This window comes from Lepisosteus platostomus, unplaced genomic scaffold, assembly GCF_059453375.1.
Source record: "Lepisosteus platostomus isolate fLepPlt1 unplaced genomic scaffold, fLepPlt1.hap1 Scaffold_57_H1, whole genome shotgun sequence".
Classification (NCBI taxonomy): Eukaryota; Metazoa; Chordata; class Actinopteri; order Semionotiformes; family Lepisosteidae; genus Lepisosteus; species Lepisosteus platostomus.
The window spans coordinates 332,996-477,174 of record NW_028291674.1 but is presented as its reverse complement, the minus strand read 5'-3'; positions in this window follow the sequence as shown (position 1 = coordinate 477,174).

Sequence of the window (144,179 nt, the reverse complement as noted above, 5' to 3'; positions counted from 1 at the left end):
CATGCCAATGGGAAGGAGCACTTTCAGTTGCAAGAGGAGCTACGAAAAGTGGCCGAGGCAGAGGCCGCGCTGAAGGAGGAGCATCGCCGGAGGGAGGCCAGCCTGCAGGATGAGATGCGCCGGAAGGAGGCCATGATGAAGGACGAGATTCGCCAGAAGGAGGCCATGATGCAGGCGAAGCTCTTCAGAGCTCAGGAGGAGCTGAGGATGGTTCCGAGAGAGATGGAAGACTCCAGAGAGGTGGCCGGAAGGGAAAATAGAGGCGAGGCAGAGCGAGCTTTGCCCCAGAGGACCATGGGCCAACCACCGCTCTAAGGCCGTGCCTCTTCTGACCTGCAGAATGGAGAAGCAAAAAGCCTTCACTCCAAGGAAAGCCCTTCCTATCAGAGGAGACAACCTTGATTATGGTTCTCCAATGGAAGATGGCGGATGCGCAGAATCGCACTTTCCCTCTGCGCTTTCCCATCAGGAGAGACGTCAAGTGAGCCCTTGCAGCCGTGGGCTAGAAGACGTCCCCTGTGGAAGGAGAAAGTATCTCAAGAAAGCAAGGCTCCCTGAAAGCAACGTGTCAGCGGCACAGGCCGCGCAGGGCCACTTCAGAAATAACACCACATGTCTGGATGAACAAACTCTGTCAGTGGAAAACAGATATTTGTCCCCTACAAGTCTGATGTGCCCTACCGCTGAGCAATTTCCATATGAGAATAGCCAGAGTGGAAACCCTCAGCTGGTGCCCTGTGAACTGTGTCACGGGAAGTTTGCTGTAGAGAGGCTGGAGAAACACAGCAAGATCTGCAAGAAGCTTCAGAATTCAAAGAGGAAGGTTTTTGACTCTTTCAAGCACAGGGCCAAGGGAACAGAACTGGAGACATACATCCATAAGAAGAAGGTTAAACCGCCAATCGTGGTAAGGGCTATCCTTAAACTCTTTCCAAGCTTCCCTTTTTTTCTCCTAGAGTCAGACTCAGCTTATAAATCAATGTAAACAATAAATAAGTGTTTTATGAAGTACTCTTCTGAAAAACTGCCGCAAAGGCACATTTGCCAGACAGAATAAATGTGTCTTAGTGACTTCTGAATTCTGTTGTAAAAATCTACATATCAAGCAAATAGCACTCACAGGAAACAAAACCATAACTACGTAAATTGTACTCTCTACCCAATGACCTGAAAGGTAGCCCCAGAAAGCTACGTTATTACTGTATTGATATTTTCTTGCCTTGTGAATGGTTTGCGACCAGACTGTGTACGCAGTGCTAGTCTGGACTTTTTCTGGAAGCTGTTTTATTGGTTTCATTTCCTGTTCCCAGCTGAGAAAGAACAACTGGAGGCAGAAGCACGAGGATTTCATTCGGAGCATCAAACAGGCCAGGGAGGTGCAGCAGGTGATCACGCAAGGAGGGAAAGTTGTGAACCTGCCCCAGCCCCCCGCGAATCCAAACCCTGACTACGTGCCCTGCCCTCACTGCGGCCGGCGCTTTGCCCCCAGGCCGGCACAGAGGCACTTCCCCAAGTGTCAGCACATCAGGAGCCGCCCTCCTCCTCCTCCTCGCAGATGAAAACTGATGTGAAGAAGAGCAAAAGAGTCATGATCTTGGCTCACGACTCACGTCCTGCTTTTTCTTTTTAGAAACACATTTAGCACAGTTCATCCGTATGATGATGAAAAAAAAATGTTACCTTATTTTAATTAAATGATTTTTTTTTGGTGGACTGGTGTTTGCGTAGCTGTGGTTATTTCAGTTTTTCTCTTATCATTCATACACCTTGACCTCCTAAAAATAATTTTTCAACCTGGAACGTACAATTAGCAGGCAATAGAACAGGTCACATTGGTCTTGGAACCATCAAAAAGCAGTATTCACACATTCTCGGCATCACTTTTCCTTAAAAACAACTGAAAAAGCAAGGTAAAGAGTGATTGATTTTTTTAATGAAAGTTATTTGATTTAATTTATTTAATTTTCATAATATTTGAAATATGTTGGGATTAATGTGACTCAATATTATCTGCAGCTCTTACACTCCAGGCACCTGATAAAGTGGAACGCAGTGTCTTTGCCTTACATGGCGCTCAGCTCTTCCTCAATCCCAGCAGAAGCACCAGCAGAAGCAGCAGCCTCCGGGTCCTGCCTCATGCACAGCTTAAAATGCAACACCAAGTAATACAACAAACAACAGGGAAAACCATTCACGATCAGACACATCCGTTGATTGCTGGCTCTCAGTAAAGGGACATTGCATCATTACATCACAAAATAGACTACATTTCAAGGTTAAAGAATTACCATGTTCTGCGATTCAGAACGAGGCAGCAAAACTTCCTATAATCTGTTGTGGCCCTGTGACATTGTAAAGGAGCAGGCTTGTGAATACATCTCGTTTAATCCAATGGAAATATTGCTCTCAACTTTTTTCCGTTTTTGCCAATAAATAATACTACATTGTTAACTCTGCATAAAGAACCTTGGAATGGAACGTTTTTTGCAGTGAAATGTTTGCTGCATAACCTATACCCTTTCTCTCCTACATCACATTGCATTAGTCATTACAGTGATTAGTGAGCAGGAAGGGCTGCATCACATCGCAATTTGTGTGGAACTTGAATGCGAATTTGTTACAACATGGCGTAACTTACAGTCCTTTCACAAAATTCATGATTTTGTGCTCAATTTTGAGTTTGTAAAGTTTTTCTATAATGTCAATGATTTTATTTTGTGACTGAAATTAAATACTTTTGTGTCTGCAAAATTGGGACTGTAGTTCCACCTTAACCTACTAGTACTGTATGTCTTTGGACTGTGGGAAGAAACTGGAGCACCTGGAAGAAATCCACACAAATGAAGGGAGAACATACAATTCCATCCATACTGCACCCCAGGAATTGAACCCAGGACCCCAGCTCTGTGAACCACAGTGCCAGCTCATTGCTATAGTCACTATAATTAATGTCAAAACTCATTTGCAAATGAGCAGCCTGGGATCCAAAAGGATCAAGACAAGGATCCAAACAAAGCACTATCCCAAAGCTTGGCTTTGTACCGTATATAATACAGGGCTTGATGCAGAAGGCAGATAATCAAAGTCCATGCAATAATTGCTAAGGGAAAGTGACTTTGTGTTCTTGGAGGGAAGTCACTCAACATGGAGCTGTGTTAGTGAAATGATTGTTCTGATGTACGGCTGATGTCCAAACACTGAAAACATGATTGTGTATGCAATCGCACTCCTGAGCTCCATTGGGTATGGTTAAAATAACTTTTTATAGTTCATCACATTCAAAGTGTGTGTACTTGATGAAAGTGTAACACGCATTTGGAGGAGTTATTCAGGATTTTCTTTCATTCAACTATTTCAAGACCCATTATTTTCAGATGTTGTAGTATACGTGAATAATGAAAGGCCTTCATATTACACAATGTAGGAATGACTTCGCAGGTGTGAAGAATAAAAGATTAATTCAGCTCACTTTGGGGAGTTTCACAATGGCCCTCCTTATAGAAATGTGGGTTTGATTAAAGGAGTGAAGAAAAAGCACTGAATAATATTTGCTTCTGTAAACGTAATCATCTCAAAATATGGTTGAAGAAATTGAAGAAGGTTAAACATAATCCAAAACGTATAAGGTCAATTTAAGTACAACCAGAATTCTAGTGTTTATGCAATGCATCTGTGGGTTGATATGAAATATGGCCGTACTTAAACTAAACGAGGTTATCGAGAGCATATTCCGAATACGGCTTTGGCCAGTTGTACTGTGAACTGCGAGGACCGTATCTTATCCTGAACTGGCTGTGCGAATACCGTCCTCTGCTGGCAGAAGGAATAGATTACAACGGCACTGTATTGGCGATTAGTCCTATTGCTAGAATATTGAAACAACAAGGAGTCCGCGGAGTCAAGCAATGCTGAATAAACAAGTACCTGAAATTCAATAGGATTTTGTGTATTGATTACAAATAGGTGTGGAATTCTCATGTACAGTGGTATTCATGGATTCCTTACACAAGCAGCAGTTGTTATGATGCTTTCGTAATCTGAATATAAATCTGTTATCTACTTAAAACTGTAATTATTGAATAGATTAATGTCTTTGAAATGCTTCATTAACTGGGCAGTTTCCATGTTTGGAAATGTTTTTATTTTGATTGCTGATTGCTAGATACTGTATGTTTAATAGGCATGCTGTTAATATTTTCTACAAGAGCCAAATAAGACAGTTATGCTGTAGTAAGTTCTATATAAGTTATATAACATAAGTTATATTTTGTTCTGAGGTCAATTTGAATCTCATACTAAATAACTGGTGTCCTTTTATCTGAGAAACACTACCTGATTGATCACCTGATGCCTAGAAATTAGCATGCACAGTATCCCAGCGTTTAGCATTGCTAGCTCACAGTGCTGAGGCCCTGGGTACACTTCTGGACCTGGGGTGCTATCTGTATGGAGCTTGTATGTTCTCCCCATGTTTGCATGAGTTTGCTTTGGGTGCTCCGGCTTCCTCCCACAGTTCAAAGAACTACTGGTAGGTTAATTGGCTTCTGGGATAATTGGTGAGTGTCTGTGTCTTCCCTGCATTGGACTACCATCCAGTCCCAGGTATCTCCTGCTTATTACTTTCTGAGGCTCTGGCTCCCCCGTGCCCCGCGACCCCCTGACCCCCTGACCCTGAATTGGATGAAGCGGTTAGAAAATGGGTGGTTTCTGTTATGCTCTGGTCATGCTCTGCCATAGCAACAACTTGTAAAAAATGCAGATGCTAGGATTTAACTCAAAGAAGGAGCTCAGATCACTGTGTTGGCATCACTGTACAGGTGTCCGGTGTGTTTTAGAACATATGTTAAAATCTTATTTACTAACTTCTAGACTTTTTACCCCCCATATCAGTCTGCAGGTGCACAGTGGTCTGTGGACACCCTCCTTGCTCTGTCGTAAAACAGGAAATAAAAAGCAACTGGTTTTGACTTTAATGCACTGAGACTGTGGAACTCACAGAACTCTCTTGTCAGAAAGGCAGCTTCTAACAGCTTTTAAGTGAAGACTAAGAACACTTTTCTATTTTATTAAAATAGATTATATATGTTTTGTTTAAATATATGTTATAAATGTTAAAACGACAGCTCGTATAAGCTTGTATTTTTACCTTTCGATCATTTTTAGAATTGCTTTGAGTTGCTTTTACCATGATAAACAGTACAAAATATGAGGTGTTGAACTTGTCTAAAGTTTTAAAGCGCTTTATGACGTAAAGTGTGATGACAGTCCTTGGCGGTCTATGTAACAATTCTTCTTGAAGTAGGTCATCGGGCCAACAGTATACAAACATTACAGCTCAAGTGCTTTTGTATCTGAACGCTTTTAGGTAAGTTATTTAGCAGCTGCGGTATTAATAATGATTTTAATGGCAAATTCAATTGCAGGTAAAATAAAAATGGCGGATAACTTTCTTTCTAGCTTCGTGAAGCGGTCGCGCTATATTATACATATATACCATAATAAGAAACATAATATGTACAGTAGAATTTTTCACTTTAAGCTGGCATTATCCAGAACCGGGTCAGGGCCCGGACCCGGACCGTGCAGTGTGGTCCGTCGGCCTTCTAAAGATGTTTAGGAGATCGAGGCGCCCTTGGATTTGATTAGAAACTTGCATAATTTCTTAACTTGACCCCATTATCTTAAAAAAAACGGCCAGGCCAAGACCAAAGCATGAAGGCTGCGAGGATCGGGGGACTCTCATTTTTGGTCACAGCGTACAGTAGTAGATCAGTAACCTCTGTTTATCGTGATAACCTTTAATTATTTTCCAGTACTTTTTTAAATGATAAAACACATTGTCTCGCCAGTTTTGCTAAAGATACGGTTTTAGTGTTTACCCATAAATTTGTAAGCCGTAGGTTTAAATCTCGTGGTCTTATTTTCTGCATTTTCATCGTAAGGGAAGGCGCTCGTTTGCGATTTACGCGCTGAATATTGTAAGCAGAGGAGCCTTAAGGCACAGCCTCGCCTTAACACCATCGTTTGCATTGTCATTGTCATCCAGAAAAGCAGTCGTAAGAAAATGAATCTGTGGCGGCTCCGAACATTAAAAAAACTATATCTAGACTGCAAATACATCCCAATCTTACTATCAACACGTTTTAAGACCCCTCTCCTTTCCACCGGTATACAAGCTAAGAGAGAAATATTGGAAATCCCATCTGAAGTAGCCCTCGTCTCACCTTCGGAGCTGTGAGCGATGGGGATCATAATTAAAAGGGGTACAGTTACTTTGAAAATGTGTATGTGATACTTAAATTTAAATAAAATAAAAAGATAAATTATATAACACAGACTGCTATCTATGTCCATGTGTTTAAGACGTATGAATCGGTTTTAAAACAGGCACACCCCTTCTCACAAATCCGACTGGAGTCTCAGTCCGTCGTCGCGATGAATTAGGAGCTCAGATGTAGGCTAAGTGATTGCAATTTACTTATTTAAAAGAACCACTTCAAATCAAAAGGGAGACATTTTGTAATGGTAGTTATCGTATTATAGTATACGATAACTGTATACGTAGTATACGTAATTGTAGATATTGTAACGCAACGGGGGCTCAGGCGGGCGCCCTTGCCGCATTTGGTCGGCCCCTGCACCCTCCGGGGCTCGAACCCGGGACTTCCGCGTCTCTCTGCAGCGACCCAGCCCCGTGAGCTAAAGAGAGATCTCTCCACAGCCCAGTAGCTGTGGTCCTGCTATCACAGGGAAGGGCGGTGACGTCACCCGCTCTGGTACGCCGGCTGTTACACACAGTGCTTGTCGGCCGTAAGCGTTACACTCTCCCCCGCTTAAATCGCCGTCCCCGGCGAAGGGCTATCCCGCCCCGCTTCTGACACCAATGTAACGCAACGGGGGCTCAGGCGGGCGCCCTTGCCGCATCTGGTCGGCCCCATCCCGACTGGAGGCTCGAACCCGGGACATCCGCGTCTCTCTGCAGCGACCTAGCCCCGTGAGCTAAAGAGAGATCTCTCTTTAGCTCACGGGGCTGGGTCGCTGCAGAGAGACGCGGAAGTCCCGGGTTCGAGCCCCGGAGGGTCCAGGGGACGACCAAATGCGGCAAGGGCGCCCGCCTGAGCCCCCGTTGCGTTACATTGGTGTCAGAAGCGGGCAGAATGAACAACTTGTGGCAGACACTACCCGATTCCATAAAGCGCCGGCTGACGCTGGAAGACGCAGAACCCATCGGCGGCGCACATAGGGAGCCTGAGCAACTCCTGGGTGCGACAGGTGGCCACAGCCCTTACCAGGGCTACCCAGTAGTGGTCCCGCCAGTAGAATTGGGGCGGCCGCCCCGGAGAGAGGATGCCCTCCCTGCCGGAGCCGATCAGCGATTCCCACACCCATCGGCGCGGGTGCGACCAGGTCGCTACGATGGTGAGGCGCCTTGGGAGACCTATGAGGCGCAGTTCCAGCTCGCGGCCCGGACGAATGGCTGGAGCCGGGCGGAGATGGCCGGCCACCTGGCGGCGGCGCTGGAAGGAGCGGCCTGCCAGGTGCTCCTGGACGTCCCGGAGGAGGACAGAGGCGACTACACGGCGCTGGCAGCAGCCCTCCAGCTGCGCTTCGGTGTAGAGGAGGCGCCGGACTTGATGCGGGAGAGGCTGGCCCTGCGGCGGCGCCGACCAGGAGAGCGACTGGGCCCGGTCGCCGCGGATGTCATGTTCCTCGCCCGCCGAGGATACCCAACTTTCCCCCGGGAGGCGCAGCGGGAGATGGCTCTCCAGGCCTTTCTCAAGGCCCTCTCGCCCGAGGAGCTGCGGCGCCACGTGCAGCTGGCCGCGCCAACATCGCTGGAGCAGGCCTTGGCCCTTGCTACATGGGCTGAGGTAGTGTTCGGGGTGACTGGCAGCGTCAGCAGACGCAGTGCGCCCTGCCGGCTGACCGAGGCGGCGACGGAGGAATCCAGCGAGGGGGAAGAGGAGCCAGCCCGTGCAGCGACCGCCGGGGGAACAGCCCCGCACGCTGATTTGCGACCGCTGCGGGAAAAGAGGACACCGAGCCCGGTTCTGCCGGGCACCCGAACCTCGCTCTCCCCGATCGGCGTCGGGAAACGGGAACGGGGCAGCTCAGCGCGGGGAAGGCCGCCCTTGAACACCTCAACCCCCGCTCCGGAGAGCGCTGTAAAAACCGGCGCCCCTCACGCCACCGTGGGGCGAGTCGGCTGTAGCCGGGGCCTGTACCTCCACTGCCGGATTGAGGACCAACCCTGCCTGGCCCTACTCGACACCGGTTCATCAGTGACCCTACTTCGGCCGGGCGTCCTCCCCGACACCGAGGGCACCAACCCCCCAGGATGGGAGGCCTCCAGCCTGCGGCTGAGGACCGTGACGGGACAGCTCGCTGCAGTCCGGGGGAAACGGGTGCTTGCCTTCCGTCTGGGTGCAGCGACGGTGCGCCACCCCTGCTACCTTGCACCCATCCAGGAGGACTGCATTCTGGGGCTGGACCTACTGTATCGAGTGGGGGCCAGGTTGGACTTGGACCGGCAGGAGTTGGTGTGGCAGGGGGAGCGACTGCACCTGGTGGAGGGCAGGTCCGGCGAAGGCCGAGGGACGCGGGCTTGCCGGAGCCGGGGGAACAAGAGGCAGCGGCGGCGGCGGCGGCGTCAGTCGCCGGGGCAGACCAGGCATGCGAGCCGGGGAGCGAGCGTGCCGGATCCTGCCCCTGAGTCGGCCGGGGGGCCAGACAAGGCGGCGGCGGGGGCCGAGCGTTGCGTGGAAGCGAAGCGTGCCGTTGAGGACCTCTTCCAGCGGAGCTGCGAGGGCCTCGATCAGGACCAGCGGCAGCGGCTCCAGGAGCTACTCGCCCAGAACGAAGACCTCTTTGCGGCGAGGGATGAGGACTGCACCCGCACTGCCCTGGTCCAACACGAGATCAACACCGGCGACGCTCGGCCCATCCGCATCCCACCAGGACGCATGGTCCACGCCAAGCGGACCGCCGCCGAGGAAAAGATCCGGGAGATGGCCGCAGCGGGGGTGATTGAGCCCTCCGCAAGCCCGTGGTCGGCGCCAGCCGTACTGGTTAAAAAAAAAGACGGCTCGTGGAGGTTCTGCGTCAACTACCGCAAGCTGAATGAGGTCACCCGGAAAGATTCCTACCCCTGCCGAGGATAGATGACGCCCTGGACTACATCACCGGGTCGACCTGGTTCAGCTCCCTGGACCTCCGCTGCGGCTACTGGCAGGTACCGCTTGCTCCCGATGCTCGCCCGAAGACGGCCTTTTCCATCGGCCAGGGCCTCTGGCAGTTTACTGTCATGCCTTTTGGCCTGTGCAATGCCCCGGCGACGTTCGAGAGGCTGATGGAGAGGGTGCTGGCATCGGTCCCGCGGAACCAGTGCGTGTTATATCTGGATGATCTGCTGGTTCATGCACGGAGTTTCGACCAGGCCTTGACGAACCTCCAGGCGGTGCTGGCCTGAGGCTCAACCCCCGCAAGTGCGAGCTCCTGCGGCGGGAGGTGACCTTCCTGGGACATGTTGTTGGACCGCGAGGGGTGGCTACGGACCCAGGTAAGGTCGCCGCAGTGAGGGGCTGGCCGACTCCACGCACCGTCGCGGAGCTCCGCAGCTTTCTGGGGTTGGCCTCGTACTATCGGAGGTTCGTCCGGGACTTTGCCAGCATCGCCGCCCCGCTGCACCGCCTCACCGACAAGGGCCGCCGTTTTGACTGGGACTCGGGCTGTGAGACTGCCTTTGGCCGGTTGCGCGAAGCTCTGGTGGGGGCCCCCGTGCTGGCCTACCCCGACCCGCGGTTGCCGTATATTCTCGACACCGACGCGAGTGACTCGGGGGTGGGGGCGGTGTTGGCGCAGGAGGGGCCGGATGGGGAGCGCGTAGTGGCCTACTATAGTTGGGCTCTGACTAGGCCTGAGCGGAACTACTGCGTGACCCGTCGCGAGCTGCTGGCGGTGATGGCGGCGGTCCACCATTTCAGGCCGTACCTGTTCGGGACCCGGTTCCGGTTGAGGACCGACCATGCGTCCCTCACCTGGCTGCTCCACTTTAAGGAGCCAGAGGGACAGATGGCGAGATGGATAGAGATCCTGCAGGAGTACGACTTCACTGTCGTGCACCGTGCGGGGTCTCGCCATCTCAATGCCGACGCTCTCTCGCGGCGCCCCTGCGAGGCCGCGGACTGCCATCACTGCGCCCGGCGGGAGCAGCGTGAGGAGGCTGTCCGCACCGTGGCGGGGGTGAGCGCCGCGGCCACGGCCCGGGAGGGGCCGCTGGGGGTGGGCCTGCCAGACCTGGCGCAGCGTCAGGCAGCTGATCCTGACGTGGGCCCGGTGCTCCGCTGGAGGGCAGCAGGAGTGCGGCCTACACGAGAGGAGCTCGCCCCGCACCCGAAGTCCGTCAAGGCCCTCTGCGCCCTGTGGGAGGCCTTGGAGGTAAAGGACGGGGTGCTGCGCCGGGGGTGGCGGGTACCCTCCAGTGGCGAGGTACGGTGGCAGCTGGTGGTGCCTTGGTCGCTCCGCGGGGCGGTGCTCCGAGCGGTGCACGGCCAACCGGGTGTGGGGCACTTCGGCGGTAAAAAAACCCTGCAGCGTCTCCGAGGCCATTTTTATTGGGGTCTTTGCCACCGGGACGTGGAGCGGTACTGCCGAACGTGTGCGGTGTGCGTGGCGCAGAAGGGTCCCCCCGAGCGCTCTCGGGCCCCCCTCCAACAACACCAGGTGGGGGCTCCTATGGAGCGGGTGGGAGTGGACGTTTTGGGCCCGTTTCCGCGCACCGAGGCCGGGAACCGCTACGTCTTGGTGGCTATGGATTACTTTACGAAGTGGCCGGAGGCCTACGCCCTCCCGGACCAGAGTGCCCCCACGGTGGCCGATGCACTGCTGGAGGGGATGTTTGCCAGGCTGGGGGTGCCGGAGGAGTTACACAGTGACCTGGGGCGTAACTTCGAGTCCCAGGTCTTCGCCAGAGTGTGCCAGCGCCTGGGGATTACTAAGACGCGGACCACCCCGCTGCATCCCCAGAGCGACGGGTTGGTAGAGCGGTTTAATCGGACGCTCGCCACCCAGCTGGCCACCCTGGTGTCCCGGCACCAACGGGACTGGGACCGCCACCTCCCCCTTGCGCTCTGGGCGTATCGGACCGCGGTCCAGGAATCCACCGGGTGCTCCCCGGCCTCGCTCATGCTGGGCCGGGAAATGCGAACACCGGTGGACCTGGTCTTCGGCCCGCCGCCCGGAGACGGGTCGGCACCGCCGGCTGGACCGGACTACGAGTGGGACCTGCGGCAGCGGATGCAGCGGGTGCACAGCTTTGCACGGACCCACCTGACACAGGCGGGGGTCCGGCAGAAGCGGTACTACGACCTGCGCTGCAGGGGGCCTGCCTTCCAGCCCGGGGACTCGGTTTGGGTGTACAACCCGCGGCGCCGCAAAGGCCTCAGTCCTAAGCTGGCGCCGTCGTGGGAGGGGCCCGCTGAGGTACTCGGGGTGGTGGGCGAGGTCTGCTACCGTGTCCGGTTGCGAACACGGGGGAGAGTGGTGGTCCTGCACCGAGACCGCCTGGCCCCCTACCGGGCCCGGGAGGAGGAGCCGTGTGGGGAGGCTCCAGAGGAGCAGCCGGGGCCGGAGCCGGCCGATAGTGGGGCGTCCGTGGATCGCCAGCCGTCACCGCGGCGCAGCGGCCGCTCACGCAGGGTTCCGCAGCAGTTGGCCGAATACGAGTACAGCCTGAGGGGGGTGTTCGACGTCGGCGAAACGCCAGACGCTTCAGGAGGGGGCAGTGTAACGCCCTCGCCTGGTGGTGAGGAGGAAGCGCCCCTAGGCGCTCGTAGTACCGCTGGGCATGCTGGGAGTGGTAGCCGGGAAGAGTCTGAGGGTCAGCACGATGACCAGCGGCTGACCCTACCTGTGTAAATAATGTCCTAGTAATTCTAGTGCCCTGTGTAGTCCTGTAAAAGTAGAGTGTGTTGTTAGGTAATTACCACCCTAAATGTGTGTACGTGTTCGTCAGTCTCCTCATGTGTGTGTAGATCCTGTGTTTGGTTTTGGTGTGGTTGTAAAATAAAGCCAGTGCTTGGTTAATTGCGTCTCCACTGTTCTTTAGTTCTGAAAAAGAACCTGCAAAACGCTACAATATACAGTACATAAAGGGTATGAATAGGTGTGAGCTTTTACTGTATATTTAATATTTTATCTGACCCACTTGTAGAAACCGCCTACTCAGATTTATTTAAGTGGTCTGCCACCATAAAGACAGAAAAATATAATGACACCCTGTTACATTAACTGTAAAATAAACGCCGTAACTGCGGCCATATGAAAATTTGGATTAAGATTATACAAACATCCTAAGGAGCTCTATGACATATGAGCGTCGTAATAATGGTTGGTGACCTGACGTAACAGTGCTCCCTGAATTACGTGATCTGTATATACCCAAATACAGATATATCACATAGGGAGATGCAGTCAAACATTGCATTGCTATCGTCGTGGTGAACTATTTCTCCGCTGTTTAAAACTTGTTTGGTAAGTGTCATCAAATATGCTTGTCAATTTGTAGCGAAATCGATATACTGTATCATAATCCTTCAGCTATCTATAATGTAGTGAAACGGCTAATTAATATTGATAAATTCCCTTATTCACAGTGACTTTTGCTCAAACCCCTGTTGCATAATGGGTTAATTTTATATAAAAAAACATTTATATCATAGATATAATACAAGCTTTGAAATGAAATAGCACATTTCCAGGTTTCAGTTAAACATTTTTAAAAAAGCTCATGACTTTAAGCATTCTGAACATTGAGAATGTTATTTGGGAAACAAATGTTTATTATAATGTTTATGTTTAGGATCTGTCTCCTACTGAGTCAGCATGCAGCATTCAACACCATTAGGTTTAATATTAAAAAGTTGTGTATTTCCTGAATTGTTTTTTTTTATTCTTTTCTATTAGACCATACTAGACTGTGCAGGATATCATTTATTTGCCATTTTTGCCTTTTCCAGATACCTGGGAAACAAAGCTCATATCTCATTTGCCAATGGAGCCCAGTCCTAAGCCTGGTGCTCTGTCCCCCTCCCCGAAGGACACAGACTCGAATCGACCCGCGCCCTTAAGGCAACAGGATCTGATCTCCACGTACTGCCCACCTCCCAAGATACAGCTTCTGAAGGACACCTTCCAAGAGAAACTGATGCAGGAAAAGGAGAAAAAAATGATCGCCATGTACAATCGGCGGCAGGAGGCAGCTCTACAGAAGATGAGAAAATGTTTCCAATATGTCAAATACGCTGCGGAGAAGAAGATGGGGAACAGCTATCGCTTCCAAGCCCAACAGGGCCCCGAGAAGAACATTGTGGGGTATGATCGGTCTTACCCCCTGAAGCCTATGGGTAACAGGAAAGTCTCCGGCCCTGGTGAGGTTCGGGCTGTGGACCGCCCGGATGCACAGAGTGATTCCTTGTTTGCCCCCACCCCGCCTCAGGATGGTCATGAGAGGCCCTGCGAGAGGCCGGGCAGGAGGGGCTCAAGAGTACGCAAACCTAAGGACAGGACTGTCCTCCCCATGGTGGCGACCCCTCCAGGGCAATGCCCTTCTCATGTCAATGGGAAGGAGTACTTTCAGTTGCAAGAGGAGCTACGAAAAGTGGCCGAGGCAGAGGCCGCGCTGAAGGAGGAGCATCGCCGGAGGGAGGCCAGCCTGCAGGATGAGATGCGCCGGAAGGAGGCCATGATGAAGGACGAGATTCGCCAGAAGGAGGCCATGATGCAGGCGAAGCTCTTCAGAGCTCAGGAGGAGCTGAGGATGGTTCCGAGAGAGATGGAAGACTCCAGAGAGGTGGCCGGAAGGGAAAATAGAGGCGAGGCAGAGCGAGCTTTGCCCCAGAGGACCATGGGCCAACCACCGCTCTAAGGCCGTGCCTCTTCTGACCTGCAGAATGGAGAAGCAAAAAGCCTTCACTCCAAGGAAAGCCCTTCCTATCAGAGGAGACAACCTTGATTATGGTTCTCCAATGGAAGATGGCGGATGCGCAGAATCGCACTTTCCCTCTGCGCTTTCCCATCAGGAGAGACGTCAAGTGAGCCCTTGCAGCCGTGGGCTAGAAGACGTCCCCTGTGGAAGGAGAAAGTATCTCAAGAAAGCAAGGCTCCCTGAAAGCGACGTGTCAGCGGCACAGGCCGCGCAGGGCCACTTCAGAAATAACACCACATGTCTGGATGAACAAACTCTGTCAGTGGAAAACAGATATTTGTCCCCTACAAGTCTGATCTGCCCTACCGCTGAGCAATTTCCATATGAGAATAGCCAGAGTGGAAACCCTCAGCTGGTGCCCTGTGAAATGTGTCACGGGAAGTTTGCTGTAGAGAGGCTGGAGAAACACAGCAAGATCTGCAAGAAGCTTCAGAATTCAAAGAGGAAGGTTTTTGACTCTTTCAAGCACAGGGCCAAGGGAACAGAACTGGAGACATACATCCATAAGAAGAAGGTTAAACCGCCAATCGTGGTAAGGGCTATCCTTAAACTCTTTCCAAGCTTCCCTTTTTTTCTCCTAGAGTCAGACTCAGCTTATAAATCAATGTAAACAATAAATAAGTGTTTTATGAAGTACTCTTCTGAAAAACTGCCGCAAAGGCACATTTGCCAGACAGAATAAATGTGTCTTAGTGACTTCTGAATTCTGTTGTAAAAATCTACATATCAAGCAAATAGCACTCACAGGAAACAAAACCATAACTACGTAAATTGTACTCTCTACCCAATGACCTGAAAGGTAGCCCCAGAAAGCTACGTTATTACTGTATTGATATTTTCTTGCCTTGTGAATGGTTTGCGACCAGACTGTGTACGCAGTGCTAGTCTGGACTTTTTCTGGAAGCTGTTTTATTGGTTTCATTTCCTGTTCCCAGCTGAGAAAGAACAACTGGAGGCAGAAGCACGAGGATTTCATTCGGAGCATCAAACAGGCCAGGGAGGTGCAGCAGGTGATCACGCAAGGAGGGAAAGTTGTGAACCTGCCCCAGCCCCCCGCGAATCCAAACCCCGACTACGTGCCCTGCCCTCACTGCGGCCGGCGCTTTGCCCCCAGGCCGGCACAGAGGCACATCCCCAAGTGTCAGCACATCAGGAGCCGCCCTCCTCCTCCTCCTCGCAGATGAAAACTGATGTGAAGAAGAGCAAAAGAGTCATGATCTTGGCTCACGACTCACGTCCTGCTTTTTCTTTTTAGAAACACATTTAGCACAGTTCATCCGTATGATGATGAAAAAAAAATGTTACCTTATTTTAATTAAATGATTTTTTTTTGGTGGACTGGTGTTTGCGTAGCTGTGGTAATTTCAGTTTTTCTCTTATCATTCATACACCTTGACCTCCTAAAAATAATTTTTCAACCTGGAACGTACAATTAGCAGGCAATAGAACAGGTCACATTGGTCTTGGAACCATCAAAAAGCAGTATTCACACATTCTCGGCATCAATTTTCCTTAAAAACAACTGAAAAAGCAAGGTAAAGAGTGATTGATTTTTTTAATGAAAGTTATTTGATTTAATTTATTTAATTTTCATAATATTTGAAATATGTTGGGATTAATGTGACTCAATATTATCTGCAGCTCTTACACTCCAGGCACCTGATAAAGTGGAACGCAGTGTCTTTGCCTTACATGGCGCTCAGCTCTTCCTCAATCCCAGCAGAAGCACCAGCAGAAGCAGCAGCCTCCGGGTCCTGCCTCATGCACAGCTTAAAATGCAACACCAAGTAATACAACAAACAACAGGGAAAACCATTCACGATCAGACACATCCGTTGATTGCTGGCTCTCAGTAAAGGGACATTGCATCATTACATCACAAAATAGACTACATTTCAAGGTTAAAGAATTACCATGTTCTGCGATTCAGAACGAGGCAGCAAAACTTCCAATGGAAATATTGCTCTCAACTTTTTTACGTTTTTGCCAATAAATAATACTACATTGTTAACTCTGCATAAAGAACCTTGGAATGGAACGTTTTTTGCAGTGAAATGTTTGCTGCATAACCTATACCCTTTCTCTCCTACATCACATTGCATTAGTCATTACAGTGATTAGTGAGCAGGAAGGGCTGCATCACATCGCAATTTGTGTGGAACTTGAATGCGAATTTGTTACAACATGGCGTAACTTACAGTCCTTTCACAAAATTCATGATTTTGTGCTCAATTTTGAGTTTGTAAAGTTTTTCTATAATGTCAATGATTTTATTTTGTGACTGAAATTAAATACTTTTGTGTCTGCAAAATTGGGACTGTAGTTCCACCTTAACCTACTAGTACTGTATGTCTTTGGACTGTGGGAAGAAACTGGAGCACCTGGAAGAAATCCACACAAATGAAGGGAGAACATACAATTCCATCCAGACTGCACCCCAGGAATTGAACCCAGGACCCCAGATCTGTGAACCACAGTGCCACCTCATTGCTATAGTCACTATAATTAATGTCAAAACTCATTTGCAAATGAGCAGCCTGGGATCCAAAAGGATCAAGACAAGGATCCAAACAAAGCACTATCCCAAAGCTTGGCTTTGTACCGTATATAATACAGGGCTTGATGCAGAAGGCAGATAATCAAAGTCCATGCAATAATTGCTAAGGGAAAGTGACTTTGTGTTCTTGGAGGGAAGTCACTCAACACGGAGCTGTGTTAGTGAAATGATTGTTCTGATGTACGGCTGATGTCCAAACACTGAAAACATGATTGTGTATGCAATCGCACTCCTGAGCTCCATTGGGTATGGTTAAAATAACTTTTTATAGTTCATCACATTCAAAGTGTGTGTACTTGATGAAAGTGTAACACGCATTTGGAGGAGTTATTCAGGATTTTCTTTCATTCAACTATTTCAAGACCCATTATTTTCAGATGTTGTAGTATACGTGAATAATGAAAGGCCTTCATATTACACAATGAAGGAATGACTTCGCAGGTGTGAAGAATAAAAGATTAATTCAGCTCACTTTGGGGAGTTTCACAATGGCCCTCCTTATAGAAATGTGGGTTTGATTAAAGGAGTGAAGAAAAAGCACTGAATAATATTTGCTTCTGTAAACGTAATCATCTCAAAATATGGTTGAAGAAATTGAAGAAGGTTAAACATAATCCAAAACGTATAAGGTCAATTTAAGTACAACCAGAATTCTAGTGTTTATGCAATGCATCTGTGGGTTGATATGAAATATGGCCGTACTTAAACTAAACGAGGTTATCGAGAGCATATTCCGAATACGGCTTTGGCCAGTTGTACTGTGAACTGCGAGGACCGTATCTTATCCTGAACTGGCTGTGCGGATACCGTCCTCTGCTGGCAGAAGGAATAGATTACAACGGCACTGTATTGGCGATTAGTCCTATTGCTAGAATATTGAAACAACAAGGAGTCCGCGGAGTCAAGCAATGCTGAATAAACAAGTACCTGAAATTCAATAGGATTTTGTGTATTGATTACAAATAGGTGTGGAATTCTCATGTACAGTGGTATTCATGGATTCCTTACACAAGCAGCAGTTGTTATGATGCTTTCGTAATCTGAATATAAATCTGTTATCTACTTAAAACTGTAATTATTGAATAGATTAATGTCTTTGAAATGCTTCATTAACTGGGCAGTTTCCATGTTTGGAAATGTTTTTATTTTGATTGCTGATTGCTAGATACTGTATGTTTAATAGGCATGCTGTTAATATTTTCTACAAGAGCCAAATAAGACAGTTATGCTGTAGTAAGTTCTATATAAGTTATATAACATAAGTTATATTTTGTTCTGAGGTCAATTTGAATCTCATACTAAATAACTGGTGTCCTTTTATCTGAGAAACACTACCTGATTGATCACCTGATGCCTAGAAATTAGCATGCACAGTAGCCCAGCGTTTAGCATTGCTAGCTCACAGTGCTGAGGCCCTGGGTACACTTCTGGACCTGGGGTGCTATCTGTATGGAGCTTGTATGTTCTCCCCATGTTTGCATGAGTTTGCTTTGGGTGCTCCGGCTTCCTCCCACACTTCAAAGAACTACTGGTAGGTTAATTGGCTTCTGGGATAATTGGTGAGTGTCTGTGTCTTCCCTGCATTGGACTACCATCCAGTCCCAGGTATCTCCTGCTTATTACTTTCTGAGGCTCTGGCTCCCCCGTGCCCCGCGACCCCCTGACCCCCTGACCCTGAATTGGATGAAGCGGTTAGAAAATGGGTGGTTTCTGTTATGCTCTGGTCATGCTCTGCCATAGCAACAACTTGTAAAAAATGCAGATGCTAGGATTTAACTCAAAGAAGGAGCTCAGATCACTGTGTTGGCATCACTGTACAGGTGTCCGGTGTGTTTTAGAACATATGTTAAAATCTTATTTACTAACTTCTAGACTTTTTACCTCCCATATCAGTCTGCAGGTGCACAGTGGTCTGTGGACACCCTCCTTGCTCTGTCGTAAAACAGGAAATAAAAAGCAACTGGTTTTGACTTTAATGCACTGAGACTGTGGAACTCACAGAACTCTCTTGTCAGAAAGGCAGCTTCTAACAGCTTTTAAGTGAAGACTAAGAACACTTTTCTATTTTATTAAAATAGATTATATATGTTTTGTTTAAATATATGTTATAAATGTTAAAACGACAGCTCGTATAAGCTTGTATTTTTACCTTTCGATCATTTTTAGAATTGCTTTGAGTTGCTTTTACCATGATAAACAGTACAAAATATGAGGTGTTGAACTTGTCTAAAGTTTTAAAGCGCTTTATGACGTAAAGTGTGATGACAGTCCTTGGCGGTCTATGTAACAATTCTTCTTGAAGTAGGTCATCGGGCCAACAGTATACAAACATTACAGCTCAAGTGCTTTTGTATCTGAACGCTTTTAGGTAAGTTATTTAGCAGCTGCGGTATTAATAATGATTTTAATGGCAAATTCAATTGCAGGTAAAATAAAAATGGCGGATAACTTTCTTTCTAGCTTCGTGAAGCGGTCGCGCTATATTATACATATATACCATAATAAGAAACATAATATGTACAGTAGAATTTTTCACTTTAAGCTGGCATTATCCAGAACCAGGTCAGGGAACGGACCCGGACCGTGCAGTGTGGTCCGTCGGCCTTCTAAAGATGTTTAGGAGATCGAGGCGCCCTTGGATTTGATTAGAAACTTGCATAATTTCTTAACTTGACCCCATTATCTTAAAAAAAACGGCCAGGCCAAGACCAAAGCATGAAGGCTGCGAGGATCGGGGGACTCTCATTTTTGGTCACAGCGTACAGTAGTAGATCAGTAACCTCTGTTTATCGTGATAACCTTTAATTATTTTCCAGTACTTTTTTAAATGATAAAACACATTGTCTCGCCAGTTTTGCTAAAGATACGGTTTTAGTGTTTACGCATAAATTTGTAAGCCGTAGGTTTAAATCTCGTGGTCTTATTTTCTGCATTTTCATCGTAAGGGAAGGCGCTCGTTTGCGATTTACGCGCTGAATATTGTAAGCAGAGGAGCCTTAAGGCACAGCCTCGCCTTAACACCATCGTTTGCATTGTCATTGTCATCCAGAAAAGCAGTCGTAAGAAAATGAATCTGTGGCGGCTCCGAACATTAAAAAAACTATATCTAGACTGCAAATACATCCCAATCTTACTATCAACACGTTTTAAGACCCGGTATACAAGCTAAGAGAGAAATATTGGAAATCCCATCTGAAGTAGCCCTCGTCTCACCTTCGGAGCTGTGAGCGATGGGGATCATAATTAAAAGGGGTACAGTTACTTTGAAAATGTGTATGTGATACTTAAATTTAAATAAAATAAAAAGATAAATTATATAACACAGACTGCTATCTATGTCCATGTGTTTAAGACGTATGAATCGGTTTTAAAACAGGCACACCCCTTTACTTCTCACAAATCCGACTGGAGTCTCAGTCCGTCGTCGCGATGAATTAGGAGCTCAGATGTAGGCTAAGTGATTGCAATTTACTTATTTAAAAGAACCACTTCAAATCAAAAGGGAGACATTTTGTAATGGTAGTTATCGTATTATAGTATACGATAACTGTATACGTAGTATACGTAATTGTAGATATACAGTACATAAAGGGTATGAATAGGTGTGAGCTTTTACTGTATATTTAATATTTTATCTGACCCACTTGTAGAAACCGCCTACTCAGATTTATTTAAGTGGTCTGCCACCATAAAGACAGAAAAATATAATGACACCCTGTTACATTAACTGTAAAATAAACGCCGTAACTGCGGCCATATGAAAATTTGGATAAAGATTATACAAACATCCTAAGGAGCTCTATGACATATGAGCGTCGTAATAATGGTTGGTGACCTGACGTAACAGTGCTCCCTGAATTACGTGATCTGTATATACCCAAATACAGATATATCACATAGGGAGATGCAGTCAAATATTGCATTGCTATCGTCGTGGTGAACTATTTCTCCGCTGTTTAAAACTTGTTTGGTAAGTGTCATCAAATATGCTTGTCAATTTGTAGCGAAATCGATATACTGTATCATAATCCTTCAGCTATCTATAATGTAGTGAAACGGCTAATTAATATTGATAAATTCCCTTATTCACAGTGACTTTTGCTCAAACCCCTGTTGCATAATGGGTTAATTTTATATAAAAAAACATTTATATCATAGATATAATACAAGCTTTGAAATGAAATAGCACATTTCCAGGTTTCAGTTAAACATTTTTAAAAAAGCTCATGACTTTAAGCATTCTGAACATTGAGAATGTTATTTGGGAAACAAATGTTTATTATAATGTTTATGTTTAGGATCTGTCTCCTACTGAGTCAGCATGCAGCATTCAACACCATTAGGTTTAATATTAAAAAGTTGTGTATTTCCTGAATTGTTTTTTTTTTATTCTTTTCTATTAGACCATACTAGACTGTGCAGGATATCATTTATTTGCCATTTTTGCCTTTTCCAGATACCTGGGAAACAAAGCTCATATCTCATTTGCCAATGGAGCCCAGTCCTAAGCCTGGTGCTCTGTCCCCCTCCCCGAAGGACACAGACTCGAATCGACCCGCGCCCTTAAGGCAACAGGATCTGATCTCCACGTACTGCCCGCCTCCCAAGATACAGCTTCTGAAGGACACCTTCCAAGAGAAACTGATGCAGGAAAAGGAGAAAAAAATGATCGCCATGTACAATCGGCGGCAGGAGGCAGCTCTACAGAAGATGAGAAAATGTTTCCAATATGTCAAATACGCTGCGGAGAAGAAGATGGGGAACAGCTATCGCTTCCAAGCCCAACAGGGCCCCGAGAAGAACATTGTGGGTATGATCGGTCTTACCCCCTGAAGCCTATGGGTAACAGGAAAGTCTCCGGCCCTGGTGAGGTTCGGGCTGTGGACCGCCCGGACGCACAGAGTGATTCCTTGTTTGCCCCCACCCCGCCTCAGGATGGTCATGAGAGGCCCTGCGAGAGGCCGGGCAGGAGGGGCTCAAGAGTACGCAAACCTAAGGACAGGACTGTCCTCCCCATGGTGGCGACCCCTCCAGGGCAATGCCCTTCTCATGCCAATGGGAAGGAGCACTTTCAGTTGCAAGAGGAGCTACGAAAAGTGGCCGAGGCAGAGGCCGCGCTGAAGGAGGAGCATCGCCGGAGGGAGGCCAGCCTGCAGGATGAGATGCGCCGGAAGGAGGCCATGATGAAGGACGAGATTCGCCAGAAGGAGGCCATGATGCAGGCGAAGCTCTTCAGAGCTCAGGAGGAGCTGAGGATGGTTCCGAGAGAGATGGAAGACTCCAGAGAGGTGGCCGGAAGGGAAAATAGAGGCGAGGCAGAGCGAGCTTTGCCCCAGAGGACCATGGGCCAACCACCGCTCTAAGGCCGTGCCTCTTCTGACCTGCAGAATGGAGAAGCAAAAAGCCTTCACTCCAAGGAAAGCCCTTCCTATCAGAGGAGACAACCTTGATTATGGTTCTCCAATGGAAGATGGCGGATGCGCAGAATCGCACTTTCCCTCTGCGCTTTCCCATCAGGAGAGACGTCAAGTGAGCCCTTGCAGCCGTGGGCTAGAAGACGTCCCCTGTGGAAGGAGAAAGTATCTCAAGAAAGCAAGGCTCCCTGAAAGCGACGTGTCAGCGGCACAGGCCGCGCAGGGCCACTTCAGAAATAACACCACATGTCTGGATGAACAAACTCTGTCAGTGGAAAACAGATATTTGTCCCCTACAAGTCTGATCTGCCCTACCGCTGAGCAATTTCCATATGAGAATAGCCAGAGTGGAAACCCTCAGCTGGTGCCCTGTGAACTGTGTCACGGGAAGTTTGCTGTAGAGAGGCTGGAGAAACACAGCAAGATCTGCAAGAAGCTTCAGAATTCAAAGAGGAAGGTTTTTGACTCTTTCAAGCACAGGGCCAAGGGAACAGAACTGGAGACATACATCCATAAGAAGAAGGCTAAACCGCCAATCGTGGTAAGGGCTATCCTTAAACTCTTTCCAAGCTTCCCTTTTTTTTTCCTAGAGTCAGACTCAGCTTATAAATCAATGTAGACAATAAATAAGTGTTTTATGAAGTACTCTTCTGAAAAACTGCCGCAAAGGCACATTTGCCAGACAGAATAAATGTGTCTTAGTGACTTCTGAATTCTGTTGTAAAAATCTACATATCAAGCAAATAGCACTCACAGGAAACAAAACCATAACTACGTAAATTGTACTCTCTACCCAATGACCTGAAAGGTGGCCCCAGAAAGCTACGTTATTACTGTATTGATATTTTCTTGCCTTGTGAATGGTTTGCGACCAGACTGTGTACGCAGTGCTAGTCTGGACTTTTTCTGGAAGCTGTTTTATTGGTTTCATTTCCTGTTCCCAGCTGAGAAAGAACAACTGGAGGCAGAAGCACGAGGATTTCATTCGGAGCATCAAACAGGCCAGGGAGGTGCAGCAGGTGATCACGCAAGGAGGGAAAGTTGTGAACCTGCCCCAGCCCCCCGCGAATCCAAACCCCGACTGCGTGCCCTGCCCTCACTGCGGCCGGCGCTTTGCCCCCAGGCCGGCACAGAGGCACATCCCCAAGTGTCAGCACATCAGGAGCCACCCTCCTCCTCCTCCTCGCAGATGAAAACTGATGTGAAGAAGAGCAAAAGAGTCATGATCTTGGCTCACGTCTCACGTCCTGCTTTTTCTTTTTAGAAACACATTTAGCACAGTTCATCCGTATGATGATGAAAAAAAAATGTTACCTTATTTTAATTAAATGATTTTTTTTTGGTGGACTGGTGTTTGCGTAGCTGTGGTTATTTCAGTTTTTCTCTTATCATTCATACACCTTGACCTCCTAAAAATAATTTTTCAACCTGGAACGTACAATTAGCAGGCAATAGAACAGGTCACATTGGTCTTGGAACCATCAAAAAGTAGTATTCACACATTCTCGGCATCAATTTTCCTTAAAAACAACTGAAAAAGCAAGGTAAAGAGTGATTGATTTTTTTAATGAAAGTTATTTGATTTAATTTATTTAATTTTCATAATATTTGAAATATGTTGGGATTAATGTGACTCAATATTATCTGCAGCTCTTACACTCCAGGCACCTGATAAAGTGGAACGCAGTGTCTTTGCCTTACATGGCGCTCAGCTCTTCCTCAATCCCAGCAGAAGCACCAGCAGAAGCAGCAGCCTCCGGGTCCTGCCTCATGCACAGCTTAAAATGCAACACCAAGTAATACAACAAACAACAGGGAAAACCATTCACGATCAGACACATCCGTTGATTGCTGGCTCTCAGTAAAGGGACATTGCATCATTACATCACAAAATAGACTACATTTCAAGGTTAAAGAATTACCATGTTCTGCGATTCAGAACGAGGCAGCAAAACTTCCTATAATCTGTTGTGGCCCTGTGACATTGTAAAGGAGCAGGCTTGTGAATACATCTCGTTTAATCCAATGGAAATATTGCTCTCAACTTTTTTACGTTTTTGCCAATAAATAATACTACATTGTTAACTCTGCATAAAGAACCTTGGAATGGAACGTTTTTTGCAGTGAAATGTTTGCTGCATAACCTATACCCTTTCTCTCCTACATCACATTGCATTAGTCATTACAGTGATTAGTGAGCAGGAAGGGCTGCATCACATCGCAATTTGTGTGGAACTTGAATGCGAATTTGTTACAACATGGCGTAACTTACAGTCCTTTCACAAAATTCATGATTTTGTGCTCAATTTTGAGTTTGTAAAGTTTTTCTATAATGTCAATGATTTTATTTTGTGACTGAAATTAAATACTTTTGTGTCTGCAAAATTGGGACTGTAGTTCCACCTTAACCTACTATTACTGTATGTCTTTGGACTGTGGGAAGAAACTGGAGCACCTGGAAGAAATCCACACAAATGAAGGGAGAACATACAATTCCATCCAGACTGCACCCCAGGAATTGAACCCAGGACCCCAGATCTGTGAACCACAGTGCCACCTCATTGCTATAGTCACTATAATTAATGTCAAAACTCATTTGCAAATGAGCAGCCTGGGATCCAAAAGGATCAAGACAAGGATCCAAACAAAGCACTATCCCAAAGCTTGGCTTTGTACCGTATATAATACAGGGCTTGATGCAGAAGGCAGATAATCAAAGTCCATGCAATAATTGCTAAGGGAAAGTGACTTTGTGTTCTTGGAGGGAAGTCACTCAACACGGAGCTGTGTTAGTGAAATGATTGTTCTGATGTACGGCTGATGTCCAAACACTGAAAACATGATTGTGTATGCAATCGCACTCCTGAGCTCCATTGGGTATGGTTAAAATAACTTTTTATAGTTCATCACATTCAAAGTGTGTGTACTTGATGAAAGTGTAACACGCATTTGGAGGAGTTATTCAGGATTTTCTTTCATTCAACTATTTCAAGACCCATTATTTTCAGATGTTGTAGTATACGTGAATAATGAAAGGCCTTCATATTACACAATGAAGGAATGACTTCGCAGGTGTGAAGAATAAAAGATTAATTCAGCTCACTTTGGGGAGTTTCACAATGGCCCTCCTTATAGAAATGTGGGTTTGATTAAAGGAGTGAAGAAAAAGCACTGAATAATATTTGTTTCTGTAAACGTAATCATCTCAAAATATGGTTGAAGAAATTGAAGAAGGTTAAACATAATCCAAAACGTATAAGGTCAATTTAAGTACAACCAGAATTCTAGTGTTTATGCAATGCATCTGTGGGTTGATATGAAATATGGCCGTACTTAAACTAAACGAGGTTATCGAGAGCATATTCCGAATACGGCTTTGGCCAGTTGTACTGTGAACTGCGAGGACCGTATCTTATCCTGAACTGGCTGTGCGAATACCGTCCTCTGCTGGCAGAAGGAATAGATTACAACGGCACTGTATTGGCGATTAGTCCTATTGCTAGAATATTGAAACAACAAGGAGTCCGCGGAGTCAAGCAATGCTGAATAAACAAGTACCTGAAATTCAATAGGATTTTGTGTATTGATTACAAATAGGTGTGGAATTCTCATGTACAGTGGTATTCATGGATTCCTTACACAAGCAGCAGTTGTTATGATGCTTTCGTAATCTGAATATAAATCTGTTATCTACTTAAAACTGTAATTATTGAATAGATTAATGTCTTTGAAATGCTTCATTAACTGGGCAGTTTCCATGTTTGGAAATGTTTTTATTTTGATTGCTGATTGCTAGATACTGTATGTTTAATAGGCATGCTGTTAATATTTTCTACAAGAGCCAAATAAGACAGTTATGCTGTAGTAAGTTCTATATAAGTTATATAACATAAGTTATATTTTGTTCTGAGGTCAATTTGAATCTCATACTAAATAACTGGTGTCCTTTTATCTGAGAAACACTACCTGATTGATCACCTGATGCCTAGAAATTAGCATGCACAGTAGCCCAGCGTTTAGCATTGCTAGCTCACAGTGCTGAGGCCCTGGGTACACTTCTGGACCTGGGGTGCTATCTGTATGGAGCTTGTATGTTCTCCCCATGTTTGCATGAGTTTGCTTTGGGTGCTCCGGCTTCCTCCCACACTTCAAAGAACTACTGGTAGGTTAATTGGCTTCTGGGATAATTGGTGAGTGTCTGTGTCTTCCCTGCATTGGACTACCATCCAGTCCCAGGTATCTCCTGCTTATTACTTTCTGAGGCTCTGGCTCCCCCGTGCCCCGCGACCCCCTGACCCCCTGACCCTGAATTGGATGAAGCGGTTAGAAAATGGGTGGTTTCTGTTATGCTCTGGTCATGCTCTGCCATAGCAACAACTTGTAAAAAATGCAGATGCTAGGATTTAACTCAAAGAAGGAGCTCAGATCACTGTGTTGGCATCACTGTACAGGTGTCCGGTGTGTTTTAGAACATATGTTAAAATCTTATTTACTAACTTCTAGACTTTTTACCCCCCATATCAGTCTGCAGGTGCACAGTGGTCTGTGGACACCCTCCTTGCTCTGTCGTAAAAGAGGAAATAAAAAGCAACTGGTTTTGACTTTAATGCACTGAGACTGTGGAACTCACAGAACTCTCTTGTCAGAAAGGCAGCTTCTAACAGCTTTTAAGTGAAGACTAAGAACACTTTTCTATTTTATTAAAATAGATTATATATGTTTTGTTTAAATATATGTTATAAATGTTAAAACGACAGCTCGTATAAGCTTGTATTTTTACCTTTCGATCATTTTTAGAATTGCTTTGAGTTGCTTTTACCATGATAAACAGTACAAAATATGAGGTGTTGAACTTGTCTAAAGTTTTAAAGCGCTTTATGACGTAAAGTGTGATGACAGTCCTTGGCGGTCTATGTAACAATTCTTCTTGAAGTAGGTCATCGGGCCAACAGTATACAAACATTACAGCTCAAGTGCTTTTGTATCTGAACGCTTTTAGGTAAGTTATTTAGCAGCTGCGGTATTAATAATGATTTTAATGGCAAATTCAATTGCTGGTAAAATAAAAATGGCGGATAACTTTCTTTCTAGCTTCGTGAAGCGGTCGCGCTATATTATACATATATACCATAATAAGAAACATAATATGTACAGTAGAATTTTTCACTTTAAGCTGGCATTATCCAGAACCGGGTCAGGGAACGGACCCGGACCGTGCAGTGTGGTCCGTCGGCCTTCTAAAGATGTTTAGGAGATCGAGGCGCCCTTGGATTTGATTAGAAACTTGCATAATGTCTTAACTTGACCCCATTATCTTAAAAAAAACGGCCAGGCCAAGACCAAAGCATGAAGGCTGCGAGGATCGGGGGACTCTCATTTTTGGTCACAGCGTACAGTAGTAGATCAGTAACCTCTGTTTATCGTGATAACCTTTAATTATTTTCCAGTACTTTTTTAAATGATAAAACACATTGTCTCGCCAGTTTTGCTAAAGATACGGTTTTAGTGTTTACGCATAAATTTGTAAGCCGTAGGTTTAAATCTCGTGGTCTTATTTTCTGCATTTTCATCGTAAGGGAAGGCGCTCGTTTGCGATTTACGCGCTGAATATTGTAAGCAGAGGAGCCTTAAGGCACAGCCTCGCCTTAACACCATCGTTTGCATTGTCATTGTCATCCAGAAAAGCAGTCGTAAGAAAATGAATCTGTGGCGGCTCCGAACATTAAAAAAACTATATCTAGACTGCAAATACATCCCAATCTTACTATCAACACGTTTTAAGACCCCTCTCCTTTCCACCGGTATACAAGCTAAGAGAGAAATATTGGAAATCCCATCTGAAGTAGCCCTCGTCTCACCTTCGGAGCTGTGAGCGATGGGGATCATAATTAAAAGGGGTACAGTTACTTTGAAAATGTGTATGTGATACTTAAATTTAAATAAAATAAAAAGATAAATTATATAACACAGACTGCTATCTATGTCCATGTGTTTAAGACGTATGAATCGGTTTTAAAACAGGCACACCCCTTTACTTCTCACAAATCCAACTGGAGTCTCAGTCCGTCGTCGCGATGAATTAGGAGCTCAGATGTAGGCTAAGTGATTGCAATTTACTTATTTAAAAGAACCACTTCAAATCAAAAGGGAGACATTTTGTAATGGTAGTTATCGTATTATAGTATACGATAACTGTATACGTAGTATACGTAATTGTAGATATACAGTACATAAAGGGTATGAATAGGTGTGAGCTTTTACTGTATATTTAATATTTTATCTGACCCACTTGTAGAAACCGCCTACTCAGATTTATTTAAGTGGTCTGCCACCATAAAGACAGAAAAATATAATGACACCCTGTTACATTAACTGTAAAATAAACGCCGTAACTGCGGCCATATGAAAATTTGGATAAAGATTATACAAACATCCTAAGGAGCTCTATGACATATGAGCGTCGTAATAATGGTTGGTGACCTGACGTAACAGTGCTCCCTGAATTACGTGATCTGTATATACCCAAATACAGATATATCACATAGGGAGATGCAGTCAAACATTGCATTGCTATCGTCGTGGTGAACTATTTCTCCGCTGTTTAAAACTTGTTTGGTAAGTGTCATCAAATATGCTTGTCAATTTGTAGCGAAATCGATATACTGTATCATAATCCTTCAGCTATCTATAATGTAGTGAAACGGCTAATTAATATTGATAAATTCCCTTATTCACAGTGACTTTTGCTCAAACCCCTGTTGCATAATGGGTTAATTTTATATAAAAAAACATTTATATCATAGATATAATACAAGCTTTGAAATGAAATAGCACATTTCCAGGTTTCAGTTAAACATTTTTAAAAAAGCTCATGACTTTAAGCATTCTGAACATTGAGAATGTTATTTGGGAAACAAATGTTTATTATAATGTTTATGTTTAGGATCTGTCTCCTACTGAGTCAGCATGCAGCATTCAACACCATTAGGTTTAATATTAAAAAGTTGTTTATTTCCTGAATTGTTTTTTTTTTATTCTTTTCTATTAGACCATACTAGACTGTGCAGGATATCATTTATTTGCCATTTTTGCCTTTTCCAGATACCTGGGAAACAAAGCTCATATCTCATTTGCCAATGGAGCCCAGTCCTAAGCCTGGTGCTCTGTCCCCCTCCCCGAAGGACACAGACTCGAATCGACCCGCGCCCTTAAGGCAACAGGATCTGATTTCCACGTACTGCCCGCCTCCCAAGATACAGCTTCTGAAGGCCACCTTCCAAGAGAAACTGATGCAGGAAAAGGAGAAAAAAATGATCGCCATGTACAATCGGCGGCAGGAGGCAGCTCTACAGAAGATGAGAAAATGTTTCCAATATGTCAAATACGCTGCGGAGAAGAAGATGGGGAACAGCTATCGCTTCCAAGCCCAACAGGGCCCCGAGAAGAACATTGTGGGGTATGATCGGTCTTACCCCCTGAAGCCTATGGGTAACAGGAAAGTCTCCGGCCCTGGTGAGGTTCGGGCTGTGGACCGCCCGGACGCACAGAGTGATTCCTTGTTTGCCCCCACCCCGCCTCAGGATGGTCATGAGAGGCCCTGCGAGAGGCAGGGCAGGAGGGGCTCAAGAGTACGCAAACCTAAGGACAGGACTGTCCTCCCCATGGTGGCGACCCCTCCAGGGCAATGCCCTTCTCATGCCAATGGGAAGGAGCACTTTCAGTTGCAAGAGGAGCTACGAAAAGTGGCCGAGGCAGAGGCCGCGCTGAAGGAGGAGCATCGCCGGAGGGAGGCCAGCCTGCAGGATGAGATGCGCCGGAAGGAGGCCATGATGAAGGACGAGATTCGCCAGAAGGAGGCCATGATGCAGGCGAAGCTCTTCAGAGCTCAGGAGGAGCTGAGGATGGTTCCGAGAGAGATGGAAGACTCCAGAGAGGTGGCCGGAAGGGAAAATAGAGGCGAGGCAGAGCGAGCTTTGCCCCAGAGGACCATGGGCCAACCACCGCTCTAAGGCCGTGCCTCTTCTGACCTGCAGAATGGAGAAGCAAAAAGCCTTCACTCCAAGGAAAGCCCTTCCTATCAGAGGAGACAACCTTGATTATGGTTCTCCAATGGAAGATGGCGGATGCGCAGAATCGCACTTTCCCTCTGCGCTTTCCCATCAGGAGAGACGTCAAGTGAGCCCTTGCAGCCGTGGGCTAGAAGACGTCCCCTGTGGAAGGAGAAAGTATCTCAAGAAAGCAAGGCTCCCTGAAAGCGACGTGTCAGCGGCACAGGCCGCGCAGGGCCACTTCAGAAATAACACCACATGTCTGGATGAACAAACTCTGTCAGTGGAAAACAGATATTTGTCCCCTACAAATCTGATGTGCCCTACCGCTGAGCAATTTCCATATGAGAATAGCCAGAGTGGAAACCCTCAGCTGGTGCCCTGTGAACTGTGTCACGGGAAGTTTGCTGTAGAGAGGCTGGAGAAACACAGCAAGATCTGCAAGAAGCTTCAGAATTCAAAGAGGAAGGTTTTTGACTCTTTCAAGCACAGGGCCAAGGGAACAGAACTGGAGACATACATCCATAAGAAGAAGGTTAAACCGCCAATCGTGGTAAGGGCTATCCTTAAACTCTTTCCAAGCTTCCCTTTTTTTCTCCTAGAGTCAGACTCAGCTTATAAATCAATGTAAACAATAAATAAGTGTTTTATGAAGTACTCTTCTGAAAAACTGCCGCAAAGGCACATTTGCCAGACAGAATAAATGTGTCTTAGTGACTTCTGAATTCTGTTGTAAAAATCTACATATCAAGCAAATAGCACTCACAGGAAACAAAACCATAACTACGTAAATTGTACTCTCTACCCAATGACCTGAAAGGTAGCCCCAGAAAGCTACGTTATTACTGTATTGATATTTTCTTGCCTTGTGAATGGTTTGTGACCAGACTGTGTACGCAGTGCTAGTCTGGACTTTTTCTGGAAGCTGTTTTATTGGTTTCATTTCCTGTTCCCAGCTGAGAAAGAACAACTGGAGGCAGAAGCACGAGGATTTCATTCGGAGCATCAAACAGGCCAGGGAGGTGCAGCAGGTGATCACGCAAGGAGGGAAAGTTGTGAACCTGCCCCAGCCCCCCGCGAATCCAAACCCCGACTACGTGCCCTGCCCTCACTGCGGCCGGCGCTTTGCCCCCAGGCCGGCACAGAGGCACTTCCCCAAGTGTCAGCACATCAGGAGCCGCCCTCCTCCTCCTCCTCGCAGATGAAAACTGATGTGAAGAAGAGCAAAAGAGTCATGATCTTGGCTCACGACTCACGTCCTGCTTTTTCTTTTTAGAAACACATTTAGCACAGTTCATCCGTATGATGATGAAAAAAAAATGTTACCTTATTTTAATTAAATGATTTTTTTTTGGTGGACTGGTGTTTGCGTAGCTGTGGTTATTTCAGTTTTTCTCTTATCATTCATACACCTTGACCTCCTAAAAATAATTTTTCAACCTGGAACGTACAATTAGCAGGCAATAGAACAGGTCACATTGGTCTTGGAACCATCAAAAAGCAGTATTCACACATTCTCGGCATCAATTTTCCTTAAAAACAACTGAAAAAGCAAGGTAAAGAGTGATTGATTTTTTTAATGAAAGTTATTTGATTTAATTTATTTAATTTTCATAATATTTGAAATATGTTGGGATTAATGTGACTCAATATTATCTGCAGCTCTTACACTCCAGGCACCTGATAAAGTGGAACGCAGTGTCTTTGCCTTACATGGCGCTCAGCTCTTCCTCAATCCCAGCAGAAGCACCAGCAGAAGCAGCAGCCTCCGGGTCCTGCCTCATGCACAGCTTAAAATGCAACACCAAGTAATACAACAAACAACAGGGAAAACCATTCACGATCAGACACATCCGTTGATTGCTGGCTCTCAGTAAAGGGACATTGCATCATTACATCACAAAATAGACTACATTTCAAGGTTAAAGAATTACCATGTTCTGCGATTCAGAACGAGGCAGCAAAACTTCCTATAATCTGTTGTGGCCCTGTGACATTGTAAAGGAGCAGGCTTGTGAATACATCTCGTTTAATCCAATGGAAATATTGCTCTCAACTTTTTTACGTTTTTGCCAATAAATAATACTACATTGTTAACTCTGCATAAAGAACCTTGGAATGGAACGTTTTTTGCAGTGAAATGTTTGCTGCATAACCTATACCCTTTCTCTCCTACATCACATTGCATTAGTCATTACAGTGATTAGTGAGCAGGAAGGGCTGCATCACATCGCAATTTGTGTGGAACTTGAATGCGAATTTGTTACAACATGGCGTAACTTACAGTCCTTTCACAAAATTCATGATTTTGTGCTCAATTTTGAGTTTGTAAAGTTTTTCTATAATGTCAATGATTTTATTTTGTGACTGAAATTAAATACTTTTGTGTCTGCAAAATTGGGACTGTAGTTCCACCTTAACCTACTAGTACTGTATGTCTTTGGACTGTGGGAAGAAACTGGAGCACCTGGAAGAAATCCACACAAATGAAGGGAGAACATACAATTCCATCCAGACTGCATCCCAGGAATTGAACCCAGGACCCCAGCTCTGTGAACCACAGTGCCAGCTCATTGCTATAGTCACTATAATTAATGTCAAAACTCATTTGCAAATGAGCAGCCTGGGATCCAAAAGGATCAAGACAAGGATCCAAACAAAGCACTATCCCAAAGCTTGGCTTTGTACCGTATATAATACAGGGCTTGATGCAGAAGGCAGATAATCAAAGTCCATGCAATAATTGCTAAGGGAAAGTGACTTTGTGTTCTTGGAGGGAAGTCACTCAACATGGAGCTGTGTTAGTGAAATGATTGTTCTGATGTACGGCTGATGTCCAAACACTGAAAACATGATTGTGTATGCAATCGCACTCCTGAGCTCCATTGGGTATGGTTAAAATAACTTTTTATAGTTCATCACATTCAAAGTGTGTGTACTTGATGAAAGTGTAACACGCATTTGGAGGAGTTATTCAGGATTTTCTTTCATTCAACTATTTCAAGACCCATTATTTTCAGATGTTGTAGTATACGTGAATAATGAAAGGCCTTCATATTACACAATGAAGGAATGACTTCGCAGGTGTGAAGAATAAAAGATTAATTCAGCTCACTTTGGGGAGTTTCACAATGGCCCTCCTTATAGAAATGTGGGTTTGATTAAAGGAGTGAAGAAAAAGCACTGAATAATATTTGCTTCTGTAAACGTAATCATCTCAAAATATGGTTGAAGAAATTGAAGAAGGTTAAACATAATCCAAAACGTATAAGGTCAATTTAAGTACAACCAGAATTCTAGTGTTTATGCAATGCATCTGTGGGTTGATATGAAATATGGCCGTACTTAAACTAAACGAGGTTATCGAGAGCATATTCCGAATACGGCTTTGGCCAGTTGTACTGTGAACTGCGAGGACCGTATCTTATCCTGAACTGGCTGTGCGAATACCGTCCTCTGCTGGCAGAAGGAATAGATTACAACGGCACTGTATTGGCGATTAGTCCTATTGCTAGAATATTGAAACAACAAGGAGTCCGCGGAGTCAAGCAATGCTGAATAAACAAGTACCTGAAATTCAATAGGATTTTGTGTATTGATTACAAATAGGTGTGGAATTCTCATGTACAGTGGTATTCATGGATTCCTTACACAAGCAGCAGTTGTTATGATGCTTTCGTAATCTGAATATAAATCTGTTATCTACTTAAAACTGTAATTATTGAATAGATTAATGTCTTTGAAATGCTTCATTAACTGGGCAGTTTCCATGTTTGGAAATGTTTTTATTTTGATTGCTGATTGCTAGATACTGTATGTTTAATAGGCATGCTGTTAATATTTTCTACAAGAGCCAAATAAGACAGTTATGCTGTAGTAAGTTCTATATAAGTTATATAACATAAGTTATATTTTGTTCTGAGGTCAATTTGAATCTCATACTAAATAACTGGTGTCCTTTTATCTGAGAAACACTACCTGATTGATCACCTGATGCCTAGAAATTAGCATGCACAGTAGCCCAGCGTTTAGCATTGCTAGCTCACAGTGCTGAGGCCCTGGGTACACTTCTGGACCTGGGGTGCTATCTGTATGGAGCTTGTATGTTCTCCCCATGTTTGCATGAGTTTGCTTTGGGTGCTCCGGCTTCCTCCCACAGTTCAAAGAACTACTGGTAGGTTAATTGGCTTCTGGGATAATTGGTGAGTGTCTGTGTCTTCCCTGCATTGGACTACCATCCAGTCCCAGGTATCTCCTGCTTATTACTTTCTGAGGCTCTGGCTCCCCCGTGCCCCGCGACCCCCTGACCCCCTGACCCTGAATTGGATGAAGCGGTTAGAAAATGGGTGGTTTCTGTTATGCTCTGGTCATGCTCTGCCATAGCAACAACTTGTAAAAAATGCAGATGCTAGGATTTAACTCAAAGAAGGAGCTCAGATCACTGTGTTGGCATCACTGTACAGGTGTCCGGTTTGTTTTAGAACATGTGCTAAAATCTTATTTACTAACTTCTAGACTTTTTACCCCCCATATCAGTCTGCAGGTGCACAGTGGTCTGTGGACACCCTCCTTGCTCTGTCGTAAAAGAGGAAATAAAAAGCAACTGGTTTTGACTTTAATGCACTGAGACTGTGGAACTCACAGAACTCTCTTGTCAGAAAGGCAGCTTCTAACAGCTTTTAAGTGAAGACTAAGAACACTTTTCTATTTTATTAAAATAGATTATATATGTTTTGTTTAAATATATGTTATAAATGTTAAAACGACAGCTCGTATAAGCTTGTATTTTTACCTTTCGATCATTTTTAGAATTGCTTTGAGTTGCTTTTACCATGATAAACAGTACAAAATATGAGGTGTTGAACTTGTCAAAAGTTTTAAAGCGCTTTATGACGTAAAGTGTGATGACAGTCCTTGGCGGTCTATGTAACAATTCTTCTTGAAGTAGGTCATCGGGCCAACAGTATACAAACATTACAGCTCAAGTGCTTTTGTATCTGAACGCTTTTAGGTAAGTTATTTAGCAGCTGCGGTATTAATAATGATTTTAATGGCAAATTCAATTGCAGGTAAAATAAAAATGGCGGATAACTTTCTTTCTAGCTTCGTGAAGCGGTCGCGCTATATTATACATATATACCATAATAAGAAACATAATATGTACAGTAGAATTTTTCACTTTAAGCTGGCATTATCCAGAACCGGGTCAGGGCCCGGACCCGGACCGTGCAGTGTGGTCCATCGGCCTTCTAAAGACGTTTAGGAGATCGAGGCGCCCTTGGATTTGATTAGAAACTTGCATAATTTCTTAACTTGACCCCATTATCTTAAAAAAAACGGCCAGGCCAAGACCAAAGCATGAAGGCTGCGAGGATCGGGGGACTCTCATTTTTGGTCACAGCGTACAGTAGTAGATCAGTAACCTCTGTTTATCGTGATAACCTTTAATTATTTTCCAGTACTTTTTTAAATGATAAAACACATTGTCTCGCCAGTTTTGCTAAAGATACGGTTTTAGTGTTTACGCATAAATTTGTAAGCCCTAGGTTTAAATCTCGTGGTCTTATTTTCTGCATTTTCATCGTAAGGGAAGGCGCTCGTTTGCGATTTACGCGCTGAATATTGTAAGCAGAGGAGCCTTAAGGCACAGCATCGCCTTAACACCATCGTTTGCATTGTCATTGTCATCCAGAAAAGCAGTCGTAAGAAAATGAATCTGTGGCGGCTCCGAACATTAAAAAAACTATATCTAGACTGCAAATACATCCCAATCTTACTATCAACACGTTTTAAGACCCCTCTCCTTTCCACCGGTATACAAGCTAAGAGAGAAATATTGGAAATCCCATCTGAAGTAGCCCTCGTCTCACCTTCGGAGCTGTGAGCGATGGGGATCATAATTAAAAGGGGTACAGTTACTTTGAAAATGTGTATGTGATACTTAAATTTAAATAAAATAAAAAGATAAATTATATAACACAGACTGCTATCTATGTCCATGTGTTTAAGACGTATGAATCGGTTTTAAAACAGGCACACCCCTTTACTTCTCACAAATCCAACTGGAGTCTCAGTCCGTCGTCGCGATGAATTAGGAGCTCAGATGTAGGCTAAGTGATTGCAATTTACTTATTTAAAAGAACCACATCAAATCAAAAGGGAGACATTTTGTAATGGTAGTTATCGTATTATAGTATACGATAACTGTATACGTAGTATACGTAATTGTAGATATACAGTACATAAAGGGTATGAATAGGTGTGAGCTTTTACTGTATATTTAATATTTTATCTGACCCACTTGTAGAAACCGCCTACTCAGATTTATTTAAGTGGTCTGCCACCATAAAGACAGAAAAATATAATGACACCCTGTTACATTAACTGTAAAATAAACGCCGTAACTGCGGCCATATGAAAATTTGGATAAAGATTATACAAACATCCTAAGGAGCTCTATGACATATGAGCGTCGTAATAATGGTTGGTGACCTGACGTAACAGTGCTCCCTGAATTACGTAATCTGTATATACCCAAATACAGATATATCACATAGGGAGATGCAGTCAAACATTGCATTGCTATCGTCGTGGTGAACTATTTCTCCGCTGTTTAAAACTTGTTTGGTAAGTGTCATCAAATATGCTTGTCAATTTGTAGCGAAATCGATATACTGTATCATAATCCTTCAGCTATCTATAATGTAGTGAAACGGCTAATTAATATTGATCAATTCCCTTATTCACAGTGACTTTTGCTCAAACCCCTGTTGCATAATGGGTTAATTTTATATAAAAAAACATTTATATCATAGATATAATACAAGCTTTGAAATGAAATAGCACATTTCCAGGTTTCAGTTAAACATTTTTAAAAAAGCTCATGACTTTAAGCATTCTGAACATTGAGAATGTTATTTGGGAAACAAATGTTTATTATAATGTTTATGTTTAGGATCTGTCTCCTACTGAGTCAGCATGCAGCATTCAACACCATTAGGTTTAATATTAAAAAGTTGTGTATTTCCTGAATTGTTTTTTTTTATTCTTTTCTATTAGACCATACTAGACTGTGCAGGATATCATTTATTTGCCATTTTTGCCTTTTCCAGATACCTGGGAAACAAAGCTCATATCTCATTTGCCAATGGAGCCCAGTCCTAAGCCTGGTGCTCTGTCCCCCTCCCCGAAGGACACAGACTCGAATCGACCCGCGCCCTTAAGGCAACAGGATCTGATCTCCACGTACTGCCCGCCTCCCAAGATACAGCTTCTGAAGGACACCTTCCAAGAGAAACTGATGCAGGAAAAGGAGAAAAAAATGATCGCCATGTACAATCGGCGGCAGGAGGCAGCTCTACAGAAGATGAGAAAATGTTTCCAATATGTCAAATACGCTGCGGAGAAGAAGATGGGGAACAGCTATCGCTTCCAAGCCCAACAGGGCCCCGAGAAGAACATTGTGGGGTATGATCGGTCTTACCCCCTGAAGCCTATGGGTAACAGGAAAGTCTCCGGCCCTGGTGAGGTTCGGGCTGTGGACCGCCCGGACGCACAGAGTGATTCCTTGTTTGCCCCCACCCCGCCTCAGGATGGTCATGAGAGGCCCTGCGAGAGGCCGGGCAGGAGGGGCTCAAGAGTACGCAAACCTAAGGACAGGACTGTCCTCCCCATGGTGGCGACCCCTCCAGGGCAATGCCCTTCTCATGCCAATGGGAAGGAGCACTTTCAGTTGCAAGAGGAGCTACGAAAAGTGGCCGAGGCAGAGGCCGCGCTGAAGGAGGAGCATCGCCGGAGGGAGGCCAGCCTGCAGGATGAGATGCGCCGGAAGGAGGCCATGATGAAGGACGAGATTCGCCAGAAGGAGGCCATGATGCAGGCGAAGCTCTTCAGAGCTCAGGAGGAGCTGAGGATGGTTCCGAGAGAGATGGAAGACTCCAGAGAGGTGGCCGGAAGGGAAAATAGAGGCGAGGCAGAGCGAGCTTTGCCCCAGAGGACCATGGGCCAACCACCGCTCTAAGGCCGTGCCTCTTCTGACCTGCAGAATGGAGAAGCAAAAAGCCTTCACTCCAAGGAAAGCCCTTCCTATCAGAGGAGACAACCTTGATTATGGTTCTCCAATGGAAGATGGCGGATGCGCAGAATCGCACTTTCCCTCTGCGCTTTCCCATCAGGAGAGACGTCAAGTGAGCCCTTGCAGCCGTGGGCTAGAAGACGTCCCCTGTGGAAGGAGAAAGTATCTCAAGAAAGCAAGGCTCCCTGAAAGCAACGTGTCAGCGGCACAGGCCGCGCAGGGCCACTTCAGAAATAACACCACATGTCTGGATGAACAAACTCTGTCAGTGGAAAACAGATATTTGTCCCCTACAAGTCTGATGTGCCCTACCGCTGAGCAATTTCCATATGAGAATAGCCAGAGTGGAAACCCTCAGCTGGTGCCCTGTGAACTGTGTCACGGGAAGTTTGCTGTAGAGAGGCTGGAGAAACACAGCAAGATCTGCAAGAAGCTTCAGAATTCAAAGAGGAAGGTTTTTGACTCTTTCAAGCACAGGGCCAAGGGAACAGAACTGGAGACATACATCCATAAGAAGAAGGTTAAACCGCCAATCGTGGTAAGGGCTATCCTTAAACTCTTTCCAAGCTTCCCTTTTTTTCTCCTAGAGTCAGACTCAGCTTATAAATCAATGTAAACAATAAATAAGTGTTTTATGAAGTACTCTTCTGAAAAACTGCCGCAAAGGCACATTTGCCAGACAGAATAAATGTGTCTTAGTGACTTCTGAATTCTGTTGTAAAAATCTACATATCAAGCAAATAGCACTCACAGGAAACAAAACCATAACTACGTAAATTGTACTCTCTACCCAATGACCTGAAAGGTGGCCCCAGAAAGCTACGTTATTACTGTATTGATATTTTCTTGCCTTGTGAATGGTTTGCGACCAGACTGTGTACGCAGTGCTAGTCTGGACTTTTTCTGGAAGCTGTTTTATTGGTTTCATTTCCTGTTCCCAGCTGAGAAAGAACAACTGGAGGCAGAAGCACGAGGATTTCATTCGGAGCATCAAACAGGCCAGGGAGGTGCAGCAGGTGATCACGCAAGGAGGGAAAGTTGTGAACCTGCCCCAGCCCCCCGCGAATCCAAACCCCGACTGCGTGCCCTGCCCTCACTGCGGCCGGCGCTTTGCCCCCAGGCCGGCACAGAGGCACATCCCCAAGTGTCAGCACATCAGGAGCCACCCTCCTCCTCCTCCTCGCAGATGAAAACTGATGTGAAGAAGAGCAAAAGAGTCATGATCTTGGCTCACGTCTCACGTCCTGCTTTTTCTTTTTAGAAACACATTTAGCACAGTTCATCCGTATGATGATGAAAAAAAAATGTTACCTTATTTTAATTAAATGATTTTTTTTTGGTGGACTGGTGTTTGCGTAGCTGTGGTTATTTCAGTTTTTCTCTTATCATTCATACACCTTGACCTCCTAAAAATAATTTTTCAACCTGGAACGTACAATTAGCAGGCAATAGAACAGGTCACATTGGTCTTGGAACCATCAAAAAGCAGTATTCACACATTCTCGGCATCAATTTTCCTTAAAAACAACTGAAAAAGCAAGGTAAAGAGTGATTGATTTTTTTAATGAAAGTTATTTGATTTAATTTATTTAATTTTCATAATATTTGAAATATGTTGGGATTAATGTGACTCAATATTATCTGCAGCTCTTACACTCCAGGCACCTGATAAAGTGGAACGCAGTGTCTTTGCCTTACATGGCGCTCAGCTCTTCCTCAATCCCAGCAGAAGCACCAGCAGAAGCAGCAGCCTCCGGGTCCTGCCTCATGCACAGCTTAAAATGCAACACCAAGTAATACAACAAACAACAGGGAAAACCATTCACGATCAGACACATCCGTTGATTGCTGGCTCTCAGTAAAGGGACATTGCATCATTACATCACAAAATAGACTACATTTCAAGGTTAAAGAATTACCATGTTCTGCGATTCAGAACGAGGCAGCAAAACTTCCTATAATCTGTTGTGGCCCTGTGACATTGTAAAGGAGCAGGCTTGTGAATACATCTCGTTTAATCCAATGGAAATATTGCTCTCAACTTTTTTACGTTTTTGCCAATAAATAATACTACATTGTTAACTCTGCATAAAGAACCTTGGAATGGAACGTTTTTTGCAGTGAAATGTTTGCTGCATAACCTATACCCTTTCTCTCCTACATCACATTGCATTAGTCATTACAGTGATTAGTGAGCAGGAAGGGCTGCATCACATCGCAATTTGTGTGGAACTTGAATGCGAATTTGTTACAACATGGCGTAACTTACAGTCCTTTCACAAAATTCATGATTTTGTGCTCAATTTTGAGTTTGTAAAGTTTTTCTATAATGTCAATGATTTTATTTTGTGACTGAAATTAAATACTTCTGTGTCTGCAAAATTGGGACTGTAGTTCCACCTTAACCTACTAGTACTGTATGTCTTTGGACTGTGGGAAGAAACTAGAGCACCTGGAAGAAATCCACACAAATGAAGGGAGAACATACAATTCCATCCAGACTGCACCCCAGGAATTGAACCCAGGACCCCAGCTCTGTGAACCACAGTGCCAGCTCATTGCTATAGTCACTATAATTAATGTCAAAACTCATTTGCAAATGAGCAGCCTGGGATCCAAAAGGATCAAGACAAGGATCCAAACAAAGCACTATCCCAAAGCTTGGCTTTGTACCGTATATAATACAGGGCTTGATGCAGAAGGCAGATAATCAAAGTCCATGCAATAATTGCTAAGGGAAAGTGACTTTGTGTTCTTGGAGGGATGTCACTCAACACGGAGCTGTGTTAGTGAAATGATTGTTCTGATGTACGGCTGATGTCCAAACACTGAAAACATGATTGTGTATGCAATCGCACTCCTGAGCTCCATTGGGTATGGTTAAAATAACTTTTTATAGTTCATCACATTCAAAGTGTGTGTACTTGATGAAAGTGTAACACGCATTTGGAGGAGTTATTCAGGATTTTCTTTCATTCAACTATTTCAAGACCCATTATTTTCAGATGTTGTAGTATACGTGAATAATGAAAGGCCTTCATATTACACAATGTAGGAATGACTTCGCAGGTGTGAAGAATAAAAGATTAATTCAGCTCACTTTGGGGAGTTTCACAATGGCCCTCCTTATAGAAATGTGGGTTTGATTAAAGGAGTGAAGAAAAAGCACTGAATAATATTTGCTTCTGTAAACGTAATCATCTCAAAATATGGTTGAAGAAATTGAAGAAGGTTAAACATAATCCAAAACGTATAAGGTCAATTTAAGTACAACCAGAATTCTAGTGTTTATGCAATGCATCTGTGGGTTGATATGAAATATGGCCGTACTTAAACTAAACGAGGTTATCGAGAGCATATTCCGAATACGGCTTTGGCCAGTTGTACTGTGAACTGCGAGGACCGTATCTTATCCTGAACTGGCTGTGCGAATACCGTCCTCTGCTGGCAGAAGGAATAGATAACAACGGCACTGTATTGGCGATTAGTCCTATTGCTAGAATATTGAAACAACAAGGAGTCCGCGGAGTCAAGCAATGCTGAATAAACAAGTACCTGAAATTCAATAGGATTTTGTGTATTGATTACAAATAGGTGTGGAATTCTCATGTACAGTGGTATTCATGGATTCCTTACACAAGCAGCAGTTGTTATGATGCTTTCGTAATCTGAATATAAATCTGTTATCTACTTAAAACTGTAATTATTGAATAGATTAATGTCTTTGAAATGCTTCATTAACTGGGCAGTTTCCATGTTTGGAAATGTTTTTATTTTGATTGCTGATTGCTAGATACTGTATGTTTAATAGGCATGCTGTTAATATTTTCTACAAGAGCCAAATAAGACAGTTATGCTGTAGTAAGTTCTATATAAGTTATATAACATAAGTTATATTTTGTTCTGAGGTCAATTTGAATCTCATACTAAATAACTGGTGTCCTTTTATCTGAGAAACACTACCTGATTGATCACCTGATGCCTAGAAATTAGCATGCACAGTAGCCCAGCGTTTAGCATTGCTAGCTCACAGTGCTGAGGCCCTGGGTACACTTCTGGACCTGGGGTGCTATCTGTATCGAGCTTGTATGTTCTCCCCATGTTTGCATGAGTTTGCTTTGGGTGCTCCGGCTTCCTCCCACAGTTCAAAGAACTACTGGTAGGTTAATTGGCTTCTGGGATAATTGGTGAGTGTCTGTGTCTTCCCTGCATTGGACTACCATCCAGTCCCAGGTATCTCCTGCTTATTACTTTCTGAGGCTCTGGCTCCCCCGTGCCCCGCGACCCCCTGACCCCCTGACCCTGAATTGGATGAAGCGGTTAGAAAATGGGTGGTTTCTGTTATGCTCTGGTCATGCTCTGCCATAGCAACAACTTGTAAAAAATGCAGATGCTAGGATTTAACTCAAAGAAGGAGCTCAGATCACTGTGTTGGCATCACTGTACAGGTGTCCGGTGTGTTTTAGAACATGTGCTAAAATCTTATTTACTAACTTCTAGACTTTTTACCCCCCATATCAGCCTGCAGGTGCACAGTGGTCTGTGGACACCCTCCTTGCTCTTTCGTAAAACAGGAAATAAAAAGCAACTGGTTTTGACTTTAATGCACTGAGACTGTGGAACTCACAGAACTCTCTTGTCAGAAAGGCAGCTTCTAACAGCTTTTAAGTGAAGACTAAGAACACTTTTCTATTTTATTAAAATAGATTATATATGTTTTGTTTAAATATATGTTATAAATGTTAAAACGACAGCTCGTATAAGCTTGTATTTTTACCTTTCGATCATTTTTAGAATTGCTTTGAGTTGCTTTTACCATGATAAACAGTACAAAATATGAGGTGTTGAACTTGTCTAAAGTTTTAAAGCGCTTTATGACGTAAAGTGTGATGACAGTCCTTGGCGGTCTATGTAACAATTCTTCTTGAAGTAGGTCATCGGGCCAACAGTATACAAACATTACAGCTCAAGTGCTTTTGTATCTGAACGCTTTTAGGTAAGTTATTTAGCAGCTGCGGTATTAATAATGATTTTAATGGCAAATTCAATTGCAGGTAAAATAAAAATGGCGGATAACTTTCTTTCTAGCTTCGTGAAGCGGTCGCGCTATATTATACATATATACCATAATAAGAAACATAATATGTACAGTAGAATTTTTCACTTTAAGCTGGCATTATCCAGAACCGGGTCAGGGCCCGGACCCGGACCGTGCAGTGTGGTCCGCCGGCCTTCTAAAGATGTTTAGGAGATCGAGGCGCCCTTGGATTTGATTAGAAACTTGCATTATTTCTTAACTTGACCCCATTATCTTAAAAAAAACGGCCAGGCCAAGACCAAAGCATGAAGGCTGCGAGGATCGGGGGACTCTCATTTTTGGTCACAGCGTACAGTAGTAGATCAGTAACCTCTGTTTATCGTGATAACCTTTAATTATTTTCCAGTACTTTTTTAAATGATAAAACACATTGTCTCGCCAGTTTTGCTAAAGATACGGTTTTAGTGTTTACGCATAAATTTGTAAGCCGTAGGTTTAAATCTCGTGGTCTTATTTTCTGCATTTTCATCGTAAGGGAAGGCGCTCGTTTGCGATTTACGCGCTGAATATTGTAAGCAGAGGAGCCTTAAGGCACAGCCTCGCCTTAACACCATCGTTTGCATTGTCATTGTCATCCAGAAAAGCAGTCGTAAGAAAATGAATCTGTGGCGGCTCCGAACATTAAAAAAACTATATCTAGACTGCAAATACATCCCAATCTTACTATCAACACGTTTTAAGACCCCTCTCCTTTCCACCGGTATACAAGCTAAGAGAGAAATATTGGAAATCCCATCTGAAGTAGCCCTCGTCTCACCTTCGGAGCTGTGAGCGATGGGGATCATAATTAAAAGGGGTACAGTTACTTTGAAAATGTGTATGTGATACTTAAATTTAAATAAAATAAAAAGATAAATTATATAACACAGACTGCTATCTATGTCCATGTGTTTAAGACGTATGAATCGGTTTTAAAACAGGCACACCCCTTTACTTCTCACAAATCCAACTGGAGTCTCAGTCCGTCGTCGCGATGAATTAGGAGCTCAGATGTAGGCTAAGTGATTGCAATTTACTTATTTAAAAGAACCACTTCAAATCAAAAGGGAGACATTTTGTAATGGTAGTTATCGTATTATAGTATACGATAACTGTATACGTAGTATACGTAATTGTAGATTTACAGTACATAAAGGGTATGAATAGGTGTGAGCTTTTACTGTATATTTAATATTTTATCTGACCCACTTGTAGAAACCGCCTACTCAGATTTATTTAAGTGGTCTGCCACCATAAAGACAGAAAAATATAATGACACCCTGTTACATTAACTGTAAAATAAACGCCGTAACTGCGGCCATATGAAAATTTGGATAAAGATTATACAAACATCCTAAGGAGCTCTATGACATATGAGCGTCGTAATAATGGTTGGTGACCTGACGTAACAGTGCTCCCTGAATTACGTGATCTGTATATACCCAAATACAGATATATCACATAGGGAGATGCAGTCAAACATTGCATTGCTATCGTCGTGGTGAACTATTTCTCCGCTGTTTAAAACTTGTTTGGTAAGTGTCATCAAATATGCTTGTCAATTTGTAGCGACATCGATATACTGTATCATAATCCTTCAGCTATCTATAATGTAGTGAAACGGCTAATTAATATTGATAAATTCCCTTATTCACAGTGACTTTTGCTCAAACCCCTGTTGCATAATGGGTTAATTTTATATAAAAAACATTTATATCATAGATATAATACAAGCTTTGAAATGAAATAGCACATTTCCAGGTTTCAGTTAAACATTTTTAAAAAAGCTCATGACTTTAAGCATTCTGAACATTGAGAATGTTATTTGGGAAACAAATGTTTATTATAATGTTTATGTTTAGGATCTGTCTCCTACTGAGTCAGCATGCAGCATTCAACACCATTACGTTTAATATTAAAAAGTTGTGTATTTCCTGAATTGTTTTTTTTTATTCTTTTCTATTAGACCATACTAGACTGTGCAGGATATCATTTATTTGCCATTTTTGCCTTTTCCAGATACCTGGGAAACAAAGCTCATATCTCATTTGCCAATGGAGCCCAGTCCTAAGCCTGGTGCTCTGTCCCCCTCCCCGAAGGACACAGACTCGAATCGACCCGCGCCCTTAAGGCAACAGGATCTGATCTCCACGTACTGCCCGCCTCCCAAGATACAGCTTCTGAAGGCCACCTTCCAAGAGAAACTGATGCAGGAAAAGGAGAAAAAAATGATCGCCATGTACAATCGGCGGCAGGAGGCAGCTCTACAGAAGATGAGAAAATGTTTCCAATATGTCAAATACGCTGCGGAGAAGAAGATGGGGAACAGCTATCGCTTCCAAGCCCAACAGGGCCCCGAGAAGAACATTGTGGGGTATGATCGGTCTTACCCCCTGAAGCCTATGGGTAACAGGAAAGTCTCCGGCCCTGGTGAGGTTCGGGCTGTGGACCGCCCGGACGCACAGAGTGATTCCTTGTTTGCCCCCACCCCGCCTCAGGATGGTCATGAGAGGCCCTGCGAGAGGCCGGGCAGGAGGGGCTCAAGAGTACGCAAACCTAAGGACAGGACTGTCCTCCCCATGGTGGCGACCCCTCCAGGGCAATGCCCTTCTCATGCCAATGGGAAGGAGCACTTTCAGTTGCAAGAGGAGCTACGAAAAGTGGCCGAGGCAGAGGCCGCGCTGAAGGAGGAGCATCGCCGGAGGGAGGCCAGCCTGCAGGATGAGATGCGCCGGAAGGAGGCCATGATGAAGGACGAGATTCGCCAGAAGGAGGCCATGATGCAGGCGAAGCTCTTCAGAGCTCAGGAGGAGCTGAGGATGGTTCCGAGAGAGATGGAAGACTCCAGAGAGGTGGCCGGAAGGGAAAATAGAGGCGAGGCAGAGCGAGCTTTGCCCCAGAGGACCATGGGCCAACCACCGCTCTAAGGCCGTGCCTCTTCTGACCTGCAGAATGGAGAAGCAAAAAGCCTTCACTCCAAGGAAAGCCCTTCCTATCAGAGGAGACAACCTTGATTATGGTTCTCCAATGGAAGATGGCGGATGCGCAGAATCGCACTTTCCCTCTGCGCTTTCCTATCAGGAGAGACGTCAAGTGAGCCCTTGCAGCCGTGGGCTAGAAGACGTCCCCTGTGGAAGGAGAAAGTATCTCAAGAAAGCAAGGCTCCCTGAATGCGACGTGTCAGCGGCACAGGCCGCGCAGGGCCACTTCAGAAATAACACCACATGTCTGGATGAACAAACTCTGTCAGTGGAAAACAGATATTTGTCCCCTACAAGTCTGATGTGCCCTACCGCTGAGCAATTTCCATATGAGAATAGCCAGAGTGGAAACCCTCAGCTGGTGCCCTGTGAACTGTGTCACGGGAAGTTTGCTGTAGAGAGGCTGGAGAAACACAGCAAGATCTGCAAGAAGCTTCAGAATTCAAAGAGGAAGGTTTTTGACTCTTTCAAGCACAGGGCCAAGGGAACAGAACTGGAGACATACATCCATAAGAAGAAGGTTAAACCGCCAATCGTGGTAAGGGCTATCCTTAATCTCTTTCCAAGCTTCCCTTTTTTTCTCCTAGAGTCAGACTCAGCTTATAAATCAATGTAGACAATAAATAAGTGTTTTATGAAGTACTCTTCTGAAAAACTGCCGCAAAGGCACATTTGCCAGACAGAATAAATGTGTCTTAGTGACTTCTGAATTCTGTTGTAAAAATCTACATATCAAGCAAATAGCACTCACAGGAAACAAAACCATAACTACGTAAATTGTACTCTCTACCCAATGACCTGAAAGGTGGCCCCAGAAAGCTACGTTATTACTGTATTGATATTTTCTTGCCTTGTGAATGGTTTGCGACCAGACTGTGTACGCAGTGCTAGTCTGGACTTTTTCTGGAAGCTGTTTTATTGGTTTCATTTCCTGTTCCCAGCTGAGAAAGAACAACTGGAGGCAGAAGCACGAGGATTTCATTCGGAGCATCAAACAGGCCAGGGAGGTGCAGCAGGTGATCACGCAAGGAGGGAAAGTTGTGAACCTGCCCCAGCCCCCCGCGAATCCAAACCCCGACTACGTGCCCTGCCCTCACTGCGGCCGGCGCTTTGCCCCCAGGCCGGCACAGAGGCACATCCCCAAGTGTCAGCACATCAGGAGCCGCCCTCCTCCTCCTCCTCGCAGATGAAAATTGATGTGAAGAAGAGCAAAAGAGTCATGATCTTGGCTCACGACTCACGTCCTGCTTTTTCTTTTTAGAAACACATTTAGCACAGTTCATCCGTATGATGATGAAAAAAAAATGTTACCTTATTTTAATTAAATGATTTTTTTTTGGTGGACTGGTGTTTGCGTAGCTGTGGTTATTTCAGTTTTTCTCTAATCATTCATACACCTTGACCTCCTAAAAATAATTTTTCAACCTGGAACGTACAATTAGCAGGCAATAGAACAGGTCACATTGGTCTTGGAACCATCAAAAAGCAGTATTCACACATTCGCGGCATCAATTTTCCTTAAAAACAACTGAAAAAGCAAGGTAAAGAGTGATTGATTTTTTTAATGAAAGTTATTTGATTTAATTTATTTAATTTTCATAATATTTGAAATATGTTGGGATTAATGTGACTCAATATTATCTGCAGCTCTTACACTCCAGGCACCTGATAAAGTGGAACGCAGTGTCTTTGCCTTACATGGCGCTCAGCTCTTCCTCAATCCCAGCAGAAGCACCAGCAGAAGCAGCAGCCTCCGGGTCCTGCCTCATGCACAGCTTAAAATGCAACACCAAGTAATACAACAAACAACAGGGAAAACCATTCACGATCAGACACATCCGTTGATTGCTGGCTCTCAGTAAAGGGACATTGCATCATTACATCACAAAATAGACTACATTTCAAGGTTAAAGAATTACCATGTTCTGCGATTCAGAACGAGGCAGCAAAACTTCCTATAATCTGTCGTGGCCCTATGACATTGTAAAGGAGCAGGCTTGTGAATACATCTCGTTTAATCCAATGGAAATATAACTCTCAACTTTTTTACGTTTTTGCCAATAAATAATACTACATTGTTAACTCTGCATAAAGAACCTTGGAATGGAACGTTTTTTGCAGTGAAATGTTTGCTGCATAACCTATACCCTTTCTCTCCTACATCACATTGCATTAGTCATTACAGTGATTAGTGAGCAGGAAGGGCTGCATCACATCGCAATTTGTGTGGAACTTGAATGCGAATTTGTTACAACATGGCGTAACTTACAGTCCTTTCACAAAATTCATGATTTTGTGCTCAATTTTGAGTTTGTAAAGTTTTTCTATAATGTCAATGATTTTATTTTGAGACTGAAATTAAATAATTTTGTGTCTGCAAAATTGGGACTGTAGTTCCACCTTAACCTACTAGTACTGTATGTCTTTGGACTGTGGGAAGAAACTGGAGCACCTGGAAGAAATCCACACAAATGAAGGGAGAACATACAATTCCATCCAGACTGCACCCCAGGAATTGAACTCAGGACCCCAGCTCTGTGAACCACAGTGCCAGCTCATTGCTATAGTCACTATAATTAATGTCAAAACTCATTTGCAAATGAGCAGCCTGGGATCCAAAAGGATCAAGACAAGGATCCAAACAAAGCACTATCCCAAAGCTTGGCTTTGTACCGTATATAATACAGGGCCTGATGCAGAAGGCAGATAATCAAAGTCCATGCAATAATTGCTAAGGGAAAGTGACTTTGTGTTCTTGGAGGGAAGTCACTCAACACGGAGCTGTGTTAGTGAAATGATTGTTCTGATGTACGGCTGATGTCCAAACACTGAAAACATGATTGTGTATGCAATCGCACTCCTGAGCTCCATTGGGTATGGTTAAAATAACTTTTTATAGTTCATCACATTCAAAGTGTGTGTACTTGATGAAAGTGTAACACGCATTTGGACGAGTTATTCAGGATTTTCTTTCATTCAACTATTTCAAGACCCATTATTTTCAGATGTTGTAGTATACGTGAATAATGAAAGGCCTTCATATTACACAATGAAGGAATGACTTCGCAGGTGTGAAGAATGAAAGATTAATTCAGCTCACTTTGGGGAGTTTCACAATGGCCCTCCTTATAGAAATGTGGGTTTGATTAAAGGAGTGAAGAAAAAGCACTGAATAATATTTGCTTCTGTAAACGTAATCATCTCAAAATATGGTTGAAGAAATTGAAGAAGGTTAAACATAATCCAAAACGTATAAGGTCAATTTAAGTACAACCAGAATTCTAGTGTTTATGCAATGCATCTGTGGGTTGATATGAAATATGGCCGTACTTAAACTAAACGAGGTTATCGAGAGCATATTCCGAATACGGCTTTGGCCAGTTGTACTGTGAACTGCGAGGACCGTATCTTATCCTGAACTGGCTGTGCGAATACCGTCCTCTGCTGGCAGAAGGAATAGATTACAACGGCACTGTATTGGCGATTAGTCCTATTGCTAGAATATTGAAACAACAAGGAGTCCGCGGAGTCAAGCAATGCTGAATAAACAAGTACCTGAAATTCAATAGGATTTTGTGTATTGATTACAAATAGGTGTGGAATTCTCATGTACAGTGGTATTCATGGATTCCTTACACAAGCAGCAGTTGTTATGATGCTTTCGTAATCTGAATATAAATCTGTTATCTACTTAAAACTGTAATTATTGAATAGATTAATGTCTTTGAAATGCTTCATTAACTGGGCAGTTTCCATGTTTGGAAATGTTTTTATTTTGATTGCTGATTGCTAGATACTGTATGTTTAATAGGCATGCTGTTAATATTTTCTACAAATAAGACAGTTATGCTGTAGTAAGTTCTATATAAGTTATATAACATAAGTTATATTTTGTTCTGAGGTCAATTTGAATCTCATACTAAATAACTGGTGTCCTTTTATCTGAGAAACACTACCTGATTGATCACCTGATGCCTAGAAATTAGCATGCACAGTAGCCCAGCGTTTAGCATTGCTAGCTCACAGTGCTGAGGCCCTGGGTACACTTCTGGACCTGGGGTGCTATCTGTATCGAGCTTGTATGTTCTCCCCATGTTTGCATGAGTTTGCTTTGGGTGCTCCGGCTTCCTCCCACAGTTCAAAGAACTACTGGTAGGTTAATTGGCTTCTGGGATAATTGGTGAGTGTCTGTGTCTTCCCTGCATTGGACTACCATCCAGTCCCAGGTATCTCCTGCTTATTACTTTCTGAGGCTCTGGCTCCCCCGTGCCCCGCGACCCCCTGACCACCTGACCCTGAATTGGATGAAGCGGTTAGAAAATGGGTGGTTTCTGTTATGCTCTGGTCATGCTCTGCCATAGCAACAACTTGTAAAAAATGCAGATGCTAGGATTTAACTCAAAGAAGGAGCTCAGATCACTGTGTTGGCATCACTGTACAGGTGTCCGGTGTGTTTTAGAACATATGTTAAAATCTTATTTACTAACTTCTAGACTTTTTACCCCCCATATCAGTCTGCAGGTGCACAGTGGTCTGTGGACACCCTCCTTGCTCTGTCGTAAAAGAGGAAATAAAAAGCAACTGGTTTTGACTTTAATGCACTGAGACTGTGGAACTCACAGAACTCTCTTGTCAGAAAGGCAGCTTCTAACAGCTTTTAAGTGAAGACTAAGAACACTTTTCTATTTTATTAAAATAGATTATATATGTTTTGTTTAAATATATGTTATAAATGTTAAAACGACAGCTCGTATAAGCTTGTATTTTTACCTTTCGATCATTTTTATAATTGCTTTGAGTTGCTTTTACCATGATTAACAGTACAAAATATGAGGTGTTGAACTTGTCTAAAGTTTTAAAGCGCTTTATGACGTAAAGTGTGATGACAGTCCTTGGCGGTCTATGTAACAATTCTTCTTGAAGTAGGTCATCGGGCCAACAGTATACAAACATTACAGCTCAAGTGCTTTTGTATCTGAACGCTTTTAGGTAAGTTATTTAGCAGCTGCGGTATTAATAATGATTTTAATGGCAAATTCAATTGCAGGTAAAATAAAAATGGCGGATAACTTTCTTTCTAGCTTCGTGAAGCGGTCGCGCTATATTATACATATATACCATAATAAGAAACATAATATGTACAGTAGAATTTTTCACTTTAAGCTGGCATTATCCAGAACCGGGTCAGGGCCCGGACCCGTACCGTGCAGTGTGGTCCGCCGGCCTTCTAAAGATGTTTAGGAGATCGAGGCGCCCTTGGATTTGATTAGAAACTTGCATAATTTCTTAACTTGACCCCATTATCTTAAAAAAAACGGCCAGGCCAAGACCAAAGCATGAAGGCTGCGAGGATCGGGGGACTCTCATTTTTGGTCACAGCGTACAGTAGTAGATCAGTAACCTCTGTTTATCGTGATAACCTTTAATTATTTTCCAGTACTTTTTTAAATGATAAAACACATTGTCTCGCCAGTTTTGCTAAAGATACGGTTTTAGTGTTTACGCATAAATTTGTAAGCCGTAGGTTTAAATCTCGTGGTCTTATTTTCTGCATTTTCATCGTAAGGGAAGGCGCTCGTTTGCGATTTACGCGCTGAATATTGTAAGCAGAGGAGCCTTTAAATTTAAATAAAATAAAAAGATAAATTATATAACACAGACTGCTATCTATGTCCATGTGTTTAAGACGTATGAATCGGTTTTAAAACAGGCACACCCCTTCTCACAAATCCGACTGGAGTCTCAGTCCGTCGTCGCGATGAATTAGGAGCTCAGATGTAGGCTAAGTGATTGCAATTTACTTATTTAAAAGAACCACTTCAAATCAAAAGGGAGACATTTTGTAATGGTAGTTATCGTATTATAGTATACGATAACTGTATACGTAGTATACGTAATTGTAGATATACAGTACATAAAGGGTATGAATAGGTGTGAGCTTTTACTGTATATTTAATATTTTATCTGACCCACTTGTAGAAACCGCCTACTCAGATTTATTTAAGTGGTCTGCCACCATAAAGACAGAAAAATATAATGACACCCTGTTACATTAACTGTAAAATAAACGCCGTAACTGCGGCCATATGAAAATTTGGATAAAGATTATACAAACATCCTAAGGAGCTCTATGACATATGAGCGTCGTAATAATGGTTGGTGACCTGACGTAACAGTGCTCCCTGAATTACGTGATCTGTATATACCCAAATACAGATATATCACATAGGGAGATGCAGTCAAACATTGCATTGCTATCGTCGTGGTGAACTATTTCTCCGCTGTTTAAAACTTGTTTGGTAAGTGTCATCAAATATGCTTGTCAATTTGTAGCGAAATCGATATACTGTATCATAATCCTTCAGCTATCTATAATGTAGTGAAACGGCTAATTAATATTGATAAATTCCCTTATTCACAGTGACTTTTGCTCAAACCCCTGTTGCATAATGGGTTAATTTTATATAAAAAAACATTTATATCATAGATATAATACAAGCTTTGAAATGAAATAGCACATTTCCAGGTTTCAGTTAAACATTTTTAAAAAAGCTCATGACTTTAAGCATTCTGAACATTGAGAATGTTATTTGGGAAACAAATGTTTATTATAATGTTTATGTTTAGGATCTGTCTCCTACTGAGTCAGCATGCAGCATTCAACACCATTAGGTTTAATATTAAAAAGTTGTTTATTTCCTGAATTGTTTTTTTTTTATTCTTTTCTATTAGACCATACTAGACTGTGCAGGATATCATTTATTTGCCATTTTTGCCTTTTCCAGATACCTGGGAAACAAAGCTCATATCTCATTTGCCAATGGAGCCCAGTCCTAAGCCTGGTGCTCTGTCCCCCTCCCCGAAGGACACAGACTCGAATCGACCCGCGCCCTTAAGGCAACAGGATCTGATTTCCACGTACTGCCCGCCTCCCAAGATACAGCTTCTGAAGGACACCTTCCAAGAGAAACTGATGCAGGAAAAGGAGAAAAAAATGATCGCCATGTACAATCGGCGGCAGGAGGCAGCTCTACAGAAGATGAGAAAATGTTTCCAATATGTCAAATACGCTGCGGAGAAGAAGATGGGGAACAGCTATCGCTTCCAAGCCCAACAGGGCCCCGAGAAGAACATTGTGGGGTATGATCGGTCTTACCCCCTGAAGCCTATGGGTAACAGGAAAGTCTCCGGCCCTGGTGAGGTTCGGGCTGTGGACCGCCCGGACGCACAGAGTGATTCCTTGCTTGCCCCCACCCCGCCTCAGGATGGTCATGAGAGGCCCTGCGAGAGGCCGGGCAGGAGGGGCTCAAGAGTACGCAAACCTAAGGACAGGACTGTCCTCCCCATGGTGGCGACCCCTCCAGGGCAATGCCCTTCTCATGCCAATGGGAAGGAGCACTTTCAGTTGCAAGAGGAGCTACGAAAAGTGGCCGAGGCAGAGGCCGCGCTGAAGGAGGAGCATCGCCGGAGGGAGGCCAGCCTGCAGGATGAGATGCGCCGGAAGGAGGCCATGATGAAGGACGAGATTCGCCAGAAGGAGGCCATGATGCAGGCGAAGCTCTTCAGAGCTCAGGAGGAGCTGAGGATGGTTCCGAGAGAGATGGAAGACTCCAGAGAGGTGGCCGGAAGGGAAAATAGAGGCGAGGCAGAGCGAGCTTTGCCCCAGAGGACCATGGGCCAACCACCGCTCTAAGGCCGTGCCTCTTCTGACCTGCAGAATGGAGAAGCAAAAAGCCTTCACTCCAAGGAAAGCCCTTCCTATCAGAGGAGACAACCTTGATTATGGTTCTCCAATGGAAGATGGCGGATGCGCAGAATCGCACTTTCCCTCTGCGCTTTCCCATCAGGAGAGACGTCAAGTGAGCCCTTGCAGCCGTGGGCTAGAAGACGTCCCCTGTAGAAGGAGAAAGTATCTCAAGAAAGCAAGGCTCCCTGAAAGCGACGTGTCAGCGGCACAGGCCGCACATTGCCACTTCAGAAATAACACCACATGTCTGGATGAACAAACTCTGTCAGTGGAAAACAGATATTTGTCCCCTACAAGTCTGATGTGCCCTACCGCTGAGCAATTTCCATATGAGAATAGCCAGAGTGGAAACCCTCAGCTGGTGCCCTGTGAACTGTGTCACGGGAAGTTTGCTGTAGAGAGGCTGGAGAAACACAGCAAGATCTGCAAGAAGCTTCAGAATTCAAAGAGGAAGGGTTTTGACTCTTTCAAGCACAGGGCCAAGGGAACAGAACTGGAGACATACATCCATAAGAAGAAGGTTAAACCGCCAATCGTGGTAAGGGCTATCCTTAAACTCTTTCCAAGCTTCCCTTTTTTTCTCCTAGAGTCAGACTCAGCTTATAAATCAATGTAAACAATAAATAAGTGTTTTATGAAGTACTCTTCTGAAAAACTGCCGCAAAGGCACATTTGCCAGACAGAATAAATGTGTCTTAGTGACTTCTGAATTCTGTTGTAAAAATCTACATATCAAGCAAATAGCACTCACAGGAAACAAAACCATAACTACGTAAATTGTACTCTCTACCCAATGACCTGAAAGGTGGCCCCAGAAAGCTACGTTATTACTGTATTGATATTTTCTTGCCTTGTGAATGGTTTGCGACCAGACTGTGTACGCAGTGCTAGTCTGGACTTTTTCTGGAAGCTGTTTTATTGGTTTCATTTCCTGTTCCCAGCTGAGAAAGAACAACTGGAGGCAGAAGCACGAGGATTTCATTCGGAGCATCAAACAGGCCAGGGAGGTGCAGCAGGTGATCACGCAAGGAGGGAAAGTTGTGAACCTGCCCCAGCCCCCCGCGAATCCAAACCCCGACTACGTGCCCTGCCCTCACTGCGGCCGGCGCTTTGCCCCCAGGCCGGCACAGAGGCACTTCCCCAAGTGTCAGCACATCAGGAGCCGCCCTCCTCCTCCTCCTCGCAGATGAAAACTGATGTGAAGAAGAGCAAAAGAGTCATGATCTTGGCTCACGACTCACGTCCTGCTTTTTCTTTTTAGAAACACATTTAGCACAGTTCATCCGTATGATGATGAAAAAAAAATGTTACCTTATTTTAATTAAATGATTTTTTTTTGGTGGACTGGTGTTTGCGTAGCTGTGGTTATTTCAGTTTTTCTCTTATCATTCATACACCTTGACCTCCTAAAAATAATTTTTCAACCTGGAACGTACAATTAGCAGGCAATAGAACAGGTCACATTGGTCTTGGAACCATCAAAAAGCAGTATTCACACATTCTCGGCATCAATTTTCCTTAAAAACAACTGAAAAAGCAAGGTAAAGAGTGATTGATTTTTTTAATGAAAGTTATTTGATTTAATTTATTTAATTTTCATAATATTTGAAATATGTTGGGATTAATGTGACTCAATATTATCTGCAGCTCTTACACTCCAGGCACCTGATAAAGTGGAACGCAGTGTCTTTGCCTTACATGGCGCTCAGCTCTTCCTCAATCCCAGCAGAAGCACCAGCAGAAGCAGCAGCCTCCGGGTCCTGCCTCATGCACAGCTTAAAATGCAACACCAAGTAATACAACAAACAACAGGGAAAACCATTCACGATCAGACACATCCGTTGATTGCTGGCTCTCAGTAAAGGGACATTGCATCATTACATCACAAAATAGACTACATTTCAAGGTTAAAGAATTACCATGTTCTGCGATTCAGAACGAGGCAGCAAAACTTCCTATAATCTGTTGTGGCCCTGTGACATTGTAAAGGAGCAGGCTTGTGAATACATCTCGTTTAATCCAATGGAAATATAGCTCTCAACTTTTTTACGTTTTTGCCAATAAATAATACTACATTGTTAACTCTGCATAAAGAACCTTGGAATGGAACGTTTTTTGCAGTGAAATGTTTGCTGCATAACCTATACCCTTTCTCTCCTACATCACATTGCATTAGTCATTACAGTGATTAGTGAGCAGGAAGGGCTGCATCACATCGCAGTTTGTGTGGAACTTGAATGCGAATTTGTTACTACATGGCGTAACTTACAGTCCTTTCACAAAATTCATGATTTTGTGCTCAATTTTGAGTTTGTAAAGTTTTTCTATAATGTCAATGATTTTATTTTGTGACTGAAATTAAATAATTTTGTGTCTGCAAAATTGGGACTGTAGTTCCACCTTAACCTACTAGTACTGTATGTCTTTGGACTGTGGGAAGAAACTGGAGCACCTGGAAGAAATCCACACAAATGAAGGGAGAACATACAATTCCATCCAGACTGCACCCCAGGAATTGAACCCAGGACCCCAGCTCTGTGAACCACAGTGCCAGCTCATTGCTATAGTCACTATAATTAATGTCAAAACTCATTTGCAAATGAGCAGCCTGGGATCCAAAAGGATCAAGACAAGGATCCAAACAAAGCACTATCCCAAAGCTTGGCTTTGTACCGTACTGTATATAATACAGGGCTTGATGCAGAAGGCAGATAATCAAAGTCCATGCAATAATTGCTAAGGGAAAGTGACTTTGTGTTCTTGGAGGGAAGTCACTCAACATGGAGCTGTGTTAGTGAAATGATTGTTCTGATGTACGGCTGATGTCCAAACACTGAAAACATGATTGTGTATGCAATCGCACTCCTGAGCTCCATTGGGTATGGTTAAAATAACTTTTTATAGTTCATCACATTCAAAGTGTGTGTACTTGATGAAAGTGTAACACGCATTTGGAGGAGTTATTCAGGATTTTCTTTCATTCAACTATTTCAAGACCCATTATTTTCAGATGTTGTAGTATACGTGAATAATGAAAGGCCTTCAAATTACACAATGTAGGAATGACTTCGCAGGTGTGAAGAATAAAAGATTAATTCAGCTCACTTTGGGGAGTTTCACAATGGCCCTCCTTATAGAAATGTGGGTTTGATTAAAGGAGTGAAGAAAAAGCACTGAATAATATTTGCTTCTGTAAACGTAATCATCTCAAAATATGGTTGAAGAAATTGAAGAAGGTTAAACATAATCCAAAACGTATAAGGTCAATTTAAGTACAACCAGAATTCTAGTGTTTATGCAATGCATCTGTGGGTTGATATGAAATATGGCCGTACTTAAACTAAACGAGGTTATCGAGAGCATATTCCGAATACGGCTTTGGCCAGTTGTACTGTGAACTGCGAGGACCGTATCTTATCCTGAACTGGCTGTGCGAATACCGTCCTCTGCTGGCAGAAGGAATAGATTACAACGGCACTGTATTGGCGATTAGTCCTATTGCTAGAATATTGAAACAACAAGGAGTCCGCGGAGTCAAGCAATGCTGAATAAACAAGTACCTGAAATTCAATAGGATTTTGTGTATTGATTACAAATAGGTGTGGAATTCTCATGTACAGTGGTATTCATGGATTCCTTACACAAGCAGCAGTTGTTATGATGCTTTCGTAATCTGAATATAAATCTGTTATCTACTTAAAACTGTAATTATTGAATAGATTAATGTCTTTGAAATGCTTCATTAACTGGGCAGTTTCCATGTTTGGAAATGTTTTTATTTTGATTGCTGATTGCTAGATACTGTATGTTTAATAGGCATGCTGTTAATATTTTCTGCAAATAAGACAGTTATGCTGTAGTAAGTTCTATATAAGTTATATAACATAAGTTATATTTTGTTCTGAGGTCAATTTGAATCTCATACTAAATTACTGGTGTCCTTTTATCTGAGAAACACTACCTGATTGATCACCTGATGCCTAGAAATTAGCATGCACAGTAGCCCAGCGTTTAGCATTGCTAGCTCACAGTGCTGAGGCCCTGGGTACACTTCTGGACCTGGGGTGCTATCTGTATGGAGCTTGTATGTTCTCCCCATGTTTGCATGAGTTTGCTTTGGGTGCTCCGGCTTCCTCCCACACTTCAAAGAACTACTGGTAGGTTAATTGGCTTCTGGGATAATTGGTGAGTGTCTGTGTCTTCCCTGCATTGGACTACCATCCAGTCCCAGGTATCTCCTGCTTATTACTTTCTGAGGCTCTGGCTCCCCCGTGCCCCGCGACCCCCTGACCCCCTGACCCTGAATTGGATGAAGCGGTTAGAAAATGGGTGGTTTCTGTTATGCTCTGGTCATGCTCTGCCATAGCAACAACTTGTAAAAAATGCAGATGCTAGGATTTAACTCAAAGAAGGAGCTCAGATCACTGTGTTGGCATCACTGTACAGGTGTCCGGTGTGTTTTAGAACATATGTTAAAATCTTATTTACTAACTTCTAGACTTTTTACCCCCCATATCAGTCTGCAGGTGCACAGTGGTCTGTGGACACCCTCCTTGCTCTGTCGTAAAACAGGAAATAAAAAGCAACTGGTTTTGACTTTAATGCACTGAGACTGTGGAACTCACAGAACTCTCTTGTCAGAAAGGCAGCTTCTAACAGCTTTTAAGTGAAGACTAAGAACACTTTTCTATTTTATTAAAATAGATTATATATGTTTTGTTTAAATATATGTTATAAATGTTAAAACGACAGCTCGTATAAGCTTGTATTTTTACCTTTCGATCATTTTTAGAATTGCTTTGAGTTGCTTTTACCATGATAAACAGTACAAAATATGAGGTGTTGAACTTGTCTAAAGTTTTAAAGCGCTTTATGACGTAAAGTGTGATGACAGTCCTTGGCGGTCTATGTAACAATTCTTCTTGAAGTAGGTCATCGGGCCAACAGTATACAAACATTACAGCTCAAGTGCTTTTGTATCTGAACGCTTTTAGGTAAGTTATTTAGCAGCTGCGGTATTAATAATGATTTTAATGGCAAATTCAATTGCAGGTAAAATAAAAATGGCGGATAACTTTCTTTCTAGCTTCGTGAAGCGGTCGCGCTATATTATACATATATACCATAATAAGAAACATAATATGTACAGTAGAATTTTTCACTTTAAGCTGGCATTATCCAGAACCGGGTCAGGGAACGGACCCGGACCGTGCAGTGTGGTCCGTCGGCCTTCTAAAGATGTTTAGGAGATCGAGGCGCCCTTGGATTTGATTAGAAACTTGCATAATTTCTTAACTTGACCCCATTATCTTAAAAAAAACGGCCAGGCCAAGACCAAAGCATGAAGGCTGCGAGGATCGGGGGACTCTCATTTTTGGTCACAGCGTACAGTAGTAGATCAGTAACCTCTGTTTATCGTGATAACCTTTAATTATTTTCCAGTACTTTTTTAAATGATAAAACACATTGTCTCGCCAGTTTTGCTAAAGATACGGTTTTAGTGTTTACGCATAAATTTGTAAGCCGTAGGTTTAAATCTCGTGGTCTTATTTTCTGCATTTTCATCGTAAGGGAAGGCGCTCGTTTGCGATTTACGCGCTGAATATTGTAAGCAGAGGAGCCTTAAGGCACAGCCTCGCCTTAACACCATCGTTTGCATTGTCATTGTCATCCAGAAAAGCAGTCGTAAGAAAATGAATCTGTGGCGGCTCCGAACATTAAAAAAACTATATCTAGACTGCAAATACATCCCAATCTTACTATCAACACGTTTTAAGACCCCTCTCCTTTCCACCGGTATACAAGCTAAGAGAGAAATATTGGAAATCCCATCTGAAGTAGCCCTCGTCTCACCTTCGGAGCTGTGAGCGATGGGGATCATAATTAAAAGGGGTACAGTTACTTTGAAAATGTGTATGTGATAAATTTAAATAAAATAAAAAGATAAATTATATAACACAGACTGCTATCTATGTCCATGTGTTTAAGACGTATGAATCGGTTTTAAAACAGGCACACCCCTTTACTTCTCACAAATCCAACTGGAGTCTCAGTCCGTCGTCGCGATGAATTAGGAGCTCAGATGTAGGCTAAGTGATTGCAATTTACTTATTTAAAAGAACCACTTCAAATCAAAAGGGAGACATTTTGTAATGGTAGTTATCGTATTATAGTATACGATAACTGTATACGTAGTATACGTAATTGTAGATATACAGTACATAAAGGGTATGAATAGGTGTGAGCTTTTACTGTATATTTAATATTTTATCTGACTCACTTGTAGAAACCGCCTACTCAGATTTATTTAAGTGGTCTGCCACCATAAAGACAGAAAAATATAATGACACCCTGTTACATTAACTGTAAAATAAACGCCGTAACTGCGGCCATATGAAAATGTGGATAAAGATTATACAAACATCCTAAGGAGCTCTATGACATATGAGCGTCGTAATAATGGTTGGTGACCTGACGTAACAGTGCTCCCTGAATTACGTGATCTGTATATACCCAAATACAGATATATCACATAGGGAGATGCAGTCAAACATTGCATTGCTATCGTCGTGGTGAACTATTTCTCCGCTGTTTAAAACTTGTTTGGTAAGTGTCATCAAATATGCTTGTCAATTTGTAGCGAAATCGATATACTGTATCATAATCCTTCAGCTATCTATAATGTAGTGAAACGGCTAATTAATATTGATAAATTCCCTTATTCACAGTGACTTTTGCTCAAACCCCTGTTGCATAATGGGTTAATTTTATATAAAAAAACATTTATATCATAGATATAATACAAGCTTTGAAATGAAATAGCACATTTCCAGGTTTCAGTTAAACATTTTTAAAAAAGCTCATGACTTTAAGCATTCTGAACATTGAGAATGTTATTTGGGAAACAAATGTTTATTATAATGTTTGTGTTTAGGATCTGTCTCCTACTGAGTCAGCATGCAGCATTCAACACCATTAGGTTTAATATTCAAAAGTTGTGTATTTCCTGAATTGTTTTTTTTTATTCTTTTCTATTAGACCATACTAGACTGTGCAGGATATCATTTATTTGCCATTTTTGCCTTTTCCAGATACCTGGGAAACAAAGCTCATATCTCATTTGCCAATGGAGCCCAGTCCTAAGCCTGGTGCTCTGTCCCCCTCCCCGAAGGACACAGACTCGAATCGACCCGCGCCCTTAAGGCAACAGGATCTGATTTCCACGTACTGCCCGCCTCCCAAGATACAGCTTCTGAAGGACACCTTCCAAGAGAAACTGATGCAGGAAAAGGAGAAAAAAATGATCGCCATGTACAATCGGCGGCAGGAGGCAGCTCTACAGAAGATGAGAAAATGTTTCCAATATGTCAAATACGCTGCGGAGAAGAAGATGGGGAACAGCTATCGCTTCCAAGCCCAACAGGGCCCCGAGAAGAACATTGTGGGGTATGATCGGTCTTACCCCCTGAAGCCTATGGGTAACAGGAAAGTCTCCGGCCCTGGTGAGGTTCGGGCTGTGGACCGCCCGGACGCACAGAGTGATTCCTTGTTTGCCCCCACCCCGCCTCAGGATGGTCATGAGAGGCCCTGCGAGAGGCCGGGCAGGAGGGGCTCAAGAGTACGCAAACCTAAGGACAGGACTGTCCTCCCCATGGTGGCGACCCCTCCAGGGCAATGCCCTTCTCATGCCAATGGGAAGGAGCACTTTCAGTTGCAAGAGGAGCTACGAAAAGTGGCCGAGGCAGAGGCCGCGCTGAAGGAGGAGCATCGCCGGAGGGAGGCCAGCCTGCAGGATGAGATGCGCCGGAAGGAGGCCATGATGAAGGACGAGATTCGCCAGAAGGAGGCCATGATGCAGGCGAAGCTCTTCAGAGCTCAGGAGGAGCTGAGGATGGTTCCGAGAGAGATGGAAGACTCCAGAGAGGTGGCCGGAAGGGAAAATAGAGGCGAGGCAGAGCGAGCTTTGCCCCAGAGGACCATGGGCCAACCACCGCTCTAAGGCCGTGCCTCTTCTGACCTGCAGAATGGAGAAGCAAAAAGCCTTCACTCCAAGGAAAGCCCTTCCTATCAGAGGAGACAACCTTGATTATGGTTCTCCAATGGAAGATGGCGGATGCGCAGAATCGCACTTTCCCTCTGCGCTTTCCCATCAGGAGAGACGTCAAGTGAGCCCTTGCAGCCGTGGGCTAGAAGACGTCCCCTGTGGAAGGAGAAAGTATCTCAAGAAAGCAAGGCTCCCTGAAAGCGACGTGTCAGCGGCACAGACCGCGCAGGGCCACTTCAGAAATAACACCACATGTCTGGATGAACAAACTCTGTCAGTGGAAAACAGATATTTGTCCCCTACAAGTCTGATGTGCCCTACCGCTGAGCAATTTCCATATGAGAATAGCCAGAGTGGAAACCCTCAGCTGGTGCCCTGTGAACTGTGTCACGGGAAGTTTGCTGTAGAGAGGCTGGAGAAACACAGCAAGATCTGCAAGAAGCTTCAGAATTCAAAGAGGAAGGTTTTTGACTCTTTCAAGCACAGGGCCAAGGGAACAGAACTGGAGACATACATCCATAAGAAGAAGGTTAAACCGCCAATCGTGGTAAGGGCTATCCTTAAACTCTTTCCAAGCTTCCCTTTTTTTCTCCTAGAGTCAGACTCAGCTTATAAATCAATGTAAACAATAAATAAGTGTTTTATGAAGTACTCTTCTGAAAAACTGCCGCAAAGGCACATTTGCCAGACAGAATAAATGTGTCTTAGTGACTTCTGAATTCTGTTGTAAAAATCTACATATCAAGCAAATAGCACTCACAGGAAACAAAACCATAACTACGTAAATTGTACTCTCTACCCAATGACCTGAAAGGTGGCCCCAGAAAGCTACGTTATTACTGTATTGATATTTTCTTGCCTTGTGAATGGTTTGCGACCAGACTGTGTACGCAGTGCTAGTCTGGACTTTTTCTGGAAGCTGTTTTATTGGTTTCATTTCCTGTTCCCAGCTGAGAAAGAACAACTGGAGGCAGAAGCACGAGGATTTCATTCGGAGCATCAAACAGGCCAGGGAGGTGCAGCAGGTGATCACGCAAGGAGGGAAAGTTGTGAACCTGCCCCAGCCCCCCGCGAATCCAAACCCCGACTACGTGCCCTGCCCTCACTGCGGCCGGCGCTTTGCCCCCAGGCCGGCACAGAGGCACTTCCCCAAGTGTCAGCACATCAGGAGCCGCCCTCCTCCTCCTCCTCGCAGATGAAAACTGATGTGAAGAAGAGCAAAAGAGTCATGATCTTGGCTCACGACTCACGTCCTGCTTTTTCTTTTTAGAAACACATTTAGCACAGTTCATCCGTATGATGATGAAAAAAAAATGTTACCTTATTTTAATTAAATGATTTTTTTTTGGTGGACTGGTGTTTGCGTAGCTGTGGTTATTTCAGTTTTTCTCTTATCATTCATACACCTTGACCTCCTAAAAATAATTTTTCAACCTGGAACGTACAATTAGCAGGCAATAGAACAGGTCACATTGGTCTTGGAACCATCAAAAAGCAGTATTCACACATTCTCGGCATCAATTTTCCTTAAAAACAACTGAAAAAGCAAGGTAAAGAGTGATTGATTTTTTTAATGAAAGTTATTTGATTTAATTTATTTAATTTTCATAATATTTGAAATATGTTGGGATTAATGTGACTCAATATTATCTGCAGCTCTTACACTCCAGGCACCTGATAAAGTGGAACGCAGTGTCTTTGCCTTACATGGCGCTCAGCTCTTCCTCAATCCCAGCAGAAGCACCAGCAGAAGCAGCAGCCTCCGGGTCCTGCCTCATGCACAGCTTAAAATGCAACACCAAGTAATACAACTAACAAAAGGGAAAACCATTTACGATCAGACACATCCGTTGATTGCTGGCTCTCAGTAAAGGGACATTGCATCATTACATCACAAAATAGACTACATTTCAAGGTTAAAGAATTACCATGTTCTGCGATTCAGAACGAGGCAGCAAAACTTCCTATAATCTGTTGTGGCCCTGTGACATTGTAAAGGAGCAGGCTTGTGAATACATCTCGTTTAATCCAATGGAAATATTGCTCTCAACTTTTTTACGTTTTTGCCAATAAATAATACTACATTGTTAACTCTGCATAAAGAACCTTGGAATGGGACGTTTTTTGCAGTGAAATGTTTGCTGCATAACCTATACCCTTTCTCTCCTACATCACATTGCATTAGTCATTACAGTGATTAGTGAGCAGGAAGGGCTGCATCACATCGCAGTTTGTGTGGAACTTGAATGCGAATTTGTTACTACATGGCGTAACTTACAGTCCTTTCACAAAATTCATGATTTTGTGCTCAATTTTGAGTTTGTAAAGTTTTTCTATAATGTCAATGATTTTATTTTGTGACTGAAATTAAATAATTTTGTGTCTGCAAAATTGGGACTGTAGTTCCACCTTAACCTACTAGTACTGTATGTCTTTGGACTGTGGGAAGAAACTGGAGCACCTGGAAGAAATCCACACAAATGAAGGGAGAACATACAATTCCATCCAGACTGCACCCCAGGAATTGAACCCAGGACCCCAGCTCTGTGAACCACAGTGCCAGCTCATTGCTATAGTCACTATAATTAATGTCAAAACTCATTTGCAAATGAGCAGCCTGGGATCCAAAAGGATCAAGACAAGGATCCAAACAAAGCACTATCCCAAAGCTTGGCTTTGTACCGTATATAATACAGGGCTTGATGCAGAAGGCAGATAATCAAAGTCCATGCAATAATTGCTAAGGGAAAGTGACTTTGTGTTCTTGGAGGGAAGTCACTCAACATGGAGCTGTGTTAGTGAAATGATTGTTCTGATGTACGGCTGATGTCCAAACACTGAAAACATGATTGTGTATGCAATCGCACTCCTGAGCTCCATTGGGTATGGTTAAAATAACTTTTTATAGTTCATCACATTCAAAGTGTGTGTACTTGATGAAAGTGTAACACGCATTTGGAGGAGTTATTCAGGATTTTCTTTCATTCAACTATTTCAAGACCCATTATTTTCAGATGTTGTAGTATACGTGAATAATGAAAGGCCTTCAAATTACACAATGTAGGAATGACTTCGCAGGTGTGAAGAATAAAAGATTAATTCAGCTCACTTTGGGGAGTTTCACAATGGCCCTCCTTATAGAAATGTGGGTTTGATTAAAGGAGTGAAGAAAAAGCACTGAATAATATTTGCTTCTGTAAACGTAATCATCTCAAAATATGGTTGAAGAAATTGAAGAAGGTTAAACATAATCCAAAACGTATAAGGTCAATTTAAGTACAACCAGAATTCTAGTGTTTATGCAATGCATCTGTGGGTTGATATGAAATATGGCCGTACTTAAACTAAACGAGGTTATCGAGAGCATATTCCGAATACGGCTTTGGCCAGTTGTACTGTGAACTGCGAGGACCGTATCTTATCCTGAACTGGCTGTGCGAATACCGTCCTCTGCTGGCAGAAGGAATAGATTACAACGGCACTGTATTGGCGATTAGTCCTATTGCTAGAATATTGAAACAACAAGGAGTCCGCAGAGTCAAGCAATGCTGAATAAACAAGTACCTGAAATTCAATAGGATTTTGTGTATTGATTACAAATAGGTGTGGAATTCTCATGTACAGTGGTATTCATGGATTCCTTACACAAGCAGCAGTTGTTATGATGCTTTCGTAATCTGAATATAAATCTGTTATCTACTTAAAACTGTAATTATTGAATAGATTAATGTCTTTGAAATGCTTCATTAACTGGGCAGTTTCCATGTTTGGAAATGTTTTTATTTTGATTGCTGATTGCTAGATACTGTATGTTTAATAGGCATGCTGTTAATATTTTCTGCAAATAAGACAGTTATGCTGTAGTAAGTTCTATATAAGTTATATAACATAAGTTATATTTTGTTCTGAGGTCAATTTGAATCTCATACTAAATTACTGGTGTCCTTTTATCTGAGAAACACTACCTGATTGATCACCTGATGCCTAGAAATTAGCATGCACAGTAGCCCAGCGTTTAGCATTGCTAGCTCACAGTGCTGAGGCCCTGGGTACACTTCTGGACCTGGGGTGCTATCTGTATGGAGCTTGTATGTTCTCCCCATGTTTGCATGAGTTTGCTTTGGGTGCTCCGGCTTCCTCCCACAGTTCAAAGAACGACTGGTAGGTTAATTGGCTTCTGGGATAATTGGTGAGTGTCTGTGTCTTCCCTGCATTGGACTACCATCCAGTCCCAGGTATCTCCTGCTTATTACTTTCTGAGGCTCTGGCTCCCCCGTGCCCCGCGACCCCCTGACCCCCTGACCCTGAATTGGATGAAGCGGTTAGAAAATGGGTGGTTTCTGTTATGCTCTGGTCATGCTCTGCCATAGCAACAACTTGTAAAAAATGCAGATGCTAGGATTTAACTCAAAGAAGGAGCTCAGATCACTGTGTTGGCATCACTGTACAGGTGTCCGGTGTGTTTTAGAACATATGTTAAAATCTTATTTACTAACTTCTAGACTTTTTACCCCCCATATCAGTCTGCAGGTGCACAGTGGTCTGTGGACACCCTCCTTGCTCTGTCGTAAAACAGGAAATAAAAAGCAACTGGTTTTGACTTTAATGCACTGAGACTGTGGAACTCACAGAACTCTCTTGTCAGAAAGGCAGCTTCTAACAGCTTTTAAGTGAAGACTAAGAACACTTTTCTATTTTATTAAAATAGATTATATATGTTTTGTTTAAATATATGTTATAAATGTTAAAACGACAGCTCGTGTAAGCTTGTATTTTTACCTTTCGATCATTTTTAGAATTGCTTTGAGTTGCTTTTACCATGATAAACAGTACAAAATATGAGGTGTTGAACTTGTCTAAAGTTTTAAAGCGCTTTATGACGTAAAGTGTGATGACAGTCCTTGGCGGTCTATGTAACAATTCTTCTTGAAGTAGGTCATCGGGCCAACAGTATACAAACATTACAGCTCAAGTGCTTTTGTATCTGAACGCTTTTAGGTAAGTTATTTAGCAGCTGCGGTATTAATAATGATTTTAATGGCAAATTCAATTGCAGGTAAAATAAAAATGGCGGATAACTTTCTTTCTAGCTTCGTGAAGCGGTCGCGCTATATTATGCATATATACCATAATAAGAAACATAATATGTACAGTAGAATTTTTCACTTTAAGCTGGCATTATCCAGAACCGGGTCAGGGAACGGACCCGGACCGTGCAGTGTGGTCCGTCGGCCTTCTAAAGATGTTTAGGAGATCGAGGCGCCCTTGGATTTGATTAGAAACTTGCATAATTTCTTAACTTGACCCCATTATCTTAAAAAAAACGGCCAGGCCAAGACCAAAGCATGAAGGCTGCGAGGATCGGGGGACTCTCATTTTTGGTCACAGCGTACAGTAGTAGATCAGTAACCTCTGTTTATCGTGATAACCTTTAATTATTTTCCAGTACTTTTTTAAATGATAAAACACATTGTCTCGCCAGTTTTGCTAAAGATACGGTTTTAGTGTTTACGCATAAATTTGTAAGCCGTAGGTTTAAATCTCGTGGTCTTATTTTCTGCATTTTCATCGTAAGGGAAGGCGCTCGTTTGCGATTTACGCGCTGAATATTGTAAGCAGAGGAGCCTTAAGGCACAGCCTCGCCTTAACACCATCGTTTGCATTGTCATTGTCATCCAGAAAAGCAGTCGTAAGAAAATGAATCTGTGGCGGCTCCGAACATTAAAAAAACTATATCTAGACTGCAAATACATCCCAATCTTACTATCAACACGTTTTAAGACCCCTCTCCTTTCCACCGGTATACAAGCTAAGAGAGAAATATTGGAAATCCCATCTGAAGTAGCCCTCGTCTCACCTTCGGAGCTGTGAGCGATGGGGATCATAATTAAAAGGGGTACAGTTACTTTGAAAATGTGTATGTGATAAATTTAAATAAAATAAAAAGATAAATTATATAACACAGACTGCTATCTATGTCCATGTGTTTAAGACGTATGAATCGGTTTTAAAAACGGCACACCCCTTTACTTCTCACAAATCCAACTGGAGTCTCAGTCCGTCGTCGCGATGAATTAGGAGCTCAGATGTAGGCTAAGTGATTGCAATTTACTTATTTAAAAGAACCACTTCAAATCAAAAGGGAGACATTTTGTAATGGTAGTTATCGTATTATAGTATACGATAACTGTATACGTAGTATACGTAATTGTAGATATACAGTACATAAAGGGTATGAATAGGTGTGAGCTTTTACTGTATATTTAATATTTTATCTGACTCACTTGTAGAAACCGCCTACTCAGATTTATTTAAGTGGTCTGCCACCATAAAGACAGAAAAATATAATGACACCCTGTTACATTAACTGTAAAATAAACGCCGTAACTGCGGCCATATGAAAATTTGGATAAAGATTATACAAACATCCTAAGGAGCTCTATGACATATGAGCGTCGTAATAATGGTTGGTGACCTGACGTAACAGTGCTCCCTGAATTACGTGATCTGTATATACCCAAATACAGATATATCACATAGGGAGATGCAGTCAAACATTGCATTGCTATCGTCGTGGTGAACTATTTCTCCGCTGTTTAAAACTTGTTTGGTAAGTGTCATCAAATATGCTTGTCAATTTGTAGCGAAATCGATATACTGTATCATAATCCTTCAGCTATCTATAATGTAGTGAAACGGCTAATTAATATTGATAAATTCCCTTATTCACAGTGACTTTTGCTCAAACCCCTGTTGCATAATGGGTTAATTTTATATAAAAAAACATTTATATCATAGATATAATACAAGCTTTGAAATGAAATAGCACATTTCCAGGTTTCAGTTAAACATTTTTAAAAAAGCTCATGACTTTAAGCATTCTGAACATTGAGAATGTTATTTGGGAAACAAATGTTTATTATAATGTTTGTGTTTAGGATCTGTCTCCTACTGAGTCAGCATGCAGCATTCAACACCATTAGGTTTAATATTCAAAAGTTGTGTATTTCCTGAATTGTTTTTTTTTATTCTTTTCTATTAGACCATACTAGACTGTGCAGGATATCATTTATTTGCCATTTTTGCCTTTTCCAGATACCTGGGAAACAAAGCTCATATCTCATTTGCCAATGGAGCCCAGTCCTAAGCCTGGTGCTCTGTCCCCCTCCCCGAAGGACACAGACTCGAATCGACCCGCGCCCTTAAGGCAACAGGATCTGATTTCCACGTACTGCCCGCCTCCCAAGATACAGCTTCTGAAGGACACCTTCCAAGAGAAACTGATGCAGGAAAAGGAGAAAAAAATGATCGCCATGTACAATCGGCGGCAGGAGGCAGCTCTACAGAAGATGAGAAAATGTTTCCAATATGTCAAATACGCTGCGGAGAAGAAGATGGGGAACAGCTATCGCTTCCAAGCCCAACAGGGCCCCGAGAAGAACATTGTGGGGTATGATCGGTCTTACCCCCTGAAGCCTATGGGTAACAGGAAAGTCTCCGGCCCTGGTGAGGTTCGGGCTGTGGACCGCCCGGACGCACAGAGTGATTCCTTGTTTGCCCCCACCCCGCCTCAGGATGGTCATGAGAGGCCCTGCGAGAGGCCGGGCAGGAGGGGCTCAAGAGTACGCAAACCTAAGGACAGGACTGTCCTCCCCATGGTGGCGACCCCTCCAGGGCAATGCCCTTCTCATGCCAATGGGAAGGAGCACTTTCAGTTGCAAGAGGAGCTACGAAAAGTGGCCGAGGCAGAGGCCGCGCTGAAGGAGGAGCATCGCCGGAGGGAGGCCAGCCTGCAGGATGAGATGCGCCGGAAGGAGGCCATGATGAAGGACGAGATTCGCCAGAAGGAGGCCATGATGCAGGCGAAGCTCTTCAGAGCTCAGGAGGACCATGGGCCAACCACCGCTCTAAGGCCGTGCCTCTTCTGACCTGCAGAATGGAGAAGCAAAAAGCCTTCACTCCAAGGAAAGCCCTTCCTATCAGAGGAGACAACCTTGATTATGGTTCTCCAATGGAAGATGGCGGATGCGCAGAATCGCACTTTCCCTCTGCGCTTTCCCATCAGGAGAGACGTCAAGTGAGCCCTTGCAGCCGTGGGCTAGAAGACGTCCCCTGTGGAAGGAGAAAGTATCTCAAGAAAGCAAGGCTCCCTGAAAGCGACGTGTCAGCGGCACAGACCGCGCAGGGCCACTTCAGAAATAACACCACATGTCTGGATGAACAAACTCTGTCAGTGGAAAACAGATATTTGTCCCCTACAAGTCTGATGTGCCCTACCGCTGAGCAATTTCCATATGAGAATAGCCAGAGTGGAAACCCTCAGCTGGTGCCCTGTGAACTGTGTCACGGGAAGTTTGCTGTAGAGAGGCTGGAGAAACACAGCAAGATCTGCAAGAAGCTTCAGAATTCAAAGAGGAAGGTTTTTGACTCTTTCAAGCACAGGGCCAAGGGAACAGAACTGGAGACATACATCCATAAGAAGAAGGTTAAACCGCCAATCGTGGTAAGGGCTATCCTTAAACTCTTTCCAAGCTTCCCTTTTTTTCTCCTAGAGTCAGACTCAGCTTATAAATCAATGTAAACAATAAATAAGTGTTTTATGAAGTACTCTTCTGAAAAACTGCCGCAAAGGCACATTTGCCAGACAGAATAAATGTGTCTTAGTGACTTCTGAATTCTGTTGTAAAAATCTACATATCAAGCAAATAGCACTCACAGGAAACAAAACCATAACTACGTAAATTGTACTCTCTACCCAATGACCTGAAAGGTGGCCCCAGAAAGCTACGTTATTACTGTATTGATATTTTCTTGCCTTGTGAATGGTTTGCGACCAGACTGTGTACGCAGTGCTAGTCTGGACTTTTTCTGGAAGCTGTTTTATTGGTTTCATTTCCTGTTCCCAGCTGAGAAAGAACAACTGGAGGCAGAAGCACGAGGATTTCATTCGGAGCATCAAACAGGCCAGGGAGGTGCAGCAGGTGATCACGCAAGGAGGGAAAGTTGTGAACCTGCCCCAGCCCCCCGCGAATCCAAACCCCGACTACGTGCCCTGCCCTCACTGCGGCCGGCGCTTTGCCCCCAGGCCGGCACAGAGGCACTTCCCCAAGTGTCAGCACATCAGGAGCCGCCCTCCTCCTCCTCCTCGCAGATGAAAACTGATGTGAAGAAGAGCAAAAGAGTCATGATCTTGGCTCACGACTCACGTCCTGCTTTTTCTTTTTAGAAACACATTTAGCACAGTTCATCCGTATGATGATGAAAAAAAAATGTTACCTTATTTTAATTAAATGATTTTTTTTGGGTGGACTGGTGTTTGCGTAGCTGTGGTTATTTCAGTTTTTCTCTTATCATTCATACACCTTGACCTCCTAAAAATAATTGTTCAACCTGGAACGTACAATTAGCAGGCAATAGAACAGGTCACATTGGTCTTGGAACCATCAAAAAGCAGTATTCACACATTCTCGGCATCAATTTTCCTTATAAACAACTGAAAAAGCAAGGTAAAGAGTGATTGATTTTTTTAATGAAAGTTATTTGATTTAATTTATTTAATTTTCATAATATTTGAAATATGTTGGGATTAATGTGACTCAATATTATCTGCAGCTCTTACACTCCAGGCACCTGATAAAGTGGAACGCAGTGTCTTTGCCTTACATGGCGCTCAGCTCTTCCTCAATTCCAGCAGAAGCACCAGCAGAAGCAGCAGCCTCCGGGTCCTGCCTCATGCACAGCTTAAAATGCAACACCAAGTAATACAACAAACAACAGGGAAAACCATTCACGATCAGACACATCCGTTGATTGCTGGCTCTCAGTAAAGGGACATTGCATCATTACATCACAAAATAAACTACATTTCAAGGTTAAAGAATTACCATGTTCTGCGATTCAGAACGAGGCAGCAAAACTTCCTATAATCTGTTGTGGCCCTGTGACATTGTAAAGGAGCAGGCTTGTGAATACATCTCGTTTAATCCAATGGAAATATTGCTCTCAACTTTTTTACGTTTTTGCCAATAAATAATACTACATTGTTAACTCTGCATAAAGAACCTTGGAATGGAACGTTTTTTGCAGTGAAATGTTTGCTGCATAACCTATACCCTTTCTCTCCTACATCACATTGCATTAGTCATTAAAGTGATTAGTGAGCAGGAAGGGCTGCATCACATCGCAATTTGTGTGGAACTTGAATGCGAATTTGTTACAACATGGCGTAACTTACAGTCCTTTCACAAAATTCATGATTTTGTGCTCAATTTTGAGTTTGTAAAGTTTTTCTATAATGTCAATGATTTTATTTTGTGACTGAAATTGAATAATTTTGTGTCTGCAAAATTGGGACTGTAGTTCCACCTTAACCTACTAGTACTGTATGTCTTTGGACTGTGGGAAGAAACTGGAGCACCTGGAAGAAATCCACACAAATGAAGGGAGAACATACAATTCCATCCAGACTGCACCCCAGGAATTGAACCCAGGACCCCAGCTCTGTGAACCACAGTGCCAGCTCATTGCTATAGTCACTATAATTAATGTCAAAACTCATTTGCAAATGAGCAGCCTGGGATCCAAAAGGATCAAGACAAGGATCCAAACAAAGCACTATCCCAAAGCTTGGCTTTGTACCGTATATAATACAGGGCTTGATGCAGAAGGCAGATAATCAAAGTCCATGCAATAATTGCTAAGGGAAAGTGACTTTGTGTTCTTGGAGGGAAGTCACTCAACATGGAGCTGTGTTAGTGAAATGATTGTTCTGATGTACGGCTGATGTCCAAACACTGAAAACATGATTGTGTATGCAATCGCACTCCTGAGCTCCATTGGGTATGGTTAAAATAACTTTTTATAGTTCATCACATTCAAAGTGTGTGTACTTGATGAAAGTGTAACACGCATTTGGAGGAGTTATTCAGGATTTTCTTTCATTCAACTATTTCAAGACCCATTATTTTCAGATGTTGCAGTATACGTGAATAATGAAAGGCCTTCATATTACACAATGTAGGAATGACTTCGCAGGTGTGAAGAATAAAAGATTAATTCAGCTCACTTTGGGGAGTTTCACAATGGCCCTCCTTATAGAAATGTGGGTTTGATTAAAGGAGTGAAGAAAAAGCACTGAATAATATTTGCTTCTGTAAACGTAATCATCTCAAAATATGGTTGAAGAAATTGAAGAAGGTTAAACATAATCCAAAACGTATAAGGTCAATTTAAGTACAACCAGAATTCTAGTGTTTATGCAATGCATCTGTGGGTTGATATGAAATATGGCCGTACTTAAACTAAACGAGGTTATCGAGAGCATATTCCGAATACGGCTTTGGCCAGTTGTACTGTGAACTGCGAGGAGCGTATCTTATCCTGAACTGGCTGTGCGAATACCGTCCTCTGCTGGCAGAAGGAATAGATTACAACGGCACTGTATTGGCGATTAGTCCTATTGCTAGAATATTGAAACAACAAGGAGTCCGCGGAGTCAAGCAATGCTGAATAAACAAGTACCTGAAATTCAATAGGATTTTGTGTATTGATTACAAATAGGTGTGGAATTCTCATGTACAGTGGTATTCATGGATTCCTTACACAAGCAGCAGTTGTTATGATGCTTTCGTAATCTGAATATAAATCTGTTATGTACTTAAAACTGTAATTATTGAATAGATTAATGTCTTTGAAATGCTTCATTAACTGGGCAGTTTCCATGTTTGGAAATGTTTTTATTTTGATTGCTGATTGCTAGATACTGTATGTTTAATAGGCATGCTGTTAATATTTTCTACAAGAGCCAAATAAGACAGTTATGCTGTAGTAAGGTCTATATAAGTTATATAACATAAGTTATATTTTGTTCTGAGGTCAATTTGAATCTCATACTAAATAACTGGTGTCCTTTTATCTGAGAAACACTACCTGATTGATCACCTGATGCCTAGAAATTAGCATGCACGGTAGCCCAGCGTTTAGCATTGCTAGCTCACAGTGCTGAGGCCCTGGGTACACTTCTGGACCTGGGGTGCTATCTGTATGGAGCTTGTATGTTCTCCCCATGTTTGCATGAGTTTGCTTTGGGTGCTCCGGCTTCCTCCCACAGTTCAAAGAACTACTGGTAGGTTAATTGGCTTCTGGGATAATTGGTGAGTGTCTGTGTCTTCCCTGCATTGGACTACCATCCAGTCCCAGGTATCTCCTGCTTATTACTTTCTGAGGCTCTGGCTCCCCCGTGCCCCGCGACCCCCTGACCCCCTGACCCTGAATTGGATGAAGCGGTTAGAAAATGGGTGGTTTCTGTTATGCTCTGGTCATGCTCTGCCATAGCAACAACTTGTAAAAAATGCAGATGCTAGGATTTAACTCAAAGAAGGAGCTCAGAGCACTGTGTTGGCATCACTGTACAGGTGTCCGGTGTGTTTTAGAACATGTGCTAAAATCTTATTTACTAACTTCTAGACTTTTTACCCCCCATATCAGCCTGCAGGTGCACAGTGGTCTGTGGACACCCTCCTTGCTCTGTCGTAAAAGAGGAAATAAAAAGCAACTGGTTTTGACTTTAATGCACTGAGACTGTGGAACTCACAGAACTCTCTTGTCAGAAAGGCAGCTTCTAACAGCTTTTAAGTGAAGACTAAGAACACTTTTCTATTTTATTAAAATAGATGATATATGTTTTGTTTAAATATATGTTATAAATGTTAAAACGACAGCTCGTATAAGCTTGTATTTTTACCTTTCGATCATTTTTATAATTGCTTTGAGTTGCTTTTACCATGATAAACAGTACAAAATATGAGGTGTTGAACTTGTCTAAAGTTTTAAAGCGCTTTATGACGTAAAGTGTGATGACAGTCCTTGGCGGTCTATGTAACAATTCTTCTTGAAGTAGGTCATCGGGCCAACAGTATACAAACATTACAGCTCAAGTGCTTTTGTATCTGAACGCTTTTAGGTAAGTTATTTAGCAGCTGCGGTATTAATAATGATTTTAATGGCAAATTCAATTGCAGGTAAAATAAAAATGGCGGATAACTTTCTTTCTAGCTTCGTGAAGCGGTCGCGCTATATTATACATATATACCATAATAAGAAATATAATATGTACAGTAGAATTTTTCACTTTAAGCTGGCATTATCCAGAACCGGGTCAGGGCCCGGACCCGGACCGTGCAGTGTGGTCCGCCGGCCTTCTAAAGATGTTTAGGAGATCGAGGCGCCCTTGGATTTGATTAGAAACTTGCATAATTTCTTAACTTGACCCCATTATCTTAAAAAAAACGGCCAGGCCAAGACCAAAGCATGAAGGCTGCGAGGATCGGGGGACTCTCATTTTTGGTCACAGCGTACAGTAGTAGATCAGTAACCTCTGTTTATCGTGATAACCTTTAATTATTTTCCAGTACTTTTTTAAATGATAAAACACATTGTCTCGCCAGTTTTGCTAAAGATACGGTTTTAGTGTTTACGCATAAATTTGTAAGCCGTAGGTTTAAATCTCGTGGTCTTATTTTCTGCATTTTCATCGTAAGGGAAGGCGCTCGTTTGCGATTTACGCGCTGAATATTGTAAGCAGAGGAGCCTTAAGGCACAGCCTCGCCTTAACACCATCGTTTGCATTGTCATTGTCATCCAGAAAAGCAGTCGTAAGAAAATGAATCTGTGGCGGCTCCGAACATTAAAAAAACTATATCTAGACTGCAAATACATCCCAATCTTACTATCAACACGTTTTAAGACCCCTCTCCTTTCCACCGGTATACAAGCTAAGAGAGAAATATTGGAAATCCCATCTGAAGTAGCCCTCGTCTCACCTTCGGAGCTGTGAGCGATGGGGATCATAATTAAAAGGGGTACAGTTACTTTGAAAATGTGTATGTGATACTTAAATTTAAATAAAATAAAAAGATAAATTATATAACACAGACTGCTATCTATGTCCATGTGTTTAAGACGTATGAATCGGTTTTAAAACAGGCACACCCCTTCTCACAAATCCGACTGGAGTCTCAGTCCGTCGTCGCGATGAATTAGGAGCTCAGATGTAGGCTAAGTGATTGCAATTTACTTATTTAAAAGAACCACTTCAAATCAAAAGGGAGACATTTTGTAATGGTAGTTATCGTATTATAGTATACGATAACTGTATACGTAGTATACGTAATTGTAGATATACAGTACATAAAGGGTATGAATAGGTGTGAGCTTTTACTGTATATTTAATATTTTATCTGACCCACTTGTAGAAACCGCCTACTCAGATTTATTTAAGTGGTCTGCCACCATAAAGACAGAAAAATATAATGACACCCTGTTACATTAACTGTAAAATAAACGCCGTAACTGCGGCCATATGAAAATGTGGATAAAGATTATACAAACATCCTAAGGAGCTCTATGACATATGAGCGTCGTAATAATGGTTGGTGACCTGACGTAACAGTGCTCCCTGAATTACGTGATCTGTATATACCCAAATACAGATATATCACATAGGGAGATGCAGTCAAACATTGCATTGCTATCGTCGTGGTGAACTATTTCTCCGCTGTTTAAAACTTGTTTGGTAAGTGTCATCAAATATGCTTGTCAATTTGTAGCGAAATCGATATACTGTATCATAATCCTTCAGCTATCTATAATGTAGTGAAACGGCTAATTAATATTGATAAATTCCCTTATTCACAGTGACTTTTGCTCAAACCCCTGTTGCATAATGGGTTAATTTTATATAAAAAAACATTTATATCATAGATATAATACAAGCTTTGAAATGAAATAGCACATTTCCAGGTTTCAGTTAAACATTTTTAAAAAAGCTCATGACTTTAAGCATTCTGAACATTGAGAATGTTATTTGGGAAACAAATGTTTATTATAATGTTTATGTTTAGGATCTGTCTCCTAATGAGTCAGCATGCAGCATTCAACACCATTAGGTTTAATATTAAAAAGTTGTGTATTTCCTGAATTGTTTTTTTTTAATTCTTTTCTATTAGACCATACTAGACTGTGCAGGATATCATTTATTTGCCATTTTTGCCTTTTCCAGATACCTGGGAAACAAAGCTCATATCTCATTTGCCAATGGAGCCCAGTCCTAAGCCTGGTGCTCTGTCCCCCTCCCCGAAGGACACAGACTCGAATCGACCCGCGCCCTTAAGGCAACAGGAACTGATTTCCACGTACTGCCCGCCTCCCAAGATACAGCTTCTGAAGGACACCTTCCAAGAGAAACTGATGCAGGAAAAGGAGAAAAAAATGATCGCCATGTACAATCGGCGGCAGGAGGCAGCTCTACAGAAGATGAGAAAATGTTTCCAATATGTCAAATACGCTGCGGAGAAGAAGACGGGGAACAGCTATCGCTTCCAAGCCCAACAGGGCCCCGAGAAGAACATTGTGGGGTATGATCGGTCTTACCCCCTGAAGCCTATGGGTAACAGGAAAGTCTCCGGCCCTGGTGAGGTTCGGGCTGTGGACCGCCCGGAAGCACAGAGTGATTCCTTGTTTGCCCCCACCCCGCCTCAGGATGGTCATGAGAGGCCCTGCGAGAGGCCGGGCAGGAGGGGCTCAAGAGTACGCAAACCTAAGGACAGGACTGTCCTCCCCATGGTGGCGACCCCTCCAGGGCAATGCCCTTCTCATGCCAATGGGAAGGAGCACTTTCAGTTGCAAGAGGAGCTACGAAAAGTGGCCGAGGCAGAGGCCGCACTGAAGGAGGAGCATCGCCGGAGAGAGGCCAGCCTGCAGGATGAGATGCGCCGGAAGGAGGCCATGATGAAGGACGAGATTCGCCAGAAGGAGGCCATGATGCAGGCGAAGCTCTTCAGAGCTCAGGAGGAGCTGAGGATGGTTCCGAGAGAGATGGAAGACTCCAGAGAGGTGGCCGGAAGGGAAAATAGAGGACTCCTGACCCTAAGGAAGACACTCCAGGCGAGGCAGAGCGAGCTTTGCCCCAGAGGACCATGGGCCAACCACCGCTCTAAGGCCGTGCCTCTTCTGACCTGTAGAATGGAGAAGCAAAAAGCCTTCACTCCAAGGAAAGCCCTTCCTATCAGAGGAGACAACCTTGATTATGGTTCTCCAATGGAAGATGGCGGATGCGCAGAATCGCACTTTCCCTCTGCGCTTTCCCATCAGGAGAGACGTCAAGTGAGCCCTTGCAGCCGTGGGCTAGAAGACGTCCCCTGTGGAAGGAGAAAGTATCTCAAGAAAGCAAGGCTCCCTGAAAGCGACGTGTCAGCGGCACAGGCCGCGCAGGCCCACTTCAGATATAACACCACATGTCTGGATGAACAAACTCTGTCAGTGGAAAACAGATATTTGTCCCCTACAAGTCTGATCTGCCCTACCGCTGAGCAATTTCCATATGAGAATAGCCAGAGTGGAAACCCTCAGCTGGTGCCCTGTGAACTGTGTCACAGGAAGTTTGCTGTAGAGAGGCTGGAGAAACACAGCAAGATCTGCAAGAAGCTTCAGAATTCAAAGAGGAAGGTTTTTGACTCTTTCAAGCACAGGGCCAAGGGAACAGAACTGGAGACATACATCCATAAGAAGAAGGTTAAACCGCCAATCGTGGTAAGGGCTATCCTTAAACTCTTTCCAAGCTTCCCTTTTTTTCTCCTAGAGTCAGACTCAGCTTATAAATCAATGTAAACAATAAATAAGTGTTTTATGAAGTACTCTTCTGAAAAACTGCCGCAAAGGCACATTTTCCAGACAGAATAAATGTGTCTTAGTGACTTCTGAATTCTGTTGTAAAAATCTACATATCAAGCAAATAGCACTCACAGGAAACAAAACCATAACTACGTAAATTGTACTCTCTACCCAATGACCTGAAAGGTGGCCCCAGAAAGCTAAGTTATTACTGTATTGATATTTTCTTGCCTTGTGAATGGTTTGCGACCAGACTGTGTACGCAGTGCTAGTCTGGACTTTTTCTGGAAGCTGTTTTATTGGTTTCATTTCCTGTTCCCAGCTGAGAAAGAACAACTGGAGGCAGAAGCACGAGGATTTCATTCGGAGCATCAAACAGGCCAGGGAGGTGCAGCAGGTGATCACGCAAGGAGGGAAAGTTGTGAACCTGCCCCAGCCCCCCGCGAATCCAAACCCCGACTACGTGCCCTGACCTCACTGCGGCCGGCGCTTTCCCCCCAGGCCGGCACAGAGGCACATCCCCAAGTGTCAGCACATCAGGAGCCGCCCTCCTCCTCCTCCTCGCAGATGAAAACTGATGTGAAGAAGAGCAAAAGAGTCATGATCTTGGCTCACGACTCACGTCCTGCTTTTTCTTTTTAGAAACACATTTAGCACAGTTCATCCGTATGATGATGAAAAAAAAATGTTACCTTATTTTAATTAAATGATTTTTTTTTTGGTGGACTGGTGTTTGCGTAGCTGTGGTTATTTCAGTTTTTCTCTAATCATTCATACACCTTGACCTCCTAAAAATAATTTTTCAACCTGGAACGTACAATTGGCAGGCAATAGAACAGGTCACATTGGTCTTGGAACCATCAAAAAGTAGTATTCACACATTCTCGGCATCAATTTTCCTTAAAAACAACTGAAAAAGCAAGGTAAAGAGTGATTGATTTTTTTAATGAAAGTTATTTGATTTAATTTATTTAATTTTCATAATATTTGAAATATGTTGGGATTAATGTGACTCAATATTATCTGCAGCTCTTACACTCCAGGCACCTGATAAAGTGGAACGCAGTGTCTTTGCCTTACATGGCGCTCAGCTCTTCCTCAATCCCAGCAGAAGCACCAGCAGAAGCAGCAGCCTCCGGGTCCTGCCTCATGCACAGCTTAAAATGCAACACCAAGTAATACAACAAACAACAGGGAAAACCATTCACGATCAGACACATCCGTTGATTGCTGGCTCTCAGTAAAGGGACATTGCATCATTACATCACAAAATAGACTACATTTCAAGGTTAAAGAATTACCATGTTCTGCGATTCAGAACGAGGCAGCAAAACTTCCTATAATCTGATGTGGCCCTGTGACATTGTAAAGGAGCAGGCTTGTGAATACATCTCGTTTAATCCAATGGAAATATTGCTCTCAACTTTTTTACGTTTTTGCCAATAAATAATATTACATTGTTAACTCTGCATAAAGAACCTTGGAATGGAACGTTTTTTGCAGTGAAATGTTTGCTGCATAACCTATACCTTTTCTCTCCTACATCACATTGCATTAGTCATTGCAGTGATTAGTGAGCAGGAAGGGCTGCATCACATCGCAATTTGTGTGGAACTTGAATGCGAATTTGTTACAACATGGCGTAACTTACAGTCCCTTCACAAAATTCATGATTTTGTGCTCAATTTTGAGTTTGTAAAGTTTTTCTATAATGTCAATGATTTTATTTTGTGACTGAAATTAAATACTTTTGTGTCTGCAAAATTGGGACTGTAGTTCCACCTTAACCTACTAGTACTGTATGTCTTTGGACTGTGGGAAGAAACTGGAGCACCTGGAAGAAATCCACACAAATGAAGGGAGAACATACAATTCCATCCAGACTGCACCCCAGGAATTGAACCCAGGACCCCAGCTCTGTGAACCACAGTGCCACCTCATTGCTATAGTCACTTTAATTAATGTCAAAACTCATTTGCAAATGAGCAGCCTGGGATCCAAAAGGATCAAGACAAGGATCCAAACAAAGCACTATCCCAAAGCTTGGCTTTGTACAGTATATCATACAGGGCTTGATGCAGAAGGCAGATAATCTAAGACCATGCAATAATTGCTAAGGGAAAGTGACTTTGTGTTCTTGGAGGGAAGTCACTCAACACGGAGCTGTGTTAGTGAAATGATTGTTCTGATGTACGGCTTATGTCCAAACACTGAATACATGATTGTGTATGCAATCGCACTCCTGAGCTCCATTGGGTATGGTTAAAATAACTTTTTATAGTTCATCACATTCAAAGTGTGTGTACTTGATGAAAGTGTAACACGCATTTGGAGGAGTTATTCAGGATTTTCTTTCATTCAACTATTTCAAGACCGATTATTTTCAGATGTTGTAGTATACGTGAATAATGAAAGGCCTTCATATTACACAATGAAGGAATGACTTCGCAGGTGTGAAGAATAAAAGATTAATTCAGCTCACTTTGGGGAGTTTCACAATGGCCCTCCTTAAAGAAATGTGGGTTTGATTAAAGGAGTGAAGAAAAAGCACTGAATAATATTTGCTTCTGTAAACGTAATCATCTCAAAATATGGTTAAAGAAATTGAAGAAGGTTAAACATAATCCAAAACGTATAAGGTCAATTTAAGTACAACCAGAATTCTAGTGTTTATGCAATGCATCTGTGGGTTGATATGAAATACGGCCGTTCTTAAACTAAACGAGGTTATCGAGAGCATATTCCGAGTACGGCTGTGGCCAGTTGTACTGTGAACTGCGAGGACCGTATCTTATCCTGAACTGGCTGTGCGAATACCGTCCTCTGCTGGCAGAAGGAATAGATTACAACGGCACTGTATTGGCGATTAGTCCTATTGCTAGAATATTGAAACAACAAGGAGTCCGCGGAGTCAAGCAATGCTGAATGAACAAGTACCTGAAATTCAATAGGATTTTGTGTATTGATTACAAATAGGTGTGAAATTCTCATGTACAGTGGTATTCATGGATTCCTTACACAAGCAGCCGTTGTTATGATACTTTCGTAATCTGAATATAAATCTGTTATCTACTTGAAACTGTAATTATTGAATAGATTAATGTCTTTGAAATGCTTCATTAACTGGGCAGTTTCCATGTTTGGAAATGTTTTTATTTTGATTGCTAGATACTGTATGTTTAATAGGCATGCTGTTAATATTTTCTACAAGAGCCTCCTTAACTGTCTTAAATAAGACAGTTATGCTGTAGTAAGTTCTATATAAGTTATATAACATAAGTTATATTTTGTTCTGAGGTCAATTTGAATCTCATACTAAATAACTGGTGTCCTTTTATCTGAGAAACACTACCTGATTGATCACCTGATGCCTAGAAATTAGCATGCACAGTAGCCCAGTGTTTAGCAATGCTAGCTCACAGTGCTGAGGCCCTGGGTACACTTCTGGACCTGGGGTGCTATCTGTATGGTGCTTGTATGTTCTCCCCATGTTTGCATGAGTTTGCTTTGGGTGCTCCGGCTTCCTCCCACACTTCAAAGAACTACTGGTAGGTTAATTGGCTTCTGGGATAATTGGTGAGTGTCTGTGTCTTCCCTGCATTGGACTACCATCCAGTCCCAGGTATCTCCTGCTTATTACTTTCTGAGGCTCTGGCTCCCCCGTGACCCCCCGACCCCCTGACCACCTGACCCTGAATTGGATGAAGCGGTTAGAAAATGGGTGGTTTCTGTTATGCTCTGGTCATGCTCTGCCATAGCAACAACTTGTAAAAAATGCAGATGCTAGGATTTAACTCAAAGAAGGAGCTCAGATCACTGTGTTGGCATCACTGTACAGGTGTCCGGTGTGTTTTAGAACATATGTTAAAATCTTATTTACTAACTTCTAGCCTTTTTACCCCCCATATCAGTCTGCAGGTGCACAGTGGTCTGTGGACACCCTCCTTGCTCTGTCGTAAAACAGGAAATAAAAAGCAACTGGTTTTGACTTTAATGCACTGAGACTGTGGAACTCACAGAACTCTCTTGTCAGAAAGGCAGCTTCTAACAGCTTTTAAGTGAAGACTAAGAACACTTTTCTATTTTATTAAAATGGATTATATATGTTTTGTTTAAATATATGTTATAAATGTTAAAACGACAGCTCGTATAAGCTTGTATTTTTACCTTTCGATCATTTTTAGAATTGCTTTGAGTTGCTTTTACCATGATAAACAGTACAAAATATGAGGTGTTGAACTTGTCAAAAGTTTTAAAGCGCTTTATGACGTAAAGTGTGATGACAGTCCTTGGCGGTCTATGTAACAATTCTTCTTGAAGTAGGTCATCGGGCCAACAGTATACAAACATTACAGCTCAAGTGCTTTTGTATCTGAACGCTTTTAGGTAAGTAATTTAGCAGCTGCGGTATTAATCGTGATTTTAATGGCAAATTCAATTGCAGGTAAAATAAAAATGGCGGATAACTTTCTTTCTAGCTTCGTGAAGCGGTCGCGCCACATTATACATATATACCATAATAAGAAACATAATATGTACAGTAGAATTTTTCACTTTAAGCTGGCATTATCCAGAACCGGGTCAGGGCCCGGACCCGGACCGTGCAGTGTGGTCCGTCGGCCTTCTAAAGATGTTTAGGAGATCGGGGCGCCCTTGGATTTGATTAGAAACTTGTGTAACGCCCTCGCCTGGTGGTGAGGAGGAAGCGCCCCTAGGCGCTCGTAGTACCGCTGGGCATGCTGGGAGTGGTAGCCGGGAAGAGTCTGAGGGTCAGCACGATGACCAGCGGCTGACCCTGCCTGTGTAAATAATGTCCTAGTAATTCTAGTGCCCTGTGTAGTCCTGTAAAAGTAGAGTGTGTTGTTAGGTAATTACCACCCTAAATGTGTGTACGTGTTCGTCAGTCTCCTCATGTGTGTGTAGATCCTGTGTTTGGTTTTGGTGTGGTTGTAAAATAAAGCCAGTGCTTGGTTAATCGCGTCTCCACTGTTCTTTAGTTCTGAAAAAGAACCTGCCAAACGCTACATTGGTGTCAGAAGCGGGGCGGGATAGCCCTTCGCCGGGGACGGCGATTTAAGCGGGGGAGAGTGTAACGCTTACGGCCGACAGGGCGCTGTGTAAGAGCCGGCGTACCAGAGCGGGTGACGTCACCGCCCTTCCCTGTGATAGCAGGACCATAGCTACTGGGCTGTAGAGAGATCTCTCTTTGGCTCACGGGGCTAGGTCGCTGCAGAGAGACGCGGAAGTCCCGGGTTCGAGCCCCGGACGGTGCAGGGGCCGACCAGATGCGGCAAGGGCGCCCGCCTGAGCCCCCGTTGCGTTACACTTGCATAATTTCTTAACTTGACCCCATTATCTTAAAAAAAACGGCCAGGCCAAGACCAAAGCATGAAGGCTGCGAGGATCGGGGGACTCTCATTTTTGGTCACAGCGTACAGTAGTAGATCAGTAACCTCTGTTTATCGTGATAACCTTTAATTATTTTCCAGTACTTTTTTAAATGATAAAACACATTGTCTCGCCAGTTTTGCTAAAGATACGGTTTTAGTGTTTACGCATAAATTTGTAAGCCGTAGGTTTAAATCTCGTGGTCTTATTTTCTGCATTTTCATCGTAAGGGAAGGCGCTCGTTTGCGATTTACGCGCTGAATATTGTAAGCAGAGGAGCCTTAAGGCACAGCCTCGCCTTAACACCATCGTTTGCATTGTCATTGTCATCCAGAAAAGCAGTCGTAAGAAAATGAATCTGTGGCGGCTCCGAACATTAAAAAAACTATATCTAGACTGCAAATACATCCCAATCTTACTATCAACACGTTTTAAGACCCCTCTCCTTTCCACCGGTATACAAGCTAAGAGAGAAATATTGGAAATCCCATCTGAAGTAGCCCTCGTCTCACCTTCGGAGCTGTGAGCGATGGGGATCATAATTAAAAGGGGTACAGTTACTTTGAAAATGTGTATGTGATACTTAAATTTAAATAAAATAAAAAGATAAATTATATAACACAGACTGCTATCTATGTCCATGTGTTTAAGACGTATGAATCGGTTTTAAAACAGGCACACCCCTTCTCACAAATCCGACTGGAGTCTCAGTCCGTCGTCGCGATGAATTAGGAGCTCAGATGTAGGCTAAGTGATTGCAATTTACTTATTTAAAAGAACCACTTCAAATCAAAAGGGAGACATTTTGTAATGGTAGTTATCGTATTATAGTATACGATAACTGTATACGTAGTATACGTAATTGTAGATATACAGTACATAAAGGGTATGAATAGGTGTGAGCTTTTACTGTATATTTAATATTTTATCTGACTCACTTGTAGAAACCGCCTACTCAGATTTATTTAAGTGGTCTGCCACCATAAAGACAGAAAAATATAATGACACCCTGTTACATTAACTGTAAAATAAACGCCGTAACTGCGGCCATATGAAAATGTGGATAAAGATTATACAAACATCCTAAGGAGCTCTATGACATATGAGCGTCGTAATAATGGTTGGTGACCTGACGTAACAGTGCTCCCTGAATTACGTGATCTGTATATACCCAAATACAGATATATCACATAGGGAGATGCAGTCAAACATTGCATTGCTATCGTCGTGGTGAACTATTTCTCCGCTGTTTAAAACTTGTTTGGTAAGTGTCATCAAATATGCTTGTCAATTTGTAGCGAAATCGATATACTGTATCATAATCCTTCAGCTATCTATAATGTAGTGAAACGGCTAATTAATATTGATAAATTCCCTTATTCACAGTGACTTTTGCTCAAACCCCTGTTGCATAATGGGTTAATTTTATATAAAAAAACATTTATATCATAGATATAATACAAGCTTTGAAATGAAATAGCACATTTCCAGGTTTCAGTTAAACATTTTTAAAAAAGCTCATGACTTTAAGCATTCTGAACATTGAGAATGTTATTTGGGAAACAAATGTTTATTATAATGTTTGTGTTTAGGATCTGTCTCCTACTGAGTCAGCATGCAGCATTCAACACCATTAGGTTTAATATTCAAAAGTTGTGTATTTCCTGAATTGTTTTTTTTTATTCTTTTCTATTAGACCATACTAGACTGTGCAGGATATCATTTATTTGCCATTTTTGCCTTTTCCAGATACCTGGGAAACAAAGCTCATATCTCATTTGCCAATGGAGCCCAGTCCTAAGCCTGGTGCTCTGTCCCCCTCCCCGAAGGACACAGACTCGAATCGACCCGGGCCCTTAAGGCAACAGGATCTGATCTCCACGTACTGCCCGCCTCCCAAGATACAGCTTCTGAAGGACACCTTCCAAGAGAAACTGATGCAGGAAAAGGAGAAAAAAATGATCGCCATGTACAATCGGCGGCAGGAGGCAGCTCTACAGAAGATGAGAAAATGTTTCCAATATGTCAAATACGCTGCGGAGAAGAAGATGGGGAACAGCTATCGCTTCCAAGCCCAACAGGGCCCCGAGAAGAACATTGTGGGGTATGATCGGTCTTACTCCCTGAAGCCTATGGGTAACAGGAAAGTCTCCGGCCCTGGTGAGGTTCGGGCTGTGGACCGCCCGGACGCACAGAGTGATTCCTTGTTTGCCCTCACCCCGCCTCAGGATGGTCATGAGAGGCCCTGCGAGAGGCCGGGCAGGAGGGGCTCAAGAGTACGCAAACCTAAGGACAGGACTGTCCTCCCCATGGTGGCGACCCTTCCAGGGCAATGCCCTTCTCATGCCAATGGGAAGGAGCACTTTCAGTTGCAAGAGGAGCTACGAAAAGTGGCCGAGGCAGAGGCCGCGCTGAAGGAGGAGCATCGCCGGAGGGAGGCCAGCCTGCAGGATGAGATGCGCCGGAAGGAGGCCATGATGAAGAACGAGATTCGCCAGAAGGAGGCCATGATGCAGGCGAAGCTCTTCAGAGCTCAGGAGGAGCTGAGGATGGTTCCGAGAGAGATGGAAGACTCCAGAGAGGTGGCCGGAAGGGAAAATAGAGGCGAGGCAGAGCGAGCTTTGCCCCAGAGGACCATGGGCCAACCACCGCTCTAAGGCCGTGCCTCTTCTGACCTGCAGAATGGAGAAGCAAAAAGCCTTCACTCCAAGGAAAGCCCTTCCTATCAGAGGAGACAACCTTGATTATGGTTCCCCAATGGAAGATGGCGGATGCGCAGAATCGCACTTTCCCTCTGCGCTTTCCCATCAGGAGAGACGTCAAGTGAGCCCTTGCAGCCGTGGGCTAGAAGACGTCCCCTGTGAAAGGAGAAAGTATCTCAAGAAAGCAAGGCTCCCTGAAAGCGACGTGTCAGCGGCACAGGCCGCGCAGGGCCACTTCAGAAATAACACCACATGTCTGGATGAACAAACTCTGTCAGTGGAAAACAGATATTTGTCCCCTACAAGTCTGATGTGCCCTACCGCTGAGCAATTTCCATATGAGAATAGCCAGAGTGGAAACCCTCAGCTGGTGCCCTGTGAACTGTGTCACGGGAAGTTTGCTGTAGAGAGGCTGGAGAAACACAGCAAGATCTGCAAGAAGCTTCAGAATTCAAAGAGGAAGGTTTTTGACTCTTTCAAGCACAGGGCCAAGGGAACAGAACTGGAGACATACATCCATAAGAAGAAGGTTAAACCGCCAATCGTGGTAAGGGCTATCCTTAAACTCTTTCCAAGCTTCCCTTTTTTTCTCCTAGAGTCAGACTCAGCTTATAAATCAATGTAAACAATAAATAAGTGTTTTATGAAGTACTCTTCTGAAAAACTGCCGCAAAGGCACATTTGCCAGACAGAATAAATGTGTCTTAGTGACTTCTGAATTCTGTTGTAAAAATCTACATATCAAGCAAATAGCACTCACAGGAAACAAAACCATAACTACGTAAATTGTACTCTCTACCCAATGACCTGAAAGGTAGCCCCAGAAAGCTACGTTATTACTGTATTGATATTTTCTTGCCTTGTGAATGGTTTGCGACCAGACTGTGTACGCAGTGCTAGTCTGGACTTTTTCTGGAAGCTGTTTTATTGGTTTCATTTCCTGTTCCCAGCTGAGAAAGAACAACTGGAGGCAGAAGCACGAGGATTTCATTCGGAGCATCAAACAGGCCAGGGAGGTGCAGCAGGTGATCACGCAAGGAGGGAAAGTTGTGAACCTGCCCCAGCCCCCCGCGAATCCAAACCCCGACTACGTGCCCTGCCCTCACTGCGGCCGGCGCTTTGCCCCCAGGCCGGCACAGAGGCACTTCCCCAAGTGTCAGCACATCAGGAGCCGCCCTCCTCCTCCTCCTCGCAGATGAAAACTGATGTGAAGAAGAGCAAAAGAGTCATGATCTTGGCTCACGACTCACGTCCTGCTTTTTCTTTTTAGAAACACATTTAGCACAGTTCATCCGTATGATGATGAAAAAAAAATGTTACCTTATTTTAATTAAATGATTTTTTTTTGGTGGACTGGTGTTTGCGTAGCTGTGGTTATTTCAGTTTTTCTCTTATCATTCATACACCTTGACCTCCTAAAAATAATTTTTCAACCTGGAACGTACAATTAGCAGGCAATAGAACAGGTCACATTGGTCTTGGAACCATCAAAAAGCAGTATTCACACATTCTCGGCATCAATTTTCCTTAAAAACAACTGAAAAAGCAAGGTAAAGAGTGATTGATTTTTTTAATGAAAGTTATTTGATTTAATTTATTTAATTTTCATAATATTTGAAATATGTTGGGATTAATGTGACTCAATATTATCTGCAGCTCTTACACTCCAGGCACCTGATAAAGTGGAACGCAGTGTCTTTGCCTTACATGGCGCTCAGCTCTTCCTCAATCCCAGCAGAAGCACCAGCAGAAGCAGCAGCCTCCGGGTCCTGCCTCATGCACAGCTTAAAATGCAACACCAAGTAATACAACAAACAACAGGGAAAACCATTCACGATCAGACACATCCGTTGATTGCTGGCTCTCAGTAAAGGGACATTGCATCATTACATCACAAAATAGACTACATTTCAAGGTTAAAGAATTACCATGTTCTGCGATTCAGAACGAGGCAGCAAAACTTCCTATAATCTGTTGTGGCCCTGTGACATTGTAAAGGAGCAGGCTTGTGAATACATCTCGTTTAATCCAATGGAAAGATTGCTCTCAACTTTTTTACGTTTTTGCCAATAAATAATACTACATTGTTAACTCTGCATAAAGAACCTTGGAATGGAACGTTTTTTGCAGTGAAATGTTTGCTGCATAACCTATACCCTTTCTCTCCTACATCACATTGCATTAGTCATTACAGTGATTAGTGAGCAGGAAGGGCTGCATCACATCGCAATTTGTGTGGAACTTGAATGCGAATTTGTTACAACATGGCATAACTTACAGTCCTTTCACAAAATTCATGATTTTGTGCTCAATTTTGAGTTTGTAAAGTTTTTCTATAATGTCAATGATTTTATTTTGTGACTGAAATTAAATAATTTTGTGTCTGCAAAATTGGGACTGTAGTTCCACCTTAACCTACTAGTACTGTATGTCTTTGGACTGTGGGAAGAAACTGGAGCACCTGGAAGAAATCCACACAAATGAAGGGAGAACATACAATTCCATCCAGACTGCACCCCAGGAATTGAACCCAGGACCCCAGCTCTGTGAACCACAGTGCCAGCTCATTGCTATAGTCACTATAATTAATGTCAAAACTCATTTGCAAATGAGCAGCCTGGGATCCAAAAGGATCAAGACAAGGATCCAAACAAAGCACTATCCCAAAGCTTGGCTTTGTACCGTATATAATACAGGGCTTGATGCAGAAGGCAGATAATCAAAGTCCATGCAATAATTGCTAAGGGAAAGTGACTTTGTGTTCTTGGAGGGAAGTCACTCAACATGGAGCTGTGTTAGTGAAATGATTGTTCTGATGTACGGCTGATGTCCAAACACTGAAAACATGATTGTGTATGCAATCGCACTCCTGAGCTCCATTGGGTATAATAATAATAATAATAATAATAAACTTTATTTTATATAGCGCCTTTAAAGGTGGCTTCTCAAAGCGCTTTACAGGATGACAATAACAATAAATAAGAAGACTACAACAATAAATAAGAAAATTTCACAAGACAGGACACAATTATAATTACAACAATACAACAATAACAATAGAGGAGACCGTGGAAGATGGTATTAAGAAGAGCAGAGGGGTGAAGAATGGAACCAGTTAAGTAAAGGCTTTTCTGAAAAGGAGGGTTTTGAGTCTGGATTTGAAGGAGTTTAGAGAAGGTGACTCTCTAATATCCTTGGGCAAGGAGTTCCAGAGCTTGGGGGCATAGCAGGAGAAGGCCCTGTCGCCCATACAATGTAGACGGGCTTGGGGGACAGTAAGGAGGGCAGAATTTGAAGAGCGGAGGTTGCGAGGTGGGGAGTAGGGCGATAAAAGTTCAGACAGGTATTGAGGTGCCAAGCCATGTAAAGCCTTGTAGGTGAGCATGAGGATTTTAAAGTCTACGCGGAATTTGACCGGAAGCCAGTGCAAGGACTCCAGGATAGAAGTAATGTGAACACTTGCACTAGATCTGGTCAGGATTCTGGCTGCTGAATTTTGGACATACTGCAGCTTGTTCAGAGTAGATTTAGATACCCCAGGGAGCAGAGCATTGCAGTAGTCAATTCGAGAGAATACAAATATGTTGATCAGCTTTTCAGCCACAGTTAATGATGGTTAAAATAACTTTTTATAGTTCATCACATTCAAAGTGTGTGTACTTGATGAAAGTGTAACACGCATTTGGAGGAGTTATTCAGGATTTTCTTTCATTCAACTATTTCAAGACCCATTATTTTCAGATGTTGTAGTATACGTGAATAATGAAAGGCCTTCATATTACACAATGTAGGAATGACTTCGCAGGTGTGAAGAATAAAAGATTAATTCAGCTCACTTTGGGGAGTTTCACAATGGCCCTCCTTATAGAAATGTGGGTTTGATTAAAGGAGTGAAGAAAAAGCACTGAATAATATTTGCTTCTGTAAACGTAATCATCTCAAAATATGGTTGAAGAAATTGAAGAAGGTTAAACATAATCCAAAACGTATAAGGTCAATTTAAGTACAACCAGAATTCTAGTGTTTATGCAATGCATCTGTGGGTTGATATGAAATATGGCCGTACTTAAACTAAACGAGGTTATCGAGAGCATATTCCGAATACGGCTTTGGCCAGTTGTACTGTGAACTGCGAGGACCGTATCTTATCCTGAACTGGCTGTGCGAATACCGTCCTCTGCTGGCAGAAGGAATAGATTACAACGGCACTGTATTGGCGATTAGTCCTATTGCTAGAATATTGAAACAACAAGGAGTCCGCAGAGTCAAGCAATGCTGAATAAACAAGTACCTGAAATTCAATAGGATTTTGTGTATTGATTACAAATAGGTGTGGAATTCTCATGTACAGTGGTATTCATGGATTCCTTACACAAGCAGCAGTTGTTATGATGCTTTCGTAATCTGAATATAAATCTGTTATCTACTTAAAACTGTAATTATTGAATAGATTAATGTCTTTGAAATGCTTCATTAACTGGGCAGTTTCCATGTTTGGAAATGTTTTTATTTTGATTGCTGATTGCTAGATACTGTATGTTTAATAGGCATGCTGTTAATATTTTCTACAAGAGCCAAATAAGACAGTTATGCTGTAGTAAGTTCTATATAAGTTATATAACATAAGTTATATTTTGTTCTGAGGTCAATTTGAATCTCATACTAAATAACTGGTGTCCTTTTATCTGAGAAACACTACCTGATTGATCACCTGATGCCTAGAAATTAGCATGCACAGTAGCCCAGCGTTTAGCATTGCTAGCTCACAGTGCTGAGGCCCTGGGTACACTTCTGGACCTGGGGTGCTATCTGTATGGAGCTTGTATGTTCTCCCCATGTTTGCATGAGTTTGCTTTGGGTGCTCCGGCTTCCTCCCACAGTTCAAAGAACTACTGGTAGGTTAATTGGCTTCTGGGATAATTGGTGAGTGTCTGTGTCTTCCCTGCATTGGACTACCATCCAGTCCCAGGTATCTCCTGCTTATTACTTTCTGAGGCTCTGGCTCCCCCGTGCCCCGCGACCCCCTGACCACCTGACCCTGAATTGGATGAAGCGGTTAGAAAATGGGTGGTTTCTGTTATGCTCTGGTCATGCTCTGCCATAGCAACAACTTGTAAAAAATGCAGATGCTAGGATTTAACTCAAAGAAGGAGCTCAGAGCACTGTGTTGGCATCACTGTACAGGTGTCCGGTTTGTTTTAGAACATGTGCTAAAATCTTATTTACTAACTTCTAGACTTTTTACCCCCCATATCAGCCTGCAGGTGCACAGTGGTCTGTGGACACCCTCCTTGCTCTGTCGTAAAAGAGGAAATAAAAAGCAACTGGTTTTGACTTTAATGCACTGAGACTGTGGAACTCACAGAACTCTCTTGTCAGAAAGGCAGCTTCTAACAGCTTTTAAGTGAAGACTAAGAACACTTTTCTATTTTATTAAAATAGATTATATATGTTTTGTTTAAATATATGTTATAAATGTTAAAACGACAGCTCGTATAAGCTTGTATTTTTACCTTTCGATCATTTTTATAATTGCTTTGAGTTGCTTTTACCATGATAAACAGTACAAAATATGAGGTGTTGAACTTGTCTAAAGTTTTAAAGCGCTTTATGACGTAAAGTGTGATGACAGTCCTTGGCGGTCTATGTAACAATTCTTCTTGAAGTAGGTCATCGGGCCAACAGTATACAAACATTACAGCTCAAGTGCTTTTGTATCTGAACGCTTTTAGGTAAGTTATTTAGCAGCTGCGGTATTAATAATGATTTTAATGGCAAATTCAATTGCAGGTAAAATAAAAATGGCGGATAACTTTCTTTCTAGCTTCGTGAAGCGGTCGCGCTATATTATACATATATACCATAATAAGAAACATAATATGTACAGTAGAATTTTTCACTTTAAGCTGGCATTATCCAGAACCGGGTCAGGGCCCGGACCCGGACCGTGCAGTGTGGTCCGCCGGCCTTCTAAAGATGTTTAGGAGATCGAGGCGCCCTTGGATTTGATTAGAAACTTGCATAATTTCTTAACTTGACCCCATTATCTTAAAAAAAACGGCCAGGCCAAGACCAAAGCATGAAGGCTGCGAGGATCGGGGGACTCTCATTTTTGGTCACAGCGTACAGTAGTAGATCAGTAACCTCTGTTTATCGTGATAACCTTTAATTATTTTCCAGTACTTTTTTAAATGATAAAACACATTGTCTCGCCAGTTTTGCTAAAGATACGGTTTTAGTGTTTACGCATAAATTTGTAAGCCGTAGGTTTAAATCTCGTGGTCTTATTTTCTGCATTTTCATCGTAAGGGAAGGCGCTCGTTTGCGATTTACGCGCTGAATATTGTAAGCAGAGGAGCCTTAAGGCACAGTCTCGCCTTAACACCATCGTTTGCATTGTCATTGTCATCCAGAAAAGCAGTCGTAAGAAAATGAATCTGTGGCGGCTCCGAACATTAAAAAAACTATATCTAGACTGCAAATACATCCCAATCTTACTATCAACACGTTTTAAGACCCCTCTCCTTTCCACCGGTATACAAGCTAAGAGAGAAATATTGGAAATCCCATCTGAAGTAGCCCTCGTCTCACCTTCGGAGCTGTGAGCGATGGGGATCATAATTAAAAGGGGTACAGTTACTTTGAAAATGTGTATGTGATACTTAAATTTAAATAAAATAAAAAGATAAATTATATAACACAGACTGCTATCTATGTCCATGTGTTTAAGACGTATGAATCGGTTTTAAAACAGGCACACCCCTTCTCACAAATCCGACTGGAGTCTCAGTCCGTCGTCGCGATGAATTAGGAGCTCAGATGTAGGCTAAGTGATTGCAATTTACTTATTTAAAAGAACCACTTCAAATCAAAAGGGAGACATTTTGTAATGGTAGTTATCGTATTATAGTATACGATAACTGTATACGTAGTATACGTAATTGTAGATATACAGTACATAAAGGGTATGAATAGGTGTGAGCTTTTACTGTATATTTAATATTTTATCTGACCCACTTGTAGAAACCGCCTACTCAGATTTATTTAAGTGGTCTGCCACCATAAAGACAGAAAAATATAATGACACCCTGTTACATTAACTGTAAAATAAACGCCGTAACTGCGGCCATATGAAAATTTGGATAAAGATTATACAAACATCCTAAGGAGCTCTATGACAAATGAGCGTCGTAATAATGGTTGGTGACCTGACGTAACAGTGCTCCCTGAATTACGTGATCTGTATATACCCAAATACAGATATATCACATAGGGAGATGCAGTCAAACATTGCATTGCTATCGTCGTGGTGAACTATTTCTCCGCTGTTTAAAACTTGTTTGGTAAGTGTCATCAAATATGCTTGTCAATTTGTAGCGAAATCGATATACTGTATCATAATCCTTCAGCTATCTATAATGTAGTGAAACGGCTAATTAATATTGATAAATTCCCTTATTCACAGTGACTTTTGCTCAAACCCCTGTTGCATAATGGGTTAATTTTATATAAAAAAACATTTATATCATAGATATAATACAAGCTTTGAAATGAAATAGCACATTTCCAGGTTTCAGTTAAACATTTTTAAAAAAGCTCATGACTTTAAGCATTCTGAACATTGAGAATGTTATTTGGGAAACAAATGTTTATTATAATGTTTATGTTTAGGATCTATCTCCTACTGAGTCAGCATGCAGCATTCAACACCATTAGGTTTAATATTCAAAAGTTGTGTATTTCCTGAATTGTTTTTTTTTATTCTTTTCTATTAGACCATACTAGACTGTGCAGGATATCATTTATTTGCCATTTTTGCCTTTTCCAGATACCTGGGAAACAAAGCTCATATCTCATTTGCCAATGGAGCCCAGTCCTAAGCCTGGTGCTCTGTCCCCCTCCCCGAAGGACACAGACTCGAATCGACCCGCGCCCTTAAGGCAACAGGATCTGATTTCCACGTACTGCCCGCCTCCCAAGATACAGCTTCTGAAGGACACCTTCCAAGAGAAACTGATGCAGGAAAAGGAGAAAAAAATGATCGCCATGTACAATCGGCGGCAGGAGGCAGCTCTACAGAAGATGAGAAAATGTTTCCAATATGTCAAATACGCTGCGGAGAAGAAGATGGGGAACAGCTATCGCTTCCAAGCCCAACAGGGCCCCGAGAAGAACATTGTGGGGTATGATCGGTCTTACCCCCTGAAGCCTATGGGTAACAGGAAAGTCTCCGGCCCTGGTGAGGTTCGGGCTGTGGACCGCCCGGACGCACAGAGTGATTCCTTGTTTGCCCCCACCCCGCCTCAGGATGGTCATGAGAGGCCCTGCGAGAGGCCGGGCAGGAGGGGCTCAAGAGTACGCAAACCTAAGGACAGGACTGTCCTCCCCATGGTGGCGACCCCTCCAGGGCAATGCCCTTCTCATGCCAATGGGAAGGAGCACTTTCAGTTGCAAGAGGAGCTACGAAAAGTGGCCGAGGCAGAGACCGCGCTGAAGGAGGAGCATTGCCGGAGGGAGGCCAGCCTGCAGGATGAGATGCGCTGGAAGGAGGCCATGATGAAGGACGAGATTCGCCAGAAGGAGGCCATGATGCAGGCGAAGCTCTTCAGAGCTCAGGAGGAGCTGAGGATGGTTCCGAGAGAGATGGAAGACTCCAGAGAGGTGGCCGGAAGGGAAAATAGAGGCGAGGCAGAGCGAGCTTTGCCCCAGAGGACCATGGGCCAACCACCGCTCTAAGGCCGTGCCTCTTCTGACCTGCAGAATGGAGAAGCAAAAAGCCTTCACTCCAAGGACAGCCCTTCCTATCAGAGGAGACAACCTTGATTATGGTTCTCCAATGGAAGATGGCGGATGCGCAGAATCGCACTTTCCCTCTGCGCTTTCCCATCAGGAGAGACGTCAAGTGAGCCCTTGCAGCCGTGGGCTAGAAGACGTCCCCTGTGGAAGGAGAAAGTATCTCAAGAAAGCAAGGCTCCCTGAAAGCGACGTGTCAGCGGCACAGGCCGCGCAGGGCCACTTCAGAAATAACACCACATGTCTGGATGAACAAACTCTGTCAGTGGAAAACAGATATTTGTCCCCTACAAGTCTGATGTGCCCTACCGCTGAGCAATTTCCATATGAGAATAGCCAGAGTGGAAACCCTCAGCTGGTGCCCTGTGAACTGTGTCACGGGAAGTTTGCTGTAGAGAGGCTGGAGAAACACAGCAAGATCTGCAAGAAGCTTCAGAATTCAAAGAGGAAGGTTTTTGACTCTTTCAAGCACAGGGCCAAGGGAACAGAACTGGAGACATACATCCATAAGAAGAAGGTTAAACCACCAATCGTGGTAAGGGCTATCCTTAAACTCTTTCCAAGCTTCCCTTTTTTTCTCCTAGAGTCAGACTCAGCTTATAAATCAATGTAGACAATAAATAAGTGTTTTATGAAGTACTCTTCTGAAAAACTGCCGCAAAGGCACATTTGCCAGACAGAATAAATGTGTCTTAGTGACTTCTGAATTCTGTTGTAAAAATCTACATATCAAGCAAATAGCACTCACAGGAAACAAAACCATAACTACGTAAATTGTACTCTCTACCCAATGACCTGAAAGGTGGCCCCAGAAAGCTACGTTATTACTGTATTGATATTTTCTTGCCTTGTGAATGGTTTGCGACCAGACTGTGTACGCAGTGCTAGTCTGGACTTTTTCTGGAAGCTGTTTTATTGGTTTCATTTCCTGTTCCCAGCTGAGAAAGAACAACTGGAGGCAGAAGCACGAGGATTTCATTCGGAGCATCAAACAGGCCAGGGAGGTGCAGCAGGTGATCACGCAAGGAGGGAAAGTTGTGAACCTGCCCCAGCCCCCCGCGAATCCAAACCCCGACTACGTGCCCTGCCCTCACTGCGGCCGGCGCTTTGCCCCCAGGCCGGCACAGAGGCACATCCCCAAGTGTCAGCACATCAGGAGCCGCCCTCCTCCTCCTCCTCGCAGATGAAAATTGATGTGAAGAAGAGCAAAAGAGTCATGATCTTGGCTCACGACTCACGTCCTGCTTTTTCTTTTTAGAAACACATTTAGCACAGTTCATCCGTATGATGATGAAAAAAAATGTTACCTTATTTTAATTAAATGATTTTTTTTTGGTGGACTGGTGTTTGCATAGCTGTGGTTATTTCAGTTTTTCTCTTATCATTCATACACCTTGACCTCCTAAAAATAATTTTTCAACCTGGAACGTACAATTAGCAGGCAATAGAACAGGTCACATTGGTCTTGGAACCATCAAAAAGCAGTATTCACACATTCTCGGCATCAATTTTCCTTAAAAACAACTGAAAAAGCAAGGTAAAGAGTGATTGATTTTTTTAATGAAAGTTATTTGATTTAATTTATTTAATTTTCATAATATTTGAAATATGTTGGGATTAATGTGACTCAATATTATCTGCAGCTCTTACACTCCAGGCACCTGATAAAGTGGAACGCAGTGTCTTTGCCTTACATGGCGCTCAGCTCTTCCTCAATCCCAGCAGAAGCACCAGCAGAAGCAGCAGCCTCCGGGTCCTGCCTCATGCACAGCTTAAAATGCAACACCAAGTAATACAACAAACAACAGGGAAAACCATTCACGATCAGACACATCCGTTGATTGCTGGCTCTCAGTAAAGGGACATTGCATCATTACATCACAAAATAGACTACATTTCAAGGTTAAAGAATTACCATGTTCTGCGATTCAGAACGAGGCAGCAAAACTTCCTATAATCTGTTGTGGCCCTATGACATTGTAAAGGAGCAGGCTTGTGAATACATCTCGTTTAATCCAATGGAAATATAACTCTCAACTTTTTTACGTTTTTGCCAATAAATAATACTACATTGTTAACTCTGCATAAAGAACCTTGGAATGGAACGTTTTTTGCAGTGAAATGTTTGCTGCATAACCTATACCCTTTCTCTCCTACATCACATTGCATTAGTCATTACAGTGATTAGTGAGCAGGAAGGGCTGCATCACATCGCAATTTGTGTGGAACTTGAATGCGAATTTGTTACAACATGGCGTAACTTACAGTCCTTTCACAAAATTCATGATTTTGTGCTCAATTTTGAGTTTGTAAAGTTTTTCTATAATGTCAATGATTTTATTTTGTGACTGAAATTAAATAATTTTGTGTCTGCAAAATTGGGACTGTAGTTCCACCTTAACCTACTAGTACTGTATGTCTTTGGACTGTGGGAAGAAACTGGAGCACCTGGAAGAAATCCACACAAATGAAGGGAGAACATACAATTCCATCCAGACTGCACCCCAGGAATTGAACCCAGGACCCCAGCTCTGTGAACCACAGTGCCAGCTCATTGCTATAGTCACTATAATTAATGTCAAAACTCATTTGCAAATGAGCAGCCTGGGATCCAAAAGGATCAAGACAAGGATCCAAACAAAGCACTATCCCAAAGCTTGGCTTTGTACCGTATATAATACAGGGCTTGATGCAGAAGGCAGATAATCAAAGTCCATGCAATAATTGCTAAGGGAAAGTGACTTTGTGTTCTTGGAGGGAAGTCACTCAACACGGAGCTGTGTTAGTGAAATGATTGTTCTGATGTACGGCTGATGTCCAAACACTGAAAACATGATTGTGTATGCAATCGCACTCCTGAGCTCCATTGGGTATGGTTAAAATAACTTTTTATAGTTCATCACATTCAAAGTGTGTGTACTTGATGAAAGTGTAACACGCATTTGGAGGAGTTATTCAGGATTTTCTTTCATTCAACTATTTCAAGACCGATTATTTTCAGATGTTGTAGTATACGTGAATAATGAAAGGCCTTCATATTACACAATGAAGGAATGACTTCGCAGGTGTGAAGAATAAAAGATTAATTCAGCTCACTTTGGGGAGTTTCACAATGGCCCTCCTTATAGAAATGTGGGTTTGATTAAAGGAGTGAAGAAAAAGCACTGAATAATATTTGCTTCTGTAAACGTAATCATCTCAAAATATGGTTGAAGAAATTGAAGAAGGTTAAACATAATCCAAAACGTATAAGGTCAATTTAAGTACAACCAGAATTCTAGTGTTTATGCAATGCATCTGTGGGTTGATATGAAATATGGCCGTACTTAAACTAAACGAGGTTATCGAGAGCATATTCCGAATACGGCTTTGGCCAGTTGTACTGTGAACTGCGAGGAGCGTATCTTATCCTGAACTGGCTGTGCGAATACCGTCCTCTGCTGGCAGAAGGAATAGATTACAACGGCACTGTATTGGCGATTAGTCCTATTGCTAGAATATTGAAACAACAAGGAGTCCGCGGAGTCAAGCAATGCTGAATAAACAAGTACCTGAAATTCAATAGGATTTTGTGTATTGATTACAAATAGGTGTGGAATTCTCATGTACAGTGGTATTCATGGATTCCTTACACAAGCAGCAGTTGTTATGATGCTTTCGTAATCTGAATATAAATCTGTTATGTACTTAAAACTGTAATTATTGAATAGATTAATGTCTTTGAAATGCTTCATTAACTGGGCAGTTTCCATGTTTGGAAATGTTTTTATTTTGATTGCTGATTGCTAGATACTGTATGTTTAATAGGCATGCTGTTAATATTTTCTACAAGAGCCAAATAAGACAGTTATGCTGTAGTAAGTTCTATATAAGTTATATAACATAAGTTATATTTTGTTCTGAGGTCAATTTGAATCTCATACTAAATAACTGGTGTCCTTTTATCTGAGAAACACTACCTGATTGATCACCTGATGCCTAGAAATTAGCATGCACAGTAGCCCAGCGTTTAGCATTGCTAGCTCACAGTGCTGAGGCCCTGGGTACACTTCTGGACCTGGGGTGCTATCTGTATGGAGCTTGTATGTTCTCCCCATGTTTGCATGAGTTTGCTTTGGGTGCTCCGGCTTCCTCCCACAGTTCAAAGAACTACTGGTAGGTTAATTGGCTTCTGGGATAATTGGTGAGTGTCTGTGTCTTCCCTGCATTGGACTACCATCCAGTCCCAGGTATCTCCTGCTTATTACTTTCTGAGGCTCTGGCTCCCCCGTGCCCCGCGACCCCCTGACCCCCTGACCCCCTGACCCTGAATTGGATGAAGCGGTTAGAAAATGGGTGGTTTCTGTTATGCTCTGGTCATGCTCTGCCATAGCAACAACTTGTAAAAAATGCAGATGCTAGGATTTAACTCAAAGAAGGAGCTCAGATTACTGTGTTGGCATCACTGTACAGGTGTCCGGTTTGTTTTAGAACATGTGCTAAAATCTTATTTACTCACTTCTAGACTTTTTACCCCCCATATCAGCCTGCAGGTGCACAGTGGTCTGTGGACACCCTCCTTGCTCTGTCGTAAAACAGGAAATAAAAAGCAACTGGTTTTGACTTTAATGCACTGAGACTGTGGAACTCACAGAACTCTCTTGTCAGAAAGGCAGCTTCTAACAGCTTTTAAGTGAAGACTAAGAACACTTTTCTATTTTATTAAAATAGATTATATATGTTTTGTTTAAATATATGTTATAAATGTTAAAACGACAGCTCGTATAAGCTTGTATTTTTACCTTTCGATCATTTTTATAATTGCTTTGAGTTGCTTTTACCATGATAAACAGTACAAAATATGAGGTGTTGAACTTGTCTAAAGTTTTAAAGCGCTTTATGACGTAAAGTGTGATGACAGTCCTTGGCGGTCTATGTAACAATTCTTCTTGAAGTAGGTCATCGGGCCAACAGTATACAAACATTACAGCTCAAGTGCTTTTGTATCTGAACGCTTTTAGGTAAGTTATTTAGCAGCTGCGGTATTAATAATGATTTTAATGGCAAATTCAATTGCAGGTAAAATAAAAAAGGCGGATAACTTTCTTTCTAGCTTCGTGAAGCGGTCGCGCTGTATTATACATATATACCATAATAAGAAACATAATATGTACAGTAGAATTTTTCACTTTAAGCTGGCATTATCCAGAACCGGGTCAGGGAACGGACCCGGACCGTGCAGTGTGGTCCGTCGGCCTTCTAAAGATGTTTAGGAGATCGGGGCGCCCTTGGATTTGATTAGAAACTTGCATAATTTCTTAACTTGACCCCATTATCCTAAAAAAAAAACGGCCAGGCCAAGACCAAAGCATGAAGGCTGCGAGGATCGGGGGACTCTCATTTTTGGTCACAGCGTACAGTAGTAGATCAGTAACCTCTGTTTATCGTGATAACCTTTAATTATTTTCCAGTACTTTTTAAAATGATAAAACACATTGTCTCGCCAGTTTTGCTAAAGATACGGTTTTAGTGTTTACGCATAAATTTGTAAGCCGTAGGTTTAAATCTCGTGGTCTTATTTTCTGCATTTTCATCGTAAGGGAAGGCGCTCGTTTGCGATTTACGCGCTGAATATTGTAAGCAGAGGAGCCTTAAGGCACAGCCTCGCCTTAACACCATCCTTTGCATTGTCATTGTCATCCAGAAAAGCAGTCGTAAGAAAATGAATCTGTGGCGGCTCCGAACATTAAAAAAACTATATCTAGACTGCAAATACATCCCAATCTTACTATCAACACGTTTTAAGACCCCTCTCCTTTCCACCGGTATACAAGCTAAGAGAGAAATATTGGAAATCCCATCTGAAGTAGCCCTCGTCTCACCTTCGGAGCTGTGAGCGATGGGGATCATAATTAAAAGGGGTACAGTTACTTTGAAAATGTGTATGTGATACTTAAATTTAAATAAAATAAAAAGATAAATTATATAACACAGACTGCTATCTATGTCCATGTGTTTAAGACGTATGAATCGGTTTTAAAACAGGCACACCCCTTCTCACAAATCCGACTGGAGTCTCAGTCCGTCGTCGCGATGAATTAGGAGCTCAGATGTAGGCTAAGTGATTGCAATTTACTTATTTAAAAGAACCACTTCAAATCAAAAGGGAGACATTTTGTAATGGTAGTTATCGTATTATAGTATACGATAACTGTATACGTAGTATACGTAATTGTAGATATACAGTACATAAAGGGTATGAATAGGTGTGAGCTTTTACTGTATATTTAATATTTTATCTGACTCACTTGTAGAAACCGCCTACTCAGATTTATTTAAGTGGTCTGCCACCATAAAGACAGAAAAATATAATGACACCCTGTTACATTAACTGTAAAATAAACGCCGTAACTGCGGCCATATGAAAATGTGGATAAAGATTATACAAACATCCTAAGGAGCTCTATGACATATGAGCGTCGTAATAATGGTTGGTGACCTGACGTAACAGTGCTCCCTGAATTACGTGATCTGTATATACCCAAATACAGATATATCACATAGGGAGATGCAGTCAAACATTGCATTGCTATCGTCGTGGTGAACTATTTCTCCGCTGTTTAAAACTTGTTTGGTAAGTGTCATCAAATATGCTTGTCAATTTGTAGCGAAATCGATATACTGTATCATAATCCTTCAGCTATCTATAATGTAGTGAAACGGCTAATTAATATTGATAAATTCCCTTATTCACAGTGACTTTTGCTCAAACCCCTGTTGCATAATGGGTTAATTTTATATAAAAAAACATTTATATCATAGATATAATACAAGCTTTGAAATGAAATAGCACATTTCCAGGTTTCAGTTAAACATTTTTAAAAAAGCTCATGACTTTAAGCATTCTGAACATTGAGAATGTTATTTGGGAAACAAATGTTTATTATAATGTTTGTGTTTAGGATCTGTCTCCTACTGAGTCAGCATGCAGCATTCAACACCATTAGGTTTAATATTCAAAAGTTGTGTATTTCCTGAATTGTTTTTTTTTATTCTTTTCTATTAGACCATACTAGACTGTGCAGGATATCATTTATTTGCCATTTTTGCCTTTTCCAGATACCTGGGAAACAAAGCTCATATCTCATTTGCCAATGGAGCCCAGTCCTAAGCCTGGTGCTCTGTCCCCCTCCCCGAAGGACACAGACTCGAATCGACCCGCGCCCTTAAGGCAACAGGATCTGATTTCCACGTACTGCCCGCCTCCCAAGATACAGCTTCTGAAGGACACCTTCCAAGAGAAACTGATGCAGGAAAAGGAGAAAAAAATGATCGCCATGTACAATCGGCGGCAGGAGGCAGCTCTACAGAAGATGAGAAAATGTTACCAATATGTCAAATACGCTGCGGAGAAGAAGATGGGGAACAGCTATCGCTTCCAAGCCCAACAGGGCCCCGAGAAGAACATTGTGGGGTATGATCGGTCTTACCCCCTGAAGCCTATGGGTAACAGGAAAGTCTCCGGCCCTGGTGAGGTTCGGGCTGTGGACCGCCCGGACGCACAGAGTGATTCCTTGTTTGCCCCCACCCCGCCTCAGGATGGTCATGAGAGGCCCTGCGAGAGGCCGGGCAGGAGGGGCTCAAGAGTACGCAAACCTAAGGACAGGACTGTCCTCCCCATGGTGGCGACCCCTCCAGGGCAATGCCCTTCTCATGCCAATGGGAAGGAGCACTTTCAGTTGCAAGAGGAGCTACGAAAAGTGGCCGAGGCAGAGGCCGCGCTGAAGGAGGAGCATCGCCGGAGGGAGGCCAGCCTGCAGGATGAGATGCGCCGGAAGGAGGCCATGATGAAGGACGAGATTCGCCAGAAGGAGGCCATGATGCAGGCGAAGCTCTTCAGAGCTCAGGAGGAGCTGAGGATGGTTCCGAGAGAGATGGAAGACTCCAGAGAGGTGGCCGGAAGGGAAAATAGAGGCGAGGCAGAGCGAGCTTTGCCCCAGAGGACCATGGGCCAACCACCGCTCTAAGGCCGTGCCTCTTCTGACCTGCAGAATGGAGAAGCAAAAAGCCTTCACTCCAAGGAAAGCCCTTCCTATCAGAGGAGACAACCTTGATTATGGTTCTCCAATGGAAGATGGCGGATGCGCAGAATCGCACTTTCCCTCTGCGCTTTCCCATCAGGAGAGACGTCAAGTGAGCCCTTGCAGCCGTGGGCTAGAAGACGTCCCCTGTGGAAGGAGAAAGTATCTCAAGAAAGCAAGGCTCCCTGAAAGCGACGTGTCAGCGGCACAGACCGCGCAGGGCCACTTCAGAAATAACACCACATGTCTGGATGAACAAACTCTGTCAGTGGAAAACAGATATTTGTCCCCTACAAGTCTGATGTGCCCTACCGCTGAGCAATTTCCATATGAGAATAGCCAGAGTGGAAACCCTCAGCTGGTGCCCTGTGAACTGTGTCACGGGAAGTTTGCTGTAGAGAGGCTGGAGAAACACAGCAAGATCTGCAAGAAGCTTCAGAATTCAAAGAGGAAGGTTTTTGACTCTTTCAAGCACAGGGCCAAGGGAACAGAACTGGAGACATACATCCATAAGAAGAAGGTTAAACCGCCAATCGTGGTAAGGGCTATCCTTAAACTCTTTCCAAGCTTCCCTTTTTTTCTCCTAGAGTCAGACTCAGCTTATAAATCAATGTAAACAATAAATAAGTGTTTTATGAAGTACTCTTCTGAAAAACTGCCGCAAAGGCACATTTGCCAGACAGAATAAATGTGTCTTAGTGACTTCTGAATTCTGTTGTAAAAATCTACATATCAAGCAAATAGCACTCACAGGAAACAAAACCATAACTACGTAAATTGTACTCTCTACCCAATGACCTGAAAGGTGGCCCCAGAAAGCTACGTTATTACTGTATTGATATTTTCTTGCCTTGTGAATGGTTTGCGACCAGACTGTGTACGCAGTGCTAGTCTGGACTTTTTCTGGAAGCTGTTTTATTGGTTTCATTTCCTGTTCCCAGCTGAGAAAGAACAACTGGAGGCAGAAGCACGAGGATTTCATTCGGAGCATCAAACAGGCCAGGGAGGTGCAGCAGGTGATCACGCAAGGAGGGAAAGTTGTGAACCTGCCCCAGCCCCCCGCGAATCCAAACCCCGACTACGTGCCCTGCCCTCACTGCGGCCGGCGCTTTGCCCCCAGGCCGGCACAGAGGCACTTCCCCAAGTGTCAGCACATCAGGAGCCGCCCTCCTCCTCCTCCTCGCAGATGAAAACTGATGTGAAGAAGAGCAAAAGAGTCATGATCTTGGCTCACGACTCACGTCCTGCTTTTTCTTTTTAGAAACACATTTAGCACAGTTCATCCGTATGATGATGAAAAAAAAATGTTACCTTATTTTAATTAAATGATTTTTTTTTGGTGGACTGGTGTTTGCGTAGCTGTGGTTATTTCAGTTTTTCTCTTATCATTCATACACCTTGACCTCCTAAAAATAATTTTTCAACCTGGAACGTACAATTAGCAGGCAATAGAACAGGTCACATTGGTCTTGGAACCATCAAAAAGCAGTATTCACACATTCTCGGCATCAATTTTCCTTATAAACAACTGAAAAAGCAAGGTAAAGAGTGATTGATTTTTTTAATGAAAGTTATTTGATTTAATTTATTTAATTTTCATAATATTTGAAATATGTTGGGATTAATGTGACTCAATATTATCTGCAGCTCTTACACTCCAGGCACCTGATAAAGTGGAACGCAGTGTCTTTGCCTTACATGGCGCTCAGCTCTTCCTCAATTCCAGCAGAAGCACCAGCAGAAGCAGCAGCCTCCGGGTCCTGCCTCATGCACAGCTTAAAATGCAACACCAAGTAATACAACAAACAACAGGGAAAACCATTCACGATCAGACACATCCGTTGATTGCTGGCTCTCAGTAAAGGGACATTGCATCATTACATCACAAAATAAACTACATTTCAAGGTTAAAGAATTACCATGTTCTGCGATTCAGAACGAGGCAGCAAAACTTCCTATAATCTGTTGTGGCCCTGTGACATTGTAAAGGAGCAGGCTTGTGAATACATCTCGTTTAATCCAATGGAAATATTGCTCTCAACTTTTTTACGTTTTTGCCAATAAATAATACTACATTGTTAACTCTGCATAAAGAACCTTGGAATGGAACGTTTTTTGCAGTGAAATGTTTGCTGCATAACCTATACCCTTTCTCTCCTACATCACATTGCATTAGTCATTAAAGTGATTAGTGAGCAGGAAGGGCTGCATCACATCGCAATTTGTGTGGAACTTGAATGCGAATTTGTTACAACATGGCGTAACTTACAGTCCTTTCACAAAATTCATGATTTTGTGCTCAATTTTGAGTTTGTAAAGTTTTTCTATAATGTCAATGATTTTATTTTGTGACTGAAATTGAATAATTTTGTGTCTGCAAAATTGGGACTGTAGTTCCACCTTAACCTACTAGTACTGTATGTCTTTGGACTGTGGGAAGAAACTGGAGCACCTGGAAGAAATCCACACAAATGAAGGGAGAACATACAATTCCATCCAGACTGCACCCCAGGAATTGAACCCAGGACCCCAGCTCTGTGAACCACAGTGCCAGCTCATTGCTATAGTCACTATAATTAATGTCAAAACTCATTTGCAAATGAGCAGCCTGGGATCCAAAAGGATCAAGACAAGGATCCAAACAAAGCACTATCCCAAAGCTTGGCTTTGTACCGTATATAATACAGGGCTTGATGCAGAAGGCAGATAATCAAAGTCCATGCAATAATTGCTAAGGGAAAGTGACTTTGTGTTCTTGGAGGGAAGTCACTCAACATGGAGCTGTGTTAGTGAAATGATTGTTCTGATGTACGGCTGATGTCCAAACACTGAAAACATGATTGTGTATGCAATCGCACTCCTGAGCTCCATTGGGTATGGTTAAAATAACTTTTTATAGTTCATCACATTCAAAGTGTGTGTACTTGATGAAAGTGTAACACGCATTTGGAGGAGTTATTCAGGATTTTCTTTCATTCAACTATTTCAAGACCCATTATTTTCAGATGTTGCAGTATACGTGAATAATGAAAGGCCTTCATATTACACAATGTAGGAATGACTTCGCAGGTGTGAAGAATAAAAGATTAATTCAGCTCACTTTGGGGAGTTTCACAATGGCCCTCCTTATAGAAATGTGGGTTTGATTAAAGGAGTGAAGAAAAAGCACTGAATAATATTTGCTTCTGTAAACGTAATCATCTCAAAATATGGTTGAAGAAATTGAAGAAGGTTAAACATAATCCAAAACGTATAAGGTCAATTTAAGTACAACCAGAATTCTAGTGTTTATGCAATGCATCTGTGGGTTGATATGAAATATGGCCGTACTTAAACTAAACGAGGTTATCGAGAGCATATTCCGAATACGGCTTTGGCCAGTTGTACTGTGAACTGCGAGGAGCGTATCTTATCCTGAACTGGCTGTGCGAATACCGTCCTCTTCTGGCAGAAGGAATAGATTACAACGGCACTGTATTGGCGATTAGTCCTATTGCTAGAATATTGAAACAACAAGGAGTCCGCGGAGTCAAGCAATGCTGAATAAACAAGTACCTGAAATTCAATAGGATTTTGTGTATTGATTACAAATAGGTGTGGAATTCTCATGTACAGTGGTATTCATGGATTCCTTACACAAGCAGCAGTTGTTATGATGCTTTCGTAATCTGAATATAAATCTGTTATCTACTTAAAACTGTAATTATTGAATAGATTAATGTCTTTGAAATGCTTCATTAACTGGGCAGTTTCCATGTTTGGAAATGTTTTTATTTTGATTGCTGATTGCTAGATACTGTATGTTTAATAGGCATGCTGTTAATATTTTCTACAAGAGCCAAATAAGACAGTTATGCTGTAGTAAGGTCTATATAAGTTATATAACATAAGTTATATTTTGTTCTGAGGTCAATTTGAATCTCATACTAAATAACTGGTGTCCTTTTATCTGAGAAACACTACCTGATTGATCACCTGATGCCTAGAAATTAGCATGCACGGTAGCCCAGCGTTTAGCATTGCTAGCTCACAGTGCTGAGGCCCTGGGTACACTTCTGGACCTGGGGTGCTATCTGTATGGAGCTTGTATGTTCTCCCCATGTTTGCATGAGTTTGCTTTGGGTGCTCCGGCTTCCTCCCACAGTTCAAAGAACTACTGGTAGGTTAATTGGCTTCTGGGATAATTGGTGAGTGTCTGTGTCTTCCCTGCATTGGACTACCATCCAGTCCCAGGTATCTCCTGCTTATTACTTTCTGAGGCTCTGGCTCCCCCGTGCCCCGCGACCCCCTGACCCCCTGACCCTGAATTGGATGAAGCGGTTAGAAAATGGGTGGTTTCTGTTATGCTCTGGTCATGCTCTGCCATAGCAACAACTTGTAAAAAATGCAGATGCTAGGATTTAACTCAAAGAAGGAGCTCAGAGCACTGTGTTGGCATCACTGTACAGGTGTCCGGTGTGTTTTAGAACATGTGCTAAAATCTTATTTACTAACTTCTAGACTTTTTACCCCCCATATCAGCCTGCAGGTGCACAGTGGTCTGTGGACACCCTCCTTGCTCTGTCGTAAAAGAGGAAATAAAAAGCAACTGGTTTTGACTTTAATGCACTGAGACTGTGGAACTCACAGAACTCTCTTGTCAGAAAGGCAGCTTCTAACAGCTTTTAAGTGAAGACTAAGAACACTTTTCTATTTTATTAAAATAGATGATATATGTTTTGTTTAAATATATGTTATAAATGTTAAAACGACAGCTCGTATAAGCTTGTATTTTTACCTTTCGATCATTTTTATAATTGCTTTGAGTTGCTTTTACCATGATAAACAGTACAAAATATGAGGTGTTGAACTTGTCTAAAGTTTTAAAGCGCTTTATGACGTAAAGTGTGATGACAGTCCTTGGCGGTCTATGTAACAATTCTTCTTGAAGTAGGTCATCGGGCCAACAGTATACAAACATTACAGCTCAAGTGCTTTTGTATCTGAACGCTTTTAGGTAAGTTATTTAGCAGCTGCGGTATTAATAATGATTTTAATGGCAAATTCAATTGCAGGTAAAATAAAAATGGCGGATAACTTTCTTTCTAGCTTCGTGAAGCGGTCGCGCTATATTATACATATATACCATAATAAGAAATATAATATGTACAGTAGAATTTTTCACTTTAAGCTGGCATTATCCAGAACCGGGTCAGGGCCCGGACCCGGACCGTGCAGTGTGGTCCGTCGGCCTTCTAAAGATGTTTAGGAGATCGGGGCGCCCTTGGATTTGATTAGAAACTTGCATAATTTCTTAACTTGACCCCATTATCTTAAAAAAAACGGCCAGGCCAAGACCAAAGCATGAAGGCTGCGAGGATCGGGGGACTCTCATTTTTGGTCACAGCGTACAGTAGTAGATCAGTAACCTCTGTTTATCGTGATAACCTTTAATTATTTTCCAGTACTTTTTTAAATGATAAAACACATTGTCTCGCCAGTTTTGCTAAAGATACGGTTTTAGTGTTTACGCATAAATTTGTAAGCCGTAGGTTTAAATCTCGTGGTCTTATTTTCTGCATTTTCATCGTAAGGGAAGGCGCTCGTTTGCGATTTACGCGCTGAATATTGTAAGCAGAGGAGCCTTAAGGCACAGCCTCGCCTTAACACCATCGTTTGCATTGTCATTGTCATCCAGAAAAGCAGTCGTAAGAAAATGAATCTGTGGCGGCTCCGAACATTAAAAAAACTATATCTAGACTGCAAATACATCCCAATCTTACTATCAACACGTTTTAAGACCCCTCTCCTTTCCACCGGTATACAAGCTAAGAGAGAAATATTGGAAATCCCATCTGAAGTAGCCCTCGTCTCACCTTCGGAGCTGTGAGCGATGGGGATCATAATTAAAAGGGGTACAGTTACTTTGAAAATGTGTATGTGATACTTAAATTTAAATAAAATAAAAAGATAAATTATATAACACAGACTGCTATCTATGTCCATGTGTTTAAGACGTATGAATCGGTTTTAAAACAGGCACACCCCTTCTCACAAATCCGACTGGAGTCTCAGTCCGTCGTCGCGATGAATTAGGAGCTCAGATGTAGGCTAAGTGATTGCAATTTACTTATTTAAAAGAACCACTTCAAATCAAAAGGGAGACATTTTGTAATGGTAGTTATCGTATTATAGTATACGATAACTGTATACGTAGTATACGTAATTGTAGATATACAGTACATAAAGGGTATGAATAGGTGTGAGCTTTTACTGTATATTTAATATTTTATCTGACCCACTTGTAGAAACCGCCTACTCAGATTTATTTAAGTGGTCTGCCACCATAAAGACAGAAAAATATAATGACACCCTGTTACATTAACTGTAAAATAAACGCCGTAACTGCGGCCATATGAAAATGTGGATAAAGATTATACAAACATCCTAAGGAGCTCTATGACATATGAGCGTCGTAATAATGGTTGGTGACCTGACGTAACAGTGCTCCCTGAATTACGTGATCTGTATATACCCAAATACAGATATATCACATAGGGAGATGCAGTCAAACATTGCATTGCTATCGTCGTGGTGAACTATTTCTCCGCTGTTTAAAACTTGTTTGGTAAGTGTCATCAAATATGCTTGTCAATTTGTAGCGAAATCGATATACTGTATCATAATCCTTCAGCTATCTATAATGTAGTGAAACGGCTAATTAATATTGATAAATTCCCTTATTCACAGTGACTTTTGCTCAAACCCCTGTTGCATAATGGGTTAATTTTATATAAAAAAACATTTATATCATAGATATAATACAAGCTTTGAAATGAAATAGCACATTTCCAGGTTTCAGTTAAACATTTTTAAAAAAGCTCATGACTTTAAGCATTCTGAACATTGAGAATGTTATTTGGGAAACAAATGTTTATTATAATGTTTATGTTTAGGATCTGTCTCCTAATGAGTCAGCATGCAGCATTCAACACCATTAGGTTTAATATTAAAAAGTTGTGTATTTCCTGAATTGTTTTTTTTTAATTCTTTTCTATTAGACCATACTAGACTGTGCAGGATATCATTTATTTGCCATTTTTGCCTTTTCCAGATACCTGGGAAACAAAGCTCATATCTCATTTGCCAATGGAGCCCAGTCCTAAGCCTGGTGCTCTGTCCCCCTCCCCGAAGGACACAGACTCGAATCGACCCGCGCCCTTAAGGCAACAGGATCTGATTTCCACGTACTGCCCGCCTCCCAAGATACAGCTTCTGAAGGACACCTTCCAAGAGAAACTGATGCAGGAAAAGGAGAAAAAAATGATCGCCATGTACAATCGGCGGCAGGAGGCAGCTCTACAGAAGATGAGAAAATGTTTCCAATATGTCAAATACGCTGCGGAGAAGAAGACGGGGAACAGCTATCGCTTCCAAGCCCAACAGGGCCCCGAGAAGAACATTGTGGGGTATGATCGGTCTTACCCCCTGAAGCCTATGGGTAACAGGAAAGTCTCCGGCCCTGGTGAGGTTCGGGCTGTGGACCGCCCGGAAGCACAGAGTGATTCCTTGTTTGCCCCCACCCCGCCTCAGGATGGTCATGAGAGGCCCTGCGAGAGGCCGGGCAGGAGGGGCTCAAGAGTACGCAAACCTAAGGACAGGACTGTCCTCCCCATGGTGGCGACCCCTCCAGGGCAATGCCCTTCTCATGCCAATGGGAAGGAGCACTTTCAGTTGCAAGAGGAGCTACGAAAAGTGGCCGAGGCAGAGGCCGCACTGAAGGAGGAGCATCGCCGGAGAGAGGCCAGCCTGCAGGATGAGATGCGCCGGAAGGAGGCCATGATGAAGGACGAGATTCGCCAGAAGGAGGCCATGATGCAGGCGAAGCTCTTCAGAGCTCAGGAGGAGCTGAGGATGGTTCCGAGAGAGATGGAAGACTCCAGAGAGGTGGCCGGAAGGGAAAATAGAGGACTCCTGACCCTAAGGAAGACACTCCAGGCGAGGCAGAGCGAGCTTTGCCCCAGAGGACCATGGGCCAACCACCGCTCTAAGGCCGTGCCTCTTCTGACCTGCAGAATGGAGAAGCAAAAAGCCTTCACTCCAAGGAAAGCCCTTCCTATCAGAGGAGACAACCTTGATTATGGTTCCCCAATGGAAGATGGCGGATGCGCAGAATCGCACTTTCCCTCTGCGCTTTCCCATCAGGAGAGACGTCAAGTGAGCCCTTGCAGCCGTGGGCTAGAAGACGTCCCCTGTGGAAGGAGAAAGTATCTCAAGAAAGCAAGGCTCCCTGAAAGCGACGTGTCAGCGGCACAGGCCGCGCAGGGCCACTTCAGAAATAACACCACATGTCTGGATGAACAAACTCTGTCAGTGGAAAACAGATATTTGTCCCCTACAAGTCTGATGTGCCCTACCGCTGAGCAATTTCCATATGAGAATAGCCAGAGTGGAAACCCTCAGCTGGTGCCCTGTGAACTGTGTCACGGGAAGTTTGCTGTAGAGAGGCTGGAGAAACACAGCAAGATCTGCAAGAAGCTTCAGAATTCAAAGAGGAAGGTTTTTGACTCTTTCAAGCACAGGGCCAAGGGAACAGAACTGGAGACATACATCCATAAGAAGAAGGTTAAACCGCCAATCGTGGTAAGGGCTATCCTTAAACTCTTTCCAAGCTTCCCTTTTTTTCTCCTAGAGTCAGACTCAGCTTATAAATCAATGTAAACAATAAATAAGTGTTTTATGAAGTACTCTTCTGAAAAACTGCCGCAAAGGCACATTTGCCAGACAGAATAAATGTGTCTTAGTGACTTCTGAATTCTGTTGTAAAAATCTACATATCAAGCAAATAGCACTCACAGGAAACAAAACCATAACTACGTAAATTGTACTCTCTACCCAATGACCTGAAAGGTAGCCCCAGAAAGCTACGTTATTACTGTATTGATATTTTCTTGCCTTGTGAATGGTTTGCGACCAGACTGTGTACGCAGTGCTAGTCTGGACTTTTTCTGGAAGCTGTTTTATTGGTTTCATTTCCTGTTCCCAGCTGAGAAAGAACAACTGGAGGCAGAAGCACGAGGATTTCATTCGGAGCATCAAACAGGCCAGGGAGGTGCAGCAGGTGATCACGCAAGGAGGGAAAGTTGTGAACCTGCCCCAGCCCCCCGCGAATCCAAACCCCGACTACGTGCCCTGCCCTCACTGCGGCCGGCGCTTTGCCCCCAGGCCGGCACAGAGGCACTTCCCCAAGTGTCAGCACATCAGGAGCCGCCCTCCTCCTCCTCCTCGCAGATGAAAACTGATGTGAAGAAGAGCAAAAGAGTCATGATCTTGGCTCACGACTCACGTCCTGCTTTTTCTTTTTAGAAACACATTTAGCACAGTTCATCCGTATGATGATGAAAAAAAAATGTTACCTTATTTTAATTAAATGATTTTTTTTTGGTGGACTGGTGTTTGCGTAGCTGTGGTTATTTCAGTTTTTCTCTTATCATTCATACACCTTGACCTCCTAAAAATAATTTTTCAACCTGGAACGTACAATTAGCAGGCAATAGAACAGGTCACATTGGTCTTGGAACCATCAAAAAGCAGTATTCACACATTCTCGGCATCAATTTTCCTTAAAAACAACTGAAAAAGCAAGGTAAAGAGTGATTGATTTTTTTAATGAAAGTTATTTGATTTAATTTATTTAATTTTCATAATATTTGAAATATGTTGGGATTAATGTGACTCAATATTATCTGCAGCTCTTACACTCCAGGCACCTGATAAAGTGGAACGCAGTGTCTTTGCCTTACATGGCGCTCAGCTCTTCCTCAATCCCAGCAGAAGCACCAGCAGAAGCAGCAGCCTCCGGGTCCTGCCTCATGCACAGCTTAAAATGCAACACCAAGTAATACAACAAACAACAGGGAAAACCATTCACGATCAGACACATCCGTTGATTGCTGGCTCTCAGTAAAGGGACATTGCATCATTACATCACAAAATAGACTACATTTCAAGGTTAAAGAATTACCATGTTCTGCGATTCAGAACGAGGCAGCAAAACTTCCTATAATCTGTTGTGGCCCTGTGACATTGTAAAGGAGCAGGCTTGTGAATACATCTCGTTTAATCCAATGGAAATATTGCTCTCAACTTTTTTACGTTTTTGCCAATAAATAATACTACATTGTTAACTCTGCATAAAGAACCTTGGAATGGAACGTTTTTTGCAGTGAAATGTTTGCTGCATAACCTATACCCTTTCTCTCCTACATCACATTGCATTAGTCATTACAGTGATTAGTGAGCAGGAAGGGCTGCATCACATCGCAATTTGTGTGGAACTTGAATGCGAATTTGTTACAACATGGCGTAACTTACAGTCCTTTCACAAAATTCATGATTTTGTGCTCAATTTTGAGTTTGTAAAGTTTTTCTATAATGTCAATGATTTTATTTTGTGACTGAAATTAAATAATTTTGTGTCTGCAAAATTGGGACTGTAGTTCCACCTTAACCTACTAGTACTGTATGTCTTTGGACTGTGGGAAGAAACTGGAGCACCTGGAAGAAATCCACACAAATGAAGGGAGAACATACAATTCCATCCAGACTGCACCCCAGGAATTGAACCCAGGACCCCAGCTCTGTGAACCACAGTGCCAGCTCATTGCTATAGTCACTATAATTAATGTCAAAACTCATTTGCAAATGAGCAGCCTGGGATCCAAAAGGATCAAGACAAGGATCCAAACAAAGCACTATCCCAAAGCTTGGCTTTGTACCGTATATAATACAGGGCTTGATGCAGAAGGCAGATAATCAAAGTCCATGCAATAATTGCTAAGGGAAAGTGACTTTGTGTTCTTGGAGGGAAGTCACTCAACATGGAGCTGTGTTAGTGAAATGATTGTTCTGATGTACGGCTGATGTCCAAACACTGAAAACATGATTGTGTATGCAATCGCACTCCTGAGCTCCATTGGGTATAATAATAATAATAATAATAATAAACTTAATTTTATATAGCGCCTTTAAAGGTGGCTTCTCAAAGCGCTTTACAGGATGACAATAACAATAAATAAGAAGACTACAACAATAAATAAGAAAATTTCACAAGACAGGACACAATTATAATTACAACAATACAACAATAACAATAGAGGAGACCGTGGAAGATGGTATTAAGAAGAGCAGAGGGGTGAAGAATGGAACCAGTTAAGTAAAGGCTTTTCTGAAAAGGAGGGTTTTGAGTCTGGATTTGAAGGAGTTTAGAGAAGGTGACTCTCTAATATCCTTGGGCAAGGAGTTCCAGAGCTTGGGGGCATAGCAGGAGAAGGCCCTGTCGCCCATACAATGTAGACGGGCTTGGGGGACAGTAAGGAGGGCAGAATTTGAAGAGCGGAGGTTGCGAGGTGGGGAGTAGGGCGATAAAAGTTCAGACAGGTATTGAGGTGCCAAGCCATGTAAAGCCTTGTAGGTGAGCATGAGGATTTTAAAGTCTACGCGGAATTTGACCGGAAGCCAGTGCAAGGACTCCAGGATAGAAGTAATGTGAACACTTGCACTAGATCTGGTCAGGATTCTGGCTGCTGAATTTTGGACATACTGCAGCTTGTTCAGAGTAGATTTAGATACCCCAGGGAGCAGAGCATTGCAGTAGTCAATTCGAGAGAATACAAATATGTTGATCAGCTTTTCAGCCACAGTTAATGATGGTTAAAATAACTTTTTATAGTTCATCACATTCAAAGTGTGTGTACTTGATGAAAGTGTAACACGCATTTGGAGGAGTTATTCAGGATTTTCTTTCATTCAACTATTTCAAGACCCATTATTTTCAGATGTTGTAGTATACGTGAATAATGAAAGGCCTTCATATTACACAATGTAGGAATGACTTCGCAGGTGTGAAGAATAAAAGATTAATTCAGCTCACTTTGGGGAGTTTCACAATGGCCCTCCTTATAGAAATGTGGGTTTGATTAAAGGAGTGAAGAAAAAGCACTGAATAATATTTGCTTCTGTAAACGTAATCATCTCAAAATATGGTTGAAGAAATTGAAGAAGGTTAAACATAATCCAAAACGTATAAGGTCAATTTAAGTACAACCAGAATTCTAGTGTTTATGCAATGCATCTGTGGGTTGATATGAAATATGGCCGTACTTAAACTAAACGAGGTTATCGAGAGCATATTCCGAATACGGCTTTGGCCAGTTGTACTGTGAACTGCGAGGACCGTATCTTATCCTGAACTGGCTGTGCGAATACCGTCCTCTGCTGGCAGAAGGAATAGATTACAACGGCACTGTATTGGCGATTAGTCCTATTGCTAGAATATTGAAACAACAAGGAGTCCGCAGAGTCAAGCAATGCTGAATAAACAAGTACCTGAAATTCAATAGGATTTTGTGTATTGATTACAAATAGGTGTGGAATTCTCATGTACAGTGGTATTCATGGATTCCTTACACAAGCAGCAGTTGTTATGATGCTTTCGTAATCTGAATATAAATCTGTTATCTACTTAAAACTGTAATTATTGAATAGATTAATGTCTTTGAAATGCTTCATTAACTGGGCAGTTTCCATGTTTGGAAATGTTTTTATTTTGATTGCTGATTGCTAGATACTGTATGTTTAATAGGCATGCTGTTAATATTTTCTACAAGAGCCAAATAAGACAGTTATGCTGTAGTAAGTTCTATATAAGTTATATAACATAAGTTATATTTTGTTCTGAGGTCAATTTGAATCTCATACTAAATAACTGGTGTCCTTTTATCTGAGAAACACTACCTGATTGATCACCTGATGCCTAGAAATTAGCATGCACAGTAGCCCAGCGTTTAGCATTGCTAGCTCACAGTGCTGAGGCCCTGGGTACACTTCTGGACCTGGGGTGCTATCTGTATGGAGCTTGTATGTTCTCCCCATGTTTGCATGAGTTTGCTTTGGGTGCTCCGGCTTCCTCCCACAGTTCAAAGAACTACTGGTAGGTTAATTGGCTTCTGGGATAATTGGTGAGTGTCTGTGTCTTCCCTGCATTGGACTACCATCCAGTCCCAGGTATCTCCTGCTTATTACTTTCTGAGGCTCTGGCTCCCCCGTGCCCCGCGACCCCCTGACCACCTGACCCTGAATTGGATGAAGCGGTTAGAAAATGGGTGGTTTCTGTTATGCTCTGGTCATGCTCTGCCATAGCAACAACTTGTAAAAAATGCAGATGCTAGGATTTAACTCAAAGAAGGAGCTCAGAGCACTGTGTTGGCATCACTGTACAGGTGTCCGGTTTGTTTTAGAACATGTGCTAAAATCTTATTTACTAACTTCTAGACTTTTTACCCCCCATATCAGCCTGCAGGTGCACAGTGGTCTGTGGACACCCTCCTTGCTCTGTCGTAAAAGAGGAAATAAAAAGCAACTGGTTTTGACTTTAATGCACTGAGACTGTGGAACTCACAGAACTCTCTTGTCAGAAAGGCAGCTTCTAACAGCTTTTAAGTGAAGACTAAGAACACTTTTCTATTTTATTAAAATAGATTATATATGTTTTGTTTAAATATATGTTATAAATGTTAAAACGACAGCTCGTATAAGCTTGTATTTTTACCTTTCGATCATTTTTATAATTGCTTTGAGTTGCTTTTACCATGATAAACAGTACAAAATATGAGGTGTTGAACTTGTCTAAAGTTTTAAAGCGCTTTATGACGTAAAGTGTGATGACAGTCCTTGGCGGTCTATGTAACAATTCTTCTTGAAGTAGGTCATCGGGCCAACAGTATACAAACATTACAGCTCAAGTGCTTTTGTATCTGAACGCTTTTAGGTAAGTTATTTAGCAGCTGCGGTATTAATAATGATTTTAATGGCAAATTCAATTGCAGGTAAAATAAAAATGGCGGATAACTTTCTTTCTAGCTTCGTGAAGCGGTCGCGCTATATTATACATATATACCATAATAAGAAACATAATATGTACAGTAGAATTTTTCACTTTAAGCTGGCATTATCCAGAACCGGGTCAGGGCCCGGACCCGGACCGTGCAGTGTGGTCCGCCGGCCTTCTAAAGATGTTTAGGAGATCGAGGCGCCCTTGGATTTGATTAGAAACTTGCATAATTTCTTAACTTGACCCCATTATCTTAAAAAAAACGGCCAGGCCAAGACCAAAGCATGAAGGCTGCGAGGATCGGGGGACTCTCATTTTTGGTCACAGCGTACAGTAGTAGATCAGTAACCTCTGTTTATCGTGATAACCTTTAATTATTTTCCAGTACTTTTTTAAATGATAAAACACATTGTCTCGCCAGTTTTGCTAAAGATACGGTTTTAGTGTTTACGCATAAATTTGTAAGCCGTAGGTTTAAATCTCGTGGTCTTATTTTCTGCATTTTCATCGTAAGGGAAGGCGCTCGTTTGCGATTTACGCGCTGAATATTGTAAGCAGAGGAGCCTTAAGGCACAGTCTCGCCTTAACACCATCGTTTGCATTGTCATTGTCATCCAGAAAAGCAGTCGTAAGAAAATGAATCTGTGGCGGCTCCGAACATTAAAAAAACTATATCTAGACTGCAAATACATCCCAATCTTACTATCAACACGTTTTAAGACCCCTCTCCTTTCCACCGGTATACAAGCTAAGAGAGAAATATTGGAAATCCCATCTGAAGTAGCCCTCGTCTCACCTTCGGAGCTGTGAGCGATGGGGATCATAATTAAAAGGGGTACAGTTACTTTGAAAATGTGTATGTGATACTTAAATTTAAATAAAATAAAAAGATAAATTATATAACACAGACTGCTATCTATGTCCATGTGTTTAAGACGTATGAATCGGTTTTAAAACAGGCACACCCCTTCTCACAAATCCGACTGGAGTCTCAGTCCGTCGTCGCGATGAATTAGGAGCTCAGATGTAGGCTAAGTGATTGCAATTTACTTATTTAAAAGAACCACTTCAAATCAAAAGGGAGACATTTTGTAATGGTAGTTATCGTATTATAGTATACGATAACTGTATACGTAGTATACGTAATTGTAGATATACAGTACATAAAGGGTATGAATAGGTGTGAGCTTTTACTGTATATTTAATATTTTATCTGACCCACTTGTAGAAACCGCCTACTCAGATTTATTTAAGTGGTCTGCCACCATAAAGACAGAAAAATATAATGACACCCTGTTACATTAACTGTAAAATAAACGCCGTAACTGCGGCCATATGAAAATTTGGATAAAGATTATACAAACATCCTAAGGAGCTCTATGACAAATGAGCGTCGTAATAATGGTTGGTGACCTGACGTAACAGTGCTCCCTGAATTACGTGATCTGTATATACCCAAATACAGATATATCACATAGGGAGATGCAGTCAAACATTGCATTGCTATCGTCGTGGTGAACTATTTCTCCGCTGTTTAAAACTTGTTTGGTAAGTGTCATCAAATATGCTTGTCAATTTGTAGCGAAATCGATATACTGTATCATAATCCTTCAGCTATCTATAATGTAGTGAAACGGCTAATTAATATTGATAAATTCCCTTATTCACAGTGACTTTTGCTCAAACCCCTGTTGCATAATGGGTTAATTTTATATAAAAAAACATTTATATCATAGATATAATACAAGCTTTGAAATGAAATAGCACATTTCCAGGTTTCAGTTAAACATTTTTAAAAAAGCTCATGACTTTAAGCATTCTGAACATTGAGAATGTTATTTGGGAAACAAATGTTTATTATAATGTTTATGTTTAGGATCTATCTCCTACTGAGTCAGCATGCAGCATTCAACACCATTAGGTTTAATATTCAAAAGTTGTGTATTTCCTGAATTGTTTTTTTTTATTCTTTTCTATTAGACCATACTAGACTGTGCAGGATATCATTTATTTGCCATTTTTGCCTTTTCCAGATACCTGGGAAACAAAGCTCATATCTCATTTGCCAATGGAGCCCAGTCCTAAGCCTGGTGCTCTGTCCCCCTCCCCGAAGGACACAGACTCGAATCGACCCGCGCCCTTAAGGCAACAGGATCTGATTTCCACGTACTGCCCGCCTCCCAAGATACAGCTTCTGAAGGACACCTTCCAAGAGAAACTGATGCAGGAAAAGGAGAAAAAAATGATCGCCATGTACAATCGGCGGCAGGAGGCAGCTCTACAGAAGATGAGAAAATGTTTCCAATATGTCAAATACGCTGCGGAGAAGAAGATGGGGAACAGCTATCGCTTCCAAGCCCAACAGGGCCCCGAGAAGAACATTGTGGGGTATGATCGGTCTTACCCCCTGAAGCCTATGGGTAACAGGAAAGTCTCCGGCCCTGGTGAGGTTCGGGCTGTGGACCGCCCGGACGCACAGAGTGATTCCTTGTTTGCCCCCACCCCGCCTCAGGATGGTCATGAGAGGCCCTGCGAGAGGCCGGGCAGGAGGGGCTCAAGAGTACGCAAACCTAAGGACAGGACTGTCCTCCCCATGGTGGCGACCCCTCCAGGGCAATGCCCTTCTCATGCCAATGGGAAGGAGCACTTTCAGTTGCAAGAGGAGCTACGAAAAGTGGCCGAGGCAGAGACCGCGCTGAAGGAGGAGCATTGCCGGAGGGAGGCCAGCCTGCAGGATGAGATGCGCTGGAAGGAGGCCATGATGAAGGACGAGATTCGCCAGAAGGAGGCCATGATGCAGGCGAAGCTCTTCAGAGCTCAGGAGGAGCTGAGGATGGTTCCGAGAGAGATGGAAGACTCCAGAGAGGTGGCCGGAAGGGAAAATAGAGGCGAGGCAGAGCGAGCTTTGCCCCAGAGGACCATGGGCCAACCACCGCTCTAAGGCCGTGCCTCTTCTGACCTGCAGAATGGAGAAGCAAAAAGCCTTCACTCCAAGGACAGCCCTTCCTATCAGAGGAGACAACCTTGATTATGGTTCTCCAATGGAAGATGGCGGATGCGCAGAATCGCACTTTCCCTCTGCGCTTTCCCATCAGGAGAGACGTCAAGTGAGCCCTTGCAGCCGTGGGCTAGAAGACGTCCCCTGTGGAAGGAGAAAGTATCTCAAGAAAGCAAGGCTCCCTGAAAGCGACGTGTCAGCGGCACAGGCCGCGCAGGGCCACTTCAGAAATAACACCACATGTCTGGATGAACAAACTCTGTCAGTGGAAAACAGATATTTGTCCCCTACAAGTCTGATGTGCCCTACCGCTGAGCAATTTCCATATGAGAATAGCCAGAGTGGAAACCCTCAGCTGGTGCCCTGTGAACTGTGTCACGGGAAGTTTGCTGTAGAGAGGCTGGAGAAACACAGCAAGATCTGCAAGAAGCTTCAGAATTCAAAGAGGAAGGTTTTTGACTCTTTCAAGCACAGGGCCAAGGGAACAGAACTGGAGACATACATCCATAAGAAGAAGGTTAAACCACCAATCGTGGTAAGGGCTATCCTTAAACTCTTTCCAAGCTTCCCTTTTTTTCTCCTAGAGTCAGACTCAGCTTATAAATCAATGTAGACAATAAATAAGTGTTTTATGAAGTACTCTTCTGAAAAACTGCCGCAAAGGCACATTTGCCAGACAGAATAAATGTGTCTTAGTGACTTCTGAATTCTGTTGTAAAAATCTACATATCAAGCAAATAGCACTCACAGGAAACAAAACCATAACTACGTAAATTGTACTCTCTACCCAATGACCTGAAAGGTGGCCCCAGAAAGCTACGTTATTACTGTATTGATATTTTCTTGCCTTGTGAATGGTTTGCGACCAGACTGTGTACGCAGTGCTAGTCTGGACTTTTTCTGGAAGCTGTTTTATTGGTTTCATTTCCTGTTCCCAGCTGAGAAAGAACAACTGGAGGCAGAAGCACGAGGATTTCATTCGGAGCATCAAACAGGCCAGGGAGGTGCAGCAGGTGATCACGCAAGGAGGGAAAGTTGTGAACCTGCCCCAGCCCCCCGCGAATCCAAACCCCGACTACGTGCCCTGCCCTCACTGCGGCCGGCGCTTTGCCCCCAGGCCGGCACAGAGGCACATCCCCAAGTGTCAGCACATCAGGAGCCGCCCTCCTCCTCCTCCTCGCAGATGAAAATTGATGTGAAGAAGAGCAAAAGAGTCATGATCTTGGCTCACGACTCACGTCCTGCTTTTTCTTTTTAGAAACACATTTAGCACAGTTCATCCGTATGATGATGAAAAAAAATGTTACCTTATTTTAATTAAATGATTTTTTTTTGGTGGACTGGTGTTTGCATAGCTGTGGTTATTTCAGTTTTTCTCTTATCATTCATACACCTTGACCTCCTAAAAATAATTTTTCAACCTGGAACGTACAATTAGCAGGCAATAGAACAGGTCACATTGGTCTTGGAACCATCAAAAAGCAGTATTCACACATTCTCGGCATCAATTTTCCTTAAAAACAACTGAAAAAGCAAGGTAAAGAGTGATTGATTTTTTTAATGAAAGTTATTTGATTTAATTTATTTAATTTTCATAATATTTGAAATATGTTGGGATTAATGTGACTCAATATTATCTGCAGCTCTTACACTCCAGGCACCTGATAAAGTGGAACGCAGTGTCTTTGCCTTACATGGCGCTCAGCTCTTCCTCAATCCCAGCAGAAGCACCAGCAGAAGCAGCAGCCTCCGGGTCCTGCCTCATGCACAGCTTAAAATGCAACACCAAGTAATACAACAAACAACAGGGAAAACCATTCACGATCAGACACATCCGTTGATTGCTGGCTCTCAGTAAAGGGACATTGCATCATTACATCACAAAATAGACTACATTTCAAGGTTAAAGAATTACCATGTTCTGCGATTCAGAACGAGGCAGCAAAACTTCCTATAATCTGTTGTGGCCCTATGACATTGTAAAGGAGCAGGCTTGTGAATACATCTCGTTTAATCCAATGGAAATATAACTCTCAACTTTTTTACGTTTTTGCCAATAAATAATACTACATTGTTAACTCTGCATAAAGAACCTTGGAATGGAACGTTTTTTGCAGTGAAATGTTTGCTGCATAACCTATACCCTTTCTCTCCTACATCACATTGCATTAGTCATTACAGTGATTAGTGAGCAGGAAGGGCTGCATCACATCGCAATTTGTGTGGAACTTGAATGCGAATTTGTTACAACATGGCGTAACTTACAGTCCTTTCACAAAATTCATGATTTTGTGCTCAATTTTGAGTTTGTAAAGTTTTTCTATAATGTCAATGATTTTATTTTGTGACTGAAATTAAATAATTTTGTGTCTGCAAAATTGGGACTGTAGTTCCACCTTAACCTACTAGTACTGTATGTCTTTGGACTGTGGGAAGAAACTGGAGCACCTGGAAGAAATCCACACAAATGAAGGGAGAACATACAATTCCATCCAGACTGCACCCCAGGAATTGAACCCAGGACCCCAGCTCTGTGAACCACAGTGCCAGCTCATTGCTATAGTCACTATAATTAATGTCAAAACTCATTTGCAAATGAGCAGCCTGGGATCCAAAAGGATCAAGACAAGGATCCAAACAAAGCACTATCCCAAAGCTTGGCTTTGTACCGTATATAATACAGGGCTTGATGCAGAAGGCAGATAATCAAAGTCCATGCAATAATTGCTAAGGGAAAGTGACTTTGTGTTCTTGGAGGGAAGTCACTCAACACGGAGCTGTGTTAGTGAAATGATTGTTCTGATGTACGGCTGATGTCCAAACACTGAAAACATGATTGTGTATGCAATCGCACTCCTGAGCTCCATTGGGTATGGTTAAAATAACTTTTTATAGTTCATCACATTCAAAGTGTGTGTACTTGATGAAAGTGTAACACGCATTTGGAGGAGTTATTCAGGATTTTCTTTCATTCAACTATTTCAAGACCGATTATTTTCAGATGTTGTAGTATACGTGAATAATGAAAGGCCTTCATATTACACAATGAAGGAATGACTTCGCAGGTGTGAAGAATAAAAGATTAATTCAGCTCACTTTGGGGAGTTTCACAATGGCCCTCCTTATAGAAATGTGGGTTTGATTAAAGGAGTGAAGAAAAAGCACTGAATAATATTTGCTTCTGTAAACGTAATCATCTCAAAATATGGTTGAAGAAATTGAAGAAGGTTAAACATAATCCAAAACGTATAAGGTCAATTTAAGTACAACCAGAATTCTAGTGTTTATGCAATGCATCTGTGGGTTGATATGAAATATGGCCGTACTTAAACTAAACGAGGTTATCGAGAGCATATTCCGAATACGGCTTTGGCCAGTTGTACTGTGAACTGCGAGGAGCGTATCTTATCCTGAACTGGCTGTGCGAATACCGTCCTCTGCTGGCAGAAGGAATAGATTACAACGGCACTGTATTGGCGATTAGTCCTATTGCTAGAATATTGAAACAACAAGGAGTCCGCGGAGTCAAGCAATGCTGAATAAACAAGTACCTGAAATTCAATAGGATTTTGTGTATTGATTACAAATAGGTGTGGAATTCTCATGTACAGTGGTATTCATGGATTCCTTACACAAGCAGCAGTTGTTATGATGCTTTCGTAATCTGAATATAAATCTGTTATGTACTTAAAACTGTAATTATTGAATAGATTAATGTCTTTGAAATGCTTCATTAACTGGGCAGTTTCCATGTTTGGAAATGTTTTTATTTTGATTGCTGATTGCTAGATACTGTATGTTTAATAGGCATGCTGTTAATATTTTCTACAAGAGCCAAATAAGACAGTTATGCTGTAGTAAGTTCTATATAAGTTATATAACATAAGTTATATTTTGTTCTGAGGTCAATTTGAATCTCATACTAAATAACTGGTGTCCTTTTATCTGAGAAACACTACCTGATTGATCACCTGATGCCTAGAAATTAGCATGCACAGTAGCCCAGCGTTTAGCATTGCTAGCTCACAGTGCTGAGGCCCTGGGTACACTTCTGGACCTGGGGTGCTATCTGTATGGAGCTTGTATGTTCTCCCCATGTTTGCATGAGTTTGCTTTGGGTGCTCCGGCTTCCTCCCACAGTTCAAAGAACTACTGGTAGGTTAATTGGCTTCTGGGATAATTGGTGAGTGTCTGTGTCTTCCCTGCATTGGACTACCATCCAGTCCCAGGTATCTCCTGCTTATTACTTTCTGAGGCTCTGGCTCCCCCGTGCCCCGCGACCCCCTGACCCCCTGACCCCCTGACCCTGAATTGGATGAAGCGGTTAGAAAATGGGTGGTTTCTGTTATGCTCTGGTCATGCTCTGCCATAGCAACAACTTGTAAAAAATGCAGATGCTAGGATTTAACTCAAAGAAGGAGCTCAGATTACTGTGTTGGCATCACTGTACAGGTGTCCGGTTTGTTTTAGAACATGTGCTAAAATCTTATTTACTCACTTCTAGACTTTTTACCCCCCATATCAGCCTGCAGGTGCACAGTGGTCTGTGGACACCCTCCTTGCTCTGTCGTAAAACAGGAAATAAAAAGCAACTGGTTTTGACTTTAATGCACTGAGACTGTGGAACTCACAGAACTCTCTTGTCAGAAAGGCAGCTTCTAACAGCTTTTAAGTGAAGACTAAGAACACTTTTCTATTTTATTAAAATAGATTATATATGTTTTGTTTAAATATATGTTATAAATGTTAAAACGACAGCTCGTATAAGCTTGTATTTTTACCTTTCGATCATTTTTATAATTGCTTTGAGTTGCTTTTACCATGATAAACAGTACAAAATATGAGGTGTTGAACTTGTCTAAAGTTTTAAAGCGCTTTATGACGTAAAGTGTGATGACAGTCCTTGGCGGTCTATGTAACAATTCTTCTTGAAGTAGGTCATCGGGCCAACAGTATACAAACATTACAGCTCAAGTGCTTTTGTATCTGAACGCTTTTAGGTAAGTTATTTAGCAGCTGCGGTATTAATAATGATTTTAATGGCAAATTCAATTGCAGGTAAAATAAAAAAGGCGGATAACTTTCTTTCTAGCTTCGTGAAGCGGTCGCGCTGTATTATACATATATACCATAATAAGAAACATAATATGTACAGTAGAATTTTTCACTTTAAGCTGGCATTATCCAGAACCGGGTCAGGGAACGGACCCGGACCGTGCAGTGTGGTCCGTCGGCCTTCTAAAGATGTTTAGGAGATCGGGGCGCCCTTGGATTTGATTAGAAACTTGCATAATTTCTTAACTTGACCCCATTATCCTAAAAAAAAAACGGCCAGGCCAAGACCAAAGCATGAAGGCTGCGAGGATCGGGGGACTCTCATTTTTGGTCACAGCGTACAGTAGTAGATCAGTAACCTCTGTTTATCGTGATAACCTTTAATTATTTTCCAGTACTTTTTAAAATGATAAAACACATTGTCTCGCCAGTTTTGCTAAAGATACGGTTTTAGTGTTTACGCATAAATTTGTAAGCCGTAGGTTTAAATCTCGTGGTCTTATTTTCTGCATTTTCATCGTAAGGGAAGGCGCTCGTTTGCGATTTACGCGCTGAATATTGTAAGCAGAGGAGCCTTAAGGCACAGCCTCGCCTTAACACCATCCTTTGCATTGTCATTGTCATCCAGAAAAGCAGTCGTAAGAAAATGAATCTGTGGCGGCTCCGAACATTAAAAAAACTATATCTAGACTGCAAATACATCCCAATCTTACTATCAACACGTTTTAAGACCCCTCTCCTTTCCACCGGTATACAAGCTAAGAGAGAAATATTGGAAATCCCATCTGAAGTAGCCCTCGTCTCACCTTCGGAGCTGTGAGCGATGGGGATCATAATTAAAAGGGGTACAGTTACTTTGAAAATGTGTATGTGATACTTAAATTTAAATAAAATAAAAAGATAAATTATATAACACAGACTGCTATCTATGTCCATGTGTTTAAGACGTATGAATCGGTTTTAAAACAGGCACACCCCTTCTCACAAATCCGACTGGAGTCTCAGTCCGTCGTCGCGATGAATTAGGAGCTCAGATGTAGGCTAAGTGATTGCAATTTACTTATTTAAAAGAACCACTTCAAATCAAAAGGGAGACATTTTGTAATGGTAGTTATCGTATTATAGTATACGATAACTGTATACGTAGTATACGTAATTGTAGATATACAGTACATAAAGGGTATGAATAGGTGTGAGCTTTTACTGTATATTTAATATTTTATCTGACCCACTTGTAGAAACCGCCTACTCAGATTTATTTAAGTGGTCTGCCACCATAAAGACAGAAAAATATAATGACACCCTGTTACATTAACTGTAAAATAAACGCCGTAACTGCGGCCATATGAAAATTTGGATAAAGATTATACAAACATCCTAAGGAGCTCTATGACATATGAGCGTCGTAATAATGGTTGGTGACCTGACGTAACAGTGCTCCCTGAATTACGTGATCTGTATATACCCAAATACAGATATATCACATAGGGAGATGCAGTCAAACATTGCATTGCTATCGTCGTGGTGAACTATTTCTCCGCTGTTTAAAACTTGTTTGGTAAGTGTCATCAAATATGCTTGTCAATTTGTAGCGAAATCGATATACTGTATCATAATCCTTCAGCTATCTATAATGTAGTGAAACGGCTAATTAATATTGATAAATTCCCTTATTCACAGTGACTTTTGCTCAAACCCCTGTTGCATAATGGGTTAATTTTATATAAAAAAACATTTATATCATAGATATAATACAAGCTTTGAAATGAAATAGCACATTTCCAGGTTTCAGTTAAACATTTTTAAAAAAGCTCATGACTTTAAGCATTCTGAACATTGAGAATGTTATTTGGGAAACAAATGTTTATTATAATGTTTATGTTTAGGATCTGTCTCCTACTGAGTCAGCATGCAGCATTCAACACCATTAGGTTTAATATTAAAAAGTTGTTTATTTCCTGAATTGTTTTTTTTTTATTCTTTTCTATTAGACCATACTAGACTGTGCAGGATATCATTTATTTGCCATTTTTGCCTTTTCCAGATACCTGGGAAACAAAGCTCATATCTCATTTGCCAATGGAGCCCAGTCCTAAGCCTGGTGCTCTGTCCCCCTCCCCGAAGGACACAGACTCGAATCGACCCGCGCCCTTAAGGCAACAGGATCTGATTTCCACGTACTGCCCGCCTCCCAAGATACAGCTTCTGAAGGACACCTTCCAAGAGAAACTGATGCAGGAAAAGGAGAAAAAAATGATCGCCATGTACAATCGGCGGCAGAAGGCAGCTCTACAGAAGATGAGAAAATGTTTCCAATATGTCAAATACGCTGCGGAGAAGAAGATGGGGAACAGCTATCGCTTCCAAGCCCAACAGGGCCCCGAGAAGAACATTGTGGGGTATGATCGGTCTTACCCCCTGAAGCCTATGGGTAACAGGAAAGTCTCCGGCCCTGGTGAGGTTCGGGCTGTGGACCGCCCGGACGCACAGAGTGATTCCTTGCTTGCCCCCACCCCGCCTCAGGATGGTCATGAGAGGCCCTGCGAGAGGCCGGGCAGGAGGGGCTCAAGAGTACGCAAACCTAAGGACAGGACTGTCCTCCCCATGGTGGCGACCCCTCCAGGGCAATGCCCTTCTCATGCCAATGGGAAGGAGCACTTTCAGTTGCAAGAGGAGCTACGAAAAGTGGCCGAGGCAGAGGCCGCGCTGAAGGAGGAGCATCGCCGGAGGGAGGCCAGCCTGCAGGATGAGATGCGCCGGAAGGAGGCCATGATGAAGGACGAGATTCGCCAGAAGGAGGCCATGATGCAGGCGAAGCTCTTCAGAGCTCAGGAGGAGCTGAGGATGGTTCCGAGAGAGATGGAAGACTCCAGAGAGGTGGCCGGAAGGGAAAATAGAGGCGAGGCAGAGCGAGCTTTGCCCCAGAGGACCATGGGCCAACCACCGCTCTAAAGCCGTGCCTCTTCTGACCTGCAGAATGGAGAAGCAAAAAGCCTTCACTCCAAGGAAAGCCCTTCCTATCAGAGGAGACAACCTTGATTATGGTTCTCCAATGGAAGATGGCGGATGCGCAGAATCGCACTTTCCCTCTGCGCTTTCCCATCAGGAGAGACGTCAAGTGAGCCCTTGCAGCCGTGGGCTAGAAGACGTCCCCTGTAGAAGGAGAAAGTATCTCAAGAAAGCAAGGCTCCCTGAAAGCGACGTGTCAGCGGCACAGGCCGCGCAGGGCCACTTCAGAAATAACACCACATGTCTGGATGAACAAACTCTGTCAGTGGAAAACAGATATTTGTCCCCTACAAGTCTGATGTGCCCTACCGCTGAGCAATTTCCATATGAGAATAGCCAGAGTGGAAACCCTCAGCTGGTGCCCTGTGAACTGTGTCACGGGAAGTTTGCTGTAGAGAGGCTGGAGAAACACAGCAAGATCTGCAAGAAGCTTCAGAATTCAAAGAGGAAGGGTTTTGACTCTTTCAAGCACAGGGCCAAGGGAACAGAACTGGAGACATACATCCATAAGAAGAAGGTTAAACCGCCAATCGTGGTAAGGGCTATCCTTAAACTCTTTCCAAGCTTCCCTTTTTTTCTCCTAGAGTCAGACTCAGCTTATAAATCAATGTAAACAATAAATAAGTGTTTTATGAAGTACTCTTCTGAAAAACTGCCGCAAAGGCACATTTGCCAGACAGAATAAATGTGTCTTAGTGACTTCTGAATTCTGTTGTAAAAATCTACATATCAAGCAAATAGCACTCACAGGAAACAAAACCATAACTACGTAAATTGTACTCTCTACCCAATGACCTGAAAGGTGGCCCCAGAAAGCTACGTTATTACTGTATTGATATTTTCTTGCCTTGTGAATGGTTTGCGACCAGACTGTGTACGCAGTGCTAGTCTGGACTTTTTCTGGAAGCTGTTTTATTGGTTTCATTTCCTGTTCCCAGCTGAGAAAGAACAACTGGAGGCAGAAGCACGAGGATTTCATTCGGAGCATCAAACAGGCCAGGGAGGTGCAGCAGGTGATCACGCAAGGAGGGAAAGTTGTGAACCTGCCCCAGCCCCCCGCGAATCCAAACCCCGACTACGTGCCCTGCCCTCACTGCGGCCGGCGCTTTGCCCCCAGGCCGGCACAGAGGCACTTCCCCAAGTGTCAGCACATCAGGAGCCGCCCTCCTCCTCCTCCTCGCAGATGAAAACTGATGTGAAGAAGAGCAAAAGAGTCATGATCTTGGCTCACGACTCACGTCCTGCTTTTTCTTTTTAGAAACACATTTAGCACAGTTCATCCGTATGATGATGAAAAAAAAATGTTACCTTATTTTAATTAAATGATTTTTTTTTGGTGGACTGGTGTTTGCGTAGCTGTGGTTATTTCAGTTTTTCTCTTATCATTCATACACCTTGACCTCCTAAAAATAATTTTTCAACCTGGAACGTACAATTAGCAGGCAATAGAACAGGTCACATTGGTCTTGGAACCATCAAAAAGCAGTATTCACACATTCTCGGCATCAATTTTCCTTAAAAACAACTGAAAAAGCAAGGTAAAGAGTGATTGATTTTTTTAATGAAAGTTATTTGATTTAATTTATTTAATTTTCATAATATTTGAAATATGTTGGGATTAATGTGACTCAATATTATCTGCAGCTCTTACACTCCAGGCACCTGATAAAGTGGAACGCAGTGTCTTTGCCTTACATGGCGCTCAGCTCTTCCTCAATCCCAGCAGAAGCACCAGCAGAAGCAGCAGCCTCCGGGTCCTGCCTCATGCACAGCTTAAAATGCAACACCAAGTAATACAACAAACAACAGGGAAAACCATTCACGATCAGACACATCCGTTGATTGCTGGCTCTCAGTAAAGGGACATTGCATCATTACATCACAAAATAGACTACATTTCAAGGTTAAAGAATTACCATGTTCTGCGATTCAGAACGAGGCAGCAAAACTTCCTATAATCTGTTGTGGCCCTGTGACATTGTAAAGGAGCAGGCTTGTGAATACATCTCGTTTAATCCAATGGAAATATTGCTCTCAACTTTTTTACGTTTTTGCCAATAAATAATACTACATTGTTAACTCTGCATAAAGAACCTTGGAATGGGACGTTTTTTGCAGTGAAATGTTTGCTGCATAACCTATACCCTTTCTCTCCTACATCACATTGCATTAGTCATTACAGTGATTAGTGAGCAGGAAGGGCTGCATCACATCGCAGTTTGTGTGGAACTTGAATGCGAATTTGTTACTACATGGCGTAACTTACAGTCCTTTCACAAAATTCATGATTTTGTGCTCAATTTTGAGTTTGTAAAGTTTTTCTATAATGTCAATGATTTTATTTTGTGACTGAAATTAAATAATTTTGTGTCTGCAAAATTGGGACTGTAGTTCCACCTTAACCTACTAGTACTGTATGTCTTTGGACTGTGGGAAGAAACTGGAGCACCTGGAAGAAATCCACACAAATGAAGGGAGAACATACAATTCCATCCAGACTGCACCCCAGGAATTGAACCCAGGACCCCAGCTCTGTGAACCACAGTGCCAGCTCATTGCTATAGTCACTATAATTAATGTCAAAACTCATTTGCAAATGAGCAGCCTGGGATCCAAAAGGATCAAGACAAGGATCCAAACAAAGCACTATCCCAAAGCTTGGCTTTGTACCGTATATATAATACAGGGCTTGATGCAGAAGGCAGATAATCAAAGTCCATGCAATAATTGCTAAGGGAAAGTGACTTTGTGTTCTTGGAGGGAAGTCACTCAACATGGAGCTGTGTTAGTGAAATGATTGTTCTGATGTACGGCTGATGTCCAAACACTGAAAACATGATTGTGTATGCAATCGCACTCCTGAGCTCCATTGGGTATGGTTAAAATAACTTTTTATAGTTCATCACATTCAAAGTGTGTGTACTTGATGAAAGTGTAACACGCATTTGGAGGAGTTATTCAGGATTTTCTTTCATTCAACTATTTCAAGACCCATTATTTTCAGATGTTGTAGTATACGTGAATAATGAAAGGCCTTCAAATTACACAATGTAGGAATGACTTCGCAGGTGTGAAGAATAAAAGATTAATTCAGCTCACTTTGGGGAGTTTCACAATGGCCCTCCTTATAGAAATGTGGGTTTGATTAAAGGAGTGAAGAAAAAGCACTGAATAATATTTGCTTCTGTAAACGTAATCATCTCAAAATATGGTTGAAGAAATTGAAGAAGGTTAAACATAATCCAAAACGTATAAGGTCAATTTAAGTACAACCAGAATTCTAGTGTTTATGCAATGCATCTGTGGGTTGATATGAAATATGGCCGTACTTAAACTAAACGAGGTTATCGAGAGCATATTCCGAATACGGCTTTGGCCAGTTGTACTGTGAACTGCGAGGACCGTATCTTATCCTGAACTGGCTGTGCGAATACCGTCCTCTGCTGGCAGAAGGAATAGATTACAACGGCACTGTATTGGCGATTAGTCCTATTGCTAGAATATTGAAACAACAAGGAGTCCGCGGAGTCAAGCAATGCTGAATAAACAAGTACCTGAAATTCAATAGGATTTTGTGTATTGATTACAAATAGGTGTGGAATTCTCATGTACAGTGGTATTCATGGATTCCTTACACAAGCAGCAGTTGTTATGATGCTTTCGTAATCTGAATATAAATCTGTTATCTACTTAAAACTGTAATTATTGAATAGATTAATGTCTTTGAAATGCTTCATTAACTGGGCAGTTTCCATGTTTGGAAATGTTTTTATTTTGATTGCTGATTGCTAGATACTGTATGTTTAATAGGCATGCTGTTAATATTTTCTGCAAATAAGACAGTTATGCTGTAGTAAGTTCTATATAAGTTATATAACATAAGTTATATTTTGTTCTGAGGTCAATTTGAATCTCATACTAAATTACTGGTGTCCTTTTATCTGAGAAACACTACCTGATTGATCACCTGATGCCTAGAAATTAGCATGCACAGTAGCCCAGCGTTTAGCATTGCTAGCTCACAGTGCTGAGGCCCTGGGTACACTTCTGGACCTGGGGTGCTATCTGTATGGAGCTTGTATGTTCTCCCCATGTTTGCATGAGTTTGCTTTGGGTGCTCCGGCTTCCTCCCACACTTCAAAGAACTACTGGTAGGTTAATTGGCTTCTGGGATAATTGGTGAGTGTCTGTGTCTTCCCTGCATTGGACTACCATCCAGTCCCAGGTATCTCCTGCTTATTACTTTCTGAGGCTCTGGCTCCCCCGTGCCCCGCGACCCCCTGACCCCCTGACCCTGAATTGGATGAAGCGGTTAGAAAATGGGTGGTTTCTGTTATGCTCTGGTCATGCTCTGCCATAGCAACAACTTGTAAAAAATGCAGATGCTAGGATTTAACTCAAAGAAGGAGCTCAGATCACTGTGTTGGCATCACTGTACAGGTGTCCGGTGTGTTTTAGAACATATGTTAAAATCTTATTTACTAACTTCTAGACTTTTTACCCCCCATATCAGTCTGCAGGTGCACAGTGGTCTGTGGACACCCTCCTTGCTCTGTCGTAAAACAGGAAATAAAAAGCAACTGGTTTTGACTTTAATGCACTGAGACTGTGGAACTCACAGAACTCTCTTGTCAGAAAGGCAGCTTCTAACAGCTTTTAAGTGAAGACTAAGAACACTTTTCTATTTTATTAAAATAGATTATATATGTTTTGTTTAAATATATGTTATAAATGTTAAAACGACAGCTCGTATAAGCTTGTATTTTTACCTTTCGATCATTTTTAGAATTGCTTTGAGTTGCTTTTACCATGATAAACAGTACAAAATATGAGGTGTTGAACTTGTCTAAAGTTTTAAAGCGCTTTATGACGTAAAGTGTGATGACAGTCCTTGGCGGTCTATGTAACAATTCTTCTTGAAGTAGGTCATCGGGCCAACAGTATACAAACATTACAGCTCAAGTGCTTTTGTATCTGAACCCTTTTAGGTAAGTTATTTAGCAGCTGCGGTATTAATAATGATTTTAATGGCAAATTCAATTGCAGGTAAAATAAAAATGGCGGATAACTTTCTTTCTAGCTTCGTGAAGCGGTCGCGCTATATTATACATATATACCATAATAAGAAACATAATATGTACAGTAGAATTTTTCACTTTAAGCTGGCATTATCCAGAACCGGGTCAGGGAACGGACCCGGACCGTGCAGTGTGGTCCGTCGGCCTTCTAAAGATGTTTAGGAGATCGAGGCGCCCTTGGATTTGATTAGAAACTTGCATAATTTCTTAACTTGACCCCATTATCTTAAAAAAAACGGCCAGGCCAAGACCAAAGCATGAAGGCTGCGAGGATCGGGGGACTCTCATTTTTGGTCACAGCGTACAGTAGTAGATCAGTAACCTCTGTTTATCGTGATAACCTTTAATTATTTTCCAGTACTTTTTTAAATGATAAAACACATTGTCTCGCCAGTTTTGCTAAAGATACGGTTTTAGTGTTTACGCATAAATTTGTAAGCCGTAGGTTTAAATCTCGTGGTCTTATTTTCTGCATTTTCATCGTAAGGGAAGGTGCTCGTTTGCGATTTACGCGCTGAATATTGTAAGCAGAGGAGCCTTAAGGCACAGCCTCGCCTTAACACCATCGTTTGCATTGTCATTGTCATCCAGAAAAGCAGTCGTAAGAAAATGAATCTGTGGCGGCTCCGAACATTAAAAAAACTATATCTAGACTGCAAATACATCCCAATCTTACTATCAACACGTTTTAAGACCCCTCTCCTTTCCACCGGTATACAAGCTAAGAGAGAAATATTGGAAATCCCATCTGAAGTAGCCCTCGTCTCACCTTCGGAGCTGTGAGCGATGGGGATCATAATTAAAAGGGGTACAGTTACTTTGAAAATGTGTATGTGATAAATTTAAATAAAATAAAAAGATAAATTATATAACACAGACTGCTATCTATGTCCATGTGTTTAAGACGTATGAATCGGTTTTAAAACAGGCACACCCCTTTACTTCTCACAAATCCAACTGGAGTCTCAGTCCGTCGTCGCGATGAATTAGGAGCTCAGATGTAGGCTAAGTGATTGCAATTTACTTATTTAAAAGAACCACTTCAAATCAAAAGGGAGACATTTTGTAATGGTAGTTATCGTATTATAGTATACGATAACTGTATACGTAGTATACGTAATTGTAGATATACAGTACATAAAGGGTATGAATAGGTGTGAGCTTTTACTGTATATTTAATATTTTATCTGACTCACTTGTAGAAACCGCCTACTCAGATTTATTTAAGTGGTCTGCCACCATAAAGACAGAAAAATATAATGACACCCTGTTACATTAACTGTAAAATAAACGCCGTAACTGCGGCCATATGAAAATGTGGATAAAGATTATACAAACATCCTAAGGAGCTCTATGACATATGAGCGTCGTAATAATGGTTGGTGACCTGATGTAACAGTGCTCCCTGAATTACGTGATCTGTATATACCCAAATACAGATATATCACATAGGGAGATGCAGTCAAACATTGCATTGCTATCGTCGTGGTGAACTATTTCTCCGCTGTTTAAAACTTGTTTGGTAAGTGTCATCAAATATGCTTGTCAATTTGTAGCGAAATCGATATACTGTATCATAATCCTTCAGCTATCTATAATGTAGTGAAACGGCTAATTAATATTGATAAATTCCCTTATTCACAGTGACTTTTGCTCAAACCCCTGTTGCATAATGGGTTAATTTTATATAAAAAAACATTTATATCATAGATATAATACAAGCTTTGAAATGAAATAGCACATTTCCAGGTTTCAGTTAAACATTTTTAAAAAAGCTCATGACTTTAAGCATTCTGAACATTGAGAATGTTATTTGGGAAACAAATGTTTATTATAATGTTTGTGTTTAGGATCTGTCTCCTACTGAGTCAGCATGCAGCATTCAACACCATTAGGTTTAATATTCAAAAGTTGTGTATTTCCTGAATTGTTTTTTTTTATTCTTTTCTATTAGACCATACTAGACTGTGCAGGATATCATTTATTTGCCATTTTTGCCTTTTCCAGATACCTGGGAAACAAAGCTCATATCTCATTTGCCAATGGAGCCCAGTCCTAAGCCTGGTGCTCTGTCCCCCTCCCCGAAGGACACAGACTCGAATCGACCCGCGCCCTTAAGGCAACAGGATCTGATTTCCACGTACTGCCCGCCTCCCAAGATACAGCTTCTGAAGGACACCTTCCAAGAGAAACTGATGCAGGAAAAAGAGAAAAAAATGATCGCCATGTACAATCGGCGGCAGGAGGCAGCTCTACAGAAGATGAGAAAATGTTTCCAATATGTCAAATACGCTGCGGAGAAGAAGATGGGGAACAGCTATCGCTTCCAAGCCCAACAGGGCCCCGAGAAGAACATTGTGGGGTATGATCGGTCTTACCCCCTGAAGCCTATGGGTAACAGGAAAGTCTCCGGCCCTGGTGAGGTTCGGGCTGTGGACCGCCCGGACGCACAGAGTGATTCCTTGTTTGCCCCCACCCCGCCTCAGGATGGTCATGAGAGGCCCTGCGAGAGGCCGGGCAGGAGGGGCTCAAGAGTACGCAAACCTAAGGACAGGACTGTCCTCCCCATGGTGGCGACCCCTCCAGGGCAATGCCCTTCTCATGCCAATGGGAAGGAGCACTTTCAGTTGCAAGAGGAGCTACGAAAAGTGGCCGAGGCAGAGGCCGCGCTGAAGGAGGAGCATCGCCGGAGGGAGGCCAGCCTGCAGGATGAGATGCGCCGGAAGGAGGCCATGATGAAGGACGAGATTCGCCAGAAGGAGGCCATGATGCAGGCGAAGCTCTTCAGAGCTCAGGAGGAGCTGAGGATGGTTCCGAGAGAGATGGAAGACTCCAGAGAGGTGGCCGGAAGGGAAAATAGAGGCGAGGCAGAGCGAGCTTTGCCCCAGAGGACCATGGGCCAACCACCGCTCTAAGGCCGTGCCTCTTCTGACCTGCAGAATGGAGAAGCAAAAAGCCTTCACTCCAAGGAAAGCCCTTCCTATCAGAGGAGACAACCTTGATTATGGTTCTCCAATGGAAGATGGCGGATGCGCAGAATCGCACTTTCCCTCTGCGCTTTCCCATCAGGAGAGACGTCAAGTGAGCCCTTGCAGCCGTGGGCTAGAAGACGTCCCCTGTGGAAGGAGAAAGTATCTCAAGAAAGCAAGGCTCCCTGAAAGCGACGTGTCAGCGGCACAGACCGCGCAGGGCCACTTCAGAAATAACACCACATGTCTGGATGAACAAACTCTGTCAGTGGAAAACAGATATTTGTCCCCTACAAGTCTGATGTGCCCTACCGCTGAGCAATTTCCATATGAGAATAGCCAGAGTGGAAACCCTCAGCTGGTGCCCTGTGAACTGTGTCACGGGAAGTTTGCTGTAGAGAGGCTGGAGAAACACAGCAAGATCTGCAAGAAGCTTCAGAATTCAAAGAGGAAGGTTTTTGACTCTTTCAAGCACAGGGCCAAGGGAACAGAACTGGAGACATACATCCATAAGAAGAAGGTTAAACCGCCAATCGTGGTAAGGGCTATCCTTAAACTCTTTCCAAGCTTCCCTTTTTTTCTCCTAGAGTCAGACTCAGCTTATAAATCAATGTAAACAATAAATAAGTGTTTTATGAAGTACTCTTCTGAAAAACTGCCGCAAAGGCACATTTGCCAGACAGAATAAATGTGTCTTAGTGACTTCTGAATTCTGTTGTAAAAATCTACATATCAAGCAAATAGCACTCACAGGAAACAAAACCATAACTACGTAAATTGTACTCTCTACCCAATGACCTGAAAGGTGGCCCCAGAAAGCTACGTTATTACTGTATTGATATTTTCTTGCCTTGTGAATGGTTTGCGACCAGACTGTGTACGCAGTGCTAGTCTGGACTTTTTCTGGAAGCTGTTTTATTGGTTTCATTTCCTGTTCCCAGCTGAGAAAGAACAACTGGAGGCAGAAGCACGAGGATTTCATTCGGAGCATCAAACAGGCCAGGGAGGTGCAGCAGGTGATCACGCAAGGAGGGAAAGTTGTGAACCTGCCCCAGCCCCCCGCGAATCCAAACCCCGACTACGTGCCCTGCCCTCACTGCGGCCGGCGCTTTGCCCCCAGGCCGGCACAGAGGCACTTCCCCAAGTGTCAGCACATCAGGAGCCGCCCTCCTCCTCCTCCTCGCAGATGAAAACTGATGTGAAGAAGAGCAAAAGAGTCATGATCTTGGCTCACGACTCACGTCCTGCTTTTTCTTTTTAGAAACACATTTAGCACAGTTCATCCGTATGATGATGAAAAAAAAATGTTACCTTATTTTAATTAAATGATTTTTTTTTGGTGGACTGGTGTTTGCGTAGCTGTGGTTATTTCAGTTTTTCTCTTATCATTCATACACCTTGACCTCCTAAAAATAATTTTTCAACCTGGAACGTACAATTAGCAGGCAATAGAACAGGTCACATTGGTCTTGGAACCATCAAAAAGCAGTATTCACACATTCTCGGCATCAATTTTCCTTAAAAACAACTGAAAAAGCAAGGTAAAGAGTGATTGATTTTTTTAATGAAAGTTATTTGATTTAATTTATTTAATTTTCATAATATTTGAAATATGTTGGGATTAATGTGACTCAATATTATCTGCAGCTCTTACACTCCAGGCACCTGATAAAGTGGAACGCAGTGTCTTTGCCTTACATGGCGCTCAGCTCTTCCTCAATCCCAGCAGAAGCACCAGCAGAAGCAGCAGCCTCCGGGTCCTGCCTCATGCACAGCTTAAAATGCAACACCAAGTAATACAACTAACAAAAGGGAAAACCATTTACGATCAGACACATCCGTTGATTGCTGGCTCTCAGTAAAGGGACATTGCATCATTACATCACAAAATAGACTACATTTCAAGGTTAAAGAATTACCATGTTCTGCGATTCAGAACGAGGCAGCAAAACTTCTTATAATCTGTTGTGGCCCTGTGACATTGTAAAGGAGCAGGCTTGTGAATACATCTCGTTTAATCCAATGGAAATATTGCTCTCAACTTTTTTACGTTTTTGCCAATAAATAATACTACATTGTTAACTCTGCATAAAGAACCTTGGAATGGGACGTTTTTTGCAGTGAAATGTTTGCTGCATAACCTATACCCTTTCTCTCCTACATCACATTGCATTAGTCATTACAGTGATTAGTGAGCAGGAAGGGCTGCATCACATCGCAGTTTGTGTGGAACTTGAATGCGAATTTGTTACTACATGGCGTAACTTACAGTCCTTTCACAAAATTCATGATTTTGTGCTCAATTTTGAGTTTGTAAAGTTTTTCTATAATGTCAATGATTTTATTTTGTGACTGAAATTAAATAATTTTGTGTCTGCAAAATTGGGACTGTAGTTCCACCTTAACCTACTAGTACTGTATGTCTTTGGACTGTGGGAAGAAACTGGAGCACCTGGAAGAAATCCACACAAATGAAGGGAGAACATACAATTCCATCCAGACTGCACCCCAGGAATTGAACCCAGGACCCCAGCTCTGTGAACCACAGTGCCAGCTCATTGCTATAGTCACTATAATTAATGTCAAAACTCATTTGCAAATGAGCAGCCTGGGATCCAAAAGGATCAAGACAAGGATCCAAACAAAGCACTATCCCAAAGCTTGGCTTTGTACCGTATATAATACAGGGCTTGATGCAGAAGGCAGATAATCAAAGTCCATGCAATAATTGCTAAGGGAAAGTGACTTTGTGTTCTTGGAGGGAAGTCACTCAACATGGAGCTGTGTTAGTGAAATGATTGTTCTGATGTACGGCTGATGTCCAAACACTGAAAACATGATTGTGTATGCAATCGCACTCCTGAGCTCCATTGAGTATGGTTAAAATAACTTTTTATAGTTCATCACATTCAAAGTGTGTGTACTTGATGAAAGTGTAACACGCATTTGGAGGAGTTATTCAGGATTTTCTTTCATTCAACTATTTCAAGACCCATTATTTTCAGATGTTGTAGTATACGTGAATAATGAAAGGCCTTCAAATTACACAATGTAGGAATGACTTCGCAGGTGTGAAGAATAAAAGATTAATTCAGCTCACTTTGGGGAGTTTCACAATGGCCCTCCTTATAGAAATGTGGGTTTGATTAAAGGAGTGAAGAAAAAGCACTGAATAATATTTGCTTCTGTAAACGTAATCATCTCAAAATATGGTTGAAGAAATTGAAGAAGGTTAAACATAATCCAAAACGTATAAGGTCAATTTAAGTACAACCAGAATTCTAGTGTTTATGCAATGCATCTGTGGGTTGATATGAAATATGGCCGTACTTAAACTAAACGAGGTTATCGAGAGCATATTCCGAATACGGCTTTGGCCAGTTGTACTGTGAACTGCGAGGACCGTATCTTATCCTGAACTGGCTGTGCGAATACCGTCCTCTGCTGGCAGAAGGAATAGATTACAACGGCACTGTATTGGCGATTAGTCCTATTGCTAGAATATTGAAACAACAAGGAGTCCGCGGAGTCAAGCAATGCTGAATAAACAAGTACCTGAAATTCAATAGGATTTTGTGTATTGATTACAAATAGGTGTGGAATTCTCATGTACAGTACAGTGGTATTCATGGATTCCTTACACAAGCAGCAGTTGTTATGATGCTTTCGTAATCTGAATATAAATCTGTTATCTACTTAAAACTGTAATTATTGAATAGATTAATGTCTTTGAAATGCTTCATTAACTGGGCAGTTTCCATGTTTGGAAATGTTTTTATTTTGATTGCTGATTGCTAGATACTGTATGTTTAATAGGCATGCTGTTAATATTTTCTGCAAATAAGACAGTTATGCTGTAGTAAGTTCTATATAAGTTATATAACATAAGTTATATTTTGTTCTGAGGTCAATTTGAATCTCATACTAAATTACTGGTGTCCTTTTATCTGAGAAACACTACCTGATTGATCACCTGATGCCTAGAAATTTGCATGCACAGTAGCCCAGCGTTTAGCATTGCTAGCTCACAGTGCTGAGGCCCTGGGTACACTTCTGGACCTGGGGTGCTATCTGTATGGAGCTTGTATGTTCTCCCCATGTTTGCATGAGTTTGCTTTGGGTGCTCCGGCTTCCTCCCACAGTTCAAAGAACTACTGGTAGGTTAATTGGCTTCTGGGATAATTGGTGAGTGTCTGTGTCTTCCCTGCATTGGACTACCATCCAGTCCCAGGTATCTCCTGCTTATTACTTTCTGAGGCTCTGGCTCCCCCGTGCCCCGCGACCCCCTGACCCCCTGACCCTGAATTGGATGAAGCGGTTAGAAAATGGGTGGTTTCTGTTATGCTCTGGTCATGCTCTGCCATAGCAACAACTTGTAAAAAATGCAGATGCTAGGATTTAACTCAAAGAAGGAGCTCAGATCACTGTGTTGGCATCACTGTACAGGTGTCCGGTTTGTTTTAGAACATGTGCTAAAATCTTATTTACTAACTTCTAGACTTTTTACCCCCCATATCAGCCTGCAGGTGCACAGTGGTCTGTGGACACCCTCCTTGCTCTGTCGTAAAACAGGAAATAAAAAGCAACTGGTTTTGACTTTAATGCACTGAGACTGTGGAACTCACAGAACTCTCTTGTCAGAAAGGCAGCTTCTAACAGCTTTTAAGTGAAGACTAAGAACACTTTTCTATTTTATTAAAATAGATGATATATGTTTTGTTTAAATATATGTTATAAATGTTAAAACGACAGCTCGTATAAGCTTGTATTTTTACCTTTCGATCATTTTTATAATTGCTTTGAGTTGCTTTTAACATGATAAACAGTACAAAATATGAGGTGTTGAACTTGTCAAAAGTTTTAAAGCGCTTTATGACGTAAAGTGTGATGACAGTCCTTGGCGGTCTATGTAACAATTCTTCTTGAAGTAGGTCATCGGGCCAACAGTATACAAACATTACAGCTCAAGTGCTTTTGTATCTGAACGCTTTTAGGTAAGTTATTTAGCAGCTGCGGTATTAATAATGATTTTAATGGCAAATTCAATTGCAGGTAAAATAAAAAAGGCGGATAACTTTCTTTCTAGCTTCGTGAAGGGGTCGCGCTGTATTATACATATATACCATAATAAGAAACATAATATGTACAGTAGAATTTTTCACTTTAAGCTGGCATTATCCAGAACCGGGTCAGGGCCCGGACCCGGACCGTGCAGTGTGGTCCGTCGGCCTTCTAAAGATGTTTAGGAGATCGGGGCGCCCTTGGATTTGATTAGAAACTTGCATAATTTCTTAACTTGACTCCATTATCCTAAAAAAAAAACGGCCAGGCCCAGACCAAAGCATGAAGGCTGCGAGGATCGGGGGACTCTCATTTTTGGTCACAGCGTACAGTAGTAGATCAGTAACCTCTGTTTATCGTGATAACCTTTAATTATTTTCCAGTACTTTTTTAAATGATAAAACACATTGTCTCGCCAGTTTTGCTAAAGATACGGTTTTAGTGTTTACGCATAAATTTGTAAGCCGTAGGTTTAAATCTCGTGGTCTTATTTTCTGCATTTTCATCGTAAGGGAAGGCGCTCGTTTGCGATTTACGCGCTGAATATTGTAAGCAGAGGAGCCTTAAGGCACAGCCTCGCCTTAACACCATCGTTTGCATTGTCATTGTCATCCAGAAAAGCAGTCGTAAGAAAATGAATCTGTGGCGGCTCCGAACATTAAAAAAAACTATATCTAGACTGCAAATACATCCCAATCTTACTATCAACACGTTTTAAGACCCCTCTCCTTTCCACCGGTATACAAGCTAAGAGAGAAATATTGGAAATCCCATCTGAAGTAGCCCTCGTCTCACCTTCGGAGCTGTGAGCGATGGGGATCATAATTAAAAGGGGTACAGTTACTTTGAAAATGTGTATGTGATACTTAAATTTAAATAAAATAAAAAGATAAATTATATAACACAGACTGCTATCTATGTCCATGTGTTTAAGACGTATGAATCGGTTTTAAAACAGGCACACCCCTTCTCACAAATCCGACTGGAGTCTCAGTCCGTCGTCGCGATGAATTAGGAGCTCAGATGTAGGCTAAGTGATTGCAATTTACTTATTTAAAAGAACCACTTCAAATCAAAAGGGAGACATTTTGTAATGGTAGTTATCGTATTATAGTATACGATAACTGTATACGTAGTATACGTACTTGTAGATATACAGTACATAAAGGGTATGAATAGGTGTGAGCTTTTACTGTATATTTAATATTTTATCTGACCCACTTGTAGAAACCGCCTACTCAGATTTATTTAAGTGGTCTGCCACCATAAAGACAGAAAAATATAATGACACCCTGTTACATTAACTGTAAAATAAACGCCGTAACTGCGGCCATATGAAAATGTGGATAAAGATTATACAAACATCCTAAGGAGCTCTATGACATATGAGCGTCGTAATAATGGTTGGTGACCTGACGTAACAGTGCTCCCTGAATTACGTGATCTGTATATACCCAAATACAGATATATCACATAGGGAGATGCAGTCAAACATTGCATTGCTATCGTCGTGGTGAACTATTTCTCCGCTGTTTAAAACTTGTTTGGTAAGTGTCATCAAATATGCTTGTCAATTTGTAGCGAAATCGATATACTGTATCATAATCCTTCAGCTATCTATAATGTAGTGAAACGGCTAATTAATATTGATAAATTCCCTTATTCACAGTGACTTTTGCTCAAACCCCTGTTGCATAATGGGTTAATTTTATATAAAAAAACATTTATATCATAGATATAATACAAGCTTTGAAATGAAATAGCACATTTCCAGGTTTCAGTTAAACATTTTTTAAAAAGCTCATGACTTTAAGCATTCTGAACATTGAGAATGTTATTTGGGAAACAAATGTTTATTATAATGTTTATGTTTAGGATCTGTCTCCTACTGAGTCAGCATGCAGCATTCAACACCATTAGGTTTAATATTAAAAAGTTGTGTATTTCCTGAATTGTTTTTTTTTTATTCTTTTCTATTAGACCATACTAGACTGTGCAGGATATCATTTATTTGCCATTTTTGCCTTTTCCAGATACCTGGGAAACAAAGCTCATATCTCATTTGCCAATGGAGCCCAGTCCTAAGCCTGGTGCTCTGTCCCCCTCCCCGAAGGACACAGACTCGAATCGACCCGCGCCCTTAAGGCAACAGGATCTGATCTCCACGTACTGCCCGCCTCCCAAGATACAGCTTCTGAAGGACACCTTCCAAGAGAAACTGATGCAGGAAAAGGAGAAAAAAATGATCGCCATGTACAATCGGCGGCAGGAGGCAGCTCTACAGAAGATGAGAAAATGTTTCCAATATGTCAAATACGCTGCGGAGAAGAAGATGGGGAACAGCTATCGCTTCCAAGCCCAACAGGGCCCCGAGAAGAACATTGTGGGGTATGATCGGTCTTACCCCCTGAAGCCTATGGGTAACAGGAAAGTCTCCGGCCCTGGTGAGGTTCGGGCTGTGGACCGCCCGGACGCACAGAGTGATTCCTTGTTTGCCCCCACCCCGCCTCAGGATGGTCATGAGAGGCCCTGCGAGAGGCCGGGCAGGAGGGGCTCAAGAGTACGCAAACCTAAGGACAGGACTGTCCTCCCCATGGTGGCG